This window comes from Amia ocellicauda, chromosome 1, assembly GCF_036373705.1.
Source record: "Amia ocellicauda isolate fAmiCal2 chromosome 1, fAmiCal2.hap1, whole genome shotgun sequence".
Lineage (NCBI taxonomy): Eukaryota > Metazoa > Chordata > Actinopteri > Amiiformes > Amiidae > Amia > Amia ocellicauda.
This window is the reverse complement of record NC_089850.1, coordinates 3,295,474-3,439,652: the sequence shown is the minus strand read 5'-3', so window position 1 is coordinate 3,439,652 and position 144,179 is coordinate 3,295,474. Positions and strand designations below refer to the sequence as shown.

Here is a 144,179-nt window from a genome sequence, read left to right as displayed (position 1 = left end):
AAATCATTTTAAAATTGTAATTTGTGTGCCCAGTGACGTATTTCCTTCTACATACTGGCATGTTATTTTACACGCAAAACACCACAATGTTTTTCAGTAAGAATTCCACCTTGAATTTCAGCATGCTCGTGTTACAAGGTTGTAAATAAACAGCAGTTTCGACCAAGATCACAAGACTGCTTTGCTGTGGTCATGTGATAGGGGATTTCCTGTGCAGATAACATCACTAGCTCTCTGTTGTGCACAATTGCACAGCCAGTCATGTGACAATGATTTCATGTTTCATCTGTGGTAAGAAAACAAGATGACAGTTACTAAGCACTTTTTATTTCTTTTATGTAACATTTAATATTTTGTAGACATCTGTGGGATAATTTTTCTCTCATCAACTGAAGAATTACTAAACACTTTTTGTGCTCGTAAGATGTCTTAAGAAAAAAGAAAGAAAGAAAAAAGTTACTTTAATAGATAAAAGTATTTGTAGAAGGCTCTACCTCTGTGTAACATATTAAATTAATGGTATTTTAGTATATTACACTAATACTACACTCTGCACCTGATACCTCAGCCTGTTGTACTTGCCCCACTTTCCCGGTCTGCTCACCCTGCATGTCATCTTTACTGTTACAGATATCCACTCCCCTAAAAGGAAAATGCTCTGTAAAGTAATCTGATCTTAAAATGTATACATATTTATATATCACAGTTCAATATAGTCAAAGAGCTACTGCATCAATCGTTTTCTTTACAGTAATTCATTTATTATAATTTTTTTTCTGTTTTAAGAATAGTCATGAAGTGGGGCTTGCTAATTTTTGTTTGAGTGATTATTTCACTTAAAAAAATAATAGCTATTACTATACTGTTATGTTGTTGGTCAACTTGAATATGAAAACTACTGTTCACCTAACAAACCTTCCTATGTAACGTAATGTCCCTTCAAAAATAAAATAAAACAACGCAATATAGACAAGGATGTATTTTTATTATTTACAAAACCACTGTTCCACGGTGCTAAGGGTATTTTACTATACCAAAGATGGCAAAGAGACAAATCTCCAAGTTACATGTGGAGGTATCAAACCCATATGACTCTGCACACGTTCCATTTACCATTGTGACTCATTTGACTAGGTCACCCTAATTCTTTTTTGTAGCTTACAGTTATTTCATTATTTCACAGACCTACAAAACATCTCAGGCATAATTGTGTGCTTATTATTAGAATGAAGATTTTCTGTTTTATTTAATTTGAATTTAACATGTATACTAATAAATAATAGTAATAATAATAATAATAATAATAATAATAATAATAATAATAATTAGATTCGTGCCCTATGATATAATGCATGCACACAGAAATTGAATGGGTATTGTATTAAAGTCAGTCATCGACTATAATGTATTTCAATTATAAGCACAAGAACATGACAAAAGAAGTGGGTTGTTTTAATAACTATATACATAAGTATATTGTATTTTTTGTATGCATGTTTGATATTCACTGTTCAGGTCAGTGACAATTATTGACACCATCATGCCCTCACACTTCGGTTCTCTCATAGGAAAATTATTAAATAGGTTCTCTGACCAAATAATTTAAGATTGAATACATTTTTATTTATTTATTTATTTATTTATTGGCAGACACCCTTATCCAGGGTGACTTACAATACATAGTAAGTGCAATACAAAGTGCAAAAATACAGTTCAGTACAAGGCATCAAACATTACAAATTCAGATTTACATAATTACAAAGCAATTCAAAGCATGATACATTTTACAAATTCCAATTTACACAAGTGAATACAATAAACGAGGTCTTACATCCTGGATAGTAAAAGCTAAGTGCGGACAAGATGTTAGGTCACAGTCAAGGGCTACGGGAGAGGGAGCAAAGGGGAAATTAAAAATAATATGAGTACAAGTAACGCAAGAAGCATGTTAAAACATTGTAAAGTGCTATCCTACAGGAGAGTAAAGGACTTAAATTACAAGTATTGTCTGAAAAGATGTGTTTTGAGTAAGCGCCGGAAGGAGGTCAAGGACTCTGCTGTTTTGACTTCAGTGGGAAGGTTGTTCCAACACTTAGGGGCCAGGGATGTAAAGGAGCGGCTCTGGAGGAAGGGGAGTGCAGAGGAGGCAGAGTTAGTCTTCTGGCACTGAAAGAACACAGTGGTCTGGAGGGGATGTATGGGGAGATGAGGGACTGAAGGTAGCTTGGTGCAGTGTGGTTGAGACAGCGGTAGGTGAGGGTCAGTGTCTTGAACTGAATGCGTGCCGGTATCGGGAGCCAGTGGAGGGATCGGAGCAGTGGAGTAGTGTGTGTGAATTGTGGCAGAGAGAATACCAGATGAGACGCAGAGTTCTGGATGAGCTGGAGTGGTCGGGTAGTAGTTGCAGGTAGGCCGGCCAGGAGGGAGTTGCAGTAGTCCAGGTGGGAGAGGACCAGTGACTGGACAAGCAGCTGAGTCTAGTAGCTGGTGAGGAAGGGACGGATTCGGCGTATGTTGCTCAGGAAGAATCTACAGGTGTGTATCAGCATGGTGATGTGCGGGATGTAGGAGAGTGCAGGATCAAGGGTGACTCCTAGATTTTTAGCGGAAGAAGAAAGAGAGAGTGTCGTGGATTCCAAGGGGATTGAGGTGGAGAGGTCAGCAGAAGGTGAGGAAGAGTGGGGGGAAAACAGGAGATCCGATTTGGAGAGGTTGAGCTTGAGGTGGTGCGAGTGCATCCAGGCAGAAATAGCAGACAAGCAGGAAGAGATGCGAGAGGGGATGAGAGGGTCAGAAGAGGGAAAAGACAGGAAGATTTGGGCATCATCTGCGTAGAAGTGGTAGGAGAAACCATGGGATGCAATCAGGGGGCCCAGGGAGCGAGTGTAGAGAGAGCACAGGAGGGGGCCCAGGACAGAGCCTTGGGGTACGCCTGTGAGGAGAGGTTGGGGGATGGATAAGGAACCTCAACCTGTCACTTGGTAGGTCCGGTCGTTGAGGTAGGAGAAGAACCAGGTGAAAGCAGTTCCAGAGATTCCGAGATCAGCGAGGCAGGAGAGGAGGATGGAGTGATCGACAGTGTCAAATGCTGCGGAGAGATCAAGGAGGATGAGGACTGAGGAGAGGGAGGCCTCCCAAGCACAGCTAAGGGAGTCAGTGACTGCCAGTAGAGCAGTCTCAGTGGAGTGAGCTGTTCAGAAGCCGGATTGCAGAGGATCCAGGAGTGAATGATGGGAAAGAAATGCAGAGAGCTGGCGGTGGACAGCACGTTCCAGTGTCTTTGAGAGGAAGGGGAGTAGGGAGACAGGGTGGTAGTTCTGAGGGCAGGTGGGGTCAAGGTTTGGTTTCTTGAGCAGTGGGATGACAGCAGCTTGTTTAAATACAGAGGGGAAACATACAGAGATGAGTGAGGAGTTGAGGAGGGAGGAGATGAACAGGTTTTTGTTATTTAGTAAAAAAAATCTAAAGTAAATACCCTTTTCAGCTAGTAAATAAACAAATACAACCCATCAACATTTTTATTTTATTTTTTATCAATCACTTGTTTGTGGCTTTCTGTTTGTGAGACGTTTCTTATTCATATCTATCATCATGTAATGGGTTTGGAATTGGTGGGCAAACTTTAAATACATTTGAACTCTAAGGTCATTTACATCATTTGGATGGCCAGGTGCGTGTGCGTCGCTTACCTGGAGAACACATGGCACCAGGATGTACTATGGGAAGAGGCAGTGTGATGCAATGTTCTGCTGGGAAACCTTGGGTCCTGCCATTCATGTGGATGTTACTTTTACATGTACCACCTACCTAAGCATTGTTGCAGACCATGAACACCCTTTCATGGAAATGGTTTTCCCTGATGGCATTGGCCTCAGCAGGATAATGCGCCCTGCCACAAAGCAAAAATGGTTCAGGAATGGTTTGAAGAACACAACAACATGTTCAAGATGTTGACTTGGTCTCCAAATTCCCCAGATCTCTATCCAATCGAGCATCTGTGGGATGTGCTGAACAAACAAGTCTGATCCATGGAGGCCCCACCTCGCAACTTACAGGACTTAAAGGATCTGCTGCTAACGTCTTGGTGCCAGATACAGTGCATCCGGAAAGTATTCACAGCGCTTCACTTTTTCCACATTTTGTTATGTTACAACCTTATTCCAAAATGGATTAAATTAATTATTTTCCTCAAAATGAAAACGTGAAAGAAGTTTGTTTGAAATCTGTGCAAATGTATTAAAAATAAAAAACAAAAAAAGCACATGTACATAAGTATTCACAGCCTTTGCCATGACACTCAGGTACATCCTGTTTCCACTGATCATCCTTGAGATGTTTCTAGAACTTGATTGGAGTCCACCTGTGGTAAATTCAGTTGATTGGACATGATTTGGAAAGGCACACACCTGTCTATATAAGATCCCACAGTTAACAGTGCATGTCAGAGCACAAACCAAGCCATGAAGTCCAAGGAATTGTCTATAGACCTCCGAGACAGGATTGTATCAAGGCACAGATCTGGGGAAGGGTACAGAAACATTTCTTCAGCATTGAAGGTCCCAATGAGCACAGTGGCCTCCATCATCCGTAAATGGAAGAAGTTTGGAACCACCAGGACTCTTCCTAGAGCTGGCCGCCTGGCCAAACTGAGTGATCGGGGGAGAAGGTCCTTAGTCAGGGAGGTGACCAAGAACCCGATGGTCACTCTGACAGAGCTCCAGCATGTCTCTGTGGAGAGAGGAGAACCTTCCAGAGGAACAACCATCTCTGCAGCACTCCACCAATCAGGTCTGTATGGTAGAGTGGCCAGACAGAAGCCACTCCTCAGTAAAAGGCACATGACAGCCCACCTGGAGTTTGCCAAAAGGCACCTGAAGGACTCTCAGACCATGAGAAACAAAATTCTCTGGTCTGATGAAACAAAGATTGAACTCATGTCTGGAGCAAACCAGGCACCGCTCATCACCTGGTCAATACCATCCCTACAGTGAAGCATGGTGGTGGCAGCATCATGCTGTGGGGATGTTTTTCAGCGGCAGGAACTGGGAGACTAGTCAGGATCGAGGGAAAGATGAATGCAGCAATGTACAGAGACGTCCTTGATGAAAACCTGCTCCAGAGCACTCTGGACCTCAGACTGGGGCGAAGGTTCATCTTCCAACAGGACAATGACCCTAAGCACACAGCCAAGATAACAAAGGAGTGGCTACAGGACAACTCTGTGAATGTCCTTGAGTGGCCCAGCCAGAGCCCAGACTTGAACCCGATTGAATATCTCTGGAGAGATCTGAAAATGGCTGTGCACCGACGCTCCCCATCCAACCTAATGGAGCTTGAGAGGTCCTGCAAAGAAGAATGGGAGAAACTGCCCAAAAATAGGTGTGCCAAGCTTGTAGCATCATACTCAGAAATACTTGAGGCAGTAATTGGTGCCAAAGGTGCTTCAACAAAGTATTGAGCAAAGGCTGTGAATACTTACAGTGAGGGAAAAAAGTATTTGATCCCCTGCTGATTTTGTACATTTGCCCACTGACAAAGAAATGATCAGTCTATAATTTAATGGTAGGTGTATTTTAACAGTGAGAGACAGAATAACAACAAAAAAATAAATAAAAAACGCATTTCAAAAAAGTTATAAATTGATTTGCATGTTAATGAGGGAAATAAGTATTTGACCACTTCGACTTAGTACTTGGTGGCAAAACCCTTGTTGGCAATCACAGAGGTCAGACGTTTCTTGTAGTTGGCCACCAGGTTTACACACATCTCAGGAGGGATTTTGTCCCACTCCTCTTTCCATCTTGCAGATGGAAAAACTTGAACTTGTTGTCTGACTTATTTATCTTACTTAGTTTGGCAAACTTGTTTTTTTACTGGAAGCTATGCAATGGATGTGCACAGACACACATACACTTGAGATTGAACAGATCTTGCAGCCTGAAGAGGAAATATACCATTTTTGAAGAGCAAGATTTCCTTGCATGTGCTGAGGTGAATGATAACCACTGGCAAATCAATAGTTTCACCAGCTCTCTTACCTGTGTCTCCTTTCGAGGTTTCGAGGCTGACGTTTGGCAACTCGAACTTTCAGCTCCCTCCACAGATTTTCTATGGGATTAAGGTCTGGAGACTGGCTAGGCCACTCCAGGACCTTAATGTGCTTCTTCTTGAGCCACTCCTTTGTTGCCTTGGCTGTGTGTTTTGGGTCATTGTCATGCTGGAATACCCATCCACGACCCATTTTCAATGCCCTGGCTCACCCAAGATTTGACGGTACATGGCCCCGTCCATCGTCCCTTTGATGCGGTGCAGTTGTCCTGTCCCCTTAGCAGAAAAACACCCCCAAAGCATAATGTTTCCACCTCCATGTTTGACGGTGGGGATGGTGTTCTTGGGGTCAATTCCTCCTCCTCCAAACACGGCGAGTTGAGTTGATGCCAAAGAGCTTGATTTTGGTCTCATCTGACCACAACACTTTCACCCAGTTCTCCTCTGAATCATTCAGATGTTCATTGGCAAACTTCAGACAGGCCTGTACATGTGCTTTCTTGAGCAGGGGGACCTTGTGGGCGCTGCAGGATTTCAGTCCTTCACGGCGTAGTGTGTTACCAATTATTTTTTGGTGACAATGGTCCCAGCTGCCTTGAGATCATTAACAAGATGCTCCCGTGTAGTTCTGGGCTGATTCCTCACCGTTCTCATGATCATTGAAACTCCACGAGGTGAGATCTTGCATGGAGCCCCAGACCGAGGGAGACTGACAGTTATTTTGTGTTTCTTCCATTTGCGAATAATCGTACCAACTGTTGTCACCTTCTCACCAAGCTGCTTGGCGATGGTCTTGTAGCCCATTCCAGCCTTGTGTAGGTCTACAATCATGTCCCTGACATCCTTGCACAGCTCTTTGGTCTTTGCCATGGTGGAGAGTTTGGAATCTGATTGATTTATTGCTTCTGTGGACAGGTGTCTTTTATACAGGTAACGAGCTCAGATTAGGAGCACTCCCTTTAAGAGAGTACTCCTAATCTCAGCTCGTTACCTGTATAAAAGATACCTGGGAGCCAGAAATCTTTCTGTTTGATAGGGGATCAAATAATTATTTCCCTCATTAACATGCAAATCAATGTATAACTTTTTTTGAAATGCGTTTTTCTGGAATGTTTTGCTGTTATTCTGTCCCTCACTGTTAAAATACACCTACCATTAAAATTATAGACTGATCATTTCTTTGTCAGTGGGCAAACATACAAAATCAGCAGGGGATCAAATACTTTTTTCCCTCACTATAAGTAATCATCCCCTTCAGTCAATATTTGGTATAGGCACCTTTGGCAGCAATTACAGCCATGAGTCTATGAGGATAAGTCTATACCAGCTTTGCACATCTGGACACAGCAATTTTTGCCCAAAAGAATTCTTCTTTGCAACATTGCTCAAGCTCCATCAAGTTGAATGGGGACCTTTGGTGACCAGCAATTTTCAACTCTTTCCACATATTCTCAATTGGATTGAGGTCTGGACTTTGACTGGGCTACTCCAGGACATTGACCTTTTTGTTTTTAAGCCACTCCAGTGTTGCTTTGGCTGTATGTTTGGGGTCATTGTCCTGCTGGAAGATTAATGTTCTCCCAGGTCCCAGGTCTCTTGCAGACTTCAGCAGGTTTTCTTCCAGGATTCCTCTGTACTTTGCTGCATCCATTTTGCCCTCTATACAAAGGGAAGCATCCCCATAGCATGATGCTGCCACCACCATGCTTCACGGTAGGTATGGCGTTCACAGGATGATGTGCGGTGTTAGGCTTGCGCCAAACGTAATGCTTAGCGTTGAGGCCAAAAAGCTGTATTTTGGTCTCATCAGACCATAGAATCTTCCTCCACTTGGTCTCAGAGTCTCCCACGTGCCTTCTGGCAACCTCTAGCAGAGATTTGATGTGAGATTTTTTCAAAAATGGCTTTTGTTTTGCCACTCTCCCATAAAGGCCACTGTTGTGAAGCACTATTGTTGCAGTATGCACAGTGTCTCCCAGCTCAGCCGTGGAAGACTATCTCCTTTAGAGTTGCTATAGGCCTCTTGGTGGCCTCCCTGACTTTTGAAGAGCCTTACTCTGGATTTGCAGTTAATGTTCCTTCGTCTTAATGATGTAGTTTTTTTAGGAATTGTACTAACCAACTGTGGGACCTCCCAGAGACAGGTGTATTTAACCTGAAATAATTTGACACACCTTAATTACACAGAGGTGGACTGATTACATGACTTCTAAAGACAATTGGTTACACCACAGCTCAATCAGGTGTGTCATAGGAAAGGGGGTGATTACTTATGCATTCAATTATTTTCTGTTCTGTATTTGTAATTAATTTAGAACAATTTGCAGATTATATTTTTCACTTTGACATTATGGAAATGTTCTGTGTTGTGGCATCAACTCATGATTAAATTCATTCTGATTTCATGTTGTTACACAATGAAATGTGGAAAAGTCCAAGAAATACTTTTGAGAGCCACTGTATATACAGATGGGTGACAAATTAAAGGAAAAACAAAATAAAGTGTCTCAGTAAGGTGTTGGACCACCACGAGATTCTACGAGTCTCTGGAACTCTACTGGAGGGATATTAAGATATTCCCTCATTTGGTGTTTTGATGATGGTGGTGGAGAGCGCTGTCTAACACGTCGATCCAAAATCTCCCATAGGTGTTCAATTGGGTTGAGATCTGGTGACTGCAAAGGCCATAGCATATGATTCACATCATTTTCATACTCATCAAACCATTCAGTGAGTGGGGGGGGCATTGTCATCCTGGAAGTGACCACTACCATCAGGATAGAAATATTTCACCATAGGATAAAGGTGATCACTCAGAATAACTTTGTAATGATTTCCAGTACCCCTTCCCTCTAAGTGGACAAGTGGACCCAAATCATGCCAGGGAAATGCCCCCCACAGCATAACAGAGCCTTAATGAGCTCATTTCACACGTTGTTGACTACTGAAGGATTTTCATGACCGAATGACTTTAGATCCACTTCAATGGAAATCCCACTCACTGTAGGAAATTATTTTGGAAATGTATTCATCTATATAGGAAAATAATTCTAACCAGTTCTACCTGATTCTAATTCTATTTCCCAAACAATGTTGCAGTTTACTTAGACATTTGTTTTCTGTGGTCAACTCAAGTAATTCAGTGTTAGATAAACAAACAAATGAAACATCTGTTCGTGTTCCTATTAACATTTACATTTACAATGCCCCCTAAAGACCAGCATAGGTGCAGTAGTGCAGGAGTGTTACACCTTTATGTCTGAAATGTGTGGAATATTGGAGTTTTGGGAATGTTTGCTGAAATGTCCTCCCCTTGGATTCCTATTTAGGTGAGAGAGGTGTATGTAGTTGTTAAACTGCTACTGCAGACTGCAGGAAACAGGGTGATGATAAACATGCTACTATGTGGAGTCTGAGGAAATGAAAAAAAGTTCATGTTTCTTATTACTCTGATGTGATTGTTGGGTATCACATAAAATGGGATTTATCTTTGTGAGTTCAAAAGAGCTGGCTGCATTAATCTGTATTTGGATGTATCCTCCTCTTCTTCTTCTTATTTAATTAGTGAAGTTCTTTACCCATGGTGACTTACGGTTGTCTCAAAATCATACACATTGCAAACAACCTAATATAGTAAAAGGAAGGACATTTGATATTTCATATATATGACATATAAACTTGTAGTACTTATTATATACTTACTAATTCATGATAATATATTTTGTTTCTTCTTTCCATGGTCTCATCTGTTTAGCTGACACCATCAGAAAGGGACGTGTCATGTGATGTTGCATTTCATACATTTCACAACACAAGTCTATCTCCAGTTTAGGATGGCAGAGATTGATAGATTTCCACCTGATGTGGATGATTTTTGTAAATGGCTAAATTAGGGTAATAACTTCCATGCTTTACTTCTTTTCCATGAAACCTTTTCCACTTATACTGTGATATTATATTGTCATCAGATCAAATAACTCATGGTTTTCCAGTTGGTCACAGGGCATCATCTGAATATTGTTCATACATTCATAGTGTTCAAATTGAAGGGATAGGATTTAAAATGAACTTTAATAAGACCAAAGTATTGATTAACAGCTTTGTTAAAAAAAAAAATTTAGATCAACGGATACATGAGGAAGTCAACAGTTATGTCTACCTTGGACAACAAATCAGAACAGATGGAAATCTTATGGAAACAAATCTAAAGAAAAGTGAAAATGGGATGGAGTGCATTTGGAACAAACTGTTGAAAGGAAATCTACCAAAAAAGAGAAAAGCATTTGATCTATGCTTATGACTAGTGGTCACTTAATGCAAAAATGAGGGGGGGTGGGGTGGGTCAAGGAAGATAGGAAATTATAAAAGATGGACACACGGAGGGAGAGAGAGAGTCTCGGGTTCCGGTGGTGTCTGGGCTTTATTGGGGTTTATAAGGGACAAAACACAAGGGGGTAAAACAAGCAAAGCAAAAACGTCCACACAAAAGAGGGTGTTCCGGGCAGTCAGGGTTAGGAGAGTCAGTCCTCCTTCTCGGCGGGTAGCTGCCTCCGTCGGGGAAGGAGAGGGATTAAATAGAGAAGGCACAGCTGACGCTGACGTCACAATCGCCTCGGTGCTCATTGCCCACAGCCGTGAGTCCGCAGCCTGTTTGCGAGGAAGCAGACAACACAGCTGTGGTACATGAGCACCTCATCAGTGGATGTCAGCAGCAGCCGTGCCATGACAGACAGCGGCCTGTCACCCACCCCCCCTAGAAAAGGACTGCCCAACAGGCGGGCCGGGAGAGAGAAGAGGAAGGGACAGGGGAAGGGGAGGGAAAGGGCCGGAGGAAGTCTGCATTGAGATGCTGAGGGCCGGGGTGGTGATGCACTCGGAAGTTGAAGGGCGAGTTACCAGTGGGTGATGCGGTGGTTGGAGTCCCTCATTCGGTATAGCCACTGCAGAGGGGCATGGTCTGTCTCCAGGGTGAAGGGGCGCCCCAGGAGGTAGTAGCGGAGTGTCTCTACAGCCCACTTGATAGCGAGACACTCCTTTTCGATCATGCTATACTTACGCTCCTGAGGCGATAATTTTTTACTCAAATAAATGATCGGATGTTTCTGATCTCCGACACTCTGGGAAAGGACCGCGCCCACTCCAACTTCCAAGGCGTCTGTCTGTAGGATAAAGGGGAGAGAAAAGTCAGGGCATTTCAACACAGGTTGTTGGCAGAGGCGGTCCTTAATCACCTGGAAAGCCACCTGGCACTGCTCCATCCACTGGACCGTATCTGGAGCACCTTTTCGTGTCAGTTCGGTCAGGGGGTAAACCAGGGTGGCAAAGTCCGGCAGAAACCGACTATAATACCCGGCAAACCACAAAAACTGCCGAACTTCCTTTTTGGACTTAGGGGGCGGACAGGAGGCGATAGCATTTACCTTGTCAACGACTGGCCGTACCTGCACCCACCCTAAGAGGTACCCCAGATACTTGGTCTCCCTCCTCCCAACTGCGCACTTGCCCAGGTTTACCATGAGCCCCACCTGCTGAAGGGATTGGAGCACAGCTGCGACCTGGACGAGGTGGCTATTCCAGTCCTTGCTGAAAATCACCACATTGTCCAAGTACGCAGAGGCATATTGTTGGTGGGGTTGGAGCACACAGTCCATCAGCCATTGGAAAGTGGCCGGGGCTCCGTGCAGCCCGAAAGGCATAGTGCAGAACTGGTATAAACCCAGAGGAGTGGAGAAAGCGGTTTTCTCTCGGGACGCTGGACTGAGGGGGATCTGCCAGTATCCCTTGGTCAAGTCCAGTGTCGTGAAAAAGTGAGCAGCGCCCAGCCGGTCCAGCAACTCATCCACATGGGGCATCAGATAGGCATCAAACCTAGACACTGCATTGAGCTCCCTATAATCAACGCAGAATCTAGTGCTGCCGTCAGGCTTTGGCACCAAGACTATAGGGCTACACCACTCCGACTGTGACTTTTCAATAACTCCCAGCTCCAACATCTCCCTGCTTTTTGTAATAGGGGGTGCGATAGGGTTTGACACGCAAGCAGGTATCCAGTGCCGTGTGGATGTGGTGTTCAATGAGAGGTGTGAGCCTGGGTCGGTGAGAAAAGACATGCTGGAAGCGGCGCAATAAACAGCGAACCTGCTGTTTTTGGGTGTTTGTTAAATTGGGTTCAATGCGAACCTCAGAAACAGCGGGCTCAGACTCTGTATTTTGGGAGGAACTGGGAGCACACAATGCATCTTCCTCTTGCCACTTCTTCAGCATGTTGAGGTGGTATATCTGCTTTTCTCTCCGACGATCCGGGCGACACACCTCATAATCGACATCCCCTAAGCGGCGTGTGACCACAAAGAGTCCCTGCCACTTAGCCAGCAGCTTAGATGTTGAAGTTAGGAGTAACACCAATACCTTGTCCCCCGGGGTGAACGATTGTAACCAGGAGTGCCCTGATCTGTCAGGATTTCCTTTGGGATCCCCACCCGAGTGAAGACCTTAAACAGCTCCTCTGCGATCCTAGTCGCTGACATTGTCTGTAGAGGAATCGCCTCCGGGTACCAAGTGGCATAATCCACTACGACCAGCACAAATCGATACCCCGCGGAGCTTTTCTCTAATGGACCGATCAAATCCATCCCAATGCACTCAAATGGTATCTCCATGAGAGGCAGCGGTACCAGCGGATCTTCTGGCACTCTGGACAGGCAGCACACCACCTTTCTACCTCCTTTTTGATGCCTGGCCAGAAGAACTGGTCCGTTATGCGGCTTAAGGTCTTGTCACGACCAAGGTGACCCGCCATAGGTACTTTGTGTGCAGAGAGAAACACAAAGCGCCTGTGCGAACGCGGTACCAGCAATTGTTTTGTGACCGGGTCCCCCCCTCGATTTTTGGTTACTCTATACAACAAGTATTTATCAATATGGAACTGGGGATACGAGCGCGCTCTCCGAGTATTCACTGTGCGACCGTCGACAACTGCGACCTGGTCATATAACCGACCCAGGGCATCATCCCGGGACTGATCCAGAGCGAAATCGAGAAACCCGGGAGAAGACAGGATCCGGAGCTGCGCCAGAGGTGTCAGCCCTCCTGGTGGAGGAAGGAGAGAGCTGGCGAGTCCCAGAACTCGTTCCCTCCCACGGGTCCGACAGAGTGCTGTCGGCTGCTGCATGACTGGAGTTGGAGGGAAGGCTGTCCCCGCCCCGCTCATCGCCGGCAGCCACTAAGGGTGATCGGCCCCCAGAGCCATGTCCCAATCGTGCCCCAGCCAAATCAGACAACGAGAGCCTAGGATCTTTAATATTGGACAGAAATTCAGACCAATCCCGCCCTAGGACCAACAGGAATGGCAAACGAGGGGCGAGCCCCACGTTCATCTTATAAGTTTCCCCACCAATCATCATATTCACCTGGGCCGTGGGGTACCAGTGTATGTCCCCGTGAATACACCTTATAGCTACTTTAGTGCCTTGCCTGCCGGTGCCCCTGGGAGCCAGGCCATCCTGGACCAGCCTTTTGCTACAGCCGGAGTCCAGGAGGGCCTTGAATTCACGTCCCCCAATTCTTACCGGTACCGTGAAGTCTTTTGCTGAACCGGGGTGAGCGGAGGGGCGAGCAGCACAAACTGTGGAGCAATCAGTTTTCACCAGGGGGCGCTCGGCCGGGCTATATCCAGGCTGCCTGTGACGCCGGCACATCACCGTGGCTGTTCCAGGTGACCGCACACTACCTGGAGAGAGAGAAAAAAGGAGGGGCTAAGGTGACAGGTTTATTTTTGGGACAGGCAAGGAGAGAAGGGAAAGCGGGTCGGGGAGAGAGAGGTTTAGGAGCTGGGGTTTCTGGGGGATTCGGGTCAGAGAGGGTCTTGGGAACGGGAGGGATGGTGCCCGCCGTCGGGTGTCGGAAGGTGGCATCGTCCTGGGCAGCGAGGTGGTTCTCCGCCAGCCTGGTGGCCTCCTCCAGGTCTTCGGGTTGGTGGGCTTGCACCCACTCTGCGGAGGGACGTGGGAGACGGCAGAGGAACTGCTCCAGGGCCACCAGGTCGGCAACTTCCATGGCGGAGTGCTCGTCCGGCTTGAGCCAGCGGTGGCAGGCATCCCGCAGCTGTTGCGCGAAGGCCCGGGGACGGAAGCCGGGTTCGAACTGGAGGCTTCGGAGCTTTCAGCGCTGACCGTCCAATGTCAGGGTTAGGGTCGCTGGGCAGGGATTAAATATACTAAACCAAAATAAAATGCAACATGTAAAGTATTGGTTCCTTGTTTTACGAGCTGAAATGAAAGATCCCAGACATTTTCCATATGCACAAAAAACTGAATTCTCTAAAATGTTGTGCACAAATTTGTTTACATCCCTGTTAGTGAGCATTTCACCTTTGCCGAGATAATCCATCCACCTGACAGGTGTGGCATATCAAGAAGCTGATTAAACAGCATGATTATTACACAGGTGCACTTTGTGCTGGGGACAATAAAAGGCCACTCTAAAATGTGCAGTTTTGTCACTCAACACAGATATCTCAAGTTACTGCAGTCGGCATGCCACTTGTACATTCCCTCAAAACTTGAGACTTGAAATCCATAGATCAGGGCCTAATGAATGTATTTTAAATTGCCTGATTTCCTCATATGAACTATAATGGTGCGTTTATATCTTTGTTCAGTGTATAGTATGTGGTAAGGTGCTTGGTACAGTACGGGAAGGGTAGTGCATCAGGGCACAACTTCTCAGCTTGTTGGGTTGGGTTCCTATATAAGGAAGTGTTTGGTTTTAGATTGGTGGGAAGTCCTGTGTGGTGTCTATTGTTGGTTAAAATACTTTTATTTGTATGTGAACCCTCTTAGTGTACAATCCTTTGCTATCTGAGCCAGACTATGAACATTGTGTCAACCTAAAATAAACAGGCACCTGACAAAACATCTAGTATTGGTGTATGTCATTCCCTGTAACAGTGTGGAAGAGTATGAAGAGAAAATAAAACAAAGTGCACAGAAAAAGGCTGCTTTTGGAATATCATTTTGAAGCTGTTTTAAAAATGCTGTTTCTAGAAAATGAACACTTAACAGCTTAACATTGTGTGAGTATGCTTTCTTTAACTTTTGAGTGTAGTTGTAGTTATTTGTGTTTATGTTATTGTTTTGTGTGAATAAACCCTAACTGTGGTTTTGGTGTACCACACTGTATTTGGATACATGGATATTTGCCATGGTCTGCCTATTCCATAAGACAATACCGAACAAAGGCTTTAGAATTATAATCTATGCATTTTACATTAATTGATACAAGATAGTGTCTTTGTCAACTTAACTTTCTCCCGAATAACAATGTGTGTAAGCCATGACTTTCACTGACTGAAATTACTTCTGGTGCACTCTGATATTTTCTTATATTCCCGAAATCTCAGATGTTCTGACCTTTTCTGACATACACATGAAATCACTAGTCATGACACATTTTAACAATTTGACATTTTGAATTAAAGTCATAAATCACTTTTGGAGAATAAAAATCGCCTTGATAGATTAGACATTCAGTGAATGTAAATAAGTAAATAATCATTCGCATTTTTCAAATCGAGTGTGAATGTGTAGTAGTTTAATAGCACCTTTAGAAAAGTAAAATGTACACAAAATTGTAAGTAGTCATTGAATAAGAGTGACTTTATTGCAAGATTCTTGATGTCGTATCGCCCCCTGGTGCTCAAATCTTATAATTTTCTGTTTGCATAGATCCCCCATATGATGCTTAAACGGAGAACATTGGTCCATAGTTCTGCACAGATCTGCGTGGTTCCACCAATGAGATCAGTGGGATTCTGCAGATCTGCGGAAATCTGCGCTACAAGAACGCGACTACTATAACATCGTAGCTTGACACTGGTCACATGATAACATGGGAAGCAGGAAGAGCAAGCAATACCGCTTTTACAGTCTGATGTCAATACATTAATTTGATAGTTTGCGATGAACTAGAAGTAAGGAAATATGTTTTTCATCAATTTGAGTCTTCTTGCGGCAGCTGTGGTTTTCCTTGTTGGCTGCGGCAGCTGTCAATACCAGCCCACCTGGGAGTCGCTCGACTCCAGACCTCTACCAGCCTGGTTCGACCAAGCCAAATTCGGGATCTTTGTGCACTGGGGGGTATTCTCTGTTCCCAGCTTTGGCAGTGAATGGTTTTGGTATGTAAACAAAGTCTGATTTTAACAACAACAATAATAATTATAATTATAGGCTATACAATTATAGAAAATAATGTTTTTGTTGTAGGATACCTGATGTAATTTAGCAGCATAATTGAGAAGTGTATATTTTAAATATACAATGTAATATTAAAGCATTTCTAGAATTGATTATAAACACGTTGAAATATATTGACAGATATGTAGTCTTTCATAAGATATACACTATATCAAAATAATATGACAAAAGAGCAAATATTAAAAAAACAGGTGCACAATGCATGTAATTGGGTGTATGCATGCACCCAAGCTTTAAAGGCTGAAACATGTTCAGCAAGATAAACTGGCTTCTGGCTCTCCCTGATAATTATAATTATAATTCATACCAGAAACCCTAGAGATGTTCTGTGGGCCATTCTCCTTGATTCATTGGGAACCATTCCTAGTTTTGTATGTGTAGTAGTGGCTGAAGTGCACTGTTATCTGAATCTAATTAATACATTATCCAAACAACTCAGGCATACACATATAAATCTGGATTTTCCGTATCATTGTATATATGTTTAAATGTATTATAATATACTCTCATGTGTGTTTCATATTCTTTTCTCTAAAATAGTACCTTAAATACACTTCCACATGTTGTTTTTGTGTCATTTCTCTTTGATGAACATAACCTAACATAAGATGTCCATTCTCTGTGAGCCTGCACAGATTTGTTGATGATTTAATCCTCTTCCTTTCTGTTTTAGTTTTCAGGTAATAAACTTTGGGCTAAACCAAACATACTGGCCAATTGCAATGTACAAACCTATATCCTGTTTTATTGTAAGAGGCTACTTTCTACTTCTTATATATCAAAATGCAACAGGGTACATGTTTGTAATTTGCAGTTTTGATTTGGTCTAGCCTTCAGTGTAACTCACTGGCCCTGTTGTTAGTGAACATCAGCTGTCAAGTTATCAGATACTCATGCACCTAGGTACCTTTACCCACTTCAGGTGGCACTGGCAGAAGCAACAATGGAAGCCCTATGTTGTTTTCATGAAGAACAATTACCCTCCTAATTTCCAGTACCAAGACTTTGCTCCAGAGTTCACTGCAGAATTCTTTGATGCCAAAAAGTGGGCAGACATCTTTGCTGCATCTGGAGCAAAATATGTTGTCCTCACCACTAAGCACCACGAAGGTAAGGTTGATCTTTTTCCATTACAGAGAAAGGCCAGCAAACCTATTTTGCTAATTTGTCCTGCCTTTTAATCAAGATTCAATATTGCAATGGGATGTTTCAGAATGTAGAGCGATCAAGAATAATTTTTTCCAAAATAACAAGATCTTTCTGATTATACTCCAAAGCTGTATTTAACTTGTATAAGTTGTTGTTGCATGCTGAAATGCATAGCCAAACTCAGATACCCGAGGCCTGAATCAACCAATAAGGACAGTCACATCTGATTGACTGTAATATTCAACATGGCAGTGGACAGAAATGTAACGGTAAACTTTACGATTTGTAAGGTAAGACCGTTGTAAAAAAAAAGGTTCTGTGCCATGCATTTGAAACCACAGATCCAACAAGTCGACCCCGTTGTACTATTTTTGAAGGTGTATTATTTACTCCATTTCAAGTAGCACTTGACTCAAGTTCCAGTTCTGTTAGACAGCATTACATTTTTTAAATTTAGAATACTACCGATACAAGCTCTTTGTAAAAGTTACAATATTTGACTTCCCACACACAAAAAATAATAAATATCGAGGCAGCACTGAGTCCTTACTGTTTTAGGCGTGATCTGCTGTGTATGTGATCTTGTAGGGTACACACTCTGGGGCTCGAATTACTCGTGGAACTGGAATGCGGTGGATGTGGGGCCTAAGAGGGACCTGGTGAAGGAGATCGCCAGTGCCGTGCGGGGGCACAAGGACCTGCGGCTGGGGCTGTACCACTCCCTCTTTGAGTGGTTCCACCCACTCTTCCTAGAGGACGCTGCCAATAACTTCACTACCAACAAGTTCCCCCTGGCCAAGTCCTTGCCCGAGCTGTACGAGATAGTGAACCAGTATCAGCCGGAGGTTCTGTGGTCTGACGGCGACGGCAACGCCCCTGAAAGCTACTGGAACAGCACTGGTTTCCTGGCTTGGCTTTACAATGACAGGTACTGCTTTTCTCTATGGGACAGGGTAGAGAAGTAGGCTTGTTGGGTATGAATGCAAGGTGTGGAAGGAAGCAAAGTTGCTTCGTATTTAATGGCTTTTTATATTAAACACACGGTGGCAAAAGGAAGCCAAACTCAATCTTCAATGCAGTGTGCCCTCTAGATTTTTTCATGAATTATTTAAATAAATCCATACTTGATTTTATAATCTGATTAATTAAGCTTTGTTTTCAATTGTTTTAATTTCTTTAAAAACTAAAGATTTCAAGTTATGTCAAAAATTGTAAAGAACAGAAAAAATAAACTAATTTAGTTCAATGAAGTAATTGAGAGCTCAGTTGGTGTGAAAATCAGAGTGTGTCCCAAGGATTGGGTTTTGGGAGGCATCTTTGAAATCGGTCTTTTTGAATTAAAATTGCCATTAATGACAATTGCAGCCCAGTTCGTAAGACGGTGGTTACAAATGATCGCTGGGGCTCTGGCTGCATTTGCAAACACGGCGGCTACTACACCTGCACCGACCGATACAACCCGGGTCACCTTCTCAAACACAAGTGGGAGAACTGCATGACCATTGACCAGAAGTCATGGGGCTACAGAAGAAATGCAGACCTTAAGGACTACCTTACCATCGAGCAGCTGGTTCAGGTTTTGTCCTCCCTTCCCCTTTTCGAATATCCGTTTACATGTTTGTTTACAGCAAGTCATATGAGTTTTCAAGGTGAATTTAATAGGTTGTTGGTTTTGAGACTAGGACCCTAGCTAATTGAAATCAACTGGACAAATATATAATCCAGTTTCAAATGCTGTAGTGGGTGACTGGACAATTTTTTGCATTAGGCAGCATTGTGGAGTAGTGGTTAGGGCTCTGGACTCATGACTCATGACTGGAAGGTTGTGGGTTGAAATCCTGGTCGGGGCAGTGCTGTTGTACCCTTGAGCAAGGTACTTCAGTTAGATTGCTCCAGTAAAATGCCCAGCTGTATAAATGGGTACAAATGTAAGTTGCCCTGGATAAGAGCATCTGCTAAATGAAAATAATGTAATGTAATAATGGGTTTAACTAACAAGGTCCCAGTCTGTCCAGGACTAAATTTGCACCTTAAAGTGACTAGTTATTTTGTGTTCCCCAGACACTGGTAGAAACAGTCTCCTGTGGAGGCAACTTGCTAATGAACGTGGGGCCGACCCATGATGGCCAAATTACACCCATTTTCGAGGAACGTTTAAGGCAGATGGGCCAGTGGTTGAGTGTAAATGGGGAGGCAATCTACAACTCTACTCCATGGAGGATCCAGAATGACTCTGTCACCCCAGGGGTGTGGTAAGCCTGCTTTTTAGACAGTAAAATGGATAAGAATATCAGTTCGTAATACAATTATGATAGGGATTTTTCAAAAACAGCTAAAAGTTGAAATTAAGCAAGAGAGTATGCAAGCAAGAGAAAGGGAAATTTTCAGGTTTATTGATCCCAAGTGTGATAGGGACAATAAGATGTCACCAATCAATTTAAATATACTGGGCACAGTATTCTTTACAATATTCGCTAACTAGTCTCCTGTAATGGCAACTTAATTTACCAGGTAAGAGAGAGAGGAAAGGCCATTCTTTCATGGTTTTACAATCCAAATCTCTACAACCCTGAAGATTTTAAAAGAATATTGATTCTTTTTATCTTATGTGATTGACAGGTACACAGCAAATCCGCAGGAGAAAGCCATCTATGCAGTTTTCTTACAGTGGCCAAACACAGGAAATGTTGTCCTCAGTGATCCTTCTGTAACCAAGGAGACACAGGTAAGAGAGCTGGTGAAACTATTGATTTGCCAGTGGTTATCATTCACCTCAGCACATGCAAGGAAATCTTGCTCTTCAAAAATGGTATATTTCCTCTTCAGGCTGCAAGATCTGTTCAATCTCAAGTGTATGTGTGTCTGTGCACATCCATTGCATAGCTTCCAGTAAAAAAACAAGTTTGCCAAACTAAGTAAGATAAATAAGTCAGACAACAAGTTCAAGTTTTTCCATCTGCAAGATGGAAAGAGGAGTGCGACAAAATCCCTCCTGAGATGTGTGCAAACCTGGTGGCCAACTACAAGAAACGTCTGACCTCTGTGATTGCCAACAAGGGTTTTGCCACCAAGTACTAAGTCGAAGGGGTCAAATACTTATTTCACTCATTAACATGCAAATCAATTTATAACTTTTTTGAAATGCGTTTTTATGGATTTTTTTGTTGTTATTCTGTCTCTCACTGTTAAAATACACCTACCATTAAAATTATAGACTGATCATTTCTTTGTCAGTGGGCAAACGTACAAAATCAGCAGGGGATCAAATACTTTTTTTCCCTCACTGTAATAAAAAACAATCATTGTAATATATCCAGACACACAAAATACCTTTGCTTACAATACTCTAAATTGTTTAATACGTTTTGCAAGCATTTGCATTCAGGGAGGCAATTGTAAACATGTGCCCATCATTTCAGAGGCTTTCTATTCTATATATAACTTGCTATTCTTTAAAGGACCAAAAGCATGACATTTTCCACTCTAGCACTGGGCACAACCAGTCTACTTATACAGCCCTTAAGGAAAATATATTATTTTTCAATAATAATTTGAAGGCAATGTGAACAAAGATTATTCTTATCTAACCCATTACTGATTCTGTGCTAGAGGTTAGGTCCTACGATGCTTTCAGTATTCCCAATGACTGAGTTTAGATAGTCTTCAAAATGAGAGGTGCGTATTTCCATTTAAAATTGCCTATGAGAATATTTCATCATTTGAAGATCCTGACAATAATTAAAATTATTTCCACACATTAAGTCCTCATCAAGCTCATGCATAAGAAAATAAGAAATGTGAAGGCTTTTGCATAGGTGTTTTTTTTTTTTTTTTTTTTTTATAATATCGTTGTTTTTCTTAAGGTGGGATTACTTGGTTACTCCCAGCCGTTGAAGTGGAAGCCGCTGACACAAGAAGGGCTGCTGGTGATACTGCCTCAACTTTCTTACAGTCAGATGCCTTGTTTCTGGGCCTGGACCCTCAGACTTACTGGAACAGCATAATGACCAACCTAAGGACTGGTTTTACACTTAGACTTCTGGAAACTGTTAAAAATTAAGCTATCAAATAATTGAAGAAAGAACATTCAGTTGTCATTATATATTTGTTTTCAGGTCTGATATGACCTAATTCTTCAAGGGTGGTAAACTTGTGATGAGGTGTAAATATGTCCCATGAATCTTGAGACAACTGCATATTTCAATACAAAGGTAATGTAATGTAATGTAATGTAGAGTACCTGCATAAAGTTGAATTAAAAGACCCAAAAGTAATTAATCCAAAACAGTACAAGTCTGAATTGCTTTGTATTGAACCCCACACCAACAAAAGACCAATGTAATTAAACATTAGAGAGAATGTCTAATTTTAATAATTTAACAATAAAAAACAGGGAAACCAAAAACAAGCTTTTGGTAATCAAGATGGTTGTCAATTAAGTTTTTAATTTACATTAAATATTAGGGTTATTAAATTAGTTCCAAAGAATGTAGGCTCACATAAGTCAAAAAACATGTTTAACCTGCGTATGTGACTGGAAAGGGGAATACTCTACAGTTTTACAACCATCATAAAATAACTCTAATAAGCCTATGCACAAGAGATTTACAAATACTTATTAAAGTTACTGTAAAATCTCCCATTAAACAGAAAACTGAAATTTATAAAATAACTAAATTATGCATTTACCAAAAGATAGATAGATATCTATCACACATAGTGATTAATAAGAATTTGTGCACCTAGTGTGTACAATAAGTGACAAGAGACAATGAACATTAGCTTAGGTTGTAATCCTGGAGAGCTGGTTTTACAACATCCACAATACATTTGTCAGTGCACAGTACCTCTGAATCATCTTGTAAAATGTAGCCTTGTGGAGAGAAGTGAATTTATTTGAAAAGGGGCCAGAGGCACGTTTGTTCACAATTATTCCTGCTGTAGTTTGAGGTAAAGAGACATCCACAAGTATTAGACAGGTATTGAAAGGATTTCAATATTAATTTCTAGGGAAATTCTTACATTTTCTAATACTGTAAGACAGCTGTCAAAATAGCTCACTGGAGAGTTATGAAGAAAATTAGGTATTCTACTCCTTGTGGAACATGACCAGAGATCTGCGCATGGACAACTGAAGGCGTGTCCGAAATACTTCATTCCTGGGTTAAAAGTTTCAGGTTGAGAGGGAGGTTGGCGGACTCCTGTGGGAGATCCATGCTTCTCCTAATGGCCTGTGCTGCAGCAGATTTGGTGCTTTAGGAAATAAAGATGTGGGGAACGCATTCATGAAACCATACATAACTGAGAAAACAAACACAGAAAACTGTGTCTCCATTTACACTGTTACCACAGAGCCAGTTCTTCGAGATCTTATTGTATAACATACTTTGATGCCATCTTCCAAGTGTAGCCCTTTCCGCAAATGTCAGAAGGGTCACGTGGGCTGCAGGACACCCGATGGGGAAATCTTCAAGTCATCCGGAATCTGGAGCACCTGCTTACATTTAAAGCAGCCTTCGTATTTGCCTCGCCCACACAGGAATGGTGGTTTGGTGGATACAATGCTGAAGGCATCATGAACTATGACATCATCTCCCAAGAAAGAGGCTGTGATTGGCAGTGAAGACTTTCAGAAATCCTTTGCCTCTCCACAGGCAAAGAATATACAATTTTCATTCCAGAGACAGATTATTATTATTATTATTATTATTATTATTAAACTAAAAATGTCATGCGGAGATATAGTGTAGTTTTGTCAGGAATGTAACTGCCTGTATTGTCTCCAACTGTCGTAGTGTTCCAGATCCTTGCCGTGGTTTATTTCTGCAGTTCATGAGGTGAGCTGAAAGCTTCATAGACATTTGCAGCAAATTCCTTCACCTGGTCGATCAATAAGAGATCCTAAAAACAGAAGGCAACATGACCTCAAATACAGTGAAGGTTTAAGGTCATCTATGGCAAGGGTTCCCAAACTTTTTCTGCCCAAGGACCCCCTTTGCCAACCAGATTCTGGCTGAGGACCCCCACCTACAAAAAAAATGCTGCAACTGCCTCATTATACTATGTTAAAGGTGGGGTATCTTTTTTTTTTTTTTTACATTAAAAGTTGTACCTATACTTTCTAAATATGTCCTGAAAGTTTCATTCACATCACTTGCTTACAAGATGGAAAAAAGCTAATTTGTTAGACTGTTACAAAAAAAAAAACTATGATTCCTGTACCCGGAAGAGCGAGAGTGCATGACATCACCCCAGGTATTTCACGGATATAAACAACTGGGGTTCAATGGCAGATGACAGTGAAAGCAATGTTACTGGGTTGGATGTTTCATGTGAAAGTGTTGAGGTGGATGGCAATTCACTCCGACAGTCCCCGACGTCAGATACAGGAGAGCAGGATAACATACACATCTTTTTATTTTATTTTATTAATAGGTGGTGGGGCGCTGCTGTAATCCCAGTGCACTATTAGTATTAGCACTACTAGTATTAACAAAAAGTAAATTACTTTATTAAATTGCCATAACATGCAATTACTCTCCCAATCTGTAACATTGCTCAGCTGTTCAGAGGCAGGATGTTGAACTGTATCATCACAATGACTTGTTTGTTGATAATTAACATGTTATTTTATTTAAATGTAATAATTAATATCAATGTCCTGGGATTGTGGGGCCAGGTGGCAACCCTACAGAGCAGCACATCACATCACAGAGAGGTGCATCTCCCCACATGAGATTCTGTACGAAATAGCTTGTCTCTTCACTGTAAGTTTATTAGGGCCTTAATAATGCAGAGACGCAGGTACGTACCTGGATGCAACCATATATGATACGCTTATTTAGCATGGTATCAGTGTTATTATTTTTTGGGAACAGGTTTTCATTAGCACTAATGCAGCAAAAGAGATGGTGAGCTATACCTGGTGTGACGTCACGCATACATTAGCTGCAGCTTCGAGTGAGCTGGACTTTTCACAGAGGGGTCAACTTCAGATGTGTTTTTTGTTTTTTTATACACTTAGGGTACAAACCTAAACATAGGGTTAAAACATATAAAACCTACAAAGTTGACAGTTGTTTTGACCTACCAGCAGTACTTTAACAGTGAATTCTGTAAAAAGTCAAACATGAGGATACCCCACCTTTAATAAAAGGAAAAATGGAGAACATAGATTCTTTATTATTAGCTGACCAGTTCAGATTCAAAGAAGAGTTCAACTAATGAGATGGATGGGCCTGTACATAATTGATCAACTAAATATTTTGCCATGGACCCCCTAGCACCCCCTCGCTGACCACAGTTTGGGAACCTCTGATCTATGGTACCAATACATATATTGTACACTTTGGCCTGTGGAGTTTCGCTTTCAAGAGAGAATTATTCAAGTTGCTGATTATTTCTTTCCAGCAAAAAAAACTTGAAGGGTATTTTATATTACAATAATTTATACTTAGAGCACAGCAGTAAAATTACAATTTAAAATTACTATAGAATTGATAAGACTATTTAATTAAACCGAGCACAAGTAATTTACAAATGTTTACCTAATCCCAAGCAAACAAATATATTATGTACATTATATATATATATATATATATATATATATATATATATATATATATATATATATATATATATATAAAAAATATAAATCGAAACCATGAAACCAAATCAAAAACCATTCTTTTGCTTTAACTGTCAGGTTATTAAATCTGAACAATCTTTATGTCCTTTATAGATTTAGTGTAATTTAAACATTGCCTTTTGCTTGGTGTTCCTTTTCACCAGAACCTGGAACTCTTGCATGATTTTCTAGCATTTGATTTCTGATTATTGAGAATACAACAGATACAGAGCGAGTGTTCCTAGTTGGAGGTCCACAATGTACTTAAAAGTTTGAAGGGATGCATTCAAGAACAAGTTTCTATAGTGTAGGGTACATTCTAAGGCAAGCAAGAACAAAAAAAAAAAAAAACAGCAAGTCTATGATGTTAAATCTCAGTCTTAACATGGACACATCTGAATTCTGTTAATTAAATGGTATACAAAGCTGAGCAAAGATATTAAGCCCTTAATATATTCTTACAGATCTCTTACCTGGACAAAGTGGCTTGGTACTTCACTGCATATAGAGTGTATCTGTCCATTTACAATGGGGATGATTTTGGCTAGTGGAAGGCTGACCTGAGACAGACTGTGAAAGACATAAGCTGTGAGCATAAAAATACCTGAAAATGGTAAATGTGGTCCAATTATTTTCAGGTGTAGATTTGCATAGATTATTTTTGCATTACGTACACTTGCTAAATATAAAGAGAAGTAAACCTAGGGGTGGACAGCGATTTCTTTCCTAAATGTAACATTCTACTGCAAAAAGCAAGGTTTGGTGTATATATTCAATGAAAAGACCAATTCCATATTTTAGTATAATAATTGCAACAGAACATATCATCATCATCATCATTACTATTAAAGGCCAGTGTTCTCCGGCTATGAAAAAGCAATTTGCAAGTATTTCAGGACATTGGGCCGGATTAAATCAAAACTTTGACCCACTCGCTAATAGAAATCTACAAAATTGTACTCATTTTTAGTAAGATGACACTCTCTTCTAATCATAAATGTAACCACTATGATGTACAGGTTTGTAGTTTGTTATTAGGAAGTGGGTCAATCCAGCCCTTTGTATTTAGCAATTTTCAGATATACATTATATTTGTTTAAATCAATGCATAAACAAACAGCAGTAATATATAATACTTTTTTATATATAATTAGTGTTTACAGGAAGTATACATCCTCCTTCGAATTTTTCACATTTTGTGGTGTTACAACCTGAATTTTTGATTCCTTTAAATTGTATTTAAATTAAAAAATGTTCCTTTGATTTACACAACACTTTGAAGAAGCATTATAATTTGTGAGGTGACTGGACACCATTTCTAGGCTGTGTCCAAAATTGCACACTTGCTCCCTATACTCTTTGACAAGAGTATACTTCGCTTGACTTTGTGCTGATGTCTGACAGTGTGCACCTGAGAGAGCGAGGGTGTAGGGAGTAGGGTGTAGGGCAAAGCTAAAAGCGTTAAACGGGACACACTTCACCATCAGCATTCAGTGCCTTTGCCTTTGACAGAGAAAGTACCTACGCAGTCTTTTGTTGCCAGATTGTAATTTTAAAGAATGGAGACTGCTATGGCATTTGCACTGTTCCTCTTCCAAATAACTTTTTCAAGGATTTCAGCAATTAGTATCTGTACAAGATATAATATTAATGATGATGAGGATAATAATAATGTGAAAAAAAAAAAACTAGGAGGTGATAAGAGAACAGTATACTACTTCAGTAATTTAATTGATAGGTGCCAAAACGTTTTTGCTGTACTCTTTCTAATCATATATTTAAATCATGATTATAGAATAATTGTATATTATCTATGCATTATAATTTCCTTGATAAATACTTTAACAATATCTACAACTGTCTAGCTAGCTATATTTGCATTACATTTATATGCCCCAGCTGCTGCCATATTTTCCCAATTGACTTGTCGCCACCTTTAACGCAAAGAGTTCTGGCTCTTCAGCGCTAAAACACTTCCGCTTAAGTGTACCGTTTTGTACACTCCACCGAAGGGAGCATTGAAGGGCACAAATAGCTTGATTTGGCTCCCTTCACTCGTTCCCTAAGGTATTGGGACACCCCTTAAGGTGGCGACTATAGTACTTCTGCCCTGCAAGGGAAGGGAACGAGGGAGCAAGTGTGTGATTTGGACACAGCCCTAGACTTGAGTCTGACCTGTCTGCTGTGCAGGCTTGTGGAGGGTCTCCCTGTGGTGACCTGAAAAACTCTGCCATATTGTCCAGAAGGCGACTGAAGCCTCGACTTAGACAGGAATTCAGAACAGTACTGAAGTCTGGGCTGGGGAACCAGAGGTAGGAGAGGGAAAAAGTTCTTACAATTTGCTTTTGTACGAATTTAAAAAAACATCTCTCAAAGTTTAATTCACAGTGCCTACGGTTTAAAGTCCTTACTACACACTTTAAGGTAGTCAAACATATCTGGAATTTTTCTATCTGTTTAACATCCTTATTTCTGAGCAGAAAACAGCAACACTAATCCAAAAGTGACCCTTTTGGAAGCTATAATACTCAAAAATTCAAGGTAGATATTTGAATGAATAATCCTAATGACATGTAGCCAAGATGTTTTTATTTATTATTATTATAAAATGCAAATGTTGCAAGCATTGCAGAATCTATCAGGAAATATTATATTTAAACAGAATTACACATATTTGGCTAAACTAATGAGGCGATTTTAAATAACACAATGTAGCGCACTCACCTTTCCAACATGTCTCTGGTTTCATTTAATAGCTTTATTGTTGCAACATCCTTCTCAGTTAGGCCACAAGCCTGAAAATATATTGCACATCGTTATTCAATGTTATTGTGTAATAACAGTACTGTCAATGTGGTAAAAACAACAAAACTGGGACTTGATAACTGAAAGGTTAGACTCCAAAAAGTATTTGATGTCAACAGTTTTCTGAATACCCAAATATAATGTCTTACAAACATATTTTATGGTAGTAGAATTTACAAGTAGTAGCCTGGCTAATAATTAGATGCTACAGTTGAATGTTTACATCTATAACTTGCAATTGGAATTGGCATTACCAAAACAAGAAATTGATATATTTATTTTGTATTTGGGTTTATTGTTGTTTATTTTCCATGAGTTATATCTTTATGTACACAGGCAAGGACGTCATAAATATGTTTAATCAAAAGTTAAATAAGTAATGCCTTGAGATATGCAAATTTGAGTTACCAATTTCAGAATGCGCAACATGCACGTGTATACACACAATTTGTTCTGGCAAGAGATTTTACTAAATTCTCTTAATAAATCTAAAATTAAACCAGAAATATGCTTAATGGGACAACAGTCTCCTCATTTAGTTTAATTGAAAGTGCATCCATACATTTGAACAATTAATGCAAAGTTGATTATATTAATAATAAATTAAAACTTATTTAATGACAACATATAGATAGAGAACAATTTTGGATAGCAAGGAGTCACAAATGCAAGACCCAAACACAAAATGCAAGACCAAGAAATGAAATCAATTAAACCGATTTTAAATTAAAACTACATTTCTTAAATCATGTAAGAAAATTGTGTGTTTTCAATTTTAAAGCGTTTACTTATATGACAGAATCGAACTGAAAAAATGCCATTACATATAATACAATAATTGCAAAACAGACACATAAAAGGAACCGTGCTAGTTCCCCTTTAAGGTCAATTGCATTGTTTATCTGGAGCAACAGAACGCTGCTGGCGGGAGATTTAGGATTATGCAGGTGACAGACATCTCTAATCAGCTTGCGAAACACTCTACCTGTGCAGCCAATGTGTTCTCCTCATCTGGCATCATGTACCAGGACAGGGGTCGCTTCTGTGCGGTTCCGTTGCCCTGCTCGATCCGTGTTCTGATCTGGTTAAAATGCTGCTCTAGCTCCTGCAGAGACAGGTTCCTTTTCAGAGAAACCCTGGAAGGAAAACCAAATAAAACACAGGCACAGAAACACATAACCTTAATTGAAGCGACCTACAGAAAGTGCCTTCAATGCCTTATCTGTGATAGAACTAAAGCCAATTGTATTTCCACTTTTGCAGAGGGTGAAGGCACTACTTCTGGTTAGCTCCCCGTCCTATCCTCATGTCAAATAATTATGCTGTAATCTCACTCAGACTGCATTTGAGTAGCAGAACTAACAAATAACTTAAATAACTTAATACTGAACACTTAAGGCTGAGAGAATGTATAATCATAAGGAAAAATGCCAAGTACTATTGAAAATGACTGGCATAATTTTAATAAAGTTCATTTTAATATATATATATATATATATATATATATATTATATGTTAATACAAGCCGAGATGAGGACATTGTTCATTCGTTCTCTAATTTTAGAGAAGTGTACAGATACTTATGTTAAAGCTTAGTTCTAGAAAAATAAAGATTAGTAAAGTGTAGATTACTTGGGAATTTTCATCCACATACAAGGTGATAAAAACTCAATGGAACAAATACCTCAAATCCCCATTTGCTCTTAGGATCTGAATGGGATTTATTAACGGATGGGCATCTCTGCTTGTCCCAAGTGCTATTTACCCATTGCAAAGCCCACCAATACATTCAGGAAAGGCAGACATGTCTCGGATCTCGCCTAAGGGTAATTAGAGCAGCCTTAACTTTCTGCTGGCTATGAAACAAAATTGCATATTAAATACTTATCTTGAATAACAAATTTAGCCCTGAGAACTCAATCTGATCAGGAGTAGGCCAATTTATAAGCAAATTGATCTGCTCCTCCCCCTGTGTGTTAGTAAGGGATTTAGACAGACATACCCTCCTAGCACTTCTTGTACAGCTTGCTTCACAACAGTAATCAGTTCATTCAGCCCTTCAAGGAAACGGGTACAAAAAATAAAATACATATTATACATGCTTTGAAAATATTAAGGGAACAAAAAAATATGTTTTCGTATACAAACATGAGGATAAGAAACTACGATCATACTCAAACAGTACAGGACTTTACACATAGTAGCTTCTACACTGATTCATACCCCCGATGAGATGTAACTAAAAGCTGATTATGGGAGAAAATTAAGGTGTACAGTTTGTTTTTTCATAAAAAAAAGTTATTAGCTCACCATCTCCTAACAGGTGTTGAATGCTAGAGAGATACTGCTGCTGAACATCTGGAGGAGCCAGGGGGGCCTGGAAAGGAAAGATGCTTTAAATTAGACAGCTTCTTACAATTGGCTCAATATTTAGTATTGCACACATTGAACACATACCAGTCCATTCTTGCTGATTGAGTTATCAAGGTATATGTAGCCCCCAATGATGTTGAGCTGGATACGGAGAAGAACCACCAACATGCAGGTACTGTACACAGCGACTATGCTTCTAGTGAAACCTGGAAACACAAAATAGCAGTAATACAACAATCATCTGGTGTTTAAATATAAGGAGCTGAAACAAACCAAACGTTTAAAAATTAAGGTTTGGTGGAAACTAGTGCAAGATTTTAATTTAAATTAAATTAATCTAATTGAATATGTAATGAGAAATAAATTATACCTGAAAGATAGAGGAAAAAAAACCTTAAATATAGAGCAAGAAGCTTGGATGTACAAGGCAGAAACATTGACTAATAAACTTACTGATTATCTTTAGATCCTTCCAGATCTCCAATTTATTTGCTGGCCTAGAAGAGGAAAATAAGAAGATTGTATTTGATTAGCAAGTCCGTGATCACAGAAAACCAATGCTTAGCCTAACAAACTTAATTTTCAACGCATCAAAAATGATAATCCCACTCACTTGGTCTTCAGCAAGGTTGTGAGGCTCTCTGAATTGAGGTGTTGAATTATAGCATCTCTTAAAGTGGGGAGCATTGATAACACTGCCAAAACAAAACAGGCAGCACAGTATTGAGATACGGTTATGAAAAATAATAGAATAGGCTACTTCTCATGCACTGATTTAAGAAGTAAACCTAGATTTCAGTATTCACATCCAAATCCTAATTCATTTTTAATCCCAGTGTAGAATAAACTGCAGAATTACAATATACTTTAAAGAACAGTTGTTTACTGCAGGAAAGCATGGGATATTTAAAAGGATGATGCCTTGACGTTACCTGTCATGTTACAGGTTCTTTGGTTACTTTCGAAGTGATACTGACGTCGCGCTTGCGCAATGTACTCTGCAGCTTCACGCTCCTGGATTTCTCTAATTTTTCTCTGTGCATATTTACCCAGAAGGTAAACCCCTTCGAAAAGAAAGAGAATAGGCAATGAAAGTAATACACATCCGATTTGCAAGTTCATAGATTTAATTTCCTGTCGGTAAGGCAATGGGTGTGATTATCAATCATTACTGACATCTCAGAAAACATGCATATAATGAAGGCAATACAATACTTCATTTTTAAAGTGCCATCATTGCAAAAAAACAAAAAAACGGTTAAAGCTCATAGTTTACATTTGAACAGATTATACATATAAATAACAATACATGTTGTATTGTTATTCAGCACGACATGTGAACTGTATATCGTCAGACTGACAGTGGCATTAAAAATCAAACAAGCCTAGGCTTCATTTAACCTTTAACCTCGATCATTTTCACGCTGCAAGAGAAGAAGCAAACCTGAATGACTTGAACACAAATGTAAAGAAAACAAGACCAATACCTCCAACTAAAGCCCCAGCAAATACAAATTTCCTTTTGTGACGCTTAAGAAAACTCCACGTGGACATCAACATCTCTTCGGAATTGGCTCGGATCTAATTTTTTTTTTAAGTTATCCGCTGTAATTGTTTCAATGGCACAAGAGAAACTGTAAAATACTGCTGCGTTCGTGTGCTCCGCTGTGCAGTGATCATCTAGTACTGCCTGTCCGGCACAGAGAGCGACCCCCGTGCAACTTCCGCTCAATACACAGTTCCGGCCCTTAAATACACACGTTTCAAGAGAATCAGCCTGGCGGAGCGTCTAGGAAAAATACAACAAATTATTTACAAATATTATATTCCGATCACAATGTTGAAGAATTGAGGTATGCACTAAAACTGCATGATTCATCTGCTAATATGTTGCACGTACATATTTGTTTTATTCCGATTATATTGCTGTACTGGATAGCCTAAATACTTTTGTTGTAGCTAGAGCTAAAGCTATAAAGTTTTAGTATGACAGATTTTGCTTAACCCCAGTATAATATTTCTGTGAATAATTGTGCTGTCAGGACGTTTTGCTGACAATGGCATTTCCATGTGACCATGCGTGTTTATATTGCATGTTTTACAAGACACGTAGTGTTTATTCTCACGAATGTAAAAATAGATAACAGACACCTGCAACTGCTCCCCAATTATTTATTTTTCGTTGTTTTTTAAAACGGATAAACAATACAAATTTACAGTAATATAGTACATTCATATTATTTAATATTATTAAGAATGGAGACCGAGGAAAAAGCATTTCTGGACGAAATGAGAGCAGTTCAGCCCTCCGCAGAAGAACTGGGCATACAATACTGGATGCAGAAAGCTTTTGACATGGTAAGTACAGAACAGGTAACCCACAAGGTGGTTTCTATAGTGTGGATGCATGCTATTAAAATGACATACAGTAAAATACACTCCTCTGTGGGACTGAGAAATGGGGAATAGGGTGGGAGGTAGAGAAGTGTAAACCTGGGATAGTCAAGGATCCAGTTGCAGAACTGAGCAACCCGATGGAAACTCAAATTGTCCCAAATGAGAACCTCTCTGCTCTGAGCGAAACCGATTGTTATGTTTTCAGGAAATGAAGGAGATGGGCAGGGTTGTATTGCCCCAGGGTGGCATGGCGGTGGAGGAACCCATTTTAGCTCATAACTGCGCATATGGTGACATTTCCCCCTTGCTGGCCAGGTACCTCAATGAAGGTGTGCTGACCAATGATGTTCCTCCTCCTACCTCTACCTTTAACCTCTCTCTGCCATTTTGCTTCCATTGTTCTCCAGAGGCAGCAGTACTCACCTGTGGCCTTTTTATCAATACTAAATCAATACTAAAGGTTGTGCCAAATGTAGAGGATTGTGTGTTGTGTTTTGCCAAACGTGTGTTATAGAATTGCAATCTGAGTGGAAAGCAGACAATGTGCCAGTAGTATTGCAGGTTTGGTGTGTGGTTCAGGTGAATGAGTTACAGGTTTTGGCCATTGTGCCGCAAGTTCCACTTTTAGTGTGTAAACAATTGGGGAAAAACTGTAAATGAATCTACACACAGATGCACTTTCATAGAATATTTAATGTGCAAACAAAAATGTCAAGGCTGATCCACATTTTTTGAAGGATATTTCCCACTGTTAGTTTTTAGCAAAGAGAAAACCCACTGACCTGTCCCCATTTATGTTAATTAATGAATATTTATTTTATTAAAAGCAGTATTTATTATTCAGTGTTTACAAATGTTGTGTTATTTAGAGAGTTTCATTAGCTTTTCATTCTACCCGTAGAATCTCTCAGAAAACCAGACATGGAAAACGCTATACAAATGACAGGATTTTGGTGGTAATACAAGATACATTAGATACAATTACAATTAGATACAAGATACATTATCATTCCTGTTACATTCACCCCTCCTGAATTACACCAAAACCCTGTTCCCAAGCTGAACAGTGAAAAACAAATAGCAAGAATTTACCCAGGACAAAGATAAGTCTACATTAGACACAAACTAGGCACAAGTTTACAAAAAGACCTGGGGCTGGATTAAATCAAAACTTTGACCCACCCGCTAACAGCAAACTACAAACCTGTACATCATAGCGGTTACATTTCTGATTAGATGAAAGTGTCATCTTACTGAATCTGGCCCCTAGTCTTTAAACCCAGCTTAAAGCTATCTGCTGTACAGATTCAAAGGTGCTGGATGTTGATCAGGCCTCGAGCCCTTCTAGAATAATGTGGTGCCGGATACACCACACAACACTCTTACTTTGTCCCCAACCCTCACATTTTTTTTTTTTTAATGGTTACGCAAAACACAAACTTAAAGTTTCATCGGGCAGCACCCAAAACAACCATTAAGCTTTTTATTTAACTTTAAAATAACCTGAGTAATGACTGCGATGGTCTACTGATTGAACTCGCTATTCCCTTTGTGAAAGGTCTATGAACCATGTTCTCAATCAGGCGGTTCACAGATTTCACTACTATACCCGCTCGTGTTCTAACTTGGCCACTGACAATTTCTGGTTCCTGTCTAGGTAAGTTTGGTCTAGAATTAGCAGGTTCACCTAGGGCAGGGATGGCAAACCTCTTTTGGTTGGAGTGCCATGCTTGGAGTGCTTGTTTGTATACTTTGCTAAGTGCCAAAGGGTGCCAATGATAAATTAGGGATATAAAAGTTTATGCAGGGGCATTTTTTTACCAATATTTATATGTATTTTTTTTGTTATTAAGTTATTAACATGCTAACAAAACAAACCGCAATACAGAAAAATCTAAAAACTATGGGCAGATAGAACCATCTAACCCACCCGCCACCTGCATCCATTGCCAACACACACACCCCCCACCACCACCACCTTGAACCTCCCCCCATACCCCTCTGTAGTCTGGAGAGCAAGTGCAGCTCCAGTCTGCTAATGGGACTTCTGCTTCAGAATATGCTGCACATATTCTTCCCAAAAATATGCTCACAGATTACAAATTACAAATTTACAAATATAAAAAAGGAATAGTAATAGCACTTCACTAGCATGATCATTTTTGGAATATGTGCCTTTGTATTTTTGACAATGAGAATCTTTAATCCTCATTCAAATTAAATCAATCAATCTTAATTGTATGTAGTGGAACACCATGCCAAAGCATGTCACAACATTAAAGAATAAAGAATAGGTGCATCATACAATAAACACATCATTTAAATGTTGCAGAATTGCTACAGTGCAAAAATGAATGAATCACATTTCATCACGCATTAAGTCTGAGGATTATAATAGTAAAGTGTATTTAAAAACCCCATTAAAATCACAATCTACACCTAAAACAAATTCCCACAGATTCTCCCATTGCCCTGACATTACATACAAGAAATAGAAGTTTATTAATTTGGCTGTATTAGTAACCCTTCCATATTGTTTTGTATTTTGTTTGCACTTGCACAATTATTATTAATGCACCTTTTTTCAATGTATATTTACTTAATATCTACTGCTTTTACATTTTGTAAAATAACTAAAACTGTTATATTACTATACATTGTGTGGCACTTTTTTGTTTTAATAAAACAATAATGCAGTGGTATCAGTCTACCGTGATTATGAGTGTGCACAAATGTGAATGATTGTGGCTATTTCTCAATTTGATACAGGAGATAACGGTAAACAAAATGCTTTTGCCCCACATGTTCAACAAACACGTCCATTGTTGACCATAATTAATCACAACAGGACAGACTTACAGTTTTTGTCATCTTCCTCCTGCTAACAGAGCACCGCACAGCAGCATAAACAGTAATCATAACACTAACATCTCCTTCGTGAAGTGCAGATCTGCGCAGCTCCACCAATGGGAGAGGAGGATTCTGCAGTTCTGCGCATAACTGCGATAACCTGCACACAAGAACCTGACCTAAAACATTAATATTCAGAAAATAACGCAAGTGCTGCTCTGTTACAGTGCATCCGGAAAGTATTCACAGTGCTTCACTTTTTCCACATTGTTATGTTACAGCCTTATTCCAAAATGGATTAAATTCATTATTTTCCTCAAAATTCTACAAACAATACCCCATAATGACAACGTGAAAGAAGTATGTTTGAAATCTTTGCAAATTTATTAAAAAAAAAAAAACACATGTACATAAGTATTCACAGCATTTGCTCAATACTTTGTTGAGGCACCTTTGGCACCAATTACAGCCTCAAGCCTTTTTGAGTATGATGCTACAAGCTTGGCACACCTATTTTTGGGCAGTTTCTCCAATTCTTCTTTGCAGGGCCTCTCAAGCTCCAACAGATTGGATGGGGAGCATTGGTGCACAGCCATTTTCAGATCTCTTCAGAGATGTTCAATCGGGTTTAAGTCTGGGCTCTGGCTGGGCCACTCAAGGACATTCACAGAGTTGTCCTGTAGCCACTCCTTTGTTATCTTGGCTGTGTGCTTAGGGTCATTGTCCTGTTGGAAGATGAACCTTCGCCCCAGTCTGAGGTCCAGAGTGCTCTGGAGCAGGTTTTCATCAAGGATGTCTCTGTACATTGCTGCATTCATCTTTCCCTCGATTCTGACTAGTCTCCCAGTTCCTGTCACTGAAAAACATCCCCACAGCATGATGCTGCCACCACCATGCTTCACTGTAGGGATGGTATTGGCCAGGTGATGAGCAGTGCCTGGTTTCCTACAGACATTTCGCTTGCCATTCAGGCCAGAGAGTTCAATCTTCCGTCTGGCCACTCTACCATGCAGGCCTGATTGGCTGAGTGCTGCAGAGATGGTTGTTCTTCTGGAAGGTTCTCCTCTCTCCACAGAGACGCGCTGGAGCTCTGTCAGAGTGACCATCGTGTTGTTGGTCACCTCCCTGACTAAGGCCCTTCTCCCCCGATCGCTCAGTTTGGCCGGGCGGCCAGCTCTAGGAAGAGTCCTGGTGGTTCCAAACTTCTTCCATTTACGGATGATGGAGGCCACTGTGCTCATTGCGACCTTCAATGCTGCAGACATTTTTCTGTACCCTTCCCCAGATCTGTGCCTCGATACAATCCTGTCTCAGAGGTCTACAGACAATTCCTTGGACTTCATGGCTTGGTTTGTGCTCTGACATGCACTGTTAACTGTGGGACCTTATATAGACAGGTGTGTGCCTTTCCAGATCATGTCCAATAAACTGAATTTACCACAGGTGGACTCCAATCAAGTTGTAGAAACATCTCAAGGATGATCAGTGGAGACAGGATGCACCTGAGCTCAATTTTGAGTGTCATGGCAAAGGCTGTGAATACTTATATACATGTACTTTTTTGTTTTTTTATTTTTAATACATTTGCAAAGATTTCAAACAAACTTCTTTCACGTTGTCATTATGGGGTATTGTTTGTAGAATTTTGAGGAAAATAATTTAATCCATTTTGGAATAAGGCTGTAACATAACAAAATGTGGAAAAAGTGAAGTGCTGTGAATGGATGCATTGTACTTGGGGCGGTGCCATCACTGCCAAATATACTGACTGGTTTTCTAAAGTGCCAATCAAAAACTAACAAAGAAAATGCAGATAGTCACTCACTTGGCATGCCAACCTATATACGGCTCTGCTTGCCACAGGTTCGCCATCCCTGACCTAGGGGGACTGGTTCAGAAACAACTGATAAACTGTCACAGGCGACCGAAGTTACTATGTCAAAGGTAAACTGTTTGGGACTGTCAGGTCTATATGGCACACTTCTGCAATGTGACTCAGCAATACTTTGTGAAGATGAAGAGGGCTCTTCAGACATCAGAGCTAAGTCACTTTCTGCATTCTGGGATCTTTGGTCCCTTGTACCTTCTGATCCATGTAGAATTCAAGAGTGTGTGCGATGTTCTGGAGCTTCTCTTTCCAGATTGCTGATGAGATCCACGCATTGAGATTCACATACTGAATCACCCTCTTTCGGTGTTTGTTCCAGACAATGGATCTTCTCTCGCTTTTTCAAATGGCAGGAAATGTACCCCTAGAGATTTCTGATTTCTGTGCACTACCTTAGTATTTCCAGCATCGTCTGTGATTTTGTAAATATGAGTCTGCACATTTCTGTCAGTCACAGTATACAGTACTGGTTCCCACTTGTCTGCCAACTTCCTTCTACCTCACTTGTTTGCTAGAAGTACCCTATCCCCCTTGTCAAAGAAGGTTCCTCTGGTCTTCTTATTATACTCTCTCAGCTGTTGCTGTTGTTCTTTGGAGGCATGCTACTGAGCAATATCCACTGCCTTTTTGAGATCTGTGATCAGTCACTTCACATAACTGCTGTAATCAGCCACAATAGGGTCATTCAGGACTTGTCTGAATATAACATCAACTGGCAGTCTTGGAACATGGCCAAACATGAGATAAAATGGGTCAAAACCTGTTGTCTCATGTACAGTTGAATTATAAGCGAATGTCAGAGGCTATCTGTTGTGGCCACTGGTGTTTGGCTCTCAATGGGAGTGTTTGGAGTATATTTCCCAAGGTCTGGTTGAACCTCTCCATTCCTCCATTACCCATTGGATGGTAAGCAGTAGTATGTGACTTGACAAGCCCTGAAAGTGTGAGCAGTTCTGCAAACAGTTAACTTTCAAAGTTTGCCCCCTGATCCGAATGTACTCTCTGAGGAAACCCATACACACAAAACACATAATACCACAATTTTATAGCAACTTGTTTTGCAGTCTGATTTGTGCAAGGGAATGCGTGAGCTAATTTTGTAAAATGATCAGTCACAACTAGGACATCCACAGATCGCTGCTTCGTGTCCTCAGCCGGACAGAAGTCGATACACACTAGCTCCATAGGAACACAGGTGTTGATCCACCCAAAAGAGGTAGTGAGCGCCTTTGCTGCTTACTATAAATATTTATATGATTCACCAAACCAAAAACACCAACCCAATACAATTAATGATTATTTAAATGATTTAAATTAACAAAATTAACAAATGCAGAGGCAAGTGAGATGGTGAAACCCTTTACTGAGTTAGAAATTAAAGAAGTAATTAAAATGTTAAAAAAACAATAAATCATCAGGTACAGATGGATACCCAAATTAATTCTATAAACAATTTTCAATAGATCTGGTCCCAATACTATTAAGAGTTTATAATTATTCTCTAAAGGAGAGAAAAACACCAAATACATGGTCTGAGGCTATAATATCACTGATATACAAAGAAGGAAAAGATCCATTAAACTGTGCTTCATATAGGCCAATTTCCCTTCTGAATACAGATCTGAAGATCTTAAGTAAATTAATGGTAATCTGAATTGAAAAAATAATATTACAAAACTGATTCATCCAGACCAAACAGGATTTATTAGTGGAAGATAGGGAACAAATAATATTAGGGGACTGTTAAATATGTCTGTGGCCAAAGAAAATAAACAAACCTCAATGCTACTTAGCCTAGATGCAGAGAAGGCATTTGACAGGGTTAATTGGTCGTTTCTCGAACACGTATTAAAAAAAATGGGGTTTCATCAAGAAAGTATTAATTGGGTCAAGGTATTATACTTGAATCCAAAGTCTAGGGTAAGGGATTTTTCAAACTAAAAAGGGGCACTAGACAAGGCTGTCCCCTTTCACCATTATTATTTGCCATTAGTATTGAACCACTTGCAGAACTTATTAGACAGAATTGGTACATTAAGGGAATACCAGACGGTGAGGGGGGGAAATACACAAGGTTTCTCTGTATGCAGATTATATAATGCTATATGTTACTGATCCTTCAGCCTCTGTCCTGGTAATCATTAAGTGTTTAAAATACTTTGGGGAAATATCAGGCTATAATGTTAATGAAACAAAATCAGAAGCGATGATGATATCGGGTCAGAGGCCCACTGAATCAAATAAGGATTTTACTTTTAATTGGTCTAAAAAATGTTTTAGATATCTAAGTATTACCATTACCGCTTCTACTTCAGAACTTTATCAGGAAAACTACCTGAAACGTATTAATCACATAAAAGCAGACATGGTCAGTTGGAATCTTCTAGCTTTGTCTATATTTGGTAGAATAAAAAATGTAAGAATGAACATACGGCCTAGACTTTTATTTTTATTCCAATCTCTGCCTGTTCCAGTTCCAACTAATACTTTTAAAATGTTAGACTCATAATGACATGTATATGGAAAAATAAAAAACCCAGAATAAAACAGAAAATTTTACATGCCTTAAAAAAAGAAAGGGGGGCTTGAATCTGCCAAACTTAAAATTATACTACTGGGCAGCCCAATTGAGTGCAATGGTGACATGGATACAATATAATAAAACACTAGATACTTACAGCTGGAACAAAACGCATGCCCTCATGTTTCTTTGGATGCGCTACCAGAAAAATACATTGATAAACAAAATGAAAATTTCAGAATAACTAATTATGCTGTACACTCAAAATAAGGTCAGAAATCAGAAAAAAATTTAATAGAAAAAAATTATGAATTTCTTCCGGCAAAGTTAGATTCTGGGTATAAGAGGTGGGCTAAAAAGGGTTTGGTCACAATATCTCAAATATTTGAAGGAGAAGAATTACAATCATTTCAACAACTTCAGACTAAATTTGGGTTACCAGCCACTGATTTGACATTATTTGACAACCCATCCGAAATGGCAGGAAATAAAAAGATAACCGTCAAACATTGAAAGGTACTTTATCAGTATGGGTGAAGGTCAAATGGTAAGAAAGGTAGTTTCCAACCTCTATAGCATACTACAGACTGCACTTGCAGGTAATATACTTTATGTAAAAGAAAAGTGGGGACTGGAAATGAACACAATTATTACAGATGAATCTTGGGAACAAATATGTTATGAAGGTCACAAATTGACAAATGCCCCATTATGGAAAGAATTTAATTGGAAAACAAAAATAAGATTTTTTAAGACCCCCCTTATACAAGATCAACACAACTCTGAAGGCTGTATATTGGAGAGGTTGTAAATTGGTAGGAGATCATTCTCATATATTCTGCGATTGCCCAAAATTAGAACAGTTTTGGAAAGGTATTGAAATGGAATTACAAACTATTTTAAATATAACAATTCATTTTGAACCATTGTATTATGTGTTAGGAGACTCACCAGAAGGTTTAGAGGACAGGAATAAACGCTACCTTTTACAGGTACTTTTAATGATAGCAAGGAAACCATTACTATATGCTGGTTGAAGCCAGACCCACCAACATTAAATCTATAGGTTGAAAAAATAAAAACAATAACAGCAAAACTACATTTGACAATGGAAAGGTTTATGTCAAGATGGTCCCCAGCTATTACTCACTTTGATTTGCCAATTAAGTGAATGTAATATTTCTATTTTGTATTATTATTATGATTTTAAATTTTTATTTTTTCCTCGATAATTGTATCTTTTATTTGGTGTATTTTCCTTATGTATTCCAACAAATGTATCAATAATGTGCTCATTAATGCCAAGTGTCTCACAGTCAACATGGATGTATGTTTAATTAAAACAATAAAAAAAGTAAAAAAAAAAAAAATTACTATAGGCTAGCCTATTGATTATGAATGCGGCTTGTTTTGGGGGTATTTGCAGTGTAGTCGTTGACAAATTGGAAGATCTCAGGTGATGTTAATGCCATCATGGTTTGATGGGAAATTGTGCTTATTGATGAAGTCTGTGATGATGGTCCCAAATCACTGTTGCATTGTCCCTGTTGCCAGACACCGCAACAATGCTCTTATGTTTTGAAAGTCGCCCAGGATAAGGGCGTCTGCTAAGAAATACATAATAATAATAATAATAATACATTGTCAGCACTGCTGGTGTGTGATCGCTCGCAAAGCGCATCACTGTTCACAGCACTTATTGTGTATTTGATCTTTTACTGTAAAATATGTATGTTTTGTGTAATTTGCCCTATGCTAATAAAATGAATTAATTCACAAATTATTAATCATGTGCAAACCAACCAGGGACACATTATTCGTAGGGGGCACTGAATTCGGCGTAACACCGCATTTCTGCCAGTGGCGGAAGATACTGCCCGTAAGGACCAGTTAATGATCAGTTAATTAACAAACAACATTTCTGTCCAATCTATATCGTCGCATTAACTCTCCATCATAATATTGCTGTGAGCTTAGTCGTCTCTCATTCCTGCCATTTGCCAACTCCTAACTGGTGAGTGGACCTGGTGAAATCATATTGTTACTAAAGTGTCTCTCTCTTCAACAGACCACTGTTTTCTGCTGATTTCACTCATTTTTAATCAAAACTCTCCTCACTGCTTGCGTCTCTGCTGGCATTTTAAAAATGGCAGTTGAACTCCAGCAAATAACTTTTTGTGGAGACAACTTTACCACCATTAGGCACCAGCTCTGATCCGGCACGGGCACCAAGTCGGTGGAAAAGCGCTACTTGAGATCAGCATCAGTGGCACTACAGCCTAGAGGTTTCACAGCGGTGAAATTAAATGAAAACATTCAAGTCCTCTGTAGCAAGACAGGGTGACACATCAGATGGTTTGCTGTTTCTCTTCAAGGTTATGGGCTTATCTAAAGGCTTGGTGACCTTCATGGGAATCCACTGATCTCCCCACATAGGTGTGATCACTCTGCCTACGAGGATGTTACGTGGTATGGACTTGGATGTAGTGGGTTCTACTACTACAGTACTCCCCAGGGAAGTAGAAACATTGTTAGGCAATTTTCCCCAAACTAAATGTTTGTGTTTAGGAAGAAGAGTAACCGCTTGAGTGAGTTTAACAGTTCCAATTTTACTTGGCATTTCACTACCTCTCCACCGGGTTAGACTGGTCATCATAGCAAGGAACTGTTCAAAATCAGGGGATGACTGCGAACCCCCCTTGGATATTAACCTCCAATAGTCGTCACTGCTCTTCATTCGATGCATTATATATTTGATGAGCTCATCTCGCTGACCTGGCACTACTAGGGTAGGAACAACACAGTTAACATCATTCACTCACAGCTCCAATTCATACATGCATTTAGGACATTCTTGTTGCCCACCACAACCAACTAAAACTATCTGTTCTGTAGTTTGCTTCTTCTTTGGTAGTATACCTGCTATTAACAGTATCTTTTCTGCAGCTTCACTGAGGGTGCAAGCCATTGAACAATTGCCCTTGAGTTCAATTTGACCACTGACAATGACTGTTGCATAAAATAACTCACTAAATGCCTGTACTTTCTGTGAGTTCTGAACTATGACTTGGCATCCATCTGGCACTGCTGTGCATGAGTTTACATACAAGAGCTCTAAATCGTCACTGATGAGGGTTTCTTGCTCTCCACCCACACGTCCCCCCTCCAGGTGTGGGTTTCCTAGTTTAATGGCTGTCCACTCTGGCAAGCACTGTCAGCCTGCCCCTTGTGATACCTAGGTCCAGAACAATCTCTGTTGCAGTGGCCTGACTTGAAGCACTTAAAGCATAAACCATCCTGCCTACAATGAGAGAGTGTAGAATGATCTGAAGCTCTGCAGACTTTACAGTTCTTCCCAGGGAAAGAGTATTTATGGTTATACTGGAGACGAGGAATCACTGCTGCTTGTGTCTTTTGCTCAAGTACGTGATCTAGCAAGCTTATAAAAGTCTGCATACTGTTACCGTCTGTCTGGGAAGAGGCACCTATACAGGTTGAGGAAAAGTTGCTGTAGAAGAGCCAGCTGCTTCCAAATCTGTGGATGTGGTTGTTTGAGCATGAACAGCACACATGCTTTACTGCTACAGGTTTTGGAGGTTTGGCTGTGGTTTGCGCCCTCTTTTCCCTCTGATTCTCATCCAGCTGCTCTTGAATGTCATTAGCTGTTAATTTTTCAGCTGCTTTGAACTTGAACACTCCTGCAAGAGATGGATCCGGACAGTGTTTGACAAACATCATCGTGACTTCACGATTGGGATCTTCAGTGTTGTGGCCCTGCCTCCGCAGGCACTCATCTGCAACATCTACTGCCTAATTCAGACGAATCCAGTAATCTATCCCACTTTCTTCTGACATTGGCAGTGTGTTATAAAAGTCAGCTAATGGCATTGATGAGTATGTCAGTTCACTAAAATGTTGCTTTAAGATATCAAAGAGCAACTTGGGGTTCTGGATGGGGTTCAAAGAAGGATTGCTGCACAATTTAGCTCAGCTAGAATTTCCTGTGACTGTTCCTGTACAGTGAATCTTTTTTTCCTCAGATATAAATCCATAAGCTCCTCCCATTAATTAATTGAGTACTTATCAGAACTGTCCCCCCTAAAAAATGGGGGTTCCTTGGTGTCACACTGCATTACCAACTTAACACCAGATAGGTTTAAGTCAGTAGCATGTTGATTTTTCCCTGTGCCCTGTGAAAATGTGCTGTCATCCCTTGTTCTAATATTACTTTGTAACTGGGCTGTGATGGAATGACTAATTTGCTGGGCTAATTGTGTGATAAGGTCACCTAAGTCAGGGCAAGTAATATTTTGATTCAGTGTTGGGGAATCATCCTGCATACGGGTGGGGCAAAATGCAGGTCTACCCAGCTTACTCGCACCTCTTTGTGGAGTTTGATCAAAATCTCTGGAAAGCTCCCCCTCTCATAACCAACTTGACACATTCATCTTCCTCATTTAACTGAGCATTGTTCTGTCTGTCTATTAAATAGGCCATTTTGACAAATCTGTTACAATCAGACAAACAAAAATAAAAAAAATAAAAAAAAATATATATAGAGATATAATTATATTTATAAAAAACAATCAATATTATAAAAATAATAGAAAACAAATATGTACACTCAATACGCTGCTTGAATAATGTCCCTCAATGACAACAACTGCAAGTTCTCTTATGAAATACCTGACAACTTGTAACTCTGACCACAGGTAGGAGGCAGCAACCTTCGGCGACTGAGCTGGTGTCGATCCCGAGTCATGGCACCAATGTAGTTGGCGCGCTCTTCCACTCGGCCGATCTGTCCTACGCTGGCTAACCCTCTTATATTTCTGTGTTGAGTTGTGAAACTTTCAGGTCACTTTGATCAATGAGGGACACGGAGACAGTGTACAGCCAATTGGAGGTTCTTTTATTTTCTCACGACTGCAGAATATGGTTAAAAAAGAAAAAACATCAGCTTTCACGTATTTCTGCTCCTCTACTCCCTCCTCTCAGCAAAAGGAAAAACAGACTGAAGGAAGCGAAGTAATGACGCAATCAAAAGGTGCCAAAACAAAGAAAATATTACCCCCAAAACAAACTGCAGGCTGTAGAATCTCCCAGACAACCAGACATGGAAAATGCTATACAAATGACTGAGTTCAGGATTTGGTGTAAATACACAAATACATTATCATTCCTGTTACACTGTTAGACAGGATTCTATTTCTCTTTTGTTTAGGAAGGAGTGATCAGTGCCCCACTTTGTCCATCCAGTTCATGCCTTCTGCTGTTTTCAGCACCTCCTCTATTGTTCTATGAAAGAAAACAAATAATGTGAATTTATTTGAGCACAGTTCAAGGAATTTAGTTGTACTGAGTGTGCTGAACTTCAGGTGATCACTGTGTTTTTGTAGAGGTCTTTTGAGGCAAAAGCTGGGGTCACATTACACGATTTCTACAATCCGATTTTGATTACGGTGGGCAGCTCACACTTAACGACTATTTTGCACCAAATGTATGTATTTTGTATCGTGAAGGAGCGTACACTACAGGATCGCTTAAGTACAGGGGGTCATACACTTCATGACTGATCTGACAGCCTGTGTCGTGGAGATCTGCGGAACAGCCTCCAAACTCCTCAAGCCTCGTGGAATCACACGTGATCCATCCAGAGGAAAGGTAAACAAACATGGACGTGGACATTTACAGGTCATGTTTGTGAAGCGCAGATGTCCGCAGTTATCCACCAGTGGGATCAGTGGATTTCTGTAGATCTGTGCAAAACTGCGGAAATATGCGCAACAGAACATGACCACAAGCCGCTGTTTGTTTTCGTCTGTGCGGACGAACACGAAAAGAGGATGTGAGTGAAGACATGGCTGGGGAGGCGAGGGCAATAGCCTGTCTACTCTATGTGAGAGCTGGAGGTGAGTAACACACAGGCTATATCCATCCCACAGTATGGTCATTGCATTGAAGGATCGATATTTAGCGCAGACCTAGGTCAATTACAGATGCTAATTGGTATTTGAACATATTATTTTCCCTGTATTAGAGTATTTTAAAGTAACTTGAGCCGAAACAACCATTGGTATTTGAAGTATTTTAATAAATACGTATGAAAATACGTTTTTTTTCTTATTTAATCAGCTCAACTCTCATTGGCTGCTGATCACGTCACCCTCCACGATCGGTGCCGATCAAGTTGTAAATATTAAACATGTTTAATAAAATTGTAGGGGCTACAACATGCTTAGATCGGATCGGAGGGTAAGCGATTGCATCACAGCCCGTCTCTCACTACACGACTATAGGTTGCAGGGACGCGCCCCGACCAGGCTGCTTGTCGTGACTAGCTCAAGTCAATCGTGTAGTGTGACCCCAGCATTAAGGTGTGTATTGCAAGGGCGTGCCAGTCCTCTGTCTGAACATGACTTAATCTAAGTATTACATTTACCCACAGATGATGGCTTCTGTGAAATCTCTTAATTCTTGCTTATAACTGCCTTCACCTACCTGTTGCTCCTGGCTTTTTGAATTGCCTGATTTCCTGCCTTCCTTCCTCCATCTCCACAGTGACCTGCAGAGTGCAAGGAAGCAGCAACCTCTACAGCTCTTTTTATTCTCCTTTAAGGCAGTGTCTTCTGTAAGGGCTGGTTGATTGCAGGGATTACAGTCAAGGTCTTGAATTGGTACAGATGGGGTTTGGTCACAAGATGCAGGCTCTTCATTTATTTTAGCTGGCATTTGGTCACCAGAAGCAGAGTCTTCAGTTTTTGCAGTTGCAGTTTTATTCACAGTGGCAGGGTACTCAATTGGTACAGCTGGAGTTTGTTCACTATAGCCAGGCTCTTTTATTAACCTAGGTAGGGTTTGGTCATCAGATGCAGGGTCCTTAGTTGATGTAGATGATGTTTGATGCCAAGAAGGAGAGTCTTGATTTTGTTCAGTTGCAATTTGGACACCCAAGGCAGTGTCTTCCGTTGGTATAGTTGATGTTTGGTCACCCAAAGCTGAGTCTTCAACTGAATCCTGCACTTGGTGACCAGTGAAAGAGTATTCATTTCTTGCAGCTGGTGTCTGGTGACCAGAAATGGGGACTTCAGTGTTTTCAGTTGGGGTTTTATCACCTGAGGCAAGATCTTCAATTGTTAAAGTTGATAATTGATCACCAGAGGGTGGCTCCTTATTTGGTACAGCCTGGATTTGGTCACCAGAAACAGGGTCCTCAAATTGTGAAGTTGAAGTTTGGTCATCTGAAACATTTTCTTGGACAGAAGGAAGGATATCCTCACAGGGAGCATGGTCTTCTAAGGAAAAGAAAAGCAGCTTGTAAAATGTGGAGCTGCCTGTTGTTATTGGCTCCCATTGATTAGCCTTGCTTGCTCAGCTTTCCTAGACGTTGTGAGACTCCATGATTTTGAGGTATGAGAATGAAGGTGGGGTCCAGTAGCCAGCAAGGGCAGTGCTGACTACAGGTGTGGATGAGGGAGGAACAGAGCATAGGGCATAGACGTAACTCTTAAATGTCTCCTTGAGGTAATGAAAGGTGAAGGGAGGGCATGGGTCCTGGAGATTGACAGGGGGATCTGAGGGGTGGTGATGTGGGAAACATGAATTAATCTCCACGGTGGGGAGGGTTGTAGTTTATGTACAATAAAGAGACAATGCCATTTAGTAAAGATGGTTAAACCACCCCATACTAAATGCCACAAATGTAATAATTCTGACACTGTTTGCATTTAAAAATATTCATTTTTTAATTTTTTTATTATTTATTATTTTTTGTCTTTGTTTTTGAATATATCGATTTATTAAATTTCATATTTATGTTTGGGGAAAATTTAATTTATGGCTTCTGCATTGAAACATTGAACATCTTGTTTCTAAGGGCTTTTGTCCTATAGACATAATTTTTTATTAAAAGTCTGTGGACTGAATTACAATGCAAGTCTTATTTTCATGTATATGATGTTTATTACCCAGAACAACTGTAGACACATCTGACATTTTCTTGATATCTGACGGGCCTAAAGTGCATTGTATTTAATCCCACCCTAGGAATGGTCAAGAGTCAAGGCACAAGTAGGAATATAAAGTATTAGCAACTCAGCCAGATAAGATGCAGCCAAGCAATTTATAGACTTATATGTTAGCAAAAGTGTTTTAAAGTAAATGCAAACAATGTACCGGAGTGAGATGTTCTGTAACCCTATTCCTAGGTACTTGTACTGTTGAAATCTGAACCAGTAGACTTGTTTGGAGGAAATATTTTTGTTTTTTGTTTTTAGGCTAAAGAAGCTTTAGAAAATGGAGAGGTGCCAGTGGGATGCCTCATGGTATTCAACAATGAGATTCTGGGTAAGGGGAGGAATGAAGTCAACGAAACAAAAAATGTAAGTATGGCTAATGTTGTCACATCAAGAGTCCAAATTCTACTTCCAAGCCTTTCCAGGCACAGCTGCACAAAGGTCAGACCAAAAGCTCTGCCATAAAACTTTATATCAATGTTCATGTTCAATATCAATATATAAAAATGTAAATTGACTTATAATGACTTATCTCAGATAACAAATGTAAGTCAAATAGTACTGGTTTGGGGCTCATGAATCTTCATGAAGATTAGACATTAAAGCTAATCTTGCAATAAAGGGTTCACATTAACTCTCCACCTTGGAAATCATTGTGCTGTTTTTTAAGCCCCATTCACACTGAAATGCCAGCAAAATGTAAGCAACGTACACAGACACGGACTGATATTCTGGACGTGTATCTAAAAGTTAGATAATTTCCCCGTTTTGCCAGTTTCCTTCCACTGTGTTTACTGGACTATTGGTTCTAAGCAGGGTGCCGATTCATTTCGGCCTCACTAATTAAGAACAAATAGTCAGGAGGGAAACACATATGATACGTCAATTTAGGTGCGTTTTCACATTATGTCCAGGTCATCAGGCTGTATGGTTGTGTGTTTTTGCGGTATGGTCACTGGACCCAGCGGTCACAGATCATTTGAACCAGAGAACCCAGTATGAGACTTGGCTCTCGGTTCATGGTCACGTAACGAGAGGCATTGTGTGGGGACTCCACATATACTGCAGCAAAGTTAAATCAACTAAAATAAATTAGAAAAAAGCATGACATTACATTTTGTGTATATCTATATCTACCAAAAGTCTGGGTGTGCAGATCTGCAATTGATTGATTCCTCAAAACAACTGATTTTATTTTTCATTTTTTAAAGTTCGACATTTGACAAAGTTTTATCTCAAAACAAACTACCGTCAGTGTACACTATAATGCAGTCTAATAACATGTTTGCCTGTATAGAGATTATATTTTGCATGATTTATTGGTATATAACTTCTGACATATGTGTGACAATAGTTAACATTACATATACACTCACCTAAAGGATTATTAGGAACAGCTTTTCAATTTCTCATTAATGCAATTATCTAATCAACCAATCACATGGCAGTTGCTTCAATGCATTTAGGGGTGTGGTCCTGGTCAAGACAATCTCCTGAACTCCAAACTGAATGTCTGAATGGGAAAGAAAGGTGATTTAAGCAATTTTGAGCGTGGCATGGTTGTTGGTGCCAGACGGGCCGGTCTGAGTATTTCACAATCTGCTCAGTTACTGGGATTTTCACGCACAACCATTTCTAAGGTTTACAAAGAATGGTGTGAAAAGGGAAAAACATCCAGTATGCGGCAGTCCTGTGGGCGAAAATGCCTTGTTGATGCTAGAGGTCAGAGGAGAATGGGCCGACTGATTCAAGCTGATAGAAGAGCAACTTTGACTGAAATAACCACTCGTTACAACCGAGGTATGCAGCAAAGCATTTGTGAAGCCACAACACGTACAACCTTGAGGCGGATGGGCTACAACAGCAGAAGACCCCACCGGGTACCACTCATCTCCACTACAAATAGGAAAAAGAGGCTACAATTTGCACAAGCTCACCAAAATTGGACAGTTGAAGACTGGAAAAATGTTGCCTGGTCTGATGAGTCTCGATTTCTGTTGAGACATTCAGATGGTAGAGTCAGAATTTGGCGTAAACAGTATGAGAACATGGATCCATCATGCCTTGTTACCACTGTGCAGGCTGGTGGTGGTGGTGTAATGGTGTGGGGGATGTTTTCTTGGCACACTTTAGGCCCCTTAGTGCCAATTGGGCATCGTTTAAATGCCACGGCCTACCTGAGCATTGTTTCTGACCATGTCCATCCCTTTATGACCACCATGTACCCATCCTCTGATGGCTACTTCCAGCAGGATAATGCACCATGTCACAAAGGTCGAATCATTTCAAATTGGTTTCTTGAACATGACAATGAGTTCACTGTACTAAACTGGCCCCCACAGTCACCAGATCTCAACCCAATAGAGCATCTTTGGGATGTGGTGGAACGGGAGCTTCGTGCCCTGGATGTGCATCCCACAAATCTCCATCAACTGCAAGATGCTATCCTATCAATATGGGCCAACATTTCTAAAGAATGCTTTCAGCACCTTGTTGAATCAATGCCACGTAGAATTAAGGCAGTTCTGAAGGCGAAAGGGGGTCAAACACAGTATTAGTATGGTGTTCCTAATAATCCTTTAGGTGAGTGTATATCACCAATCTGTTGGTTCATCAATAACATTATGCATTATTTTCATTTTTAACGACCCAGTCTGTTTTTCGTTATGGTCAAGTTCTTGGTCAAAGGTGGCTTAACCTTGTTGTGTTGTGGTCAAAACACGAAAATGTGCCCCTATTCTGATTGGTTACATCAGTTAGCTGATGCACTGCATCGACAATGCAAGGAAGTGACGCGTCATATGCCAGCATTTGTTTTCTTGCTCCATTCACACAGAGCTGTTGCTGGAAAATTACTGGCATTTAGACTATGTCCCAAGATGGAAAATTGCTGGTGTTGAAATGCAGGCATAAACCCTTTCACACAGTCCTTGCCGGCAGCAAAATGCCACCAAAAAACCACAATTTGTTTCAGTGTGAATGGGGTATAAGTTGTATTTGGGCAAATAGCCAATGGGGTTGGTTTGGATGATGAGTTGGGATTGGTGCACAAAGGGAGGCCACATGTTATTGCATTTCTTTAACTCTGTGCATGAGCTGGCAACAGTAGGATTGCAAAATGCTGTCAGTTATATTGCTGTTATTCTTCTGTGTTGCAGGCCACACGGCATGCAGAGATGGTGGCGTTAGACCAGGTTCTGGAATGGTGTGACCATGCTGACATGGATCCCAAGGAGGTCCTGGAGAGAACTGTCCTTTACGTAACTGTGGAGCCATGCATTATGTGTGCGGGGGCCCTTCGCTTACTGAGTATCCCAGACATTGTGTGTGAATGTTTCATTGCTTCAGTGAGGCTAGCTTGTCTTTATACATTCAGCTTTATAAGGAGTGACCTACTCCACATATATAGCCTCATACAGTATGGCTCCATACATCCCAGACTTTCTCTTTCCAAAGTAAACTGATAGTTGCAGAAAGTTTAAAATAATTATACATACATGTATGAATACATTTCTGTGACTATTTATAGAGAAAGTAATTTATAGAATTTAAAAAGTAATAGGCTTGTTGGTCTTATTGCCTTAACTATGCAACATATATCCCATTAGTGGTGTATGGTTGTAGAAATGACAGATTTGGTGGCTGTGGATCAGTCCTGAACATCCCTGCAGATGAGTTACCAGACACAGGATCCCCATTTAAGGTTAAGTATATTTTCTACATTTTAATTCACCCATAGCAATTCTATAACAGAAAAATAGTTGCTGTAAGAAATGTTTGTAGCAATTGGTATCATTGCATTCACGTTTGTAATATGGCAGTGTTTCAAGTGGCAGCCTTCTCTTCTCATCCACGTACTACTACAATATATGCTGTAGTGTGTCCTGTCATTCCTGATATCTTGAGTTCGCGACAAAGCAGGAATATCTCTCGATAAAATCATGAAATGGGTGCAGATGGTTTGCTGTAACATTTGGTATAACCCTCTTTAATATGGTTTAATATCTTTCACTGGTTCAATTTTGAAGAAATTATGTAGATTAATTTCTTGATATGGCATTGAACATGTGAATATGAGGGCCATACAAATGTTGTATAAATTAAAGCAGCTACTAAATTTTGTGTGTCTGTGTGTGGTGAGCACAGTTCCAAAATGTAGACCTGGACTATTGGTCACTTATTATCAGATCTTATATTTAGTTTAATATACATTATGTTTTTTCAAATAGTGATGAGAGGTATATTATTTTACAACAGTAAGGAAGAAACACACAAAGTAGGGCTGCACGATTGTGGCCAAAATGATAATCACGATTATTTTGATCAATATTGAGATCATGATTATTTAGCACGATTATTCATTGATTTTAGGGACAAGATATTTTTATTGCACTTTCACATTTAAATAAACAGACCATTGCTTTCAACTCCATGTTGTACATCAAAATAAGACTGGTCCTTAAAGTGCATCATCTCCTAGCAGCAAAATATAAAGAAAATTGTACCCAAAAATAAATGCCATCACAGAATGCAACCAAATGAAAACAATTCAGGCCTATGCAGAAAAGGCAATAACATAGTGTTTACAGGTTTTTGGCAAGAAACACCAGCCTGTCAACATTTTCTGGCTTGAGTGACGAGCGAAGCAGAGGGGTGTACTACGAAGGGAGTTTAACCTACTCAGAGTTAACTCGGGGTTATCAAGGAAAGTCAGGGTTGACAAACTGATTGCCTAAACTGGTGTTAACCAGTACTACGATGGTGATTAAGATGTCGGTTAGTTGACTCGGTGTTAACTGGAGTTAGTGCGTGTTCCCGTGAAAGGGGCGCGTCTGCAGCGCATACTCAAATACCTGAACACTGATGCTGTGAAATGACTTCCTATTCACATAATCCCCCTCATGTTCTCCCAGGGGTGCATCTAATGGGGATATGCGTACAGTCAATTGCACCAATCACCCTCGTGATGTTTGTATATAGGCCCAGCCTATGCTTATTAAAATAGAACAAGTATTTTTATATTTGATCTTTAGAAGGCTTAAATGGCCAGGGAACACAACAAATGCATCCAGCAGTTCAGTGAGAGCAAGTGCCACCTTGCGAGCTGCACGGCAGACAGTATTGCTGCTCAGCATCATCGATGGGATACATGAAGTGTCCGCTGGCAAAATACCGCACAGCAAGACACACTGTCTGTTCAACAGTGAGGGCATCACTTTGGCGAGTGCCATTGAGACATCTGGCCCTAGATGCGGCAAAGACACTGAATTCCCTCGGATGAGAAACGCTATCTTTCATAGAGAGCATCATCGGGGTGAGCTAGAGGAGTTGCCCGGTCTCTACACACCCTCGCCCTGCGGAGTGAGCCTCTCACAACCCAGGCCCAGTGTCGATTGGGTCCCGACAAGACTGTGGCGGAGAGGCGGTGCTTATACAGGGTAACACCAAGTTAACCACGAACATGCCCAGCTCGGAGCAGTGCAGAGATGCGCGTATTTTGCCATTACAGCAGACCTCGGGTAAAACTTATCCATCTCTCGTAGTGCGGATTAACCAGGAAGTTACACCCGACCTCGCAAAGTTACTCCTGAACTTACCTGGATAAGCCAGTTGCCTCGCTTCGTAGTACACCCCTCAGGTCACTACATCTGTTGTATATTACTCTTCTACTCTGGACTGCAACCGCAACAGCCAGGAAATTGTTGCACAGGCTGTCGCTGGAGGGTGCGCGCGCAGCCAAATCGCCCCCTCGTGGCTGGCTGTAAGTTTATGAAGCGCTTGATATGCTGCAGAGTTTTCTATGAGCGGAGCATGCATTTTAAACGTCAATATCGCAGTTGATCATGTTCATTTAATTGTGGGAAGCCAAAATCGTAAACGAGATCAATATTCAATTAATTGTGCAGCCCGAACACAAAGTATATTTGTTTCTCATGTATAACCACATTGTCTATAAGGTATTAAACTTAGCTACACCAGGATCAATACATATACATACATATTTAAAATGCATACAAAAGTTTAGGTAGCCTTGGTATTTCAATTCCGTTCCGTTGTAAATCTGTATTCATTATTGTCCTTTAGTTATGTAAGTGGTCTGTAATTAAGGGTCATTAAAAAGACAAACTATGTCTGCTGCGGGGCCGATTGATTGATCGTCCTTCAGAATATGACTAGCATGTTTTCGAACAGGCACACTCATGCCTTAGATTCACCAGCAGACATATGACCAGGGAGCTTTAGAGGTTTAATTGATTTCCCATAAGGACAGAGGTATTACACTGAATTTTATTAAATCCTTGTTTGAAAGTTTTCCTTTCAGTGTATTTCAGGCTACAGAGCAGAGGAGGCAGTGGAGATGTTAAAATCATTCTACAAACATGAGAATCCCAATGGTAAGAGGCCAGAACCAAACAATTATACTGGTTTTCAACCCTGGTCCTAGCTAAGCTTTAATTTACTTAATTAGAAACTATAATTGCTTAATTTAACCTTTTTTTGATTGCTTTGAAAATGGGGGAGGAGGGGGGGTCACAGGGATACTCCAGGACCAGGGTTCAAAACAGCTGGACTAGCAAAGTGTTTCCCAGTCTATTCCAGACCAAGGCACACATGCTATAATAAAAATGTTTATACCCTATTTAAAAAAAAAAAAAAAAACTTTCAGTGTGAAATGTGACCTTGTCTTGATGGACAGGGTGTCTTTATCCTGGCAAGAACAGATGACAGTGCAGCTCAGAGCTCACAACACTAATCTCAGACACTACCTTTGTTTGGAAAAAAAAAAAAAAAATGTAAATCAGGCTTGAGAAACCTCACTCAAGGAGGCTGTCAAAAACATTTGGTGCTTTCAAGCTCTTTGGCTTTCCCTGACATTGAGGATTCCCCGTTTGTGTAAAGACTCGGGCACTCTCTCCAGGTCTGTTTTCCCTGCTCAAGATCCTTATCACCCTGAGTATGTCTTCTCCTGTCATGCTCCCTGCTAGCTGTTTGCAAAATAAAGACATTCATTGTATTTAATCTCTCAATGTGCCTGATTTTTTTCTGCTTGACTTGATTTTCCTCAAATGCGTTTCCACTGCACTTTGATTCTGTTTAAACCAAAATATATGAAGAATACATTTAATTTATTTATCCTGTTCAACTTTTCCAAAGTACCAATGCACCACTGTTCATGTTTTAGCGGTACACCAGTGGGGCAAACACTGTACTTGAATAGATGGAAATGTTAACGAAGTAGTGGATTATAAAGCCCTAACCCTAAAGCTGAGTTTGTGAAAAGTCAGTTGGCTTCTCACTTTGAAGACAGCTAAACCAAGCCACGGTTTATCTGAAGAAGAATGACTAACCCATGAATAATGTAACCGTTACTTGATTATGTATATCTTGGAGTTGATGTACGCCTAATTTGAATATCATATTGCCTACAGTATACAACAGTAATTCTTATAAGAATACAACTTTAAAGTCTATTGTCTTGGCTTTGTTTTTTCTGTGTACAGCTCCTAAATCCAAGGCAAGAAAGAAGGACCAAGTGAAGGCTGAAGAAGGGCAAGATGTCAGTGTCTGAGCAAAGTTAATCCAGCAGAGGACAGCAGTGATTCCGTAATAGAAATGTGTGAAAGACCATAGAGAGACTAGGGGAAAAAAGCAGGGGACTCCTCTGAAAATGTATTTGAATACTGTTTGATCTTACCCATTTCTCTTACAATTTATTGATTTACCATTTAATAATTTATATTCAATCTGTTCCTTTTTTATATGCTTTTTGTAAATATGATTTTGATTAATATTATTAAAAGTGCCAGTAAAGTATGAGTTTAGATTGGATTTCCTCTACTGTGCAGTGTTTCTGTTTTTGTTTGGTGTTTTGCCTCTAACATCATCCAGTATAAATTCTTCAGCTTTCTTTGGTGTAATCTCCAAAGCTCGTTCAGAGGAGGGGATTTTCTTCTTCAGATGCTATTCCCGTTCAAATAAAACCTGACCTAGTACATGCCAATATACATCAATAATTTAATAATGTAAAGCTGCAAATCAGATGCCTCTCCTTTGTCTATATAAGGCCAAGTGAAGGTCAGTTCAGTCCTAAATGTACCTTGGTCAAGTCAGTGGCAGCATTTTTGTGTTTGATTTATCCTTCATTTACATTTCTTTAAAATAGTTGTTTTATTTGCTCGAGTCATTTCTATCTCTCATGTCATCCTTCCTCCTGCAGTGATCAAGTGTCATTATTTATTTTATGCTTTAATTTGAAAAGCAAGCCTTTTTACAGTTTATACTGCCTGATGCTAATCTTACCAAAATGGCTACTTTGGAGGAAATATACCCTTTATTGTATCTGTTTGCTGTATTACCTACATTATATTTATGACTTATTTATGAGTTTTGAATTAATAAAATTATATACTCCTGTTTCCCACTGTAAAAAGGTCATATTTCAATAGAAGTACTTTGGCAGGCATGAGCTAGAAGATAACTTTTGTGTAGTAAAGTACGTTATTTTAAAAATAACTAAATCCAACACACTAATACTATTGAATATTGAAAAGCTGATCTTGGAATACTTGACATTTTATGGAACTTTTGTTAATACCTGAACATTAATGTTACTTAACCTACTCCATAACCTAAGAATTGCAATTGAAGGTGAGGTGATAATAACCCTTTATCAATGTCTGTCATTTGTTTTGATTGTGCTCATTTAAGGCAGACCGTTGCATTTCAGTGCTCTGAAAGCAACTCATCAAAAATTAACATTCCAAACAGGTGCATTAAAAGAAATTATCTTCCATGGGGAAGAATAGCAATTTGCTGTATAAAATGTATGTTGGATTGTTTAACAAAAGATGTGTCAACTAGAAATTACACAGCCACCAGCATTGCCTTAGAATTTTACCACTTTAGCAGATGTTGAAAACATTACTGAATATATAGACCGATATATTCTTGTGGCATTTTAGTCATTCCTTCATTTAATCAGTAGTTAGTGTGCAGAAAACTAAATTGTAGTTCAAGTGGACTGGATAAGTCCATGTAAGGTAATTGTGAAAAATAAATAGAAAAACTCCCACACACTTGAGTTCTTCCATTTAATGGGCTATTACATCCATTTAAAGTATTTTGAATAAAATTGCATGCTTTTCTTCTTGTGTGTCTGAGGCACTTATCATTCACTGGCATATAGCTTTTAGGCCTTTTAGAACAGATATAATCCTGAAGATGAAGTGTGGATTGACATTTAACAGTCCGACCTAAAAACAACCCCATCTTTCTTGAACAGGTTCCCAGCCAGAGCTGCTGGCTACAGCATCAGATGCAGCTTGCTGTGGAGTCGGTAGCATTAATAATTCTGTTAGATCTTAGACTGGAAAACAGATTTCGCTTCTATCTGTAAGATCCCCTCAGCAGGGACCATCAAACTCTTACATTTGTGCTTGAATATACACTGGAGAGTGTAATGAGGCTTGTACTAAAACTAAACAGATCCTCCTATCTTGGCAATTCTACACTCACCTAAAGGATTATTAGGAACACCTGTTCAATTTCTCATTAATGCAATTATCTAAACAACCAATCACATGGCAGTTGCTTCAATGCATTTAGGGGTGTGGTCCTGGTCAAGACAATCTCCTGAACTCCAAACTGAATGTCTGAATGGGAAAGAAAGGTGATTTAAGCAATTTTGAGCATGGCATGGTTGTTGGTGCCAGACGGGCCGGTCTGAGTATTTCACAATCTGCTCAGTTACTGGGATTTTCATGCACAACAATTTCTAGGGTTTACAAAGAATGGTGTGAAAAGGGAAAAACATCCAGTATGCGGCAGTCCTGTGGGCGAAAATGCCTTGTTGATGCTAGAGGTCAGAGGAGAATGGGCCGACTGATTCAAGCTGATAGAAGAGCAACTTTGACTGAAATAACCACTCGTTACAACCGAGGTATGCAGCAAAGCATTTGTGAAGCCACAACACGTACAACCTTGAGGCGGGTGGGCTACAACAGCAGAAGACCCCACCGGGTACCACTCATCTCCACTACAAATAGGAAAAAGAGGCTACAATTTGCACAAGCTCACCAAAATTGGACAGTTGAAGACTGGAAAAATGTTGCCTGGTCTGATGAGTCTCGATTTCTGTTGAGACATTCAGATGGTAGAGTCAGAATTTGGCGTAAACAGAATGAGAACATGGATCCATCATGCCTTGTTACCACTGTGCAGGCTGGTGGTGGTGGTGTAATGGTGTGGGGGATGTTTTCTTGGCACACTTTAGGCCCCTTAGTGCCAATTGGGCATCGTTTAAATGCCACGGCCTACCTGAGCATTGTTTCTGACCATGTCCATCCCTTTATGACCACCATGTACCCATCCTCTGATGGCTACTTCCAGCAGGATAATGCACCATGTCACAAAGGTCGAATCATTTCAAATTGGTTTCTCGAACATGACAATGAGTTCACTGTACTAAACTGGCCCCCACAGTCACCAGATCTCAACCCAATAGAGCATCTTTGGGATGTGGTGGAACGGGAGCTTCGTGCCCTGGATGTGCATCCCACAAATCTCCATCAACTGCAAGATGCTATCCTATCAATATGGGCCAACATTTGTAAAGAATGCTTTCAGCACCTTGTTGAATCAATGCCACGTAGAATTAAGGCAGTTCTGAAGGCGAAAGGGGGTCAAACACAGTATTAGTATGGTGTTCCTAATAATTCTTTAGGTGAGTGTATATTGAATTGTCTACTGAATATCAAAGAAAAACATTCCTCCTTGATTTTTTTGTTTATAATAAGGAGAAGCAGATAAAGGTGAGGTGAGATTTTTTTTTTTTTTTTTTTTTTATTATTTTATGCAGGGTGGCACGGCGCAGTGGTTATCAGTTTGATTCTAGTCTTGGGTGTCTGCCTGTGTGGAGTTCCCTATTTCCATGTGAGTTTTCTCTGGGTTTTATTTTAAGATGAGCTCCTTGTGTGTTTTTGTTTCTTCCTGTGCTTTTCACACATATCTGTATTTCAGTTAAGGTGCACAAGTAATCCAGACTTCTGAGACAGTTTCCCAATATAGGACTCCATGTCTCTTCTGGTTCTAATTCAAACCAAAGTCTGAACTGCGTAGGATTATTGGGCCTTTGTTGAAGTATTTTCTCATTAGCTCTTTTTATAACTGTTTCTGCTCTCAGTCCATGGTTTCAGAAATGTTCTATTTGGGATGCATGGTTGCCAAGATATTGAGCAAAAATTATCCTGTTCATTCTCTCAAATAAACTATTGCTGTTTAAAACATAAACAGCACTTAACAGCTTGACAGTAAATGATGCAGACAGTGGCAATGATATTGGTCATTGAAACAGAGTCCTGAAAGAGTTCTTAGTTTTATCCATTTATGTAGAAAATAGTTGAATTAAAGTTTTTGATTAGCCTATGTGATCAAGAGCTATAGATGTTTTCATTGTATTTTAAAGGGCAAAAAGCAGAACTCAAAAAACAGCATTATATGATACCACCTTTTGCTGCTGAAATAATGTCTGTCATTTTCTCGTTCCAATTACATTTAAAAAATATGCACTCAAAATAATGGAAACCAACAATGGCATTCTAACAGCCACCAAGTTACTTTGTGTTAAAATCAATACCATGTGTTTTCATAATGTGTTAAGGACTTGGTCTGTCAAAAAACAAGTCAATAGTTTTAAGTTGAATGCAATCACTTCCAAGATGAAAACAAAAATGCTAATTGTGTCGCAAGTGGAAGTTTCATTTAAAATGATTATGAAGAGATAGAAAATATTTGTACATTCAAAATACTACTGACAGAAGCAGACACTCTTGGCTATTATACCAAGGGACCCATTTCAGACCCTTGTGGTCCTCCGGTGCCAGAAGACTAACCCTGCCTCCTCTGCACTCTCCATCCTCCAGAGCCGCTCATCCCTGCCATCTCTCATTCTCATCCCTGGCCCCTAAATGGTGGAACGACCTTCCCACTGAAGCCAAAACAGCAGAGTCTCTGACCTCCTTCCGGCGCATCTTTTCAGACTGTACTTGTAACTTAGTCTTTCATTCTCCTGTAAGATTGCACTTATACAACGCTTTGTCATACTCTTGCCTTTGCATTACTAGCACTTGTATTGTTTATTTTGATTTCCCTATGCTCCCTCTCCCATAGCTCTAAACTTCAGCTTCAGCTTTTACAATCTAGGATGTAAAACCTCATATATTGTTTACTGTATATCTCATATACACTTGTGTAAATTCTAAATTTGAAAAATGTATTACGCCTTGAACTGCTCTGTATTATAGCACTTTATAGCTATTGTATTGCACTTATATTTTGTCACCCTGGATAAGTGCGTCTGCTAAGAAATAATAATAATATAATAATTATAATAATAATAATAATAATAATAATAATAATAATAATTAATAATTAATAATAATTTCAATTAATGGTTTTTGGACAGTTCTGTCATATATGGCAAGTATTTTTTTTTTGTAATGTGTTGTGTTACATAATGACCTATGAAGAAGCTGTGTTCTGTCAGCCATAGAGAGTATCAATGTGTGTTTTAGGACACTGTGACCTGAGAGGTTTAGTCTCAGCCAAGCATTTTACTGCATCAAATTATAACTGTAATTGTACTATAACTATCTACATGCACTACTGCTGCTGAACAGTAGATGCCACTGTCACCACACTTCCTTGCTGTCACATTTAACAGCCTTAGTGACAGACATAAGGAAGGCTGACAAGTTACGGTGTATTTCATTGAGAGTAAACAGATTTATTTTGACGGTTTTATTTTCACTTTAAAGTTGATAATCTTAACCCCCTGTCTTTACATACCTCACCTGTCTTTTATCTAAGTGGAAGTAGACATTTCCCATGTTCATAGCAAGGTAAAATGGATACATATTATTTACTATCTGTTAGTTAAGGGACAGGGCATTCTTGTAGACAAGGCAACGATTTAATAGTCATTGGAACTGGGGTTTGAATCCAATGCCCTGGCATGGCACATAACCTTTAGGGGAATTATCTGTGTAGCAGATTGAAATCTTGTTTGTTCACGTTCAGGCTGTGGATGACAGATAATCAGCTAAAGAGGGATTTCTAACTACAGACATTCACTCATTCACAACTGTCATGGAACAGGCACTGACTAGACATAATAGTGCAAGTGGAAGTGGGTCTGTTAGTTTCAGTATTACAGTCAAGTTATTTGCAAGTTTTTGCTTTCAGGAAACTGACTAATTAGCAAGTAGTGGATAAAAAAAACATCTACATCTATTGAACGGGTTGCTGCTTCATACTTTCCACCCATCATGTGGAGTGTATTTTTATTGTTTGTGTGGAAATTATAAACAAACAACTGGGACACACTTACAACACAAATGCAGGTAAACAACAAGAATAGTTTCTGACAGCTTTCAAGATGGAAGGCAATAACCTTAATTTGTGCTGCATTACAAAAGCCGTCGCAGCCCCATTTCATAGCAACTGAAAAGTTTACACACACAAAGCTAGGACAAGGTGTTGGACATGAAATGTGATGATTAAAACCCATTTATTTCAGAAAATATCACTAAATATCAACTTTCGTTTATGTGATTATTTGTTTTCTCTCTCATGTATATGTGTTTTATTTTTTTTAAAGAGGACTTTGGATAATGTATTGTGCTACAATGAGGATTAATCAGCTTTTCCAGAGGCAGGGAGAATATATGTTTCTCATTAAGAGCTTACCCAGTACTAAAGAATTGTTATGTTTGGGTTGTTTCTATGTCTGAAATTTGGCCAGAAAGTTCAAGAGAACACGCAAGACAAAACGAAGTTATAAACATAACCATTTCTCTATTAAATTGGATTCTAGCTCCTCCTTCTGCAAGTAAATCATTAGCAGTTTATGTAACCCAATATGCGGTGTGATCAGACCTTTAAATGTAATAAATACTGTTTATAAACACTCCACCATGAAATGTCTCATGGCAGCACCTTTTTGGTAATGCTCCAGTATATCGATAAGTTAACACTTTTATTGGAAGACCTTGCAGCTTCAATTTCCAAACAATGAAAACTACAACATCATTTAGAAAAGAACAAAATATAATACAGGTAAGCAGACGCAGAAACGCAACATTCCTATAGCCGGGATGCCTCAGAATACAAACTTCAACTATCTAGACCTTGAAACAGCTGCTATTCATGTTCCTGTGAGGGAATGATTTGCACAGGAAAGAAAAAACAAAGCGGGAAGTTCAGACAGATATAATTCTGTGAGTACAGCTATTGTGAATTCTGCTAGAGTAGATACGTATATTACAATGACTATTATACCCGTACAGAGCTGTTTTACAATGGAAGAAACATCATAAATGGGTTGCAAATAAATTGTCTTGGAAATGTATTAACTTGATGATTAAAGTGTAACCCCTAATTGTGACAACATTCTTTTCAGATATAATTTTTCAACATCCTGACAAGGAAAGACAGGACTAATATGCATTTTCTAACTTGCACTTCCCACCTTGGTGCTCCCTACTATACTCTACTATATCTGTACTCATTCTTGCACTTGTCTTCTTTGTAACTGCATCTCTATTACTGTTGGTAATTATGCCTGCTTTGACCCCACTGCACATAGCATGGATTTACACTGTACTTCAGTGAGGACTAATATGTCTGTTCAATAAATAATGAATAAATAAGGTGCAGTCCAGTCAGGTCTTCCACATGTTTTGCTCCCTCTGTGCTGAGTCCTTTGTGGTAGTCCAACAATCCAAAGAGAGATTAAAATCCTGTTTCCTTAAGGTATCTGTTCAGTGCCTGCTTCTATGAAAAAATAAAATATCCACTTCACACTCTTTACCTATTTAGACTAAGATATTTTCTTCCTGAAACACATTTCTCTTTTTCTTTTCAACTGAGTGTTGGGTTTGGATGCGCAGCTGTAAACTCTTCCTCCTCCCTGCGGCTCAATCTGCTTTTGGTTTCTCTGTTTCTAAAACACCTGGAAGTCATAAGAGAAGAATATTAGGGTTTAAGAATCAGTGGTCCCCAAAGTGAAATTGGATAACTGGTCCTGAACCTAAAATGTACAGAAATTATCAGGCTGCAAAACATTTTTTTTTTCAATTCTTTGTACAGTACAGATGTTGAGAGTAGTTATTTCTTAAATTTTGTATTAAAAACATTTTGGAATGGGTCATATGTCACTGTCTCACAATAGTTACGATAAATGATCTGATTTCAGGCCCAGGTGACAGAACTCTGAAGCATTTGCAACTAGTCACAGAATATGTATCGTGAACGGGTAATGGAAACATTGTTAATGGAAACATCAAAAACTGGAAATCAGTTCAATGTTCTGTTCCTTGCTTGGTTTCTTTGTCATTAGTCTGACAACAACAGCAACACCAGCAAAATAAATATAAAACAATAACAAACATAGCATGTAGCGACATCTCTAACAGACGAGTTTTCCAAAGGCATATTTGACACATTTGTAGGAGAGTTTTAAGCCCTTTTAACATAACTGAAGTTTCTTTGCATTCTCTTGAAGTGACATTCCATCATTAAAGAATGACTGTATTCTCCCAAAAGCTAGGAAAACAAGACAGGATCAATTACTTATTTATTTGCATTTGTGTGTGCCTTCATAGAATTTGCTTCAGATTGATTAAGAATGACAGCATTCTGGAGAATATAGCGGCTCTTTTTTGTCATTGTTTCAAGGCACATGATTCTCATTTAAAGAGTGAAAATTCACTGTCTTGGAGTGAAATTTTACTACATGCTTTGATATAATGTTTTCCTCTCTACACCGAGACCTACATTCTGAATTGAATGCTAAGTAAACTGCAGGAAACATCTAAATATGCTCAGTATATTTAAAGTGATTTTTGGGGTCAGTCTTTGTCCAGGAGGTGACAGTTAAGTCAAGTTTGGAACTACAATAATCAGTCTGCTTATCTGCTCAATGACTTCCAATATGTACACATACTGGTTTCTATCCCTCGTGAGAGTCAATCTAAAATATACAATATCTGTTTACATTTTGTGCATGTCTGCTGGCTGTCAAATCTAGATACTAACACTGAAATGGATTATAACATAGTTGTCTTATTTAAAGTGGATACGGAAAAATTAAAACAACAACTATTTGGGGGCTTACCTTTTGGTGAGTCCCAGATGTAGCTGTTTAGGATTTCCCCAAGAATATAGTAGACGCTAATTAATGCAGTTAGAGATGTGAAGAAGAAAATCTTGGCAACAGGACTGATTCGATCAAGCAGAGGGTACACCCAGACGCCTGTGATATGGTGGACCCAACACATCCTTAAAGCAAATAGAAAGAGGGAAAACCACAACACTAAAGTTTATTTTATGAAATCTGAAAAAATTATTTTTACATCTGTTGTAAAAACTCATGTTCTCTGAATTCCAAAATGAAATTAATGATATCTAAATACATATGTTCAATTTATTGACTGTGGTAATGTTCCTATTCACATTAAAACACAATGTGTACTTTATTTAATCTTATTCCAGTATGTTGGAAATCACCTCATTCATATGTTTTCAACACTGGTATTTTATGGCTGAAACTGTAGTGCGGCGAATGTGTAACTCATTAATATCACTTTACTTTATTACATCAAAGCCAGGCGAGCGCCACTTTGCATGGGCTGACCACTGGATGTGACCTTGATTTAAATAATTCTCTGGGCATATTCAGCCTGCATTGTGATTCAGATACTATACTGTGCTGTACTTACTTCATCCATAAAATGGTATCCACTCCATTGTCTCTGTCATTATAAGGATAAACTGAAGTGCTGCTGCTGTCATAGCAACGCTTAATGACACTGTGTGTTAGGACATTTAATGTAGCTGTAAAAAGAAAAATATCTCACTTCAGGCTAATTACATGAAAGAGGTTTAGCAGATGTTTTATAATAACTTAACCTGGAAAATTGCTGACCGTTTTCTTGGTAGACCTCCAGAAGGAATTTCATTAGACTGAAGCAGAAGCAAGAATATTTAATAATTGTTTATGTTATTTTTGTTATGATCGATTGATTGATTGATATTAAATTAATACAAGCTGTTTTTTTGTGAAATAAACAATGTCAGATTGAGTTCCTTCAATCTGTGCAGTACAGACATTTCCTCAACCTGACTGATAGAAATAAGGTTGCCAACTTGGCTCCATAATCCTAGTTAACTTCTCTTCAATTTTCCTGGAATAACAAATCATTTGATAATATTTTATATTTTATTATTTAATATTTTAGTAGAAGCAATAGACTCTGAAAGGGTAAATCTGCACTACATATTGTGGCAGTGTGAGAGGCAAGGCTGGGGTCAGGGTGGGTCTTTCAGTGGAGGAGACTCCTCCAAGACTCCAAACCCCAGAAGCCAGCAGGGCTCCTGATGGCCATAGCCCTGCCCACCACTTCCCCTATAAAAGGAAGCAGGAAACTAACCAGTGTGTGCATGCTTGGCTGGGGGGTAGCAAGGTGCACAGGAGGGTGAGAAGACAGCGAAGAGCGAAGAGCGAAGAGCGAAGAGCGAAGAGCGAAATCCACAGTTGATGGATTCACTGGCTTACGACCCTTTTTCTGGACCTGGACCATTCTCCCTCTTAAACCCTGGACTGTTTGACAACCTCCCACCGATAACGAACTTTGATTAGGAACCTGCCTTGCCCCGGTCGTACTTCTGTCTGCCCAGTGTTCGGCTCTGCCGACCCAGGCATTTACTGTTATTATTGTTAGGAGTTTTTGGTTTGTAGTTAGGGACCACTTATGTTTAGTTAGTGCTCAAACAGAGCTAGGTTTTGTTTTCTTAGTTTTGCCATTGAGGGGAGCAAATAAAACGGCGAGCCTGTTTTGTACCCTCTGCCTGCCTCCCTACTGTGTGTTTCAAGACCAGACCCCGCCTACATACAAGCCCTTTCTTGTGACAGGCCCACCAACCCATTACAATATACATAAAAACATTGTTATTGCAGTACAGTCATTCTAGTGTGAGAGAGAAATCGAGCACAGTCTAGTTTTCAGTCAATATGCACCCAGGAAATGGCCACGTGTTGATTGTTTTATTGCAGTGCACTCTGACCTTCTTAATAAAAGAACCTTTGGTTTCACACCTGCTTTAGCCATCTTTCTAGAAACCGTGATCTATTTACACATAAGTGGCATCATTTTTACATTTTCATTTAATTGGATTCCAGTGCAGACACGTGTTCATTTTAATACACACTATAATAGTCCACAAAATAACCAAATTAAAATTTATCCTAATCCTTGCTTATTTTTTCTTTTATTGATGGAATGTGGGAATCTGTGACCATTGTAGATTAAACTGTGGTGTATTTGCGTATTGCGTTTGTTTTCTATATTATCACATTCTAAAAATGTATATTCAGATTAATAGAATTGTGAACGAATAGAAGAGAAAGTGCTGAATATTCAATTAGCCTTATTCTCTGGGTAGAAAAATGTAGTTCAACACTGTTCTTTAGTCCTTTTCATTGTATCCTATTAAATTCGATAACACAAGCTTCCAGAGTTCATACATATCCAACATGTGGGTTTGGCTGGTATATAGAAAAAAAGCTATACTTCTCTTGATATGGACTTATGGGTGGGACGCAGCTGAAGGAAGGTTTCTCAGGCTAGCTATATCAGTAGAGATGCAACTCTGTGTCCAGAATTGTTTTTGAGCTGTTGAAATGGGTGGAATTGAAGGCAAATATAACTTCACTGTATGAGGAAATTATGGACTATGAAGACAGTAGTTCATAAAAGCAGCAGTTATAACAAGGTTAGTAGAGAAAATTAATATTGGTAGAGCTAATATTGAAGTTTGGAAGTATTATTTTCATTTCAGCCTACCAAGCCATTTTTTTTTTTTTTTTTTATTAAATTCATGAATAAAACCTTCTCGTTTCCTCTGTCTGTCTCAATTGAATCACAATTGTGTCCGAAGTGCCCATGTAACTATGTTAGAAGCAGATGCACCTGTCCGATAATATGTTGAATCAGATTGAGTGCAAGCAGCTACCAAGAGTTTATTGGAATACAATTAAACAACCAATCAAGTAAGGCCTAATACATATTGTTCATAATTACTTTTGATGGTATTCCCAATGTGTCTTATGTTGACCGGTTTTGGAAAGCATAGTATTCCCTCAGAGGCATCAAGATTTGATTCACTCTGCAGTATTGAAGCATTGTCAATTATGCTTTGGCCCTATAAACTCCTAATTTCTGTTTGACAGCTGGTTGAAAAGCACACTAAACTCAAACCCAAATGGCGCTCTCATTCTCCCATATTTCATAATGATGTGCTTTTTCTTTTCCACAGTTGAAAGACAGAGGAATTCATATTTTTCTTGTAATTTTTAAGGATAATTACCTCACATTTTAGGATTTGAAAATGCAATATCATTTAGCGGGTACTTCTTATTTCTTATATCTGCGCTTACGCTCTGCATAGCGTGGCTCTGTGGAGTTACCACTGCACACATTACACACTGTGCTTGACAGGGGGCTAATACACAGGTTTGGTGTCCACACTTTACTCTCTTCTTTTGAAAGCCTCCTATAAACCTTTCGTGGTCCACAGTATTTGGAATAAGGATCTATCTCTGGCTGAGGATGTAATGTCTTGAGATATGGTTTGGAAACATTTACAGTGTGTTTCCAAAAACCCCAAATCACCAGCTTATCCATTTTAATTTTATTCCAGGTCTGAAGGGAATGTCCTACTGAGAGACTGAGGGAACTGAACCTTTTCACCCTGTAACAGAGGAGACTATGTGGGGACTTGATCCAAGTCTTCAAAATCATGAAAGGCATCGAACACATCAAACCAGAGGAGCTTTTCCAGATCAGCAGGGACACACGCACCCGGGGACACAAATGGAAATTGGGCTTCAAGGCATTCAAAACAGAAAACAGGAGACACTTCTTCACACACAGAGTTGTCACAATCTGGAACAAACTCCCCAGTGATGTGGTTGAAGCTGAAAATTCGGGAACATTTAAAAATAGACTGGATAAGATCCTTGGATCACTTAGTTATTAATGGACACCAAACGAGCATGATGGGTCGAATGGCCTCCTCTCATTTGTAAACTTTCTTATGTTCTTATGTTCTTATATCATATGCTTTCACATGATCTACAGCTGCAGTTGCATTTTCAAAAACTCCAATAAATTAGTAAGACATGATCTGCCTTAAACCCATGTTGACTATCTCCAAGAATATGTCTAATAATTGTTTCCAACATTTTACAAGTAATGCAGGTGAGACTGGATTAGATTGGTCTGTAGTTTCCTGGCTCAGTTTTGTCCCCTTTTTTGTGGATTGGTATGACATTTGCTGTCTTCCAGTCAGTTGGCATGTCCCCTGTTCTAAGTGTCTTTTGGAATATTTGAGTTAGTGGCCTATTCATAATTTCCCTCATTTCTTTAAGTACTGTTGGAAATATACCATCTGGCCCAGGTGATTTGTTTGTTTTTAATTCTGGAAGGCGGCAGCTGATTCTGTCAAGGCATTGATCTTTCTGTTTTGTTATATATTTTGGTTTAATTTTGTACTTGTGGATCCTTCTGGAAGGTTGGGGTGGTTTCCACCAAGGGAGGGTTGTGGAAGTAGGAGGAAGTAGGATTTTTGATATGTTGCTTTTGTCACATTACTTTGTTTGTTCCTTTTTTGATCACATATTTGATCACAAACAAATAAAAATAAATACTTTTGATGTGCTGCACTGTTGTTTGTGAATAATCCAAATAGGCTAAGAACAAAACTATTTTTGTCTACCTTCATTCAGAACAAGTTTGCTCAAACAACTAATATTACATATGCTATCTTTAGTAGCAGACTATTATGGATAACCTTAAATGTGGATTCAACAGATAATGTAACACAAGTTATAAACATTAAGATAAACCCTTTCTTTCTCAGGAGTGCTATGAAGGTCAGAACAATCATCCAAAACACTATGTTTTTAAACAAATACATTTTGATAAGGCACTAAATGTAATTAACATCATAGTGTCATGTTTAGCTTGTGATTATTGATACTCTGCAATCAATAACAGTAGCATCATTTACATTAATTTCAATATGATTAATGTATTTTTACATAAATGGAATAGTACATAGAATAAATGTTTGGTATAGTGTGGTATCACTGTATTCAATAATAATTAGCAACCTAGAATATTTGTAGATCATCAAAATACATTTCTGGTAAAAGCAGGCAATTGGCATGAATAATGAATACATCAGAAACTCTTAAAATTAATATATTTGATTAACAGGATTACTATGGCAGAAGATCATTACAAATGTAGACTATGCAGCCAGGCCCTAAATTCTACAGTGGGTCATTGTTGCCATCTAACCATAGTTATTTAGGGTATATCTCCAAAATCTTGAGATTATCTAAAGATTGCAAAGACAAGCTGCTTAGATGAATTGGCTACTCTAATTTGCCCTGTCATCATGGTTGTATCCAGTTGTATCCTGTGCCTATGACCCTGTACTGGATGAAGCGGTTATTGATAATGGAAGGATTTTGCAAACTTGTTATCTTGAGATCACAAAATTATGTCTGGTAATATGAACGGCCCAATGAATGAGTGTCAAACCTACTGGTCCAAAGAGTTTCCTCTGAGTGACTGGGGAGTTGTACACTCTTGAGAACTGAAGGGCTGTAACAGATTTTCAAACATAATAAGCTTTGTACAGAAATAAAAGATTGAACGGTGAAGCAACCACTGGAATTTGCTATTCTACATCTGCACACCACAACCAAGCTGACATCATGAGATCTTCTCAAGAGGCTGATGAATTAGAGCAACAGGTGGACAAACTCTTCCCAGGTGCCTACATAAGGCGCATTCTTTAAAATTAAAAATTGAAGGATGGCGTCTTGACAGAATTGTAAAGTTGGACAAAGATCTTACACAAACATTATAACACTGCCTGCTGAAGCGGAACATATCCTCTTTGAAGCTTACTGGTACTTTAAGAAATATCACGGCTCTGGTATCCCCATGTAAGACTGCATATGGATTTACCTACTGCTTCACTTCTGTATTGCATGTAAATAAGACAAATCTCCAAATGTCTATGAGATTTGTTCAATTTAATCCCTTTTAATTTCTAAGGTACAGTGAGGGAAAAAAAGTATTTGATCCTCTGCTGATTTTGTATGTTTGCCCACTGACAAAGAAATGATCAGTCTATAATTTTAATGGTAGGTGTATTTTAACAGTGAGAGACAGAATAACAACAAAAAAATCCAGAAAAAAAAACGCATTTCAAAAAAGTTATACATTGATTTGCATGTTAATGAGGGAAATAAGTATTTGACCCCTTCGACTTAGTACTTGGTGGCAAAACCCTTGTTGGCAATCACAGAGGTTAGAGGTTTCTTGTAGTTGGCCACCAGGTTTGCACACATCTCAGGAGGGATTTTGTCCCACTCCTCTTTGCAGATCCTCTCCAAGTCATTAAGGTTTCGAGGCTGACGTTTGGCAACTCGAACCTTCAGCTCCCTCCACAGATTTTCTATGGGATTAAGGTCTGGAGACTGGCTAGGCCACTCCAGGACCTTGATGTGCTTCTTCTTGAGCCACTCCTTTGTTGCCTTGGCTGTGTGTTTTGGGTCATTGTCATGCTGGAATACCCATCCACGACCCATTTTCAATGCCCTGGCTGAGGGAAGGAGGTTCTCACCCAAGATTTGACGGTACATGGCCCCGTCCATCGTCCCTTTGATCTGGTGCAGTTTTCCTGTCCCCTTAGCAGAAAAACACCCCCAAAGCATAATGTTTCCACCTCCATGTTTGACGGTGGGGATGGTGTTCTTTGTGGTCTTTCCTCCTCCTCCAAACATGGCGAGGTGAGTTGATGCCAAAGAACTCGATTTTGGCCTCATCTGACCACAACACTTTCACCCATTTCTCCTCTGATTCATTCAGATGTTCATTGGCAAACTTCAGACGGGCCAGTACATGTGCTTTCTTGAGCAGGGGAACCTTGATGGCGCTGCAGGATTTCAGTCCTTCACGGCGTAGTGTGTTACCAATTGTTTTCTTGGTGACTATGGTCCCAGCTGCCTTGAGATCATTAACAAGATCCTCCCGTGTAGTTCTGAGCTGATTCCTCACTGTTCTCATGATCATTGAAACTCCACAAGGTGAGATCTTGCATGGAGCCCCAGACCGAGGGAGACTGACCAACTGTTGTCACCTTCTCACCAAGCTGCTTGGCGATGGTCTTGTAGCCCATTCCAGCCTTGTGTAGGTCTACAATCTTATCCCTGACATCCTTGGACAGCTCTTTGGTCTTGGCCATGGTGGAGAGTTTGGAATCTGATTGATAGATTGCTTCTGTGGACAGGTGTCTTTTATACAGGTAACGAGCTGAGATTAGGAGCACTCCCTTTAAGAGAGTGCTCCTAATCTCAGCTCATTACCTGTATAAAAGACACCTGGGAGCCAGAAATCTTGCTGATTGATAGGGGATCAAATACTTATTTCCCTCATTAACATGCAAATCAATGTATAACTTTTTTGAAATGCGTTTTTCTGGATTTTTTTGTTGTTATTCTGTCTCTCACTGTTAAAATACACCTACCATTAAAATTATAGACTGATCATTTCTTTGTCAGTGGGCAAACGTACAAAATCAGCTGGGGATCAAATACTTTTTTCCCTCACTGTATTATGACTAACTACGTTTCACACCTATGCACTGAGATGCACAGCATCATTCTAATACTACATGTGCTCTTGCATCATCATTTACAAACTGTATCTCTGCTGTCAGGTCAAAGCACAAACATCTTTTCCTACCATATATCTGAGTGGCAAGGCATTGATTAATTTGTGTACCTGGTGTATACAAAATGGCCATAATATAAAGACTGCTCCTTGGAGTAATATGAGTTTAAGCTTTTTATCTCCTGAAAATATGACCAACAGAACACAGAAAAGCTCAAATCTTGAACCACATGTCTTCTGACAGAGAGTATACTGACTGACAAAAAAAACTAGAAAACAACCTTAGAGGCAGTTTATAAGTTGCTTATTGTTCCCATGTGTGTTTTTATTTTTTTTAAATAATTTTAATTCCCTCCCCATGGATCAGTTTATCAGAGTTTTGGTAACCACACACAATCTTGTTACACCTAAAGTTGTGTTTCCCTGTTGGTATTTCCAGAAAACACTTAAATAAGAGTAACACTTGTGTAAATGTTACTCACTTCTGAAAGAGGGATTGTGGGTGATGCCCATTACATGGAGCCTTCTCCTTTTTCAGGGTAGTAACAACATTTCTGCTCACAGCTTCCTAAGACCTAGCGAGGTATTGTGAAATCCAAGGTATATATCAAGGACATTTATCCATATCTCAGCCCTACAAATATCGATCATGGTCTGTACATGAAGATCTTACCATAGTACATATCCAATGGCAAAGCTGCACACTGCCATCAGACCGCATAGTCTGCTGGGATATCGATGGTGTGTTGTTCTCATCTCAATCAAGATAAATGGAAGCACTGTGGTGTGCTGAAAATTAAGAAAGAGAAAAGCAAACTGTTTTTAGCTGCACAAGATCATCAGGAGAAAGACCTAAATCAGCCCAGTTGCAATTCTGCACGTTTTGTTAGAATTTCATATTTTTTGTCTAAATAAACCCACCGAGAACTCGCCTATACACGATCACCCCACCCCACTTGTGTATTATGTTATTGTACGCATACAGAGTGCAATTTGAGAAAAAAACAGAGGGAGGGAAATGTTTTTTTTTTCTCAATGTAAAAAAATACAAAAATAAATAATTTTTAGGCAATAAATAATGTTTAGGCAGAATTAGGATATCCATATTTTAATATGATGTGTATTTAACATTTGTATAAAACATATATTTAGCAATATAAACAATTTAATTTATTTCTTAATGGAAAACATGAAATGCCAAGGCTTGAAGTTGGGTGAAGGTAGCAGTCTGCTTGGAAGGCCAAGCTAATTTTCATTATGCTACTAGGCTGATCTCTAAAGGAAAATTAAGCTATAGCTATAGAGAGCCATTAAAAGAAAGAAAGAAAGAAACAGCTGTAAACCACAATAATTTATATGACAGAGAATGAGGACGTGATGCGTACTGTAGTATTCTTATGTAAGATTCGGGAAATTACTTATTAAATTCTGAGACTGACTGTTCAAAGGCAAATCAGAAGTGGGGATATACTGTGTCCCCACCGGAGATAAAATATTACGACTAGAGAGGGGGAATAAAAAAAGCTGAAGGGGGACAATTCCCACCATCCCCTGTAGCAAATCGCACCCAGTACACTTAGCATGTCTGTATTTCACTTGATTACAGATGCATCAAAGCTCAGGTCGGAAAATCTTGGGTCTTAACTCAATTAATATCATACAGATCTTTAAAATACATTCAAATACCTGAATTGGCTAATGTAAAGGTTTCACATCCATTTATAAAAGTAAAAAAATATATAGGTATTGTTATACAGGAATGACACATTTTATTACATAAGCATACAGATGCTGTCAGTTTAATATGATTATAAAGCAAACCACTGCAAGATTATTTACACTACTTCCATATATTTCTTAACTGGATCATCTTATTACAGTTCTTTTTTTAAAGCGTTGTTTTACAAATGAGCCACTTTTTCCCTGTGATATACCCACACTGTGCCTGAGTCCATGCGATTACAGTTTGATCCTGTTTCAATTCACAATTTCTGTGTGGGTGACATAAGTGCCAAATTCATCATTTATTAATATATTTATTCATTTATTTTTGCAGAGGATTATGATTCATATTCTGTAGTTCTCAAAGACCACCAGCATTTCCAGAATAGCAAGTTTATATAATATAAGAACCACATAACACTCGCCTAAGTAAGCTGGAACAGAAGTTAAGAGTTTACACTACAGCACTTCAGCATTTGTCAGACATTCCAACACACCAGCCAATTTCATAACGGAAACATAACGAAGAGACAGAACAGACAGCTATGACAGTTCTTCATGTGAATTACTGCTAATAGCAATTACAGAACTAGCATAGCTGCCCTGTGCCAACTAGGATAATGTTCACTTTGGAAGCTTCCATTATGTGAAAAAATGTACAGAATACCTGTACCAATCCAAAGGCAACACACCTATTTCACCGGGGTAAATTACGTTTAATTTCAGCGTAACAGTCCAGGAGCCGAATCTGAGAAGGATCCCTATTAAGGATTACTTCATATTCCAGAAAAATAGAACAATTTAAATAGTTTCCTTTGTGATTTACAGTTGAAATGTGATTTAATTGAGTTTTACAGATTTGTATGGGTCCCCCTAACCACTCTCTATCAGTTATTAGAGAAATATCCTTTCTCTAAACCTTGATGCAATGTAAGGGCATTTCTCTAACAGCCTAGAGGACACACACCTGCATGGACAGCAACTTTATATATTTATAGTGGACATGTCACTTTTGTTTGTTCATTTATTTGTTAACATTTTAACTTTAGGTGCATTGGTAGACATAATAATTTCAACATTTTATGACAACAGCGGTATAACAAATACCTGTAAATATAAAACGTCATGCATCACATGAGAACAGTAATCATGACTCCCCACACTGGTCAGACTGGTTGGTGAGAGTCAACATGTTCAAATGTTAAGTGTTGTAGGTTCTTACCAAGGGGTGCAGACACAGTTATAGAAGTGTGTGTGAACATTACACAGTGTAAGGGTTACCAGTGCTAGGAAACCTTCCCTTAAGGGAGTCTCTGCATTTATGTTTTTGTTGTTGTTTCCACTGAGAAAAAGCCTCACTGTGTGTCCCCCGAGCGATTTGTGCAGTTTTTTCGTTATGCTACAGATGGTGCTCTTCTTCTAATTCTACAACCACAGACTTCAATTAGTTGTCAGCCTCTTCGTTTTTCTTTGCCACAAATGCTACCAGTCTGACTTAAATCATGTACAATGAAAAACGAGAAACAAATAATTCATCATACTTGCTGTAGATAGTACATCCCTGACTACAGAAGCAGTTGAAATGATACATTTTTGAAGAGAAACATCTATTTTTAGTTTGATTAAAATTCCTGGGACTCTGGGACATCAGTAGAACAGTAGCTATTTATCCTTAAAACAAATGTTGTGTATCTGAGCTAAATCAATAATATAGTTTGTCTTTCACCACAGAAAGACATATTTGCTCATCTTCTTTTTTTGATAACAAACTAACAAATAGCCTCAAAGAATCCCTGGGGTGATGTCGGGGGCTGGGGCGGGAGGCATGAAGTATGCTGGCATATGTTAATAACCCAGGATACTTCACACTGATCTTCAAACTGCAAGCAATAAGGACCTGCCACAGAGAGGACAATCATTGCAGCAATGTGTTCCTTAATCACAGCTTTTCAGAAGGACCTGTGTAGTATCAATAGCAACACTCTTTAGCTGTCAGCAGTTTTGCTTCTTAACAGTGTTTACCCTCTGTTGATTCAGAATGATTTAGTATCTATCTATCTATCTATATCTATATCTATATCTTGTGTCTCGTGTCTTGGTGGAGTCGGATTGTTGATGTTGTATTGTTGTAGATATATGGAGTTATATAGGTTTCCTCAATGTTTAGATTTCTTAGAGCTTAGAGTTTGTATTGAATCAAATTCTTTCTCATAGTCAGCATAGCCTAGGCACAGAGGAAGCTCACACTCTCTGCATCTTTTCAATACTTCTCGTACATATATATATATATTGTGACAGGGTGAGCTCCAAACTGCATTATAGACTTGCTGTGCCGGTCTGGGAGGCCTATTATGTCTAATTGGCCAGCATGAGAATGTACTGCATAGATTAATTATGTATGGTTGGCCAATCTGGCACCACACCCTTTTAAAAAGACTAAAGGATGGCTACTTAGAGATTACTAACAGACACAAACAGATTTGAGAGATAGCCTAGAAGTGCATTTTGAGGTTATTGTTTCAGGCCCATGTGCTGGTGGTTTTATTTAAATAAGTGTTTTGTTTTTACTTAATTATGTTTCTGACTCCTGGGTGCCAGCTCACTTTACCTTTCCATAAGGTTTCCTTGTCAGTTGCAGCTTGAAAGTGTGGAAAAAAGCCTTCAATTTTGTATTGGTTACCGATTTATTTGTCTGGTGATTATTTTAAGCAAATGGCCACTGCAATCATTTGCTGAAATGAAATTAACCAAATGCACCATTTATATATACATATAGATGCAGTGAATAATTAATTCCCCCCAAGTTTGCTTTAACTGAAATGCATTGCAATAATGTTTTTTTTTTTGTCAAGCACATTTCTGGTGGCTGCCAAAAATTGGCATCTGTAATTACTGCTATCTGACAAGCTATTGCACAAAATTAAAACTCTGTAAGTTGAATAAGGTGATTCTCTGGGATTTATATTTTGCAATTATTACCTAATGTGAGATAAAATAGAAAATAATTGAGGAAGGTACTTTGGTAGATGGGGACTGTCGGAACTGAATGTTCAAGGATGTGAAACACTACCTTCAATAAACAAGCTGTGGTAGCCATTGTAAATTAAGTACAAAATCCTGCTTTGGTTCAGAAGAAATACTATGAATTACTATGAATGCCATCTAAATATCAGTATATATCTAGTGTATACTTAGTGTCCATGTACACCAGACGTGCTTATTTCAGCCACTGCATATATTCTGAAATAACAAACTTTGTTTTTAAACATTGTTATAACTTTCAGATTCCCATTCAGGTCTTTACTTTACTTTTTTCATTGGCACTAGGAGTGTGCATGACCTCAACAGACTTAAGTAAATATAAGGAATCTATTTTGGAGTTCATTTAAAAAAAGAATCTTAAAAATGTTAATATTTTTCACTTTAACAATTGCTGTTAAATAATATTTTGGGTCTACAGTGAATACAGCATGTGCCATAGTCCAAAAAAAATTATAGCACCAAACATTCATGCCTGTTCTGGAAAGTGTACTGGTCTAGTTATTTTCATAGCATGTAATGGATAAATGGACAGTTATTAAAAGGTATTTCCTTATGTTTACTCAAGGATAACAACTTACTTCAGTTGGTGGGCTCTTGTACATATTTTCTGGACTCTGTCCCTGTCTATATGCTTAGCACAAAGAGAAAATGTAAATTGGAGGTGCACAACTTCAGTCATTGGGGCCTGCAGGGTGTTCTGAATTTTGTTCCATTGGATCCCTTAATTACCTAATTGAACCAATTTACTTAATTGGACCAATTTAACCCCTTTCCCAGCTTTGGATGATTTAAATTGATGTATAATATATTTTGGAATGTAGCCCCCAATTACTGAAGTTGTGACTTTACAAATAAGCCTTATATGCAAATTGTAGGTTAACACTGCAACTTAAATTCCAATTTTACAAAGAAATCTTAAAAATATTCTCGGACTAAAAAATTGGCTTATTATAATAGGAGCATTCACATCATTATGACCTAAAATGCTTCTTAAACCGCTATGTTGTTGATCATAAATACCAAAATCCATTAATGCTTGTCAAAAGGGATAATGCTTGAAGAAGCCTATATTTCAACATACACTTATGAGTATGCTGATGCGCTGTGCCCACTCGAGATTGCCAAGAGAAAGTGCATAACCACAGGCTGTGGGTAGAAAAATGTTTTATTCTCCCCTCATGACAAATTACACAATGGCAAATGACGTGATGGGATGCGCACATTCTCCACCTACTTTATACAAGAGTATATTTATATGTTGCATATGCATTATTTACTTTTGTCTGATTCTACTGCCAGTTGAAATTAAAATGAAAGAGAAAGGTAGAGAGAAAGAGGGAAAAAAAACAAATGTTTCGCCATTTTATCACAGCCAGGTTTATAAAAGTGGTTTTGTTTTCTATTTTTCATTCTTACATTAATTATTTCTGGAGTTAGATTTTGCATAATGTTTATGTTCTTTCTTTTTATTTCCCTCATGGACATCCATATTTTTGTGTGGGTAATCTTAGATAAAAACATGTAAATAAATCCATTACAAAAATGATCTAGAAAATTGTACACTACAGAGCAACAGAGCAACTTATGGATGCTTGTCGTATAAGCCGTTGAGGTCCATATTATCATAAAAATGCTTGCTTGAAAAAGTACATTTAATTATCATTTAGAGCAGAGGTTCCCAAAGTGCGGCCCGGTGGCTAAATGCAGCCCTCGAGGATGTTTGGTGCGGCCCCCAAAGCCAACCTTCAACCCACCCTTTTCTGAACCTTTACTATATTTTTACACTTTCTGAAAATGTTCTGTTGCAAATTGCACATGTAATTTGGGGTAAAATAATAGAACAACAATTCAAGTTAATGTTCCCTAACAGAAATGTATAAGATATAAAAACGTATGATTTGGGAAATATTTAGTTTTCATCAGTGGTTCATTTTCTAATGCAGCCATCCCATGCAACCTCTGGAAATTGGCCCTCCATCACCAGACATTGGGAACCCCTGATTTAGAGGTATGCTGTTAGCACACATCTACAACAATTAGGCTGAACATTTTGAAATGCAACATCTTATTTCACAACAACAGATCCTCCAGCTTTGTATCTGTCACCCAAAGCCATTGTGATAACCACAGCAGAACTGTGTCTCTATCAGGGTTATGGTCAGTCCCACTAATTAAATTCCAATTCAATTCTTTATCCCTTTAAATTATATCAATTAAATTCATTACCCAAAACAGTTCCCTAAATTCCTGTGCAATTAAATTAAACTCAATTCCAAATCCATATAAATTCTGCAAACTGAATTCCAATTCGATATTCCTCCCACAACAAATTCTTCATTTCAATTCATTTTACAAAACAGTTCTCTAAATTCCTTTTCAACTGAAATCATCTCAATTCCAAATTCGGATAAATTCTGCAAACTCAATTCCAATCCAATATTCCTCCTACACCAATTCCTTTATTTAAATGAATTTTAATTCAATTTAATTCTGAGGCATCCTTACTTCCATGCAATTATTTAGTACTAGGGCAAAAATTAAAATAGTATAGTACTAAAACAGGTTGTTAATGTAGTTTAACCCTTTTATTTTAATCGATTTTGTATGTGACTACAGTATGTTTAATGGAATGAAAAAATGCACTTTTAAATGTTATTTTATTTTGTACAACACGCAAAAACAAAAGACAGTTACTTGTCTAGGTCATTACTTCTGATAAGCATCAATTATTCATGTCTTGTGTCAGACAGGTTACAATGCTCAGATCTAAAAACATTGCCAGCCACACTAAACAACCTCTCAACTGGTGCAGATTAAGCTGGTATGGTCAGACACTTGCAGGATAACTTTGTCAAGCAGGGAAACTCCTTGTTTTTTCTAAGCTAAGCTAAGGCAGGGGTTCCCAATCTTTTCCTGCCCAAGAACCACCTCCGTGAAGTTGGCACCCCATGTGTTCAGAATATGAATACAAATATATGCATTTGTTAGTGCTGCATTTGTGCTGGTTTGTGCCACAAAAATCATCGTTTGTGCTGGTATGGTTCCCGAGATATTAAATATTATATTTTATGAGCTGTGATGTCACTCAGCACCCCATCAACATCCACATCGCACCAAAATAGTCTCCTTAGTTTGTGCTACATTCGTGCTGGTTTGTGCCATTAAAAGAAACATTTGTGCTATTTTATTTCTCGAGTTATTAAGCAATACTTTTTTAATTAGTGACGTTACTCAGCACCCCATCAATGTCCAAATTGCACCAAAATACTCTCTTTCGTTTGTGCTGGTTTGTGATGTATTTGTTTTCATCAGTGCAGTTTTTTAGATATTCATTTTGTAATTATCAGTGATGACGTCAGCTAGCACCCCGTCAAACTCCAAATCGATCCAAATTAGTGTCATTCATTTGTGCTACGTTTGTGCTGGTTTGTGCAGCAAAAATAATTGTTTGTACCAACATGGTTCTTGAGATATTAAACAATATATTTCAATCACTTAACAGTGGTCTCTGTCCTTTATGCTACGATTGTGCCGATTTGTGCTGTAAAATGCATGGGCTATTTTGGCCGTATTCTGCTTCAATATAATTCTGCTTGTGCATTGCAGTGCAATTGCATAACAGGGTTCTTTATTCGGCTGCCTACAGTGAAGCAGGAGAGTCGGGTTTGGACTGCTGACAACACCAATCAAGCAATGTTTTGCTTTAATAATAATTAAACACGTCATCAATGCATACACTTCTCCATGTCTCATTTTCGTAGTTTAGGACTACTTAATTTCATATAAGCTTCAGCCTAAACTCCTACTACGAAACCACAAACAAACAGTGGAAACCATGACAGCATGAATAAATTTTCAGTTCAGAAATTGTTGCATGTTATCAACAGGTTCACCACTCCATTTTGGGTACAAGGAAGCTAGTATCCTATAACTCCATGCAAAACCCTATACAACTGAAAAGGTATTTGATTGCACCAGACATCCAGGGCAACTTCTTACTAGACGGTCAATGCTATTCACGCATTGTAAGTTATTTCAATCACATTAAAATCGGTTTCCTTTATTTAATAAAAAGTTGAGCCATGTACCCTAATAAAACAGTAGTCAGCATAGCACGTAGACATGTGATAATGAAAGAAGAATTTAGACATTCCAGAATTAGGAATGATTCAATTGAAATCGATGTTTTTTACTAAAATGAATATAATCGACTTGTTGTTGTTGTTTTTTAGTGTAACAAACGTCTGATTTCAGTTTTGTTGTATGTGGATGTTCCGTGCCAAAAATGTTATGCCTTTCATTTTTGCTATTTGTTTTATACAACAATATATTGTATGAGCTGTGGTGTCACGCTGTAGGCTGTAGGGGAATGTTTTTGGTACAGATTGGCTCATATGTAACTGAGAATTCAAAATGGCAATGTACCCAACCTATCTAATGCACACTGAGGTGAGCTCAGTAAATTACTGGTTCAAAACCATCAACACATTTCCATAACATCTGTCTTTGAATGGAAAATGGCACAAGATGCATGTCAGTGAGTCTTCAGGGCCATTAAGTTTTGGCGGTCTGCACATACATGCCGCATTTTCTTATTCTAATAGTCTGATACATTCTCACATGATTCTCCAATGTTGCCATTTTATGAATTAAACTACGTGGGGCTACTTCTTATTTGTCAATATATTGAAATATATATAGTGTAGCGATCTGATCCCCTATCAATCAGCAAGATTTCTGGCTCCCAGGTGTCTTTTATACAGGTAATGAGCTGAGATTAGGAGCATTCTCATAGTCACCAAGATCATAGTCACCAAGAAAACAATTGGTAACACACTACGCTGTGAAGGACTGAAATCCTGCAGCGCCCGCAAGGTCCCCCTGCTCAAGAAAGCACATGTACAGGCCCATCTGAAGTTTGCCAATGAACATCTGAATGAATCAGAGGAGAACTGGGTGAAAGTGTTGTGGTCAGATGAGACCAAAATCGAGCTCTTTGGCATCAACTCAACTCGCCATGTTTGGAGGAGGAGAAATGCTGCCTATGACCCCAAGAACACCATCCCCACCGTCAAACATGGAGGTGGAAACATTATTCTTTGGGGGTGTTTTTCTGCTAAGGGGACAGGACAACTGCACCGCATCAAAGGGACGATGGATGGGGCCATGCGTTTTTTTCTGGATTTTTTGTTGTTGTTATTCTGTCTCTCACTGTTAAAATACACCTACCATTAAAATTATAGACTGATCATTTCTTTGTCAGTGGGCAAACGTACAAAATCAGCAGGGGATCAAATATTTTTTCCCTTATTGTATACACCCATCAGCCATAACATTATGACCACTAACAGGTGAAGTGAATAACACTGATAATCTCGTTATCATGGCACCTGTCAGTGGGTGGGATATATTAGGCAGCAAGTGAACATTTTGTCCTCAAAGTTGCTGTGTTAGAAGCAGGAAAAATGGGCAAGCGTAAGGATCTAAGAGGCTTTGACAAGGGCCAAATTGTGATGGGTAGACGACTGGGTCAGAGCATCTCCAAAACTGCAGCTCTTGGGAGGTGTTCCCGGTCTGCAGTGGTCAGTACCTATCAAAAGTGGTCCAAGGAAGGAAAAGCGGTGAACCGGCGACAGGGTCATGGGCGGCCAAGGCTCATTGATACACGTGGGGAGCGAAGGCTGGCCCGTGTGGTCCGATCCAACAGACGAGCTACTGTAGATCAAATTGCTGAAAAAGTGAATGCTGGTTCTGATAGAAAGGTGTCAGAACACACAGTGCATCGCAATTTGTTTGCGCACCCTTGTACACTGCCAAAAGCGCCTACAATGGGCACGTGAGCATCATAACTGGACCATGGAGCAATGGAAGAAGGTGGCCTGGTCTGATGAATCATGAGTTCAAGGTGTTGACTTGGCCTCCAAATTCCCCAGATCTCAATCCAGTCGAGCATCTGTGGGATGTGATGGACAAACAAGTCCGATCCATGGAGGCCCCACCTCACAACTTACAGGACTTAAAGGATCTGCTGCTAACGTCTTGGTGCCAGATACCACAGCACACCTTCAGAGGTCTAGTGGAGTCCATGCCTCGATGAGTCAGGGCTGTTTTGGTGGCACAAGGGGGACCTACACAATATTAGGCAGGTGTTCATAATGTTATGGCTGATCGGTGTATATATAGGAGTAAAGCTTTCAACAACAACAAAAAGTCTATTTATTTTAATAAAAAACATCGATTTCAATTGAATCATTCCTAATTCTGGAATGTCTAAATTCTTCTTTCATTATCACATGTCTACGTGCTATGCTGACTACTGTTTTATTAGGGTACATGGCTCAACTTTTTATTAAATAAAGGAGACCGATTTTGATCGATGCGTGAATAGCATTGACCGTCTAGTAAGAAGTTGCCCTGGATAACTGATGTCTGGTGCAAACAAATACCTTTTCAGTTGTATAGGGTTTCGCATGGAGTTATAGGATACTAGCTTCCTTGTACCCAAAATGGAGTGGTGAACCTGTTGATAACATGCAACAATTTCTGAACTGAAAGTTTATTCATGCTGTCATGGTTTCCACTGTTTGTTTGTGGTTTAGGCTGAAACCTATATGAAATGAAGTAGTCCTAAACTACGAAAACGAGACATGGAGAAGTGTATGCATTGATGACGTGTTTAATTATTATTAAGCAAAACATTGCTTGATTGGTGTTGTTGGCAGTCCAAACCCGACTCTCCTGCTTTATTGTAGGCAGCCGAATAAAGAACCCTGTTGTGCAATTGCACTGCAACTCACAAGCAGAATTATATTAGAGAAGAATATGCTTTTGAAGCCGGATACGGCCAAAATAGCCCATGCATTTTACAGCACAAATCAGCACAATCATAGCATAAGGACAGAGACCTCTGTTAAAGTGATTAAAATATAATGTTTAATATCTCAAGAACCATGTTGGTACAAACAATTATTTTTGCTGTACAAACCAGCACAAACGTAGCACAAACAAAATACACCACTTTGGATCTATTTGGAGTTTGAAGGGGTGCTAGCTGACGTCATCGCTGATAATTAAAAAATGAATAGCTAAAAAACTATACTGCACTGATGAAAACAAATATGCCACAAACTGGCACAAATGTAGCACAAACAAAAAAAACTATTGCTTAATAACTCGAGAAATAAAATACCGCAGATGTTTCTTTTAACGGCACAAACCAGCACGAACGTAGCACAAATGAAAGAGACTATTTTGGTGCGATTTGGATGTTAATTGGGTACTGAGTGATGTTATAGCTCATAAAATATCATCTTTAATATCTCAGGAACCATACCGGCACAAACAATGATTTTTGTGGCACAAACCAGCACAAATGCAGCACAAACAAATGCATATATTTTTATTCATATTCTGAACACATATTTGTGAGTGAGGTCCAAGACACCCTTTGCCAACCAGATTCTGGCTGAGGACCCCCACCTACAAAAAATGCTGCAACTGTCTCATTATACTACATTAATAAAAGGAAAAATGGAGAACATAGAACCTTATTCTTAGCTTGCCGCGGACCCCCTAGTGCACCCTTGTGGACCTCAGTTTGGGAACCTCTGAGCTAAAGCATCAGAGTCTTCTGGGATGCATGACTCTCTCTAATAGGTTGAGACTTCAACTGAAGCATCAGAAGTGTATGGGGAGCCAAACAGGCCATAATACATTGGTTTGTGTGTGTACTATATTGGTTTATGTATGTACGAGATCGGTTTGCATGCACACTATATTGGTTTGTGAGTGTACCATATCGGTTGTTCACGTAACTCAAGTGGGTGGGGCAGGACTAGTGACGAAGGGAAATCAAGACAGAAGCAGCAATGCGAGCTTTGTCCTCAAGCAACACATTACTGACTTAACCATGTGATCTGAGCAAGACATTACACATTCCTTTTTATTATGAATGTGTGTTTTGTCCCTGTGATATCTATGTACTGCAGTAATAATAAATAAAATGATTTGATGAGTTGGGTCAACTGCTTGGAAAACCCTGTAAGCCTTTAATCCACACTTCTGTGTTTAGTATGCAGATACTAACTCTGCAGATTTGTTGCAATTGACCCATTATTATTTATATTATTATTAATAATAATATAACGAAAAATATATAATGTTGACAAACTCTTTATTATAGTTAGCCCAAATGTTAAGGTTACTGTGTTCCAGTGTCGTTAATATTTACTACTTTCAGTACAGCTTTTTTAATATTACTGAACACCGTGTATATTCATCAATGGGTTACATGATTCGCTATTTCTCTAACATTTTCTGTATTGAATAACATAGAAATTAAAGTTAACATGCATACGTCACTGCGCATACAGTTTATTATGAGTAAGGTGGTTAGGAAGGTTAACATGTTTCATGCAAGCACACCTATACATACAATCATGTGCTTTTAGAAATAAATAAAAACGTGTAGAATCTCTGGATGGGTGTGAACTAACCAGTCAGGGTTAGCAAGTAAGTCCCTTTTATTTTCACACTATGCGCTCGACCACCTCCAGCCTCCATACCCGGAAAACCTCCACTGCCCTCTCTCTAGCACAACCGGTGCACCGGTTGCCAAACAACCATAAGACAACATACTATATTCTACAACATGATTACTGTTCTAGATAACTTAATTTATACTACAATGGGATGTTTTATTTTGTTTACATGGATTATCTGTAAAAATAATAATTTAAAAAAAGGCAAAAGAGATATACAGAACTAGGGACAAAAAATTGATGACAGGAGAGAGGTAAAAGAACATACAACTAGCATTAATGATATTAGTAGTGGATCATACACAACTAGAGTTCCATAATGGTTATCCAGTCACAAAGTCCTTAAGTCTAGAATTTGGCTTACACAGTCTTCCAGAACGTGTAGTCACAACAGTCGGGTGGCCCTGGCTTTCATTATGATGGTCACCAATGTGGTCTGAAGGAGCAGATGGCCCTTGTGGCTGCACTGTGGCTTTAGAAGATGTGTTGACAGTTACAGACTGAGACCGCTCTGTCTCAGATATTGAGGACTGCAGACTTGGCACTTCAACTTGAGTGGCACTGGGTAGGTAGGTTTCCGGCACTGGAAGCAGATGACGTCTATTTCTAACATACGGCTTCCCATCAGCATGCATGTGGTAGCTGTTAGGTTGAGAAGCATGGCTGTGCACGACAGCTAGTTTGTCATAACCCCGTGTGGTTTGCATTCTGACCACTTGGCCTGGCATTAGAGGGCTGAGTTTCCATGCATTACGGTCATAGTATTCTGTTCATCTTTGTCTCTTCTTCAGAAGAGCATCTTTGACACAGGTTTCCACCTTAGGTTGCAATCGGGCTTTGGCCACAGGAATCATGCTTCTGGTACGCCTGGAAAACATTCTCTGTGCTGGTGAAGGCAGACCATCTCTTGGCAAGTTGCGCAGATTGAGCAGAGCAGCATAGATGTCTGATCCATCTCGGAAGCATTTTTCAAGGAGGTGTTTTGCGGATCGCTCTGCCCGCTCCGCCAAACCATTTGATTGCGGGTAGAGAGGGCTGCTTGTGATGTGGTCAAAATCCCATGTGCATGCAAATTCCTTGAACTTTCTGCAAGTGAACTGGCTACCATTATCTGTCATAAGCCTTTGTGGGATGCCATGCACAGCAAAGTGCCTCTTGAGCTTCCTGATCACTGTTGTGCTTTTCATGTCTTGAAGGTGGTCTATTTCAAACCACCATGAGAACGAATCAACAAGAACTAGGTGCTGTTTTCCTTTCCATTCAAATATGTCAGCCACTGTAAATGACCAAGGCAGGTCTGGAATGTCATGTAGCTGCATAGGTTCCTTCATCTGGTGAGGTTTAAGAGCGTTGTGTAAGATATTATTTGTTAGAATATATTTTTTCTATGGGAAATTCTATACCATCTGGTTTGGTAGAGGAAACAGACTTCCTCCCTTTTATCTGGTAGCCCTGGTAGCCTCTGGTAGCCCCTGGTAACCTTATCTGTATGTCCAGAAGACCAAAAGGGACCTGTCCTCTTATTGGCTCCTAGCCAAATTCGAAATGACCCCCACTTCTAAATGACTTTAGCATAAGGCACCCAAGTCATGGTGGTGGCAAAATGCTATTGGTTGGAAGGAAACCTTATAAAAGGGAAAACAAAGAGAATTTTAGTTCTCTTAACTTCTTCATCCTGCAACGAGACACAACAAGAGAGGGCTGGAGGGAGAGAGAGAGAGACACACCGCTGCCTACATGACCAGACTGAACTAAGGTGTCCTGTGAGGAGAAAGAAGAAAATGGTTATTATCTGTTTCTTTCTGTAATCCAGCAGAAGCTTAATATTACTTATTTTCAGTAATATAATTGAATGATATTAGTTTCCTATTTTTGTCAAAATAAATGATTATTGCACATCTGTGACTTGACTGCATCTTCCCTCTAAAAAGAATCTTAAAAGAGAAACCAATTGACCCATGAGTTTTCAGTTCAACTATTTATGTAGATTGACTGAAAAACCAAGCATTCAACATTCTCTTACAGTTGCATGGTGCACAACTGGTAACCTCCCTCTCTATGTCTCCATACATCGAGGGCCAGTACATTTCTTTTGCTCTGCACTTGGTAGCCTCAATGCCTGGGTGCCCTTGGTAGAGCTGCTGGGTATAGTACTTTTGCAAAGAGTGTGGATTGACGAATCTCTGACCATGCATTATCAGTCCATCACACATTGTCAACTCCTCTCTCATAGCATAGAATGCACGCACATCGTGGAGGAGGTCTTTCGAGGTTTCAGGCCAGCCTGCCGTGATGACACTGGTGAGTTTTTTGCAAGTTTCATCCATCTGTGTTGCCTCCTTGAGCTCATCAACTCTTCTTGATGACAACACTTGAATCACCATGACGTCGTATTCCTCTTCATGCTCAGCAGACTCAGTGGTGGGCAGGTGGGCCCGTGAGAGAGCATCAGCAACATATAGTTCTTTGCCACGCTTGTACATCACATCAAGGGCATAGTGCTGGAGCTTGAGTATCATTCTTTGCAATCGTGGTGAAGCAATATGAAGGGGTTTCTTGAGAATAGTGATGAGGGGCTGGTGATCAGTTTCAACAGTCACTGGGTGGCCGTAGATTAAGTCATGGAATTTCTGGCAGGCAAAGACAAGTGCAAGAAGCTCTTTTTCAATCTGGGCATATCGAGTTTCTGTGTCTGTCAAAGCTCTTGATGCAAAAGCTACTAGTCTACCATTCTGAATACACACTGCCCCAAGCCCATGTTGTGATACATCTGCTGACAACAACACTGGTTTCCAGACATTAAAGTATTGTAGCACTGGTGGACTTGATAGTAGGTCTTTAAGCTTTGTGAAAGCACTCTGTTGATGTTCTTGCCAGCTCCACTCTGCATCCTGGTGGAGGAGCTGACGCAGGGGTGCAGTTACTTCACTGTAACATGGAATGAACTTTGACAAGTAATTCGTCATGCCAAGAAAATGCTGCAGTGCATGTTTGTCACTAGGTGTGGGCCTCTGGCGGATGGCTTCGGTTTTGTCTGGGTCTGGTTTCACACCGACATCAGTCAACAGGTGGCCTACATAGGGGACCTCACTGACTCTGAATTTGCATTTATCGGGGTTCAGCTTTAAGTTGATTGCTCGGATTCTGTCAAGGACCATGTGGAGGCGCTCATCATGCTCCTGAATGGTGCGACTCCATACAAATGGATGTCATCAACGATGATCTCACAAGGCTGTCCAGCAAACAGCTGTTCCATGGATCTCTGGAAAACCTCACTGCCGGTGGAGATGCCGTAAGGCATTCTTAGGAACTTGTATCTGCCCACTGGGGACATGAATGTTGTCAGTTGTGATGATTCTTCATCGAGCGAGATTTGCCAAATCCAAAATGCTGAATATCTTTGCATTGGGCATGTCTGCTATCACCTGCTCAATTGTCTTCATAGGATGGTGGGGTCTCAACAGTGCTTTATTAAGATGAACAGGGTCAATGCAAATCCTGACTGTGCCATCTTTTTTTACAGCAGCTACCATTGCCGAGACCCATTCTGTGGCTTCTTCCACGGGGGTTATGACACCCAGCTTCGCATTCTGTCTAATTCCTGTATTACTTTTTGCTTCATGACCAGAGGTACTCTCCTGGGTATATATACTGTTGGTGGAATGGAATCATCAAGCCTCATATGATAGATTACATGCAGCTTCCCAATTGCGTCACAATCAAACAGGTCTCTGTATTTATCTAGCTCTGATGCTTGATGATGTACAGCATGCACGTCAGGTCCAAAATGTATTAGTCCCAAAGCAATGCTGTCAGGGAGCCCCAACAATGGTTTAACATCCTGGTTAACAACATGAAATTGCAACTTTCCACGTGTGCAGTTCAAAACAACTGTGCCCTCCGTTTGAATAGTGTGTCCTCCATATGCAACAAGGTTGACCTTGTTTGTAGCATCCACTGAGGACCCAGGCTGAATTGTAGTAGTAGTTGTGATATAACGTTGCACTTTGCACCAGTGTCGACCTTGACTTTAACCTGGGCATTACTGTGAACCATGGTGAGTGTTGTGAAGATTTCCCCTTTTGTAGTTTTGAGATCAACACTTTCACAGTAAAATGCTTCATATGACTCGCTGTCTTGTTTTAATTCCACTTCATTCACTGTTCATATTTTTCATTCTAGGTACGTAATTAACAGAGACAGGCTTGGTAGCAAAAGTTGGTTGTTGTTTATAATTACTGTTAGACTTTGATCTACAACACTTAGCAAAATGGTTCCATTTTCCACAGTTGTTGTAGTGCTTATTGAATGCAAGGCACTTACCCCTTTCTGGTGCGTGCTGGCCACTGCAGTTTGAGCAAGGTGCGTTTTGTATCGAAAAGACCTCAGCTTCCTTTCTCAGCTCCTTTGTGCTTCTCTCAGACTGTTCATTTAACATGCAGATGTTGATTGCAGATTCCAACGTGAGTTTTTTTTCACGGAGCAATTGCTTGCGCACACTGTCACTTTGTATTCCACATACTACGCGGTCCCTAATTCGTTCGTCTGTTAGAACACCAAAGTCGCATTTCTTTGCTAGCAGTTTAAGTGTAGACACGTATGACTGAATTGATTCATCTGGCTTCTGGTTCGTGGTATTGACTGCGTGTCTGTCCATGATTTGTCCACAGCGTCCGGACCTGCCAGGTTGAGCAGCGTGTAACCTGGACTTTTTTCGTCTTCTCGGAAAGACTGGCATAGCAGTATACGCGCCATTCTTTTTCAAACCTTCACCAGTTATCAGCAATGTGTTCATCAAACACGAGAGGATCGATTCGCCGAAGACCTTGTGCCATTTTCTGCCAGCTTCTGACACCATGTAGAATCTCTGGATGGGTGTGAAATAACCAGTCAGGGTTAGCAAGTAAGTCCTTTTTATTTTCACACTATGCGCTCGACCACCTCCAGCCTCCGTACCCGGAAATCCTCCACTGCCCTCTCTTCTAGCACTACCGGTGCACCAGTTGCCAAACAACCATAAGACAACATACTATATTCTACGATTTCTGTTCTAGATAACTTAATTTATACTACAATGGGATGTTTTATTTTGTTTAGATGGATTATCTGTAAAAATAATAATTTAAAAAAAAAATCTAAGCTATTGTGACGACATCGTTAAATTATGCAAATTATGAACTCACTGTTGACATTCCTATTAGATATGTAAAGTGCATCCGGAAAGTATTCACAGTGCTTCACTTTTTCCACATTTTGTTATGTTACAGCCTTATTCCAAAATGTATTAAATTAATTATTTTCCTCAAAATTCTACAAACAATACCCCATAATGACAATGTGAAAGAAGTTTGTTTGAAATCTTTGCAAATGTATTAAAAATAAAAAACAAAAAAAGCACATGTATATAAGTATTTTGCCTTTGCCAAGACACTCAAAATTGTGCTCAGGTGCATCCTGTTTCCACTGATCATCCTTGAGATGTTTCTTCAACTTGATTGGAGTCCACCTGTGGTAAATTCAGTTGATTGGACATGATTTGGAAAGGCACACAACTGTCTATATAAGGTCCCACAGTTAACAGTGCATGTCAGAGCACAAACCAAGCCATGAAGTCCAAGGAATTGTCTGTAGACCTCCGAGACAGGATTGTATCGAGGCACAGATCTGGGGAAGGGTACAGAAACATTTCTTCAGCATTGAAGGTCCCAATGAGCACAGTTGCCTCCATCATCTGTAAATGGAAGAAGTTTGGAACCACCAGGACTCTTCCTAGAGCTGACCGCCCAGCCAAACTGAGCGATCGGGGGAGAAGGGCCTTAGTTAGGGAGGTGACCAAGAACCCGATGGTCACTCTGACAGAGCTCCAGTGTGTCTCTGTGGAGAGAGGAGAACCTTCCAGAAGAACAACCATCTCTGCAGCACTCCACCAATCAGGCCTGTATGGTAGAGTGGCCAGACGGAAGCCACTCCTCAGTAAAATGCACATGACAGCCCGCCAGGAGTTTGCCAAAAGGCACCTGAAAGACTCTCAGACCATGAGAAACAAAATTCTCTGGTCTGATGAAACAAAGATTTAACTCTTTGGCCTGAATGGCAAGCGTCATGTCTGGAGGAAACCAGGCACTGCTCATCACCTGGCCAATACCATCCCTACAGTGAAGCATGGTGGTGGCAGCATCATGCTGTGGGGATGTTTTTCAGCGGCAGGAACTGGGAGACTAGTCAGGATCGAGGGAAAGATGAATGCAGCAATGTACAGAGACATCCTTGATGAAAACCTGCTCCAGAGCGCTCTGGACCTCAGACTGGGGCGAAGGTTCATCTTCGGACAACGACCCTAAGCACACAGCCAAGATAACAAAGGAGTGGCTACAGGACAACTCTGTGAATGTCCCTGAGTGGCCCAGCCAGAGCCCAGACTTGAACCCGATTGAACATCTCTGGAGAGATCTGAAAATGGCTGTGCACCGATGCTCCCCATCCAACCTGATGGAGCTTGAGAGGTCCTGCAAAGAAGAATGGGAGAAACTGCCCAAAAATAGGTGTGCCAAGCTTGTAGCATCATACTCAAAAAGACTTGAGGCTGTAATTGGTGCAAAAGGTGCTTCAACAAAGTATTGAGCAAAGGTAACTAGTATCAACACTGGTAAGGGCATAGCAAAAAAATAGATTTCAGTTATGTGCTGACTGCTTGGCTAACTGCTCATTGAAGGATAGAATGACAATATGAAAGGGCGTACGATGGACACCTCTCAAGGTCGGGTGTAGTGTTTCCCTCCTTCACCCTCTGCCACACTTTCTCATTATAGCAGATTCGCAAAAGCTACATATTCACACGGCAGCTGAGTCTCTCTCTCTTTATCAGTGGAATCCAGTCTGAAGAATCTTATTAGAAATATGTTCTGTCTGGTTAAAGAAGCTAGAGAAGGCCATTAAAACACTTACATCTTTCCTCCTCTCCCAGGTGGATCAAGATTAATTTCACATGCCTCTTAAAATGTTTATCTCGTATTTCAAACCATCTAGTCATGCTTTATTTTAAGCCATTGTTGACCTCCCTTGGAATTGTTAGGTTGCAGCCCACACGTTAATTGGAAATGACAACCCCCTTTTTCAACCCGAAGCTCCTGACCTACCAGGAAAGTTTGCAAAAATGGCTTCTTGTGGCTCATTTGCTTTTATGTAACTGGAGCAGCTGTGTTATTTCCATGTCACATTTTAAACAATCAGATTAAAATTGCTTAAAAAAAAAGTTTGATATGATATTGTAAAATTGTATAATTTTAAATATTCAGTTTGTATCTGTGTCCCACCACAAGACAAGCCATACAATGGGTGATACAACCTTCAGTGTATGCATGCAAACTGTAGATTGTTCATCCATAGGCCATTTCACCTTTTAAAATATTTTTAATCTCAAAACTAACTAAATCAAAAAATACTTTCCCTGATTTTAATATTGTTAGTATACTTATTATTTTGTATTTTGTCTCTATATACTTATTGTGTCATATAAAACATGTTTTATATTACCTCTTATGATGTATTATCTGTTCATAACCTTTTTAACATAAATAAACATGTAATGCAACCTTGCAATCAATCAAAAAAAGTAAACATTTCCAATTTAAGTTATATAGCTAGCTTTCCAGTTTTGTTTATGTACATACTGTAAACTTTACACTGTATCCTGTATGTAAACCTTTTCTGTGTACTGTGTTTATAAGCTGGCTTATCAAGTAACTAAGGATCTATCTATTAGCACTTATACAGCTATACCTGGAGCAATTTAGTTCTTATCACCAAGGTCTTTGAATAGCAATAACTCAATTTCTCTGCTAAACTAGGCTGAATGAGCAAAAATGCAAGGCAGAAGAAAAGCTACCTAGCAATCAAGCAGTAATGCAGAAAACAAGAAGACAACATAGTACAAGATGCATTAGTAAAGCACCAAACAATTATATATATATTTTTTACATATTTTATCAGATCTACAAACAGATAAAGAAACTAAGCTTTTCAAAGTACCTTTTACATCTTTAACCTTCTTAGCACTTTAGATTCCTGCATATGTATTTCTCTATATAAACTATAATTTCTAACTATCATTTCAATGTGATATTTGTACACTTCCATTAAAATGCTGGGAATGAGGAGTGTAGTGTAAATGTTTGGGCCAATACCACAAACTTGGTGCTGTCATATATTTTTGATTTTGAAATTGCATAAACAAAGCCCTTAACTTCTGCTAAAAACAAGCTTCAAACAATAAACTGCTTTAACATATTGGGAAAAGTGATATAATGAAACAATGATATGCTTTCCCAGTCTTTAGACTTTAAGAAACAAACCGAGTTAAATAAAAAAAAAAACTGGGAAACCGCAATTTTTTTTCTCTTCATTGAGATGAGTAAATATTTTCTCAGTTGTCAAGGATGAGCTAGTGACCCAGCTATGCACTAGGTTTAATGACATGGGTTGGATATGGAACTTCTTTAGTAACTTTTCCAGACTCAAAAAATGAACTAAATCATGAGGAAAACCATGATATTGTACACCACTTTGTCTTAAATTGCTATGAAACATTACTAACTAGAAAAACGGACTTTCATTTATTTATTTTATTTTATTTTTTAAGTATTTCCCCAGCCCTTATGAAACCAAAGGAAGTAGCTGTGCAGAATATACTTCAAAAAGAAACAAGATATCTGTTTCATAAAAATGAATCCATATCTGTAAAAACATTCTTTTAGTTTTTCTTTTTAGTTCAGTCATCTGGATTTCACCCAGATTGTCCAGATTCACCTCATAGGCCTTTTCAGCTACTCTCACTCTGTAATAAGCGAATACGGTCTACCAGGTTGAACACTGACAACTTCACTCCAGAACCGTGATCATTTGTAATGTGTGGTTTTACATGAAATACTCTCCTTAATTCCAAAATGAAGTGTGTATCATATTAACCTTTCCCAGCCTTTGTTTCAGAGCACAGAGAAAAAAAAGGGTTACTGCTGCTTGTTATTTTTTTTTTAATTCTATTTATTTTCTTACATAGATACATAACTCAAGAAGGGCTGGGAATCCTTTGTGGCAGAGAATAATTGGCTGTGCTCTGCTGGGACTAGGTGGGGAAGGGTTGACTTGGCGATTTAGAACTTGCTATTTAGCAGACACCACAGCGCCTGTAGGAGTGAGCCGTATCTGTTTTGGAAATGTAGTGTTAAAAGAAATGATTGGCCCGACCACATATCTTAAGGTAACTGTGACCACATCCTTCCAGATCTCCTGCTTAGTTCAGAGGAAGATAAAGCAGTCAGTTCCAAAAAGCAAATGTCAAATTCAAAATTGGAAATAAGTGTCCATTCAAAAACAAACAAACAATAAAACATTTAGGTTCCTTTATAGTCTGGCCATTTCAACAGGATGGGTTTCATTGTAAAGATACTAAGAGGATCATAGAGGATCCTAAGAGGATCTAAGAGGAAGCTAAGAGGATCAGAACAACTACTATACGATTTGGGGATGGTAATACACTTCCCAGTAATGGGGAAAATATAAATGTCATGTAAGAGGCATGATAAAAGGAGACACAACAGCAAACACTTATCACTCGAAAACTACAGCTTATAAGTTATCAGTGCATCATCAGTGTGCCAAATAAAGGGGGAGTGACTGCCAAGAAAGGTAATGGTGATGAAAAATGTTCAGTAAAGAATTAAAGAATGAATGTCCTGAGAAATTACATGAACCTCTTCATCATAGTCTATATTGATGACAGTGGCATAGCCAGGAATTTACTGAGGGGAGCCTCAAAATTAGGGCTAAGCAGAATGTGAAATTCATGGCAGGGGGTCTGGGGGTCCTCCCGCATAACTTTATGAAAATTGGAGACCTGAAATGAGCGATTCTGAGTGATTTTGAAGATGAAAAACTCAGCAAAATCTCTATGAAATCCACGATATTAGGCAAATTTGGACTCTTTGCTTCACAACCACATATCACTATGGGGCACATTAGGTCAGCTTCTTGGGCTATGTCATCGATGCTGAGGGTGTGCATATGGACCTATGCAAGAGCAGTCACAGACTGGCCCCAACCCCGAACTGTTAAGGAGCTCCAACACTTCCTGGGCTTTGCCAACATTTTATATGCGTTTTATTAGAAACTTCAGTTCTGTTGCAGCTCTCCTCAAGGGTTCCGCACGCAGTCTCGCTTGGACCTCTGCAGCATTGGCTGCTTTTACACTGCTCAAAGACCCCTTTCACCACGTTGCCCATACTGAAGCATCTGGATCCCTCACTTCCATTTGTCGGATGCTTCAGAATCTGGGGTTGGCGCAGCGTTATTGCAACGGTATGGCCAACCACCAAAACTTTTCCCTTGTGCCTTCTATTCTAGGACACTCTCCTCCGCCGAAAGAAACTACGACATTGGTAACCAGGAACTGCTGGCCATTATATTAGCATTGGAGGAGTGGCGGCACTGGCTGGAAGGCGCTCACCAGTCTTGTCCTTACAGACCATCGCAAACTGGAGTACATATGCTCCGCTAAATAGCTCAATCCCCAACAAGCTTTGCCACCAACCTTCCCAAATCTCATGGCTACACTGCCATTCCTGTGGCAGTGGATCAGAAAGCCTGTTGGCTCATTCCGTTGAGAGGACTTCCCACAGCCCTAGGGCCGGTTGTACTAACAAGATCAGAAAACAGGATCGGATCCGGGCTCACTGGATCCAGATCATGAAAAGGCGTTGTATGAAGCAGATCAAGTTCAGGATCCACTGATCCGAGTTTTTGATCCGATTATTAAGCAGTGTGGGCGGTAACTAAGACATAAACCGGCTCATCAGTCTCTGTGCGGCTGTTTGAACATCTACCACTCTAATGACTCAATGACAATCATAAACCTTTCAGAAAACTATACTGTGCTGTATTGCTGACAGGTTTATTAATTAAACATTGAATTAATTAGTCCACAATCAGAAAAGTTGTCTGTGAAGGACATTGCCCATTGGATCCGTTAAAACTACACTAAGTACACAACCTTTACAGTTTCTTGCACTGGTGTACTTCTCACAAGCTACGCCACTATTTCTTTAACTCCTCAACTACACAAATAATATAATAACAGTAATAATAATTTGCCAATAATCAATTGTATTTATAATGCACTTTTCTCATGCCCAATACCGCTACAAGTCACCGCAGTAGCAATTCAAGAGTGTTTAAAAAAAACTTGCAACTAAAGGCCGATTTATACTTCTGTGTAGGTACGCGTATGCATCTCTGCGTAGCGATGCAGAGCAGGGGTTTCTGGGTAAGCCGACGCGCACTCCTCCGAGATCTCAACAGCGCATCTCTACGACCCTGCGTCCTGTGCGTCAGGCCAGCACTGATTGGCTGAGCAGCGATATTCTCAGAGCCTCAGCCAATCGCTCAGTGCTGGGGTGACTGGTGTGCGATGTGTGTCTGTGTGTAGGCGCCTCCGCAGAGAAACTATGTGGTGACATACGAAAGTATTTAAAATGCATCCACAAAACGCATATGTCCACATAATGAGTATTTTGACCTCCTTGACCTCCTTCCGGCACTTACTCAAGACACATCTTTTCAGACAGTACTTGTAATATTAGTCCTTTTAATCCCCGTTAGATAGCACTTCACAGAGTTGTATTATGCTTCTTGCGTTTTTGATTGTTTTCCTCCTTGCTCCCTTTCCCGTAGCCCTTGACTGTGACCCTACATCTTGACAGCACTTAGCTTTTACTGTCCAGGATGTATGACCTCACTTACTGTACTTACCTGTGTAAATTGGAAGTTGTAAAATGTATTATATTTTGAATTGCTATGTCTTATGTAAATTGAATTTGTAATGTTTGATGCCTTTACTTAACTGTATTTTTGCACTTTGTTTTGCACATATGTTGTAAGTCACCCTGGATAATGGCGTCTGCCAAGAAAAAAATATATAAATAATAATAATAATAATAATAATAATAATAATAATAATAATAATAAAATAATAATATTTTGTCCCTCGAACTGCACATTTCGTTAGTATAATTCACATTTCCTTAACATAATTCACATTTTATCACACAAAATGCCCACGTATTTCGTGCTTGGCAATTTTGGACGAAAGGTAAAATGTACTTTGCTTTCCGTGGACGTAATGAACAATTAGCATTCATGATTAAACAGGTGATGATCAAGGCATTGATCCAGAGACCTGGGTTTGCAACGTGATCAGGGCTGAATTCCTAAGGAAAGTTAGAAACTTGCTGAGCCGATCAGCCGAGCGCTATATCAAGTGCAAATCTAATAAAATAAATAATTATAATAATTAATATATGATGTGTAGCAAATAGCGTGTTTCACCAATCAACATGATTATAAATCTTTCACAATTACATTATATAGCCTATCAAATTAACTGCGGGTCTGGCGGTTGGAGAAGAACATATTTATAGCTCATTAATTTTGAGGAGTTTAACAGCAGAAACACCATATATGTATCTAATTCAAATATATTGTAACATATAAGAACGGATATGCAGGAGAAATTCACATATGCAGAGATTTGTGTATGTATGTTCTAGTGTTAAGTCTCTAGCCAACTATAGCAAGACAATAGAGATCTGCACATTCAGGATGCAATTTGTATGTAAGTGTGCGTATAGTTTCTGTAATACAAATAAAATAACATGTCATTAACAGTATGTGTTAATTTATATCCATACCATCGTAGGTGCACCATAGAAACCAGGTTTCATTTTCAGTAGATTGTGATGTGTTAATGCGACACTGACCACTATGGACGAGTCAACCTTTCGTGCAAGTATGTTGGCAGACAGCTATGCGACCATCTGCGTACGACGCCCGCGCATGTACGCAGAGACGTTGACACAGAAGTATAAACCAGCCTTTAGAGAGAACCTAAACAGCTTTTTAAAAAGGTGAGTTAAGAAATATCTTAAAACTATGGAGTGGGTGCTTCTCAAAGCATTGCACAGCCGTGGAGCTGCTATATCGGCTCGGTCACCTTTCGTCTTCAGTTTGCAATGGGGTGCTGGAAAAATATGAGCTTTTATATTATGTTTTACAATAATGTAAATAAATGAAAACCTAATCGCACACAAACTACACCTCAACATAAAGACACAAAAGTACTAACATTATATTGTTTATTTGAAAGTGCTTAACTAGATTGGCTACATCGGTAATGGTACCTATTTGCTGATATCTGCCGGTTGCAAAATATATATATATATATATGCTTCAATGTATGTCCTAAAACAGAATCAGTTATGTCTGCGAGGTTAAATATGCTTCATGATGTTAATCTATACCCCTTTCACACGTCTTCCTTCTGAAAAACCTTGAAAGGCTTTTGCCTGTCTTTAAATACGGTCTGCGTGTTTGACACCGGCGAACTAGCTGAAGTATACAGAGTTCCTGCATTTTAAAAAGTCGGATCAAGCTCTGATCCTGCTCAAAAGCAGGATCATTTTTGATCTCGGATCTGAGCTCTGATTGAGCCCTGATCCGTTTACTACAAAATAATTGAGATCCCAGATCCGGGAACAGATCCCGTTAGTACAATCTGCCCCTGGAGACCGGGTTTTTCGGGTTTACAGGATACCAAAGGACATTGTCTATGATCGGGGTCCCCAGTTCACCTCAAGGGTATGGTCCGCATTCCTGAAAGTGTTCCAAATTAATGTCAACCTCACGTCAAGATATCAGCCACAGTCTAATGGGCAGACGGAGAGACTGAATCAGGAGATCGGCAGGTTCCTACGATCCTACTGCTGGGCATCACAACCGGACTGGAGTCATTACTTGCCGTGGGCAGAATATGCCCAAAGCTCCCTCATGACCTCCTCTACCAGCCTCACTCCCTTTCAGTGTGTCCTGGGATATCAACCCACTCTCTTTCCAGATTCAGGAGAGATGCTTCAAGTCCCAGCAGTAGATAAATGGTTTAAGCACAGTGTGGAGGTTTGGCAGGCTGCGCACATCCATCTCCGACAGGCTGTCCGCCATCAGAAGGTGAATGTGTATTGCCAGCATCGGCCAGCTCCCCTATATCTTCTTGGACAAGATGTGTGGCTCTCCACCTGGGACATCCATCTCTGCCTCCCTTGTCGGAAACTCAATCCGACAGGATACAATCCGACAGGATAGGTTACATTGGACCCTTCAAAATACTCTTCCAGATCAACCGGCTACAGCTCACAGCTGCCTCCCTCCTATCAGATCTCGGCGACATTCTATGTCTCCCTGCTTAAACCTGTGATGCCCGGTCCTTATCCAGAGTCCAGTCCTGTGACCATCCCTATGGCCTCTCCTGCCTTGACTTCCCCACCTCCATTACTGCTGGACGACGGTCCTGTCTACTCCATCCGGACTCTCCTTCGGTCCTGCCATCACAGGACTGGTCTACAGTATCTAGTGGACTGGGAGAGGTATGGCCTTCAGCATTCATGAGTTCTGGCCTCTGATGTCTTAGACCCATCCCTGATCAGTGAGTTCTACAGGGCACATCCCATTGACCCATCCCCCCAGCCTTGGGGTCGGCCCCGCCACCGGACCCCGGTTGTGTCTGTAGCCCCGTGTGGGGGGGGGGGTTCTGTCACAGATTCAATCTGCACTTCCTAAGTTCCCCAGCAGAGTTCATCTTCGCCTGAATTCCAAACCCTGAAATTATATGACACTATTGCTTGCCGGCTTTGACCAAAGCTATCCTACTGTCTGCACTTGGGTTCCTCCCCATCAGCAGTGTTTCGTTACAATATAATTGTTTTGAAAGGCACTATATACAGCTCTGGAAAAATTAAAGTGACCACTGCAAAATTATCAGTTTCTCTGGTTTTACTATTCATAGGTAAGTGTTTGGGTAAAATGAACATTTTTGTTTTATTCTATGAACTTCTGGCTACATTTCTCCCAAATTCCAAATAAAATTATGAAAGGAATGGAATGGCTGCCATACATGTAGAGATGCCGATTTAAGAACAAATTGCAGTGGTCTCTTAATTTTAATGTATGTTTGTGGCAGCTGAGGTGTACAGCTACAAGGGAAATGAGGTACAGCAGTGTGCAATAAACAAAAGGAGGTGTGTAATGAGACTCAGGTGTGCTGCTGTTAATGACATGGTGTCAGGTCAAGGGAGCGGAGCAGTTACTTATTTATTTACTCTGCCACACTGAGTATTAATTTAGTTTTTGGTTGTTCTCTGTTAGAGCATTCCCTGCTTTGGGGCATTGTAGTAAAGCAGTATCAAGTCTGGTAACCTACTAGAGGGAGGGTGAATGAAATAACAGCTGGACAACATCTTTGTTGTAGTCAGCTCTTTTGGACATTATACGCCCTTGTGTTGGTTACCAAGATTGTGACAAGCTGGATTACCCATGCGGATTTCAGATATTTCTGTGGATGTCAAATCATTAATCAAATGTAAAGCTACCAATGTCCAAGAATCGGGGACATTGCTGTTTTACCCTTGAGCAAGTTACTTTACCTATACTGTTTCAGTTAAAAACCCATCTGTATAAATGGGTAATAATATGTACAAATTATTTGATCAATTGTAAGTGATCAATACAAGGGCATCTGCTAAGAAATATGAAAGAATAATAAATATAATAATAATAAATATTTTTCATAAACATGTTATTTTTACATCTGACTGGTTTCCATAGTTTTTCTTGCTATGCCTGAATGGTTTCTAACCTCACCTGACTTGTTTCACCTGGTCTGTTTCTACAGTTTCATCATTACATAAGCCTGAAGTAAGTGCTAAGGATTTTATTGGACTGAGTCCAGATATAATAAGTAGAGTCCATCTGTCAACATACAGCTTTATAAAAGGTTGAATGTACACACAGAATAACAGCTATGACAAGACTATCAGCACTGCCAAAATATGAATGTCTTCTGTACATCTTTAGATACATGAACAGAATAAGTAAAGGAAAGATATTTGGGAGCTACTAAACTAGAAGAAGCAACACACAAGAAAGATCTAGGAATTTGTCAACACTGTTGGTACCTGGTCAGTATGGGGAAACAACAAAAAAGGGCATCAAAATACTAAAATATACTGTTAAAAGTGCAGAATTTAAAACAATGGTAGACCTGTAGTCTACAATCAAATCGACACTACACTAACGAGGCCTAATTTGGCATTTTGTTTTGGTCACACAATCAAGCAAATTCTGAAGGAAATGTCGTACTCAACAGAATTGAATCATTTTAGCCTGGAAGAGAGAAGACTATGGTGGGACATGATGTCAGTCCAGAAGAACTCTTCCAGATCAACAACAATACAAAGACTCAGGGACACAAGTGAGTTAAAAGGCATTCAGAAATGAAAACAATGGAAACTTCATCACCAATTGGTACTTCCTCATAGTATTTATAAGACTGACAGTTACCAACATTTAACTGCTCCAAAATGATCAGTATATCTCATATTAATGAGCTTCTATCTGGAGATCTGGGTTCAGCTTGCCTCTTCTGGGTGATGCTCTTATGAGTGAAGTGAGTACTGTAGAAGATCTCTCCTCCTGCCACACAATCCTGTAGTTGTTCAGTTACCTGCTGGACCAGGCAAAGTCCTCAAGCTGTTCCCATCCACCAGGTGTCACTCATGCCCAACCTATTTCCAGTCAGGTTTTCAACATAAGAGGAAAGGGTACTAAACACAGTCCTACAGTGGCTGAAATCCTGCAGGTTTATTGTACACTAGCAACTGATTAAGGCCTGGGGAGATTGATTAAGCAATATAAAAGTGGGTAGGAATGACATCTCCAATAGGATTCGGTTAATCTAATGTCTATCAAAGAATGTCCTTCTCGATAAGCTGGTTCTATATATGGGTGGAAAACTTTAGGTCAACAATAGAGAACACTTAACTTTGAGGCTTTTCTATTGAATAAATGAAGACACATAGTTTTATTTGTTATGAGAACAGACTTCTAAAACTAAAGAGGTCAATAGCTGTTTTTCAATGTGAGTTTCAGTTAACAATGTTGTACTTTTAGTGGCAAATGTAAATAGGCAATGCTGAATTACAACAGTGGTGTTATATAAACAAGTCCTTACAGTTTTCATCTGGATGGGCTTCCAATGCTGCTCTGAATAAGGCAGTGGGGAAACTGAAGTCCGACATGCTTTGGAGAGTGCCTATTTCCACAATAATTATACTTGAAAACATGGAATGAGAAAATAATGACACTGATATATATTGAGAGTTTTTCTTTCATTTATTTTTGTGTCTATGTTTAGTGCAGCTTTGTTTACGTGGCTTTGTACTGAAGCGTGCTCAATTGCTGTAACCTGCATGACAACGACAGAGCTTGGATAGCAACGTAGTCTAAAGAATGCAGCAAGCCCATCTGGACAAATGCTATGGACTTGTCTATGTAACATGTAACACAGCTGTTGTAATTCAGCCTTACCAATTTAAATTTGTCACTTAAAGCACAACATTTGCCATGACTGAAACGTAATTGTAAACACTGCCAATGACATAACAGTGCTCAACACTGAGTGTCAAAGAGTGTGCACTAAAAGAGGGATGGAGAAACCAAGCCTATTAACATTAAACTATATAAATAAAAGGCACACACACAAAAAACACTCAAACTTGTTCAGTCTCCAATGTCAAGGCTAACTTTTCAGACAGCTGTGTTGGCAGGAAACCAAAGTTTGAGATGAGACATTCACACTCACCTCAGCATCACATTCTTACTGATTAGGTCAGGGAAATACAGAGCAGCCAGGAAGGTTGAGGGGGTGGATTAGGGGGCTTTTTTCACTATAGGAACAGGAAAATAAAAGGAAAAGAGGGAAGGGAAAAGCACAGTGTCCACAACAGTGCCTGTGCAGATTACCAAGTTGCAAAGTCAATACTACTGTGAGAACTGTGAAACTGGAAAGCAAAATAAATACATAATAAAAATATATATATAAAAACATGTGCCAATATACACAGCTGTATTTAAAATAGACAGAAGCAGAAAGAAAATGAAACCTTGCCAAGTCTTGCAGTCGAAGTGCATCAATAGTTAATGGGTGCGAGTGAATGGGCTGCTCTTGTGAAATGGGCGCTGTGGTGTATCACATTGTCTCTGTGCCTTATCGTTCCCAGCACCACAAAAGACACACAGGGGTGTATGGGGTGTTTACCAAGGATTATTTGTCATAAAAGCTCGGTGGGACAATAGGCTCCATCTCTCAGCATGGTGTAATTTAAATATCCTGTGAGACTCTCCTTAAATAAAATATAAGAACGCTGGAGCTGAACAGAAATTTTGCAGTTACTATACACAGTTGGGCAGACTTCCTTGCTCAAGCAGGTGTCTGATGAATTTGGTAAAATGCATTTTTGTTGTTGATTTTGCATTGTACAAGAGATCCAGAAATGACAGATGCCTCTGAGGAAATGTAAAATAGTTTTCTTTTTTCTTCTGATCCTCACATTGAGATTTTGCTTCCATCCCATGCAGTGATATTTGTTTTTTGTAATTGTGCTTATATTGTGGCAAAGTAACTACTTTATAAAAACAGGATTAACATAAGTCTGAACTATCCAAGTCCACCCACATACATGTTGAGCATTCAAATATGTGATGAAAGTAAAGTCAAGTAGTTTGATGCCTCAGTCAATTAAACATGAAATCCCTTTTCACCTAATTAAAAGGGCCACATTCACAAAGATTCCTGTTCAAGTTGCTTGCCAAGATATACAGAAGTATGGTAATTCAAAACTATTAATAGTAAAATACAGTAACATCTTTTTTCCAGCTGTGAGGTCCATGTCCATGAAGTCAATCTCTACTGCTAAGATGTCCATTTGCACTTTGATGCCACCAAATAAGTGATAATTAATGATAGACTTTGCATTAATATATCATAGTTTTGTTTTATAACACAGATTATCTTCAAGGTTGGGAAATTCTTGTCCTCAAGGACCATAATCCTGCATGTTTATAGGTACCAGAACCTTGTTCATACATACTAGGCCGGCCCTGGGCCGCCTCAAATTTTGTCCTGCTTTTTTTCTGACCCCGTTCACATTTGAGGTTTTAGGAGGCCTAAGTGCAATAACATCTATGAGTCTGTAAAGAAGGCCTAAACGAACTTCATGCCGGGAAATAAACAAAGCTGCTAAAACAAACTAGTTACGCATGACATTAGGTATGCTTACAGGTGTATGCTATGGATTTATATAACAACTTATTAATATTGACCTATATTCTATTCTATATTTTCTTTGAAATTAATCTTAACCTTTTGCAGCTGACGCTTTCTAATATAATTCAAAAATACATGATGACAAAACGTGTCTGTTTATTTGGGAATCGAATTAATATATTTCCCATTTCAAATGTCTGTATCTTCGGTTCTAGTAGTCTAAAAGTGCTGTTATACAATTCGATATATGTCCCATGCAAACCAAGGTCTGCTGCTCAGTATTTTTTCTCAGTTCCCCCGGAAAAATGTTCTCAACCTTTTCTCTGGACTCCACTTTGTTTGTTGTCATCCACTTTTTTTTTTTTTAAGAGTGATCTTTGCATTTTTATTTTCCTTTTAACTTGGTTGGGTGAATGATTGATAACGAAAGAAGCCATGCACTAAGTTATATCCTTAAAGACAGCAGCGCTTTGTGTACTTCCTTCAGTTTCTTTTTAACTTTATCTTCCATTCAAATTCTAAACTGCATTAATTTCTGCATCGTCCCAGTTGTTACCTCCTGACATTTAGAATTTCACTACAGTTAGTGCAATATAATTGCATATCATATTGCATAGTAAACAGCTGGTCCCGTTTTAAAATGCATTGGTGAGTTGCATCATGCACTGACACTTTTCACCTGGCCCAGGGCGTTCATATTTACAGTTAGGCCGGGTCAAAAAGCTGGACTAAGTTTTCACCCGGCCCAGGGCCGCCTCAGAACTATGACCCTGTTCAGATATGAGTTAAGGCAACCCTGGGCCAGCCAAAATCTCAGGTGTGAATGGGGTCCTAGCTGTTATGACAAAAACATTCAATTTTGATAAATGTAATGGATTTAGGATAATTTTCGAAAATCTCTGTAAGTAAAATGTGTTCCCCATTTTCTGAAAGTAACTGAAAAAACTAAGATATGGAAATGGAGAACTGAATGTAAGTAAGTAAGAAATAAATACACACACACACACACACACACACACATTACAACAGTTTGAGTAAATTAGTCTCATTTAACGGCACTTTGAGAAAACATTGACAAGGTGGAATCTTTGTTTATGATTATTTAAAGTAGTCTTGTTAGTTCAGTTAAGTAATTAAAAGTGGAGGCAGAAAACCAGAAACTCTGCTGCCCTGAAGGAACTGTGTCTGGTATGTGAGTGCACAAAGAAGGGCTCTCCCTCTTATGCAATATACTGCCTGCTGCTATTGTCTAAAATCACCTGAAGAAAGCCTATTTGGAACCACCTTTTCATGTATGGCAACATGCAGATTAGAAATAATTGCCTTTGCTCTGTTGATCCTGCCAACAAGTATTTGAATCCCTACCTCTGTGATAACAGTGTGATGAATAGATAAAATCTGTACTGTACAGGCTGCTCATGTGTCTTTAATTGTAGTTATAGGCTTGCCAAGCTGTAACAGGGCTTGGTCATTGTTTTCTCTGAAGCACAAGGGAACCGAAGACAGTTACCATGGTAGCAAGAGTAAACAAACAAATGCGGTACCATGGAATGCTCCAAAATATTTACGATCTAGTAACCCTGTTGTATTCGTCACAAGTGTAGCAGTCAAATGTGAAGGGTTCACATGTTATAGAATTGTTTTCAGCTGGGAGACGGTTGTGGTTTTCTCTGGGTTTGCCCATAGCAACATATTTGTAATACTGGAGGCCACATTTCTCCCTGTGCAAAGTTCAGCTTCACTGTTCATCTGTATTGTTAATGTGAATCTTGTCTTAAAAACATCTGGGCTTATTTATTGGTTTTTTTTTTTCCACCCTTTTACATGCACCAGTAATTCCAATATTTAAAAATGTCAGTTTATTGTTTTTGGTACATAATACAATTTTAAACAATATAAACAGCAGGTAATGTAAAACATAATAATAATAATAATAATAATAATAATAATAATAATAATAATAATAATTATTATTATTATTATTATTATTATTATTATTATTTTATTCTAAAATTAATAGTGCTATTTTACCATTTATCATTGGCTATAGCATGTCAGGTCTACTCATAAATCCCATAATGATGATTATTTAATTTATTGTTTTCCTCAGCAAGACTGGTAGATATTTAGACTGGTTTCCCTGTGTTGTGAGAGCTGACAAAATAGGATAATATAATTATTTTATTAATTGATTAATAGTCATTAACATTACCTAACAGTCCATTGTAATTCATCTGCAACAACACAAAAGACTACATTGTATCTACATGTGTTTGGCTTTTTTTTTTTTTTAACAAACTTTGATTAAAATCAAAAATGTCAAAACCTTTTCCTTTACCTTTTCTTTCAGCTCTAACATCAACATGAGCAAGGTAGTTAAAAAAACAACAACTATACAATGTTATTATTTTCTGCCATGGGAGGAATTTCAAAACCTTTTAAAAGCAGGGACTGGATGCATTAAAACAATTAAGCGTGACCACAACACCCTCAAACTTAGGGATGTGCTGTAAAAGGAAAACTAATGGGAATAATTACTTGTTGTTAAATGCAACTGGCCACAACCTTTAATTAATTAATTAATGTCTTAATAATAACAAGTTAGTAAACAAAGTGCATTGTGCAGGTAACCACCAAATCAGTCATTTCATATAGTATAAGTTGATGGATTGGGATACTTAAAATCAGCCTGGGGATCACCATTATTAATGGTACTGGTCTCTAACTGTTTTCTCCATATTAAATAGAAAAATGTATTGACCTTATTGTCCTGTAAGAGAAGCCATAAAAATAAATATTGAACTATTTTGTTCTCCACTGTATTTTTGGTGTAGTTTCTTCAGACAGTTCACAAAGTAAAATCCCACAGACAAAACAGAGCTTATTTGTTGCTGAACAGCCACAACAGCTTTGGTCGGTTAAAAATGGAATTCAAAATAGCTACATCTATTTTCTGAAAGACAGTTCCAACAACTGATCAAAAAAGAAAAGTGTTTGTCCAGAAAAGGACACATCACTACTTACTCACTGGCTTATATTGGGCTCAAGTTCAAAGTGAAGAATGAGTGGGTAACCTTTGTGTATGCCATGGACGGAAATATCTATCAACAAAGTTATATGGCTTCAGTTTAACACTGTACTTTATGATATCTTGCGTATAAAAGAGCATATTGTGAAGACCAAGCTAAATCCTGGTGAACTCATGTTCTTGTGTATAATAATATTAGAAAAAGAAAATAGGAAATAATATATACTTTACTTAGCCATAGACAGGTAGGAAAAAATATAATCATAGAGATGGTATTGGGTACACTTACCATTCCATGATTTAGCCACTGTGGTATGAAGTTATCCAATAGCCGTGGGTACACAAGATCTCTGTCATAGAGGTACAGGGCCCAGAACATGGTCACAACAAACTGAAAAACAACAGAAAGGTTATGTCTGGCGTCAAGCAAACACAGCATTTCACAATAAGAATATCATACCAACAGTAAAACATGGTGGTGGTAGTGTGATGGTGTGGGGATGCTTTGCTACCTCAGGGCCTGGAAGACTTGCCATCATAGAAGGAACCATGAATTCTGCTCTCTACCAGAAAATTCTGAAGGAGAATGTCCGTGATCTGAAGCTGAAGCATCTCCGCCATCTCGAGAGCAGTGGGGAGTCCCTTCAGAGGGATGAGCCAGCAGCCCTTGGAGAACCAATCGATGGCTACCAGGATGGTGGTGCAGCCCTGTGATTAGGGAAGATCGGTGAAGAAATCCACGGCTATGTGGGACCACAGATGGTAGGGGACAGGAAGCAGCTCAAGCAGACCTGCAGGAAGGTGTCTTTGGACTGCACACAGGTGGAGCAGGCCCTGTCGAACTGGGTAATGTCACACACTAAACCAGGCCACCAGATGTTCCCCCAGAACAAGGCAACGGTGTGGCTAACACCTGGGTGACCAGAGGCAGGAGTGGAATGGATCCACCGCAGCAATTGGGGTCGTGCAGGGAAGATGGGACATAGGTCCGGTTCGCTGGACACGCAGAAGGAGGTGGATCAGAGGGTGAAGCTTGGGCGGCTGTCCATGTCACTGGGAAAGCACAGCCCACACTCCGGATTCAGAAGCATCAACTTCTATGATGAACAGGAGAGAGGCCGGGTGTCTCAGGATGGGAGCTGTCATAAACAGCGTCTTGAGGCGGGCATATACGGCAGTGGCAGAGTCTGTCCAGGTGAAAATCCGGGCAGATCCCTTCAACAGAGAGGTTAGGGGAGAGACAACAGAACTGAAATTGTGAATAAACCGCCTATAGAAGTTTGCAAATACCCAGGAAGCGCTGCAGTTCCTTTACAGTGCGGGTCTGAGGCCAGTCAGTGACCACTCTCATCTTCTCCAGGTCCATGTGCACACCGCTGGCATTGATGACGTAACCCAGGAAGCCCAAGTGCTGGCAGTGAAACTCGCACTTCTCTGCCTTGATGTAGAGCCCGTTTCTCAGCGGACACTGGAGCACCTGTCGCACCTGGGAAACGTGTTCAGAGAGGGAGGAAGAGTAAATCATGTTGTCATCAATGTAGACGATGACGAAGCAATGCAGGAAGGATCTCAGTGCCTCGTTCACAAAAGCCTGGAACAAAGAAGGGGCATTGGCGAGACCGAACGGCATGACCAGGTATTCATAATGGCCTGTGTTAGTCATGAACGCTGTCTTCCATTCATCCCCCTCTCGAATCTGAATGAGGTTGTAGACGCTGCACAGGTCCAATTTTTTAAAGTAACAGGCTCCTCGAATCTGCTTCAGGGCGGCTGGCTCTAAAGGCAGCAAACCGGTATTTTAAAATCACTGCGTTGAGCCCCCTGTAGTCAATGCAGGGCCGAAGACCACCGTCCTTCTTAGAAATGAAAAAGAAGCTGGCAGCGTCAGATGATGTGGACGGACAGATGATTCCCAGGTCCAGAGCCTCCTTGATGTACTCCTCCATGGCCTGTGACTCTGGGAGAGAGAGAGGGTAAATGCGACCCCTGGGAGGAGAGGTGCCCGAAAGGAGGTCAATGGCACAGTCCCCAGATTGGTGCGTTGGCAAGCGGGAAGCCTGGGTCTTGCTGAACACCGCCGCCAGGTCTGTGCCTTCTGGAGGAATTTGTGTCAGAGCAGAGAGAAGGGGACTACTCTATGTGTGTAGCTCTACAAGGATGAGGCATCTATTGAAACAGTTCTGCCCCCAGGAGATAATGTCCCCGTCAGTCCAAGAAATTACCGGGTTGTGACATCCTTGAAGTGCTTAAGGAAGGTAGTCAGGGACCTTGTCATATCACCCTGTTGCTTCCAGACAGGGGAAGCCCACATGAGCACTTTCCCGGTCAGGAGGGTGACAATGAAGGTGATCTTAGCCTCCTCGGTGGGGAAGGATGTGGGCAGGTGAGCAAAGTACAGCGTACATTGCAGTAGAAAGCCCTTGCAGTGGTCTGGGGAGCCACTGTATTTCCCCAGAACAGCCAGCTGGTTCAGCTGGACAGGAACTGCAGGGGCGGCAGCAGGAGCTGGGGCAGCTATCATAGTGGAAGCAGGCGATTGCTCGGATAGGTGCTTGAGAAACTGGTCCAGAGCATTCTCAATCTAACGGAGCATCTGCTCATGTTCCCCGAGCATGGCCCTATGATCGGCGAGGGTGGTCAGCACTGCTTGGACCATTTGTTGGCCATGTTTTCTGTCACATACTGCAGGACAAGGGAACAGGGGGACCCATTTGCGGTGCGTGGTAGAGGTGGTCAGACAGGCGTGGGTCAGATACCAGGCGATCAGGCAAACAGAATAACAAGGAAAGTCCAAGGTCATGCTCGGAAGGTTAAGCAAGAGGTGCAGGGCGAATGGGAGCAGAGGGTGATTCAACAAGTGAATTTAGACAGGGGTTGTGACAACAACATGCATGCAAAATGTCATTGAACGTATATAATAATATACAACAGAGGTAGACTTGAAGCAGATTCAGGGAGTTCTCTTTAAAAGCAGACATCCACAAGCCAGTGGATGAATTATTGATTGATTTTGATGCTGGATTATTCAGGACCATTCACAATACTCGGATTTCCTCCCTCCAGATTGCTTCCTTGTGTTATTGTGATGGCATGCAGGCTGCACCTTTGCTCCCACCTGCCACTTACAATCAGTATAGCCACAATTGTCTTCAGTTGCTAGAGCTTGGTGTTGAGTAATGGGCTATGTCACCAACAGAATAATTCTGTAATTGTGTGTAATACCATACAGCCTCTATTTTCAGTACACAAGTCTCCTGCTTTTGTTTTGCTCTTGCTTTTATCAGCTCAATTTCCTCCAAATTATTTTTCAATATACGCAAATTTATGTTATTGTTTCCTGTATCTGGAGCAATCTTCTCACATTCCATTGAACCCAGCAATGAAAAACAACAAATGCTGACCTGCATATCACCCACACTGTCAAACACATGTTTGATTGAGCCAATGCTTCTTAAATATTGAACATATAAATAAATCCTTCGATGGCACAGTCCTTTAGAGTAAAGATGCTGAATGCTAAAACCAGCCAAGAGCAAGATGAACAGACAGTTCTGGGGCTAATGTTTTCTTATCAGCATACCGTAATTAATCCCTTAGAGCTGAGTTCCTTCTTTTTCTTTTTCCCCCTGCAGTTACTTCAAGCAAAATATGCCTTCTGTAAGAAGGACAGCGGTAAGCTTAAGAAAAGATCAAACGCAATGCAGAAAGAAGTATGTTACTATTGAGTACACAAGCTTTCAAAGTAGTATTTGAAATTTCAGCTTTGCCAAGCTACTTCTTCAATGGAATTCCAGCTCTATCCAATGGTACCTTTGATCCTGGCATTTTTAACTTCCCTCTGCATTTGCAAAGCCTATTTGCATTAATAGCTTCAGTTTACGGATATGGCAGGTTCTGGGTTTGCTTATGTTTCTCAAATGATATAAGAATATCAGAATTCTAGAACACTTGCACCCACAGATAACTAAGTGAGCTTTGATGTGAGGAGAAACTGACTCACAGATTAATATTTACTTAGTATGATTTAGTTCCAAAAAAGGTCCAAAAATGTAAGATAAATAGTGGGTAAAAACGCTTTACATTACCATTATCTTTAAATGTTAAATAAATGCTTTGTACCTATCTCAAAGCCTCTCCAACACAGAAGGGATGTTTACAGTGATTTCTGATCCGGATCAGAAATGGCACTGTACATGTGCCTAGTAATATCGATAATACTAAAAACAGTACTTTGAACAGCCTAAAATCAGATGTCTTGGTGAAAGCATAATTCAAAACTCTGTGTTACTCAAGCTAAGATGTCCCTAGAGAAACAAGTGATTGTATTAAATAAGGAATACGTGATTCAATTCAATTATTTTGTGCAAGTGACAAATACAAGTTTTCAGATTATCATATTTATGTTGACCCAGGCAGTCAAAAAATGATGAGACAATTGAAATCAGCTTCCTTGCCAACTATCTATTTATGTAATAACATTCATACAAAATGCTTTCACTGGTTATCCCACGTGATTGTACATCATGGGTGTATTGGGATATGGTTATTAAAAATATACATTTTACAGGGTGTAAGCTGGAGCCATAAACAGAAACAAACCCCTCAGACAGGGGTCTCCAACACGTCAGTCGCAATTAACCGTCAGTCGATCTCCAAGCCTTTGAAAGTTGATCTCAGTTCATATTTTATAGTAGGCTATATACATTTCATAATTAATTAATAAATATTTAGTTTTAAGGTAGGGAGATTAATTTTACTGTAGGTATGTTTATGTAGTATGTGTATAACATGATTAAAGTCTTACTATGAAAATCTAAATCTGGCGTGGCATAATTCAAACGCACTTACATCATCCATTTGTTATCTTCTTTTAATGATCATGCACAGTCTGCCATTTTAAGTGAAAGTGGTTGCCTTGACTTTTGGGAATTTAAAACTGTTGAATTTAAACCTGGGCCACCTAAAAAGAAGTCCAAGTCATCATTTTCATTCAGAATATGAAGATATTTTATGTTTACAACGGTGAAAGATAAGTGTGTGTGTCTCAAATGTCATGCAAATATATCAACGAATAAAAAGGGATATTTGGAAAGACACCAAACAACAGTGCACAATACATTTAAGGATAGTTTTCCTTTAAATAGAGCTCTGAAGACTCAGCATTCTTTATTTACTAAAACGACAGCACTGAAGCTTCATAGCCATCTGCTAGCAAAACACAAAGAAATGTTTACCAATGGTGAGGTAGTAATATAGTAATAAAAGTGACTGTGACTGTGGGAGCTGAAACTTCATTCAAAGATTTTAAAAATAAAGAAGAAATCCTGACAGTAGTTCAAAGTGTATCACTGGATGCTAATACTGTAGCAAGACGCATGGAATCCTTGTCAGGAGATGTGTTTCAGAAACTACAACAGGATTTTAATGAATGTGAGTGCTATTCCCTGCAGTTTGACAAATCAATCGACATGACTGACACAGCTCATCAGATTGTTTTTGTTAGGAAGGCATTTCACAGTGCCACTATGGGCAGGATTAAATCAAAGCTTTGACCCACCCACTAATATAAAACTACAGAACTGCACTCATTTGCAGCTTTATTTTTAGTAAGATGCCACTTTCTTCCAATCAGAAATGTAACCTCTATGATGTACAGGTTTGTAGTTTGCTACTAGTGGGTGGGTCAAAGTTTTGATTTAATCTGGCCCTAAAGAATAAGACATTCTAACAGTTTTGGAACAAAAAAACAAGAGAAGAAATATACAACACATAAAATTGGAGACAAATATCCCAATAATTTAATTTAGTTTAGTGCAATCAATTTTTTAATGTAGACACCAGTAACAATTTTCTCCATTTGCGTACAAATGTCCATAGGGCTGCGATCCACCTACACCCTTTACATTCAGAGGTCCAGGATATTCCCTGGCTTGGTTGTATGTCCAAACGTGGTTGTGTGCGTATTATCACCTAAGGATGCAACAGTCTCTGTTAATGTCTCCGTTGCATCTTCGTGGTGTTCTGGCAGCACTTCAGAACTTGTTGGTGTACTGGTGTCTTTAGTCTACAATAAGTGACAGCGAATACGGCAATAGACATGGCCCTCTTCAGTGTGAAGGTCGTAGGATCTCTCAGTTACTGCAGGCTCTGTAACAGTGGCAGGTCTCCAGCGTCCATTCGGCTGTTGGATGTTGACTGTAGCACCGGCTTGTAGTGTTGATAGTGGTCTTGCAGTGCGTTCATAATAACACTTCTGTTTGCGATGACACTGTAGTCTCCTGGTGTGTACCTCTTTCTGGCAAACCACTTGTGGCTGAAGTTCATTTACCTGTTGTGGGTAGTATTGATCTGAGTCGTCGACTCATTAAAAGCTGGGCTGGTGACTTAAGACCATCAACTGGAGTATTCCGGTACTCCAGCAAGCTGAGATATGGATCCTTCTTCTCTGCTCTGGCTTTGTCCAGTAGGGTCTTGGCTGTCTGAACAGTTTTCTCTGCTAGGCCGTTACTCTACGCATAGTAGTGCCTAGAAGTGATGTGGTTGAAATCCCATGCCTCTGCAAAGCTTCTGAACTTTATGGACCGCAAGGACCGTTGTCACTGATAACTCTTTCTAGTATGCTTTGCCTAGCAAATATGGCTTTCATTTTGTAAATGATTGATGCTGAAGTACTGTAACGAAGCTTGTCTATCTCTGCTGTAGGAATCAACAATTACTATGTATTCTTCTCCCTCGAATGTGAACAGATCTGTACCAATGACTTGCCATGGCCTCTCTGGAATAGCATGTGAGATCATTGGTTCTTTTGTATTGAAGCCCATCTCTCCACCATGGCTTCTATCTGCGTGTTCATGCCAGGCCAAAATAATATGTCTGTAGCTCTCTGTTTGCTCTTTTCGATTCCCATATGGCCTGTGTGTATGCATTTTAACATGTCTTCTCTGAGAATGTCTGGCACAATGATCTTCTCACCTTTAAACAGGATACCGTTGATCTCTCTGATCTCGTCTCGGTGATTCCAGTATTCAGCAACACTGGATGGACACTTCTTTCTTAACTCAGGAAAGCATACACGAGAAAGCTGTGTTGTGTGTTTTGTCCAATACAAATTCACTTCTTTCCTTCAGGAGTTAACCTCTGACAATCTGGGTGCGAATCTGGCAAGGTAGTTGGTCATTCCCAGTATTGTCTCAAGCTCTGCCTTGTTCTCTGGTGGCTCCATTTCTCTGATTGCCTTCACCTTGTCTGGGTCTGGTTTGATACCTTTCTGTGTCTGAAATATTTGACTTCTGTAACACAGATGATGCATTTATCAGGGTTTAGCTTTATTGCTCTCTCTCTTGACCTTTGCAGCATGGCTCACAAGTTCGCATTGTGTTCCTCCTTGGTGCTGCCATACACCAGTATGTCATCCACGATGGCTGCCACGCCATTGAGGCCCTCGTACGTCTCATAAATCCTCCTCTGGAACTCATCCTGTGCTGAAACTATACCAAAGGGGAGACAGAGAAATCTGTACCAACCAACAAACAGTGTTAAAAGTTCTTAACATGGAAGACTCTTCAGTTAGTTTGATTTAATTTAATTTAATTTAGTTTAGTGCAATCAATTTTTTAATGTAGACACCAGTAACAATTTTCTCCATTTGCGTACAAATGTCCATAGGGCTGCGATCCACCTACACCCTTTACATTCAGAGGTCCTTGGCTATTCCTATTCCTATTCCTTGGCTTGGTTGTATGTCCAAACCTGGTTGTGTGCGTATTATCACCTAAGGATGCAACAGTCTCTGTTAATGTCTCCGTTGCATCTTCGTGGTGTTCTGGCGGCACTTCAGAACTTGTTGGTGTACTGGTGTCTTTAGTTTGATTGCCCAATTGCCTGACCTTGCATCTAGCACACTGAAATACTGTGCTCCAGCCAGCTTTGGTGTGACGTCATCCAATGTTGGTAGTGGAGAATGTATTGCTTTATTCAGGCATTTGGGATCAAGGCATATTCTCAATTTGCCAGTGTAGGCTTTTCTACCACTACTAGTGCATTTACCCAGTCTGTAGGTTCCGTTACCTTCTTGATTACTCCACTCCTTTCCATCTCCTCCAGCTCTTGCTTTAGACAGCTGTGAAGCGCAAATGGAATGCGTCGTGGAGGGTACACCACTGGTTTCGCCTCTGGTTTCAGATGGATGGTGCATTCACCTGGGAACTGTTAGCAGGTTCATCTTTAAATGCATTGACAGATAGTATTAGTTTTATCAAGTCCATGTCCAGGCAAGCTTTCAGGCCTAGCACAGGTGGAGCCTTTGTACTGATTACATAAAACTCTAACATCACTGTAGTGTCCTTGTGCTTACATTTTAAGTCAAATGCCTTAAATGTCCATTGCTCGTACACTTGTTTTCTTTAGTTATAGTGTCTATGAAGAATTCCTCCTCAGGCACTTGGTCATTTTCTGATATTCCATGCACCCTCTTGGAATATCTCTGTTGTTGTGGTCCTGTTTTGCAAGCTTTAGCAAAATGGTTAAATTTTTTACACTTGTTACACTGTGCCCTTTGGCTGGGCAAACCTCCACATGTCACTAAGCATATTGTCCCTTTCTGTATTGTGTTGTCTCATTCTTGTTAAACTTCTTAACTGCATGCACTGCTGTTTCACTGCTGACCATTGTCTTCATTTGTCTTAATATAGGGTTGGCTTTTGTAATTACGTATTCTTCTAATTGATCATAGTATGTTTTCAGTAACTTGCCTTCGTCATTAGTTTGTGTCCAGGTATTGAAGACATCATGTCCTTTTTCTCCCACCCATAATAGGAGGTAACTGCATCTCTCCACTTCGTTTCTTGCTCTTATCGGACCGGAAAACATCAGCTCGATGTGCTGTCGGAACGCTGTGTAAGTCCATCTTTTCTATTTTTTTGTACTCTGACACCATGTAATGTTCACTGACATATGTGAATAAACTTCATAACACGAGGCATGTTCAGTTTATTTATTCCGTTGTCCTCGGTGCACATCCAACACTGCATACAGCGGCCATGAAACATTCCCTATAACCTATAACCTATCACACGCCATCCCATTTATTCTCTTTTTTGGAATTATCCTAGATCTCCATCTGTGCTGATTTGTTGTCATAACTACATATCAGATAGACATAACTGTTGACTGTTTCAAGTATCTTTTAATGTATTTAATTTGTTTTAGTTTTAACTAATCAATTGATTATGTCTTTGTTATTTTACTTGCATCCAAGAGTTCTTGACGTTGAAGCTGCAGGTCTTCAAGTGTTTTTGCAAAGATGATGATGTCACAAATTGTAAATTGTTAATTTAATCTTGATTCCTTTTTCTACTCAATCCAAAGTCTTGAACAGTTCTTCAAGAGTTGCCAAGAACAGAGATTGTGAGGTTTAGAGAGATTGTGTCTCTTTGATGTAGTGCTTTGCAGATCTTGATCTCACCAGTGTCTTGGTGGCATCTTATTGTTTATGTGGCGTTGTTGTAGATACATGGACGTGCATGGGAGGGCAGGGGTGGAGCAAGCGTGCCCCTTCTGTCCCCAGAGCCCTAAATGCCCTCTACACTAGGTGTGTGCAACAGTACAGAGTGACAAGATGTGCGGGGCAGTGCCATCTACAAGTTTACTAACTTTTCAAAACTAAGGTTGAATCATGTACAGTGGGGGAAAAAAGTATTTGATCCCCTGCTGATTTTGTACGTTTGCCCACTGACAAAGAAATGATCAGTCTATAATTTTAATGGTAGGTGTATTTTAACAGTGAGAGACAGAATAACAACAAACAAATCCAAAAAAACGCATTTCAAAAAAGTTATACATTGATTTGCATGTTAATGAGGGAAATAAGTATTTGACCCCTTCGACTTAGTACTTGGTGGCAAAACCCTTGTTGGCAATCACAGAGGTTAGAGGTTTCTTGTAGTTGGCCACCAGGTTTGCACACATCTCAGGAGGGATTTTGTCCCACTCCTCTTTGCAGATCCTCTCCAAGTCATTAAGGTTTCGAGGCTGACGTTTGGCAACTCGAACCTTCAGCTCCCTCCACAGATTTTCTATGTGATTAAGGTCTGGAGACTGGCTAGGCCACTCCAGGACCTTAATGTGCTTCTTCTTGAGCCACTCCTTTGTTGCCTTGGCTGTGTGTTTTGGGTCATTGTCATGCTGGAATACCCATCCACGACCCATTTTCAATGCCCTGGCTGAGGGAAGGAGGTTCTCACCCAAGATTTGACGGTACATGGCCCCATCCATCGTCCCTTTGATGCGGTGGAGTTGTCCTGTCCCCTTAGCAGAAAGACACCCCCAAAGCATAATGTTTCCACCTCCATGTTTGACGGTGGGGATGGTGTTCTTGGGGTCATTCGTCCTCCTCCAAACACGGCGAGTTGAGTTGATGCCAAAGAGCTCGATTTTAGTCTCATCTGACCACAACACTTTCACCCAGTTCTCCTCTGAATCATTCAGATATTCATTGGCAAACTTCAGACGGGCCTGTACATGTGCTTTCTTGAGCAGGGGGACCTTGCGGGCGCTGCAGGATTTCAGTCCTTCACGGCGTAGTGTGTTACCAATTGTTTTCTTGGTGACTATGGTCCCAGCTGCCTTGAGATCATTAACAAGATCCTCCCGTGTAGTTCTGGGCTGATTCCTCACCGTTCTCATGATCATTGAAACTCCACGAGGTGAGATCTTGCATGGAGCCCCAGACCGAGGGAGACTGACAGTTATTTTGTGTTTCTTCCATTTGCGAATAATCACACCAACTGTTGTCACCTTCTCACCAAGTTGCTTGGCGATGGTCTTATAGCCCATTCCAGCCTTGTGTAGGTCTACAATCTTGTCCCTGACATCCTTGGACAGCTCTTTGTTCTTGGTCATGGTGGAGAGTTTGGAATCTGATTAATTGATTGCTTCTCCCTTTAAGAGAGTGCTCCTAATCTCAGCTCGTTACCTGTATAAAAGACACCTGGGAGCCAGAAATCTTGCAGATTGGTAGGGGATCAAATACTTATTTCCCTCATTAACATGCAAATCAATGTATAACTTTTTTGAAATGCGTTTTTCTTGATTTGTTTGTTGTTATTCTGTCTCTCACTGTTAAAATACACCTACCATTAAAATTATAGACTGATCATTTCTTTGTCAGTGGGCAAACGTACAAAATCAGTAGGGGATCAAATACTTTTTTCCCCCACTGTATGTCCCACCTCCTAGAGGCAAGTATCCAATCAGACGCATCATATACGTTCAGCCCCCTGGAGCAGTTCTGTCCTAACATTGGTTTCCAAAACCTCGCTTCACTGATTGGGTCATTTACTTCTGCTTGAATGCAGGACTAAGCAGAGTGACAACCCAGAGGGCCACTGACAGGTTAGAATTATTTTAAAGAAAAGCTGGGATGAAGTAATACTACAGTTTTATGTAACCATTTTATATATTTAGATTTTGCATAGAATAAATACTAGCATTTGGAATGGCATGTTGCCACTCCCCAACCTCATCGCTCCACAATTCACTAACCCATGTCTCTGCACGTCCCTGTGTAGATATATTTAATAACATTTATGTATGTTTCTTCAATGTTTTCAGTACTGATGGCTGAACTAGACTGAATCAAATACTTCATATATATGATATCATATATCATTGGTCTATGTATTTAAATTGCAAATTATTTAGCATTTTATTCTAGGTCCTACAGTAGTTCATGATTAAAGTCATACAGCTTTCCATGGAAAACAATCTATAAAACATGCAGGTCTGTAGCCCTTTTTGGCTTGGGTCCAGGAAAAAAAGCAAACTGTGCTCTATACCTAAATACAAGTTAAATATTTGCCCCGTCCCTTAAAAATAAAAAGTACAGCTTGAATCCCTCTCAGCTCAGGCATCCTGGACTGCTGCCATTATCATCACGTTTAACATTTAAGACCACAAGGAAAAAGACAGAACCATGTCCAATTAAAATATTAGTAATTATCAGAAGGCTATCACAAACACAATGCATATAAGAGTAAGACAAACAACATTTTAAACAGGAGAAAGTCATGTCCTAGTGTTAAAGTTTGGTGGAAGTAGCATGACAGATAGATGACATACCATTTGCAAAACAAATCCATACACTATAAATGAGACAATGCATATTGGTGTCCCTGATCACCTTATGCAAATACTGTCCAAGCACCTGCCCAGATATAGTTCCACGAGGATGCAGTCACAGTTCAAGATCCCCTTGTCCTGTCTATTTATGTATCACAGTTACATATCAGGCATCACAAATTGTTGTGATGTTAAAAACTCACACTAAGAGTTGACAGATTCTAAAATGAAATAAAAAGAAAGAGGATCACTGCTTTCCATTCAATAATGGGCTTTTTCTCTATGGACGACAGACAGGAGAAGCAAGGTGACTATTTTGATTGCTGACACGCTGATAAGTTTATTTCTCAGGCCATGTCCGATACTGTTTTATGCCCTTCATGCATTTGTCTAATGCCACGTTTCCACTGGCTTAAGCATCTGGACGCGTCCACTAAGGAAATACTTCACTTTCAGAAGAGGATAAGTGTGCTTGACTAATCTTACAGAAAAGATATAATCTCAAGTGCCATGTGGGATCACGAAGCAATTACAGTTTTATTAGCAGCATGGAGTGAAATACATATACAGAAACAATAACTGCTTGCAGTTAATATCCGAGTGTATTAAAAACTTGCCAAACATGGATTTCACAGGACCCCGATGCAGTGCCGTGACTAAAGCATAATCATCGGTAGCAGATGATTTTATTAATATTTTATGAATAACTGGACAGTGTTTCAGGCTGTCATTTTGTGAATGTTGTGCAGGTCTGTTGTATAACAGCCCAGCAGAGGCAATCAGTATGAAGACAAATGCAATTTAATGAACGTGTGCCCATTTACAAGTTAAATGAATGAATTAATAAATACAGCAGATCTGTGTTTCCCTCTAAAACATTAAGGACTGGTTTAATAAATGCGTCCATAAGTCCATTTCGCCATGACTGAAACTTGCACACTTTGGTTAAATTATAAGCTGCTATATTGTAGCTGGATGATTAAACATTTTGTTTAAACTGTAACTTACCCTGGTTAAGAACGTCTGCTAAGTAAATTAAAAATAATACAGAAAAAAGTGTATGAATGTGTCTGAATGTTGTCTATACACGTTTAGCTCTTCCTAATATCTCTTAACAGAAATGTGTATGTATTACACTGTTTACAATCATGTAAAGCAGAAAGAAGTGAGGTCGGCGGGGGGGGGAAGGGTTGGGGTGCTGGTGAAGTGAGGTCTGTTTTCGTTTAAAATGAAACAGAAACCAAACCCACAATAGCTCTGCTCCTCCCACAACAGGGGATGGACTTGCTACAATTGCCTGGTTTTAACAAAAAGCTCTGGGATGGCACGGCATTCATTATTCTTTTTTCCTTAGCTTCAGTTATGCATTAGAGTAGGACATGGGATCCCAAAACAGAATTAGCATATTTCATATACAGGGTTATAATATGAATCACCTGAAAATAATGGATTTGATTATTGACATCTTCATTTAAACAGGCAGCAGTGTATGTAACATAAGACACTATTTTCTGTAAGAAATGTTTGAATTAAGCAAGCAATAATCAGCGCCTTCACATGACAGTTTCTTGTATAACTGATCAAAATAAGACCTATCCTATGCAAATCTAGAAATTCTTCATTTCCACCACAGATGCACAGCTGAAGAAACAGAAAGGTTGCAAGCTTTTAAAATTTTTACAGACACTGTTCAAGTGCTACCATGTGACTTGTTTTTTTGTTTTTTTTGTAAGGAAAGAATATGTTCAAAAACAGTCTTGAATGCAGCCTTTTATCAAACAGCTCTGACACCTTTGTGAGATGTTGCAAAAATGAGTGTGCAAATGCATAACTAATAACAATGCAGACATACATCTCAAGAATTGTAATATCAGAGGGTGTGGGAAAAACTGTTGCGATTAACATCATAGTCTTAGTGTGTATATGAAAATTAATAACACAGAGATTACTGTGTAATTGTGAAATACTGTGATGCATTCCAAGACCTGGAATGTCATCATAAGCTTCAGAAACAAAGAGACGACGAAACACATCAGAACATTACAATGAACTATAGCGTGTCAAGGGGAGTCAGCTGTATAGTTTAGTTATATGGATGACATGTATAGTCCTCTTGTATATCAGAGAAGGACTACATCCATACACAACAACAGCACTGTGAGGGCTGTGTGGCAATAGGTTAATCCGGTCCCCACTGGGTTGGAATCTGATGGATTCTTTTACTAAATGTTTATTTTACCAATAAACTAACTAAGTTTACAATCTCCATCACGGGACTGGGAGATATACATGCATCAGGAAATTATCATCTTAATGAAGTTACAGGATTGATGTAGGGCATTTTTATATATTTTTTAGACAATAAACCTGCTTGCTTTTTAAAGCAAAAAGTGCCATGACGTGTTTATTGTCCACAGTGTTGAGAAGACGCTGGTTGAAGATCTAAGACTCTATTTCACCAGGGCATTGGTCTGAACCTAAAGTGTGGAGATACAAGTTCCTCCTACTAATGTACCAACATCATTAACCTAACTTTAGTTTACCATCTTCCAACCTTATTAATAAGCCATACAGATTATGAGATCTGATGAGGTCAGACTTTTAGCCAGTAGTATCAAATAATAATAAAAATCCATGTTTACAGTGTGATACTATATTATCAACGTCTTAAACTAAATAAATAAACAGATTCTGTCCGAGAAGGCACTTACCACTCCCACGGGAAAGGCTAAGACAGCCATCATCCAGTCTCGCAAGCTTATCAGCTTTTTCAGCTGTCTCTCCTGCTCTTGGCACTCGCTGCCCTTTGTCAGCAAGCTGGAGAGGTCAGTCAGGACACAGACTCCAAAGAACACAGCCTGGATGACCTAGGGAAATAAAAAAGCAGAAGGAATGACATGACCAAAGAAAAAAGAGGCTTTCTATCAGCTAGTCCTTGATTCTGTACTGTTTTGATGTAGTACTCTGCATCCCATTTGGTTCCTCTCACATTTAAATCCTTTGGCTATTCTTTTATTTTCCACCAACATGATTTATAACACTAAAGCTGAAGTTTAATTCAGCTCAAGCTTGCTTTTATTAAAAAATCTGAAGAAGTTAAGGATTCATGGAAAGGTTATTAAATCCCTTAGGCAACACCTGTACCAGAGCTATCCCAGCAGCTGATGTTGTATATTTTACTTTGCTATAGCAATGATGAAGAGAAAAGTAGAAAAAAATGAAAATGCAATTATTGCAAATGGTGCTTTTTACACTTCAGTAGTGTTTTTGAATTGTGATAAGATGTGGGATTCATTATACCAATACAACTTCAAAAATCCAATGTGTTTGTCAGCAAGTTTGCTAGCTTGTAAAGTCTTCACAATTTCACTCCACAGTAAAGCTTGCTGAAAGAAACTACAAATAAATACGGCTCAATTAAAGTGTGCAACGTATAAGCATACAAGCAATCAATAATATAAATGGAATAATTTTCTTACACAACCAAGCACATTTTAAAATGTTGCCTCGTCAGCAGTCTGTGCTCTGCAATACAGAGCAAAAAGCTTTGAAAGCCAGATTATCTCTCTTTTTAGAGAATGCACATTTGAACTGGGAAAACACATCAATATTTTACAACGTACAGTATTCTAACTAGGCTGCAACAGCTGTTTTTAAATCTCTAAGCAATTAGCAAGTCTTAGACACAATTATGGGTATTCATTAGACAAAAATATATAGTTTAAAGGTTAAAGCTGTCTGCAGAGTTTCTAAATACAGAGGTCAGTAGCAGAAATATCTCAATTTAATCATAATCCATCCTACTTAATATGTCCAGTTTTCATCACAGATTTGTTTTTTTTTTGTGTAATCAGAGACTATTTCTTTCATATAAAGTCGGAGTTTCACTGAACTGAAGGCAATAGGCCAATTCTATAAAACAAAATCTCTTAAAACTCACAGAACCACAATTTCCTATGAGCTTTTACGCAATAAAAATGGTGTGAGTCACCCCTATCTAGACAGTTAATGAAGATTATTATTTCCAGCTAACAACGTGACTGGAATTTCACATTCCTTGACATCTTTTTTCTTTTATAACACTATTGAACAGAAATGTTCCCTGCGGCTGTTACAAGTGTTTGTTCAAGACTCTCTGGGAACCATTATTTCTGTAACACCCCTGGCTGCTCAATTTCACCAATTCTTATCTCTACTGAGTATCAGGTGAAGCATAATCAAAAATTTAGAAAATAAATAACTTCTTCCTTAAACATGTGTATGTGTCTGTGTATATACAGTGAGGGAAAAAACTATTTGATCCCCTGCTGATTTTGTACGTTTGCCCACTGACAAAGAAATGATCAGTCTATAATTTTAATGGTAGGTGTATTTTAACAGTGAGAGAAAAAAATCAGGGAGAGAAATAAGTATTTGATCCCCTATCAATCAGCAAGATTTCTGGCTCCCAGGTGTCTTTTATACAGGTAACAAGCTGAGATTAGGAGCACTCTCTTAAAGGGAGTGCTCCTAATCTCAGATCGTTTCCTGTATAAAAGACACCTGTCCACAGAAGCAATCAATCAGATTCCAAACTCTCCACCTGGGCAAGACCAAAGAGCTGTCCAAGGATGTCAGGGACAAGATTGTAGACCTACACAAGGCTGGAATGGGCTATAAGACCATCGCCAAGCAGCTTGGTGAGAAGGTGACAACAGTTGGTGCGATTATTCGCAAATGGAAGAAACACAAAATAACTGTCAGTCTACCTCGGTCCATGCAAGATCTCACCTCGTGGGGTTTCAATGATCATGAGAATGGTGAGGAATCAGCCAAGAACTACACGGGAGGATCTTGTTAATGATCTCAAGGCAGCTGGGACCATAGTCACCAAGAAAACAATTGGTAACACACTATGCCGTGAAGGACTGAAATCCTGCAGCGCCCACAAGGTCCCCCTGCTCAAGAAAGCACATGTACAGGCCCGTCTGAAGTTTGCCAATGAACATCTGAATGATTCAGAGGAGAACTGGGTGAAAGTGTTGTGGTCAGATGAGACCAAAATCGAGCTCTTTGGCATCAACTCAACTCGCCGTGTTTGGAGGAGGAGGACTGACCCCAAGAACACCATCCCCACCATCAAACATGGACTTGGAAACATTATGCTTTGGGGGTGTTTTTCTGCTAAGGGGACAGGACAACTGCACCACATCAAAGGGACGATGGACGGGGCCATGTACCGTCAAATCTTGGGTGAGAACCTCCTTCCCTCAGCCAGGGCATTGAAAATGGGTCGTGGATGGGTATTCCAGCATGACAATGACCCAAAACACACAGCCAAGGCAACAAAGGAGTGGCTCAAGAAGAAGCACATTAAGGTCCTGGAGTGGCCTAGCCAGTCTCCAGACCTTAATCACATAGAAAATCTGTGGAGGGAGCTGAAGGTTTGAGTTGCCAAACGTCAGCCTCGAAACCTTAATGACTTGGAGAAGATCTGCAAAGAGGAGTGGGACAAAATCCCTCCTGAGATGTGTGCAAACCTGGTGGCCAACTACAAGAAACGTCTGACCTCTGTGATTGTCAACAAGGGTTTTGCCACCAAGTACTAAGTCGAAGGGGTCAAATACTTATTTCCCTCATTAACATGCAAATCAATATATAACGTTTTTGAAATGCGTTTTTCTGGATTTTTTTGTTGTTATTCTGTCTCTCACTGTTAAAATACACCTACCATTAAAATTATAGACTGATAATTTCTTTGTCAGTGGGCAAATGTACAAAATCAGCAGGGGATCAAATACTTTTTTCCCTCACTGTACATCCATGTCAAGATCAACCATGTCTACCCCCAAAACAAATCTTAGTTGTTAGAAGAGCACAGCATTTGTACAGGTTTGCAGAATTGTAAACATAATAGTTATCGCCTGTTAACTTATGAAATAGACAGCAATCCCTGTAAGGTAGTAATTTAATGAGATAAAATGAATGCACCATGAGGATTTTACTTTTTAGTCACCAGTTTGCACATTTAATTATTTTATTGAAACAATTTATATAATCTTCTTTTCCAGCTATTTATTTATTTTTTTATTTTTTTATGCATCTTTATATGTATACCATGGCAGGAAAATGCTTCTTTTTTTCTTTTGTAACTTCTAATTCTTTATTCATTTTGATACCTGATTTTTGGAGTTGAAAATTATTATCATCTGGGTGCTACAACTATTGAGATGGCACTTTTTTTCACTCCACAACCCCTAAAACGTAGGAAATCTTGTTTTTCTCAAAATGTCAGATAACCAGGGATGTATATGCAGTTAATATGTGAATAACCTACCCCCCACCAGAAATAAATATGATTATAAAACTTTAAAACTATAGTATATATCTATTAGTTCAGTAGTAATCCATACTTTTTACAGTATGCACACATTTGTAGTATTATGAACTCCTTTCTTGCATTAATAAAAATGTTTTTCAAGCAGTTTTTTCAAAGACTATTTGACTATTTATTTATTTTTCTTGCTATGATCAGCACATTTGCATGCAGCTATGTTCAAATGAGTGCTTTCCATGTTTCCTTTCAATTAAATTACATGCAATTGGTTAAAAAAACAGACTTTCCACAATGAATTAATGCCAGTATGCAGGCATTAAACCATATACTGACCTCTCTCTCTCTCTCTCTCTCTCTCTCTCTCTCTCTCTCTCTCTCTCTCTCTCTCTCTCTCTCTCTCTCTCTCTCTCTCTCTCTCTCTCTCTCTCTCTCTCTCTCTCTCTCTCTCTCTCTCCAAGATCTTAAAATAATTATATAGCCTGGAACAGATTAGATGTTTTGGGAATTTGATTCACAATTTCACTGTCCTTAAATGAACTGTAAAAGTTAACCCAAAAAAAGTACTTTAAATGTATATTTAAAAGTGTATTTAGAACCCCAAATCAGTTTATTTTTACACAAAAAACCCTGGAAATGTGTTACCAGATTAAATCAAAACTTTGACCCACCCGCTAATAGAAAACTACAGAACTGTACACAGTTGCAGCTTCATTTTTAGTAAGATGACACTTTCTTCTAATCATAAATGTAACCACTATGATGAACAGGCTTGTAGTTTTCTATTAGCGGGTGGGTCAAAGTTTTGATTTAATCCAGCTCTTAACCATGCCGGGGAATTAAAGTCAATGGGATCCTTCATAAATAGCTTAAAAAAGTCCTTGAATTAATAAGATAATAGCAACCAAAAACACATAATAATCTGTGTGTCTGTCATATGTTAAATGTTCTAATATTGTGTAGCAACAATCTGTTTAAGTTAAGATTATTTTTCTAGTGAGAACTGAGCTGAAAACAAGCAATTAGTTTAGCATTTTTTTTCTTTCTCTTAAAATGTCAATATCAAAAGCCTCAAAAATGGCAGGCACTTATTTATAAATTGTTTAAAATATCCATAAGAATGCACATTTTTGTAAAATGGTCAAATCATAAGTAAATAATTTAGGGATCTTGACAAGTTTAAGTAAAGGTATCATTAATAGGTATATGTGAACCCTTTAATGCAGAAGTCATGCTAGTAGACAAGGTTTGGATTTATTTACTAATTTCCTAACTGTCTATTTAACTAGTTACCATTGATAGATACACGTGTTAGCAGATACATTTATTTTTAACATGGCACAAATTTAATAATACGATTCCTTCTTTTCAATTAGATTTTCACTGTTTCTACAGAATAATTGAGCAGATGAGACCAGATAAGTGGATTTGCAATGTTTTTTGTTTACTTTAATTATACATCATTTTAAAATAACACTCCTTTAGACTCAAACATTACTAGTTATGGACAGTATCACATGCACAGCTTGGCTAACAGAATGAAAGTAAAGAGCAAAGACATAAACAACAAATACAAAAAGTAAACTGTCTGAAGAGCAAGCTATTTAGATTGGAGTTGAAATACATGAGTACATTGCTTTCCAGAAAGCATTATGAATGAATTTCCATTATACCATCTTAGTTAGGTGAGTTATACTTGATGAGTCTTCCTTTACTATTTTGTTTAATCAAAAATACCTGTTATTATTAATGTATTATTGGTATTATTCCAGGTTCACATCTGCAGTTTGATAAAATATTTGTACACAAATGTATAGTGGTTCTATTAAACATGTAGAGAACTAATGTTGCTTATTAGGATTGGCTCCTTATAAAACTTTTTTTTTCTTAAGAAATTATTTATTTCTATAAAACATTATCTTGATAGTTTAATAATTTCCCCCTGTAACGAGCTTCCAGATTAAGAGCTATCAACTGTGTAGCATTTTGGTTTATTCTGTTCCCTACACATCATATCATGCAAAATGAAGCTTTGGTAGTAGAAGATAAAAGATAACCCATGGATCTAGTTTAAATATAGCAAAATGATTAACACAGCCATCTTTGAAGGACACACTGCTGAGAATGTGAATACAAGCAACAGCATACGAGACTGTGTATGTTGTAAGCTTTAATGTATAGTTGCCTCACACAGAAAACTGAGCCCTGGGGACTGAAGAAAGCAAATCTTCCACAAATATTTTGCACTTTTATTTATGGCATCGCATTATTGCGCTTTGAATCACACAGCCTTTGTAGGTTTTTACAGCTGTCTCCCATGGTTCCACTGGGAAATCATTTTCTGCAGTTTAAACTATCTATCCTGTGTGCCACCACAGAGGGATTGAGGTAATCAGATGAGGGAGCAAGTGTGCAGGAAGGCACTGTTCCACAATGAGCTCGACTGGCAATGCAGTTCACACACCACTGCGTTGAGCTGATCCAACTGACACTCAAGGAACAGCTGATTCTGTTTCAGTGCAGCACTGCTGGCCACCCGGGATGAAATGGGGCAATTAACATTTAACACATCTCCTGAGGTTGTTTAGGACTTCCTTTTTTTTTGTTTTTTTGGTTGTTGTTGTTTTAATTTCAGCTATAATATTCAGGCAACTACAATTTCAGTACTATGTAGTTAATGCAATAATTTGGCAAGTCCATTTGTAGAGGACCGCCAGGATTTGGATTTAACTATACTTAATTAAAGGTTGACAGACATTAAAAATGTGTTTTATAAATAACTTAGCTAGGTTAGACATTAGCCACAATGCATCCATTTCCCATCGACATCTCCCTCTCCTGCGGGGTGATTGACAGCCCATGTATTCATATAAATTGCCACCATATAATTTATTTTAAATGCTACACTTTAATTACATATTAAATATTAACATGTCCTAGATGTTAAGAGAGAGAGTGATCATGCAAATTTTAGATTCAAGGTAAATCAGTACAGATTTAAGGAGTTTCTAATGAAAAGGAAGCTTTTAAATAGTCATACCTTCAATTACTTTTGTACATTTTAGAGGTGTATTATGTCCAAGTTGTGGATTTTACACAAAAGAATAATCATGTCATGATGTTACCTTAGCAGTTTAATAACTAATCATAGTTTTGTTGTTGCAAATTGTCACTTAAGTAGTCTTTTAAGTATTCATTGACATTTTATATGGCTCACAATCATGAACATTTTCTCATTATCTGAAAGACATGTAACATTCTCTCCATAAAACACAACAGTAGGCAAGGCCACAACAATTCAAATTGGTACACTTTGCCTGCAGATGTTGGAGTCGAGTCTACACCTCTGTGAGACTGGGATTAATGTTGCTTCCTTTGGTGATGAGAGTTTTCCTGTATTTAAGCTACTTGATAATGTAAAATTGAACATGACAGAGTTTATATTTGTTTCTACTATGCTATTGTGCACTACTTTGTGTCAATAATAATTGAATCAAACAAAAAAAACTGGTGCTTTGAACTGTAACTCAGAACCAGTGGTTTACATTGTGGCATAGGCCTAATTGTTTCCTATTTCTGTCATTCAAAATACATAGTTTTTAGTCAAATCTTCAAACCACAATATGATATATATATATATATATATATATATATATATATATATGCGTGTGTGTGTGTTTAGATAATACATGTTTATAAGGGTATATATTGGTTTTATTAGTTTCCTCCATTTCAATTTTTATGGTATAAAGTGGGTTTCCAGGAACAGAATCGTCATTTATATGGTTATATGGTTCGAATTACAGCAGCTCAACGATGGTTCTCCAGGAACCAATTAGGTCATAAGTACGGTGGTTGCCTGTACGGTATAATGTTTTTAAACGAATCCTTGATCTTAAGCCCCATTCACACAGAAACTTATACAGCCTTTTACGTGGCATTTTGTTTTGCAGGCAAAGTCTGTGTGAATGATGCAGGATTAGAAAAACTGGCATATGACATGTCACGTCCTTGCTTGCTTTTTGTTTTCACATTTTGACCACAACACAACTAGTTTACGCCACATTTGACCATGAATTTGTGGCTGTGACCATATTGAAAAACAGACATGGTCGTTAAAAAAAACAGAGGTTCAAAATAATGTTGTCGCAGCAATTCTGAGTGTTATTGATGAAGCAACAGGTTGGTGATGTAGCTATTGTCACACATATGTCAGAAGTTATATACCAATAAATCATGCAAAATATATCTCAATACATAGGCAAACGTGTTAGACTGCATTACATTGTAAACTAACGGTAGTTTGTTTCGAGTTCTTTAATTTTAAGGCAGTAATGTCAAACTTTAAAAAATTAAAAATAAAATAGTATTGAGCAGTCAATCAATTGCAGATCTGCACTCCCACACTTTTGGTATACATACAGACATACACACAATGTAATGTCATGTTTTTTCTCTCATTTTAGTTGATTTACCTTTGCTGCAGTTTATGTCAAGACCCACACAATGCCTCTCATTATGTGACCGTGAACTGAGAGCTGAGTCTCATACTGGGTTCACTGGTTCAAATGATCTGTGACCGCTGGGTCCAGTGACCACACCGCAAAATCACAACCATACAGCCTGATGACCTGGGCATAGCGCGAATACACACCTAGATTGATGTATTGTTTGTGTTCCTTCCTGACTATTTGTTCTTGGTAGTGAGTCCGAACTGAACCGGTGCCCTGCTTAGAACCAACAGCCCAGTAAACACAGTGGAAGGAAACTGGCAAAACAGGGGAAATAATCAAACTTTTATAAACATGTCCAGAATATTGGTCCATCTCTCCTCTCCCTAATCCACATGCTTCTGTTGCATCTTCATCCCAAGGCTGGCATTCTCAGTTTTGTACATGAAAGGCATTTGGCTGGCATTCAAAGCCTGTGTGAATTGGGGGTGCAATAGGAAAAAAGCAGGCAAAAGCTGCCTGCATTTTGCTGGTATTTGAGTGTGAAAGGGGCTTTATATTCAACGTATAGGCTAATGATTATCTGTGCAAAGCAGCGATCTAGAACTCAAGAACGGATTTTTAAGGTCTTTTCTTGGACTCGATATCTCGTGACTCGGTATTGTTCTCAGTACTCTGAGAACTCAAAATCTTGTGTAATATAATCCCATGGTCAAATTATTCTGCAAGAATCAACTAGTCACTACGGTAAAATTAAATGAAGAAGTTCCCCAAAAATCTAAAAACTACTCCTCCTCATGACATAATTAATAACAATAATAAATGCTCTTCTGATATCTATGCAATTAAAAACAAAAAAATTACAACATTACAGGGGCGTGTCCACCAGGGTGGCACTTGCCCCCCCATCAGAAAGCTCGGCCGTCACCCCAGCTGACAACCAGTTTTTTTTTTGAATAATTACCTTTCTGACTGACTGACCAGAATCACTCCTGCCCTGCTCCTACATGTCCCTTTTCAGGATTATTGTCTTATAAAATGTTGTTAACATTTTAATGGAAGTGGTTGTCATAGAACTTGAAGAGAAACAACCTTTGTTTATTATTTAAATAAACATTGCCTGTATAGTCCAACAAAATTATGTGTGGAGGACAGAGGGGGTGGGTTTAAGTGTAACCGGTAGTCTGACACACAGCACACCTGACCACTCATAGAGACTGTGAAGTTCTAATTATGGAGGAAAATAGAGAGGTTTTTGGTCAAGAAAAATAATAATCTCTATGTAACAGATTATACCAGCAGTCCAGCTTCGTGTTAATTACTACGTGTGACAAATTGACAGAGCACTTCTGAGGAAGAAACTAATCATAATTATACTACTAGTTATTATAGGTTGACAGGTGACAAATTAAAGGAAAAACCTGCATAAATGAGTGAAGGAACATATCAAATGCAGATGTTGCCAAACAGGTGTACTGCATAATACAATTAAGCAATTAACATCCTACCATGCTCTGAGGCATGTATAAAAATGCTGAGCAGGCCCAGTTGACCTCAATTTTGGATCAAGATGGCAAGAGCAAAGGATCTAAGTGACTTTGAAAGAGGGGTCATTATTGGGGCACAAATGGCAGGAGCTTCAGTCACAAAGGCTGCTCAACTGGCTAGTGCTCTCAACAAATGGGCGAGTGCATGTGTGGCGGCACCAAGAAAACGGGACAGGCCTGACTGCTTTACCCCTATAGTGAGGGGGTCCGGAGGCTCTGTTATCCTGTGGGGGGCATTTTCCTGGCATGGTTTGGGTCCACTTGTCCCCTTAGAGGGAAGGGTCACTGAAAATCATTACAAAGTTATTCTGAGTGATCACCGTTATCCTATGGTGAAACATTTCTATCCTGATGGGAGTGGTGTCTTCCAGGATGACAATGCCCCCATCCACAGGGCACGAGGGCTCACTGAATGGTTTGAGGAGTATGAAAATGATGTGAATCATATGCTATGGCCTTCACAGTCACCAGATCTCAACCCAGGTGTGTGGGAGCGGCAACAGAGACCTGTGCCCCATCACATACCCACACCATGGATTTGGATTGTACCATCGACCTGGCCAACCATGACTAGTGCTCAGTTCCTGAAGCTTCTACTCTGTACTTGACCCTTATCAAAAATGCCAAGGAGGTAGAGAACCTGCCGCACAAATTGGAACAGATGACTGTACAACATTGCTTTGGTCTATGCTAGGCTATACTTTTTCTAAAATTTGAAAATAAATTCCATTTACACAACATGGAGTGTATCCACTTAAGCCATGCATGTATTGATACCCTTAGCAGTAAATTGGCAAACATTAGTCTAACCATTTCTCTACAATAAAAAAAAGTGTGTTCTAACTTCTGATTATGTTGTGAGCATTCTTGTGTGTGCAATTGTAATTATCGAGGATGGAGAATGGATCCTTGTAAGGCTGTGATGTATTTGATGATTTTGCAACAGTGTATGTACCCCCTTGATGTTAGGCAGCTTCTTGGGTTGCCAACAGAATTTCAAAGAAAACTGACAATAATTGATTGCATAGTGATCGGCTGCTAAATACCATCATCCCTGCTGTTACACAGTGAAGTATTTTGAAACTATAAGTCTCACTACACCTTCAAAGCCTTATTAGGTATGGCACCCCATGGCGTAATCACTTTTGTGTCTGCACTCTATGCTGGATCCATAATTGACAAAGAGCTGTTTAAACAATCAGGAATCATCCCCATCCTTACCCCTGATATGGCCATAATAGTGTATAAGGGCTTGCTCGTAGATGACCTTCTGCCATGCAAGATCCGTTGGCCAGGTTTCCTGTCCAAATGCTCACAGATGCCTGCCCACAAGGTCAAGCAGACACAGTCCAATGCAAGGCTCAGAGTACATGCTGAACACTGCATTCTCTGGGTGAAATAACATAAGCTGTGTGACACAGTGATGTCCATGTCCATCCAATGCTCTGGGAGCATTAAGCCCGGGACACACCAGCGTGTCGCATCGCTTCAAACTTGACGTGCCACGGACAGTGCCACACCAACGCGTCTCACAAGCGTCAAAAGGCAGAGATTGCATTTTGCACAAAACAACAATACAATTACAGAACTATATTTTATGGTTAAAAGTAAAAATAAATGTCAGTATTTTGGGAAAACCCCACTGAATCAACAACAAATGAGGAGGAGTTGGAAGAACAGGGTTGGGAAATTTTAAATTAACACATCCACAGAGAATCCCTTGCATAGGAAATGCAAGCACGCAGCATTTGCACTTCATGAAGGATACTGTGTAAGACCTGCTTCAACACTGTGATCTGTGATCTGTGTAAGATGAGGTATTGTTTAATTACATACTAAATATACTGGTGTAGCGTTGCTCAATCCACTTTTTTCTTTGTACTGAATAAATGCTCTTCACTGCATACTGTGTCAAAAAGCAAGTAAGCACCTTACTTGTATTTGTAAAATAAAAAAAATATTAATTTTACTGTTTTAAAAATAAAGAACATTTACCTTAGTTTAATAATCATTCGTACTGTAATTAAACATTGATACGTTTTTTGTTTTGTTTGTGTGTGCTTATTTTTGTATGCGTGTGCTTTATGTCCTGTTTTGATCTGGACCCACCTCCCGGTTAAAAAAAATCTCCCGGACGATCTGCGATTATACAGTTTAATAAGGTATAAACTCCAGTGGGTGTGAAGAGGGGATATATATATATATATATATATATATATATATTAATTATATTACTTATAGGCTATATGGATCAACTTCCTTTCCTAATATGAAAAATAGACATTGGATTCAAACCCCACAGGCAACTACGAAAACCAGTTAATAATAATAATAATAATAATAATAATAATAATAATAATAATAATATAAACTACTTAATACATCTGTGCCATAATGTACAACATTCTGAGTGATGTCACCACTATAACTGGAATGCCATTGGTCGAGAGCCACGTGTCTCTCAAGCGTCGCGTCAAAAATTGCTCTGGGAGAAATCTTGACGCATTGCCCGAAGACACGACGCAACATGCTGGTGTGTCTGTGTCCATAGACATCCATTATATTAAAATGTTTACGCAATGTGAAGCAAAGCGAGATGTCCTGGGCTTTAATCAGCTGTTTACTCTGTCATGCCTGTTTGTGAACTATCAGAATGGACTTCTTGTCAATACATGGAACAAGACAGTGTAATGTCAACACTGGAGTCATTGATTTTGTAAATATGTTCAGTCCTGGTCTAAAAGCTCAAGAATGAATGAAATAGCTTTTATTGCCATTTGATATACAATGTTTTTATGGTAATTATATATTTTAAATGTGCTGCAGTTGCTATCTATACATTCTCTGTGCCATTTCATACCTTATCTATGCTGGGTTGTCATCTTTACAGTCATGTTGGCTTCATTTGAACACTGAATAGCCAACCTGTAATACACTAAACCTAATTTTCAAAATTGCTCTCCTATTGTGTTTTTCCAACATTAATATGTTCGGGGGAGAAATACAGACACTATTAAAATGCTTAATTAATTGCAGTGGTGCATACTGATCAACTGACAGCAGAAAATGACAAGTACTGGAATACTAAGTGTGCTACATCTGAAGAACTGAAATGAAAACAAATTGACATTGACAACATTGAAAAGGCTTGTGAAAAGGTCTGTGCAAATCTGCCTCAGTGGACCACAACACCCAACTAGGGACATAAGAATGTACAAGGTCTGAGAGATCGGGGGGCGCTAGACCATTTAAATGTAATTTGGTGCACGTCAAATGGGTTTGGTGTACATCAGCACTCTAGCTGCCAAGTTTTGAACTACTTGGAAATAGCCTGCTTCCATTTTGGAAGCCTGCTAAAAGGACATTGCAATAGTCTAACCTAGAATTAATAAAAGCATGGATCAGACACATCCAAATATGCAGGTGTAAAAGAGCAACACTGCTGCTTCACCACTAGCCTGAATGTGAGGATATACGGTGTACGATATACCGGAAGAGAACCGTGCATGGAGCCTATTACAGAACACACTCAACAGTAAGAAATAATAAAAAACTAAAACTAAATATATCCTCCAGCAAGGAGAAGACCACTTGGAAACGCCGAATGTCATGACTGGCAGCTATGATCATCCCTCCTTTTCCTGTCCGTCTCTCCCCTTCCTCTCAGTATTCACCTGCTCTTCCTTGTTTCTCTTCAACCTCATCACCCTGGACATATGCAATTGATACCAATGGAAATGAGATTGTGGATGGAGCGGAGGGTGCCACTAATGTTAGCAGCCTGGAATCAATAACAGGCTAAAAGAAGACGGTACACGGCCAGTGGCGGAATGAGGTTTTTGAAAATTGGAGACCTGATATGCGTGATTCTGAGTCATTTAGAAGTAAAAAAACTTACCTAAAAATCTCCATGAAGTCCATGAAATCAGACAGATCTTTGCTTCACAACCACACATCACTATGGGACACATCCAGTGAAAAATCACACATCAGCTGACATTATGCAAGCAAACTAGACACAGTTTGTGGTTCTTGTCATTCAAAGAGATCTATCGTTGGAAATCAGCTGTTTCTGCCGCTGATGTAGGAGTTTTTACATGAATGCAAGTTTCCTGTTGTGATGCCCGAATTCATCAATAACATCAACATTGTTTGAGGTCCTTTTTTATGTACAGGTGCGCTGCCCATAAAGTCTTTCTTCTGTCATAGTGGAGCAAAAATATGTTTTGAGTAGTTTTAGCTCACTGAATGATCTCTCCCCTGTTGCTGTCATTACTGGTATGGTATATGACCACGCTACAAGTACAAAACACATGTCGGATTTAGAAGTTGGAAAAATGCTTCTGCTTTGATGAAAAGACACTACAATGGAACAGCTCATCACTTTGCAAGGAGGCATTGAGACGAGGGTCAAGGATTACAAACTTACTTGATTCTTCCAAGCAAAAGCTGATATCACAGAATCACATATATATGTCAATGGGGTCACAGAGAGGACAACACATCAAGCAATAAAGTTAACTTTTTGTCTTTATTGTATCTTATCGAAAGTTTTGATCCAGTTGTCACCCAGTTGTACAGGTGTCTTAACGGCCAGAAAACGACAAATATACACACGTCATTCAAAGTGAAATTTGTGAAATAATAGCTACAATGATTAGAAATTACATTAGTAATGAAGTGAAAGAGGCAGGCCGATGGTAGATAGTAGACATACCAAAGAAAGAACAAATATTAGTGGTTGTGAGATATCCTAATTCTGACTGTTACTGCATACAAGGAGGAATTTTTACATTTCACCCCTGCTGAGGGCCTAGAGGCTAAAATTAAACACACATTAAAAGTGTGCAATGTAGACCAAAACATTAGACAGGGCTATGTTGAAGCCTCTGAGTTATCTGGGTGTAAAAATGGTGTACGAGAACAATACAGCAATGAAGGCCAAAGAGTTTGATGTGTTTCTTGACCAGTCTTTCACAGTCAACCTCGATTTAATGGAGGAACATTTTTCGATCAGTAAAACCCTATTGGATCATCTGCAGTCCCCTGCCATTCAACTGGCCTCAGCTGTGGATTTTGTCCTCACACTAATAACCTCACTGAAACTGGACCAGCATTCTGCAGAGAGATTTGAAGAACTTTGGAATAAAGCAGCTGATCTGTGTGGATTGGCCGGTATAGTCAGATAAACAAACAAGCTTTATTTTTTAATGGCCCAAGTGTCAGACACTCAATATTGATTTATTTATTTGAGTGTAAATATGTATTAATGTGCTATATGGAATCATTCCTAGTTCATTTTCCTTATTTAATTTGTGATTTGCAGGCTCAATTTCCATAGGTTTGGCCACCCCCCATTATATTTTAGTTGTAGCAATATACCACAGCTACAATGTAACAGGGCAGTATAATTGATTCCAAAATACATGTTTTATAATTAAATCTCTTCTTACATGTACATAAATATATTACACCCTTGAAATTAAAACATTTGAAAAGAGTGATTGAGTTAAGAGCTTGTCACTTCATTATCATGTTTCACCTAAGTCTCTAAATTAAATTCTGCACTGGGTGTAAACAATGAATTAAACTGACAGGAAATGTAGGGTCTTGTCTTTACAAAATACTGAATACAAAATACAGACAGCCTAAATCCAAAGTTACATCATTTGATGCAAGTGAGGTCAAAGGTGCAAACAAAAACAAAACCACTGTTTATGTTAATCACTAAATAAATTATGAGCATGAATACATTAGGTGGGGTTCAAATTGAATTCGATTTTCATATCTTTCTCAAGAAATTCAGGTCAGTGGCTGAAACTTTGTAACCATTTCTCCTAAAGGCAATCCTATACATAATTGCAAGAAAGTAGAGGTGGGCGAAATGACGATTTTATATCGTCATCGATCTTGAAGACATCCACGATCTACTTTTCAAGCGAATCGTAGAGATCGTGATCTTTTATGTCCTCATAATAATGTTAAAACTACAACACTTACTGCCTACTAGATGGCTGTGCTGATTGGCAAAATTATACCACGTGTCTCTATCATGCGTGGTGACAAATTAGAAAAAAATGCAACATTAACTAGTAGCATGGCGGATGAGGAGCTGGTGCCGAAAAAAGACTCAACATCAGTTGTGTGGCAATGGTTTGGCTATGTACAGTCCGACATTTCTCAGAGAAAGGTTATCTGTAAACTTTGTCGGGTAACGGTTGGCTCTTCCAGAGGTAATACAACAAATCTTTTGAAACCACCTGAAAAGGAAGCATCCGAAGGAACTTGCCGAGAGTGTTTCCCTCAGGTCGGTACAACCCCACTCATCTGTATCTTACGAGGTCCCAAAACAAACAGTTATCACTGACAGACACATTAGAGCAGTCGAAAACATACGACAAAAGCAGCAAATGATGGAAAGAGGTGACGGAGGTGGTCACATTCTACAAACTAAAGATATGGTGCATTCAAATCTGTGGAAAACATGGGATTTAAAAGACTGATCCACACTTTAGACGCACGGTATGATTTGCCAAGTCGTAAATATTTTTCTAATACCGCCATTCCCCATATGTATATTGAATGCCGACAGAGGATCGCTGCAGAATTAAAGCATGTAGAATTTTTTGCAATTTATTTTATATAATATTATCTATTGGCTGCTGCAACTTGAAGTTGAAACAGAATGTTTATTTTTCAGAATTTGAAAAGTGCACACGTTTGTGTTTATATTTTATTACTGCAATTTCTGAGTACTTTAAGATCTTGTGTTATTTAATGTTTATCTATTGACTGCTGATTACAACTTTAATATTTAAAATGAAGTTAAACTCAGGCTATTTAATGACCATTTTGACAACTGATTATTTAATTCAATGTTGTGTTTTACATAGATAAATCCATAGGCTTGTTCCAGTCTGGATATTCTCTATAGTACATCTACAAATTGGGAAGATCGTGATTCAGATCGTGGATCGTGATTATGTGTTATAAGATCGTGATATGATTTTTTGGGAAGATCGCCCACCCCTACAAGAAAGTATTTTGGCAATTGATTTCATATGGAATGATCCCAAAAAAAATCCCTTGAAACCTAACTGAATACTTACCAAAGTGGCTCCTTAGCCTATTTGCCACATATTTCTCTTCATATGTATTGTATCATATTATAGCCTATATGACTCTGTTCTGTTATGGAATACAACAGCTAGAATGATATGCACTGCAGTTTAATGTTTGCACTACTACAATAAACTGAAGGACATACAATACACTTCTGGAAATTGTAAGATAATCTGAAATCAACAAATATACGTAATCGTGTCACTTTTTTGTCTCTGATTTCCTTAAAAACCCACCATAAATTCACAATGGTCATTGTGATATGTTACAATCTACTAAACCTAAAATGTTCCGCATAAATATGACAATGCTACTTCATTTTACTCATAATGACAATCCAGTAGGCAATAGGTCATGATTAAAGTAATTATAAATTATAAGAAAGGTTCAAATTCCACTTCATATAAATATCATATTAACAAAGATGACAAACTATGCTATGTAGGTTGCACTAAAAATAACAGTTCTGAATTCAAAGTAACCCTTGCCAATTGTCTTGGATAGGTGTCAACCAAATTAAAATAGAATATTGCCCATTCTCAGATGGCTGAATCCTCTCAGCACGCATGTGCTTCAGAAGTACAAAATAATTAATGCACAGCTTGATGGTTTACTTAAAATAATAATAGTAATAATTTATGTATTTTGAGTTATGTGTATATATTCTTTTTAATGCTAACACGTTACAAGGAATTAACTATTAGAGATATCTATGGGCTAGTTTTTGTTTAATATTATGATCAATTGTGAAGAACAAAGTTTGTTTACAACTGACACATCAGCATCAACACATCCACTGACCTTGAGAGTGGTGGGGGACAACCTCAATGATAATGTAAACTTCCTGAGGGGGTTACATTCACAGGATACAGTGCATAAACTGGAGAGGTGATTGGTTTCATGATGGGCCTACACAGGTTTTGTCCAATTATTTTCACTATTCAGGCATATGTTAAATTGTAGTTTACTCTAGTTTGGTAACATTTAAGATATACTATGACCTCAAAATTTAAAACAAAACAATCAAAAATAAACCTTACAGATAACCAAAGACATGGTATAATTCTGATAATTATGCTGGGGTTAGATTAGCACACAACGCATGACAATACAAATCATTGAAGACAGTTATTTTTAGTTTAACTCAAGTCTATGTTTATAGAACACATGTTTTGGATGGCAGCAACACAGCATTCAGTGTTTAACATTTTCGTATAAATAATAATAATAATAATAATAATAATAATAATAATAATAATAATACACCACAGCAACAGCCATCATTTTAACAATATAGTAACAAAGTAACAAATTCGTTTAAAAATGCAGTACAATTGGATATTAGTTTGTAGTTACATGTATTATGTAATGTGTAATTTTGTTCTAAGTTATTTCAGTCGAAACCTTATCAGAACTTATTAGCCTATATTATTATACTACTTGTAACATAATAATTGCACCACCAATCGCCCAAAAACAACCCTTGAAACACTTTTCCTAAAATATACAGTTATTTTAAATAGTTATTAATGCTTTCGTCCTTTCGTAAGAACCAGCTTACACATTTAAGGTCGTCTGCTGAGATCTCATTTTAAGATATGAAATAATTATGGGGGGGGATGCATCTCTCACAATCACAGGGACACCCACATTAACAAACTGATTCAAAGTAGGCCATTACTTACAACGTGACATAACTATCTGATCAATGGGGAAGGAGGTTCAGAGAGTGGGGGCTCCTTAATATGGTGGTTGCGGACCCGTTTGAATGTGAAATGAGAGTCATCACAATGCTGTTATCGAAACAAAGAATACATATGATCCCAACCGCCTGCCATAGGCCTGATGCTACTACCGAGGGTGGGCGTAAGCAATATCACACAACGGCAACGCAAAATTGTTAATACAACTGTGGAACGTTGTGTTAGATATACAGTCGATACCGGGACGCTGTCATTGAGTGAGTGCTACACAACACTAGAGCAGAACAACGCACACTTACCAGATCTATGAATGTTAAAAACTTCCAGCTACCGCCGTAAGTTTGGTGAGCGGGCATGTCAATGGCTTTATAATTGCAGAGGATGGAGAAATACGAGAGGAGGATCGCTAGCCTTAGGACCTGGGAAGGGATGAGCGCCATTTTATATATATATTTGGTAGATCCCGTTTCTTTGAATGGTGCTGTAATCTGTGTGTGTCTCTCTCAGTGCTGGAGATGGGGTGGGATGCAGAAAGGGAGGCGGCGTAGGAGGTGGGGTGAGGGTTGCTATGGAAACAGAGGCAGAGCATCACTTCTCTTGGGGACGTAAGTGAGCGCGTGCAGGATTGACTTGTTTTAGGATATGCATATGTGACATAAAAGTGACTCAAATGATAATACATAACATAAAGTTTACATTTGTTTGAAATGCAAAACACAAATACCAGGAATAAATATACATGTCACTGTAATTCCCTAACACACGTGGTACAGGTACAACATATTCTATTAAACATTTATGAGGCTTTTGCGTCTTGGAAAGGGATCGTACTTACGTAATTAAGAACAATCTATAACATCTACATTTAGATTATTATGTATTCTCAATTCTGTTCTATCTATATATTGTGTTAAATAAAATTGTGTCATGAAATACTTTTAACCCTAATATTTTGGATCTAAGGGGAAACTATTTTTCAGCAGCATGTACTCAAAATCTCTATTGATTAGGATTGGCCACCAGAAACTCCATGTGCATTCAGGAGAAAAAATCTGTGTTTGGATGCTTGGATGTATTAAGAAAACTAAAATCCACTCTGGACTTTGCCAAGTTTATTATTATTATTATTATTATTATTATTATTATTATTATTATTTATCCAAGCCTTTCAGGATTATCTCCCACATTTTTTTATTACTTCTAGTCAAACACTATGTAGCAAAACATTTTCAAACTTAAGTATCATCCTGGGAACAGAAGACATCTAAAGTGAATTAAATTGTTCTTCTGCATCATGCATCGATGGTGCCTGGAAACAGTTTTCCATAATAAATAAATGAATAAACTAAAATAATTTCAGCAAGCAATAAAGCGATTGATTGAAATTTGACAAATACCAGCAACTAACAACCATGTTTCAAGTTTGTTTTGGTCAAAAAGCAGTTCAAATTAAATAAAAACATAACAACTGGTACATATTCATATGACAGTTATATTATTCTTGTTGTCAAACAGAAGAACACTATGGATCTAGAGGATATAATCAATACAATTTTTGGTGGTGTCATCCTGGGGTCCAGGAAATAAACATCAGGACAGAAAATAAACATCTTTATTACACTTTCAATCTTGACTGCAATACAACCATTTCCTGAAAAACACAATAGGTAGCAGCTCTATCAATAAGTACAAATACGATTTTTTTTTTTTTTATCTGAGAACTGACACAACAATTGTGGATGTTTTGTGTATGCAAGCTACATTGTGAACAATAATTTGTTTCTGTAGGCACATGATAGCATGAGGAAACAGAGTTCAGAATGAAGTTGTCTCAAGACATCACAACTTAAGAGGTGGTTCACAAATAAGTCATGATTTATACTTAACATTTAAAGATAATGGTAATGTAATGCGTTTTGTGAAAATATCTATCAGTGTTGCACTTTAAACTGCTGTAATACATTTTTATATAATAATGGCCTTGACGTTATCTGAGAAAGGACTGCCTAGTCCCTTACCCACTTGTGACAACTGCTCAATACATACCTCCATAAAGTTGATTCCTTGTATCTGCTTTCTATTTTCTATGACCAATTTTCTAATGCTGCACTACATACCTCCCAGCACAAGGTGGTCATGTAGTCTGCTTAATTAAATGACTTATTGATTGATCATCTCCTGATTTTGGTAATCATCTCAATTAGTTATTCTATTAAAATGCATTGGCATGTTGATTAAGCAGCAGCAGCTAGGGATGTTTTGTAACATATATATTACAAAGATAACATAATAATCATCATCATCATCATCATCATCATAATGCAAGGTTGATTGCAAACAGCAGATTAAGTGTCACTTTAGCATTGTTCACACTGGATGTGACACAGATCCTATTTATGACTCATGTCTGACTCAAATTTGATAATAATCCACATGGAGTCAGATATTTCAGCTAGAGCTGGTTTAAGTTCAATGAAAAACTGATTCCTGGCCGTGTGACTTGGGTTTGAATGATTACATTCATATTATGTGCCCTGAAGTCAGTCTAAAGTCCTTTTTCCGTCACTCCATATGCGACACAGTGATGACATCATCAGTTCGCAACACAAACATTCCTGCAAATGTGTTCCTGACCGTGACTAAACATCATTCTCATAAAGAGAAACAAAGTAAGCACTCAGAAAACTTCCATGGCAGGCATTGTTGTGACCCAGGAAACACCTAAACTGCGCAGGATCCCGTTGTTATGACAACTAGTCTAGCCATGGCAGCTTTAAGACTACAGTCTGAATGCTCAGAAATCCAATGTAGTCACTGCTGTTTGAACAGTTAGTATTACAAAAAGGGTTTGAAAACCAAAAAACGATTTGAGCAGTAGGGCCTGCAGTATGAAGCTTTACAGTTTCATGAAAGAAAATGCCCCGTGTATTACATTTTGCCATTAAATGTAAGCATTGTCATGTTGGTTAATCCTATTGTTGTTCTGTCTTTCAGCATCTACAGAATTGGTAACAGCAGACAAACATCTTTTAGCATTTCCTGTTACATTTGGGAATACATATTCAGTTTTTTTTACTGTTGTACTAATTAGTCTGTTTTTCAGAAATGTCATGAAAGTTTTTTACACATAGTTTGTTTATTCTGGCAAGTGTGATGTGTACCTCTTTTGCTATTGCTTGGTATGTATTTATAAATATATTTATAAATCCTGAAACTAGTATATGTTTTATGGACTCTCACTCCATGGTTTTCAAACCACTGAATCAGATCCAAAAGTCCCTTGCCATGCATCACAATCAAGGAGAGCTGACATTTTTAACTTTGCACATCTAAGCAATTTCTGATGTTTTGTGAAAAATGCATTTCCTTTGCCATGAAACCTGCGTAAAAAGGGATGTATTTGTAATGATATTCAGCAGCAGAATACTAAGTGCCCCATCATGTTTTGCATGACTTATTGGGTAAAGTACTTATTTGGATTTCTTCTGTCAGATAGTCTTTAAAACAAAGTTTTCTGCTTGGGCAATTTTTAATAATTTTTTAATGCTTGTAACCAGCTTGTCTGCTTTCAGAAAATTATTTGCCCCGATACTGCTGGCAAGGGCTAATGTGTTTGAAATAAAACTCAAATTTACAGAATGTGGCATTAAACTT

General features: G+C 39.3%; 4 protein-coding genes across 11 annotated transcripts; 2 read left to right on the top strand and 2 right to left on the bottom strand.

Annotated features, from left to right (window-relative positions):
- The first annotated feature begins 14,926 nt into the window (after positions 1-14,926).
- On the top strand, positions 14,927-21,737 carry fuca2 (alpha-L-fucosidase 2). The gene is made up of 8 exons (XM_066702843.1): positions 14,927-15,121; positions 15,774-16,222; positions 17,224-17,411; positions 18,039-18,378; positions 18,816-19,026; positions 19,512-19,702; positions 20,070-20,175; positions 21,314-21,737. Exons 2-8 carry the CDS (start codon positions 16,029-16,031, stop codon positions 21,452-21,454), a joined length of 1,371 nt encoding a protein of 456 aa, XP_066558940.1. The 5' UTR covers positions 14,927-15,121; positions 15,774-16,028; the 3' UTR covers positions 21,455-21,737.
- Positions 21,738-21,799: 62 nt separating this feature from the next.
- Positions 21,800-31,949, bottom strand: pex3 (peroxisomal biogenesis factor 3). 2 transcript variants are annotated; one of them, XM_066702954.1, is made up of 13 exons: positions 31,743-31,949; positions 31,188-31,319; positions 30,869-30,950; positions 30,709-30,752; positions 30,340-30,461; positions 30,193-30,259; positions 29,885-29,939; positions 28,868-29,018; positions 27,802-27,872; positions 27,253-27,375; positions 25,551-25,647; positions 24,541-24,594; positions 21,800-23,351 (listed from the first exon to the last, which is right to left on the bottom strand). In XM_066702954.1, the coding sequence occupies exons 1-12, from the start codon at positions 31,813-31,815 to the stop codon at positions 24,574-24,576; spliced, it is 1,038 nt and encodes a 345-aa protein (XP_066559051.1). In that variant the 5' UTR covers positions 31,816-31,949; the 3' UTR covers positions 21,800-23,351; positions 24,541-24,573. The 2 variants fall into 2 exon arrangements, with proteins under 2 accessions (XP_066559051.1, XP_066559015.1); XM_066702918.1 differs by lacking the exon at positions 24,541-24,594.
- A 42-nt stretch (positions 31,950-31,991) lies between these two features.
- On the top strand, positions 31,992-56,343 carry adat2 (adenosine deaminase tRNA specific 2). 6 transcript variants are annotated; one of them, XM_066703209.1, is made up of 7 exons: positions 31,992-32,108; positions 32,511-32,613; positions 48,188-48,292; positions 51,085-51,235; positions 51,535-51,629; positions 54,237-54,321; positions 55,429-56,343. In XM_066703209.1, exons 2-7 carry the CDS (start codon positions 32,512-32,514, stop codon positions 55,494-55,496), a joined length of 606 nt encoding a protein of 201 aa, XP_066559306.1. In that variant the 5' UTR covers positions 31,992-32,108; position 32,511; the 3' UTR covers positions 55,497-56,343. The 6 variants fall into 6 exon arrangements, with proteins under 6 accessions (XP_066559306.1, XP_066559568.1, XP_066559487.1 ...); XM_066703471.1 differs by having other exon boundaries at positions 31,993-32,108; positions 51,523-51,629; positions 54,259-54,321; XM_066703300.1 differs by having other exon boundaries at positions 31,994-32,108; positions 54,249-54,321.
- Positions 56,344-62,212: 5,869 nt separating this feature from the next.
- aig1 (androgen-induced 1 (H. sapiens)) lies at positions 62,213-141,014 on the bottom strand. 2 transcript variants are annotated; one of them, XM_066702641.1, is made up of 6 exons: positions 140,825-141,014; positions 122,101-122,256; positions 107,562-107,663; positions 72,410-72,525; positions 64,101-64,264; positions 62,213-62,936 (listed from the first exon to the last, which is right to left on the bottom strand). In XM_066702641.1, the coding sequence occupies exons 1-6, from the start codon at positions 140,963-140,965 to the stop codon at positions 62,902-62,904; spliced, it is 714 nt and encodes a 237-aa protein (XP_066558738.1). In that variant the 5' UTR covers positions 140,966-141,014; the 3' UTR covers positions 62,213-62,901. The 2 variants fall into 2 exon arrangements, with proteins under 2 accessions (XP_066558738.1, XP_066558818.1); XM_066702721.1 differs by lacking the exon at positions 107,562-107,663.
- Between the last annotated feature and the right edge of the window lie 3,165 nt (positions 141,015-144,179).

Excerpts from the sequence above, each read along its gene's own strand:
- pex3 (XM_066702918.1), bottom strand. The coding sequence starts at position 31,815 with ATGTTGATGTCCACGTGGAGTTTTCTTAAGCGTCACAAAAGGAAATTT. Across the intron at positions 30,753-30,868 it reads ACAACCTTGCTGAAGACCAA|GCCAGCAAATAAATTGGAGA; the intron begins GTGAGTGGGATT and ends TTCCTCTTCTAG. Across the intron at positions 29,019-29,884 it reads GTACAAGAAGTGCTAGGAGG|GGTTTCTCTGAAAAGGAACC; the intron begins GTATGTCTGTCT and ends TTTTCCTTCCAG.
- aig1 (XM_066702641.1), bottom strand. The coding sequence starts at position 140,965 with ATGGCGCTCATCCCTTCCCAGGTCCTAAGGCTAGCGATCCTCCTCTCG. Across the intron at positions 72,526-107,561 it reads AGTGGCTAAATCATGGAATG|CACACCACAGTGCTTCCATT; the intron begins GTAAGTGTACCC and ends CTTAATTTTCAG. Across the intron at positions 62,937-64,100 it reads CATCTGGGACTCACCAAAAG|GTGTTTTAGAAACAGAGAAA; the intron begins GTAAGCCCCCAA and ends TATGACTTCCAG.
- adat2 (XM_066703038.1), top strand. The coding sequence starts at position 32,512 with ATGGAGACCGAGGAAAAAGCATTTCTGGACGAAATGAGAGCAGTTCAG. Across the intron at positions 48,293-51,084 it reads AAGTCAACGAAACAAAAAAT|GCCACACGGCATGCAGAGAT; the intron begins GTAAGTATGGCT and ends TCTGTGTTGCAG. Across the intron at positions 51,236-51,522 it reads GGGGGCCCTTCGCTTACTGA|ATATCCCATTAGTGGTGTAT; the intron begins GTATCCCAGACA and ends ACTATGCAACAT.
- fuca2 (XM_066702843.1), top strand. The coding sequence starts at position 16,029 with ATGTTTTTCATCAATTTGAGTCTTCTTGCGGCAGCTGTGGTTTTCCTT. Across the intron at positions 19,027-19,511 it reads CCATCGAGCAGCTGGTTCAG|ACACTGGTAGAAACAGTCTC; the intron begins GTTTTGTCCTCC and ends TGTGTTCCCCAG. Across the intron at positions 20,176-21,313 it reads CTGTAACCAAGGAGACACAG|GTGGGATTACTTGGTTACTC; the intron begins GTAAGAGAGCTG and ends GTTTTTCTTAAG.